The sequence below is a fragment of the Capsicum annuum genome, unplaced genomic scaffold, assembly GCF_002878395.1.
Source record: "Capsicum annuum cultivar UCD-10X-F1 unplaced genomic scaffold, UCD10Xv1.1 ctg2682, whole genome shotgun sequence".
NCBI classification, from domain to species: domain Eukaryota; kingdom Viridiplantae; phylum Streptophyta; class Magnoliopsida; order Solanales; family Solanaceae; genus Capsicum; species Capsicum annuum.
Genome location: NW_025833140.1, coordinates 1,366,117 through 1,510,295, shown reverse-complemented (window position 1 = coordinate 1,510,295; position 144,179 = coordinate 1,366,117).

Here is a 144,179-nt window from a genome sequence, read left to right as displayed (position 1 = left end):
ACCTTAGTTTGTGTGTTTTATTTATCTGTTCTTTATTTTTAAAGTTATTCTTCATGTTAATATTGCCTAGTGGCCATGAGTTAACTAACTTATTCTTATTTTACTCTAAGCTTATTATTATCACTTTTCATGAATGCCAAAAAAAAGAATACTAAATTCATGTGGCAGGGACCAGGTGTCTTGTTGTATGATATGTAAGGGTCCCAGTACCAGGTGCATACGTGATGAATATGCTGAATATTAGTGAAGCATGATGGCATGGCATGGGGATAGAGGGAAGAACTTTCCTCAAGCATGATGGCATATTAATAGGTGGAAGCATGGTGCAAAATAATAGTTGGAACATTTAATAACAGCAATGGTAATCACTCTAACTAAATAAGGTGAATGAATTTGATGCTCCATAGTTCTGTGGTCATGTTTTATGGATTGTCATCATCACAAAGGGGGAGAATTGATGTATCTTGTTTTGATGATCATCAACTAACAAAAAAGGACCATATCCCTTGGTTTTCATAGGAATATATAGCTGTCACATGACTACATAGTTTTGTTGTTTAGTGTAAAAAACTGTGCAGATGAGATGTGTACCAATATGGAAACCTAGCCTAATCAGACTTCTTCCCTCATCATTATTCCAATATAAAAGGAAAAGAATGCTTCTTATTTGAGTAGGTTCTGCAATCTAATTTTTCAAAAGAGAAATTGGCAAAAACTCAAATATTCCTCAAGTCCAAAACCTTTCTGTTCTGAGAGTGTGTGTCGTTGAGTGAGTCTTGGTGTGTAATTGAATTACTCATGTTATAAAACTAATAGTTTATCTTGTTTTTCTTTAGAGATCTTACGTAGAGTTACCTTAGTTGATATTGGTTAGAGATAATCCATATCAAGCTGAGTTCATGGCAGAGTTATCAAGGTAGGCTTGTAGTAGAGTTATTACAAGTAGATGGAGCCTAGAGTTAGATTCATTAAAGTCTGAGAAGGAAAGTCATTGTTTTTATCCCCCTTGAGAAAGGAAGTTTCCAGGTTAAATATTTTTGTTCTTTAAATTTTGGAAAAGTTTTCACTTTCCTACAACTTTAGTGTGTTATTGCATGTAACTGGCTTTAAGGGAACTATTCCAACATAGTGTGGTGCAACCCCTATATTTCAACAATATCAATATCATGTAAAGATTATAAGTTACATAAAATGATATTTAAGTGGAAAAGTACAATTGATAGAGTATTGGAGATATGTGTATAAGCTTGACATTTGGCAGTTACATTGCCTCAAACATAGTAATTCTATCCTAGCTTAAGTTTTATATGCCTATATTGCATTTTATAGAGTTGTGGCTATGTTGCAATTCCTTATTCAGATATCTCAATAGATCATACCCAAAATTCTTTGCTCCCTAATGTTATTAGAACTTCTTACAAAGAGTGTTGAAGAAATACTTTTGTTGAGTTCTAAGCTTTCAGTGTGAGTCTGTCTGTACAGACAACAATTCAGTTTAGCAATCAGACAGATAAGTTCCTATAGTTTTCCATCTTTTCATCTAGTCATACTATCCAAAGTTTCTTGACTATGCCTATTCCATAAGGTAATTTATTCAAATTCACGAAAATTTTGAATTCAGTTGAACCCTTACTCCTAGTCTAAATCAGTCTCAACTATAAAGAATATCTAGATTTAGAAATCAGTATCTTGTTAGTTTTCCAACTTCAGAATTCAAACTAGACATTAATAGTGAGTTCTTAAATTTCAAGATAGTTAAAGTTAGTTTTTAATGTAATCATCAGTCCATATTCAACACTCAGAATTACATGTTAGGGATTACATATTTTTTTTATGCTTTCAACCAAATCAGTCTTCATTCGAGGATGAATGATCCCAAAGGGGAGATATTGCGAAACACCAAAAATCTAAGCTATTATTAGAACTATGCTTCAAGTTCATGAAAAATCAAAATAATGTTTTGATATTTATATAAGTGATTTGGACATATATTAAGTTCTCAAATAGCTCATAGTGTATGGATAAGTCAAAACATCCCTTAGCGATTAAATTCTTGTGACGAATATAAATATAGTCTTATTCAAATGAGAATATAATTTTTATACTAAGAAATTTTTAGTTCAAGACCCACAAAAATATAGATATTGAATTATCTTTTCAATGATACAAATTTTGCCTTAATTCGATATTGGGGTGAATGGTTATGGCCAAATTACTAAAGTACTATCAAAGCTGCCAGTGAATATAGTCTAATGATGACTCGTAGTCAGAACCTATGAGTCATTAGGAGTACTCATCTTCACAGTAGTAGGGGCCGAAATTTGAGTTTCTAACTAAGATTCGAGCCATTAATTATGGCCAGACCCTATGAGTCGTGGCCAAAATCATCAGGACTACTTCCAAGCATTTTCTAGATGGTTCCTAAGGTTTTTTTGTCTTTTACCACTCTTTTAACGCCATAATTACATTGTCTAAGATATTCTAAGGCTGAATAAAAATCCAAAACAACCCCAAATCCCTCATTATCAACACATCACCAACAATATTCCCAAAACATGCAATTTCCTCTTTCTAAAAAAACAAATTAGGGGTTTTAATCTTCATATCCAAATCCCAAAATATTCAATTCAAGAATTAACTGTAATCAGGTATGTGGGTATTCAATGAGGATCTTCTTTCATCCTCATGCCCCAAAATATGATTTTTATTTCATGAATTTTATGATTTCCATAATCTAGTGCTTTTACCCAATTGCTATTCTAAACTTAAATTCTATCTTCCATGATACAATTTTCACACATAAGTATGTTTTTTATGATTATTCATGACTTCTTAGGCCCAGAATATATCATTCATTCTATTCTAATGTCCATGCATGATTTACATGTTATTATTTCAAATTTAAAGCATATGATCAAGTTATGAATGATATACCCATGTTTTTAAGATTTCTAAATCCTCATGTTTAATTACACTTTTGATTTAGTATTCCATGAAAAGTGTAAATTCTATGATTCCTCCATGAAATCCTTGAGTTCAACCATGAGATAGTGCTTCCTCATTACTTCTAGCATTCTTCCATACTTTAATCATGATAACTTGTTATATTGATGAAATTATTGAATTTTTGAGTTTAAGTCATGAAATTTATTATCATATCATTAAATTAAAATTATCATATATAATGTTATTTTTTAGTGCTGGAGGGATATGAACAACTGATACCTGGATAATTATGCATGTTCTAGATTTTCAAGTTATAAGTCATTCAGGCTATTTTTGTATCATTATATCAGATGATAAATGCACTGTTATTTTTATAATACCGTATATGAGAAAATTAGTTATCAATACATGTACTAGTTTGTGCTTCTATGTCAGTTTAGTTGGGAGTAGAACTTAGCACCAAGTGAATTTTGGGAATAAGGTTTTCCTACCAGTCGTGGGTGAGACCTTTAGTAGTAGACCCTGAGTTTTAGAACTATGTATCCATTTTAGTTATAAGAGGTGTTCATGCTAGTAAAGGGTTAATACTCTCTTAGGGGAACCTGCCAGTCAAGGGTGATACACTAGTCATTCGAGAAAACACTTTAGTAGATCCATCAAGCTAGTGTTAGTACCCATGGAAAGGTAATGACACCCTTCTAATTAATGCTATAGGTTGGATCCTGATGAGCTCAGATTATGGCGTGTTTGTTAAATGTTAGCTCCCACAGTCATAGTTTAGTATTTAGATCTTGTCAGCTCAGGTTTACATGACCAAGTATTTAATTTATTAGTTATTTAGTTATTTAGTTTTTCTGATTATTTCAGTACATTCTTTACTTGATAGTGCATTCGTTTTACATATTCAGGCATTCATGCCCAATATTCAGCTTATTCATGCCCAATATTCAGCTTATATCATGATTCTTTCATAGGGTTTACAGCCTATTCAGCTTTAACTTATGATTTACATATGATATTGATATTTCTACAGCTTCCTAGCTTACAAAAATGTTTTCAGCTCATGATTTAGAAATTTCACTATGTCTTATATCTTTTACATAAAATAATGACTTAAATGGACATTCTAGCAAATAACTTATGTCCTAAATTTTAAAGCATAAGTTAAGTATTTTCATGATTTAGTGCATGTCTCACATACTTAGTACATTCCAAAGTACTGACCATATATATGTATTTGTGGCTACTTTCCTTCATGATGTAGGTACAAAAGGTATCCCAAGCATCAGGTTTAGATAGTTCGTAGTATTTAACCAGTAACTGATAGGTTCTCTTATTTTGAGGACTCAAGTTAGTTGTAGTTATTGTATTTTATTTTAATTATTTTTATGTATTGATTCTGTATTCAGTGTTTCGTGTTCCGTGTTCCATGTTTATTACGAATCTGTGTGCTTTCCTCTGCTTTATTATTCCTGCATTCCTGCTTTACTCTGTTTTATATTCCCTATGGGTGCCGTATCTATGTTATGTCCTCTGCTGCTGTGCTGTACTATGTGTTTGTGTGATATCTCGTGACTTGAGCCGGGGGTCTTTCGGAAACAGCCTTTCTACTTCATCAGAGGTAGAGGTATGGACTGTGTACATCTTACCCCCCCCAGACCCCACTAAGTGGGAATACAGTGGGTTTGTTGTTGTTGTTGTTGTATTTTTATGTATTGAGTAGGGATAGTTGGGGGTCATGTCCCAAGTACATATATGTAATACCCCGTATTATTCTTAGCTCGGTTCAACTCCTGATTGCATCCATAGGAGGATTAAAACTTGAAAATTTCACTAAGTATTGGGGACTTAGTCATTTTTAAGGCCTCTTAACTTTGGGGATTTTTAAGTTGATCTTCCCGACCGCAAAATTTTGGTTTTTGAGTTAATTCATGTTCAGGGGTTTAAGAAAAATATCTCGAGAAAGTTTCAAAATTTTTGGATGAGGGGTTGGGTTATGTTTGGATCATGATTCTAGCAGCTCATCGCGATAGAGTTGCATCATGGTGGTTATAATGATAGAGCCTTGATGTCATCATAGTGACCATATAATCCGCATTTCATTTATGAATTTAAATGTTTGAGGGGCAATTGTGTCTTTTCACCTTAAGCCAATTTATCAAATAATGAATTATAACACCAAATACGTCATTATTTGCCCATCTTCTAAGATTTTCGTTAAAAAAAACCCTATCCTCCCCCAAGATCATCATATTCCATTATATTCTTTCTACTAAAATGAAGAATTCAAGCTTCCTAGCCCAAGAACATTCAAGAAAGCATCAAGATTGGTGTTTCTCTTTCAAGCTAAAGGGTTTAAGGTATGTGTGATGTTCATCCATAAGCCCTTTTCAGCCATGGAGTCCAACAATCTCTTTTTATGTTTTAAATTATGTTTTTTTACATGATTAAGTTGAATTATTCCCATAAACATCTTGATAATTTGATTTCAAGTTAAGATTACATGTGTTTTTGATGGAATGAGCCATTGCATGTTTTGAATATTGAACTCTTGCCATTTAAAACCTTAGTTCATGATTTTAGTATTGTAACTATGTTATTATTACGTGAATTACCCATTTCCATTCTTAAGTTCACGATTCTTATGTGTTTGATGAAATGCCTAAGTGTTGGATTTTAAAAAATGATTTCCTACTATGGTTTCAAATTTTTTATGTGTCCGTATTGATATTTCCATTCAGTGCTGGAGGGTTATGAACATGTGAAACTTAGCTGTTTAGATAATTTTAGTATCTTTAGAATGATTTCATAAATACAATGAGAATTATCATTAAGTCAGTTATTATGATCAGTTGTTTGTAAAGTTAAGCTTATTTTAGCTGACTAAATAGTGTTATTCAGTTGGAAGTAGTATTTAGCCCCGAGCAAACCCAGGGATAGGGGCAGTCCTGCTAGTATGGGGTTTGTCCCTTAGTAGCAATCCCTGAGTAACAGAACTATATAGCCAGCATAGGTTTGAGATGTCTTCCTGCTAGCTTAGGTTTAAAATATATCTCATGAGTTTCGTGGTAGTACAGGGTTACTCTTTAGTCCTTTGGGATACTAGTTTAGTAGATCAACACAACCATTGTTAGTACCCATGGCATAGTACTAACACCCTTCTAGTTGGGGTTATAGTTTGGACCTCACTTATCTCAGATTGGGGTATGTCAGTTAGATGATATCTCCCATGATCTCAGTTCAGTGTTTATTACAGAATTTACTTTAGGTTTGTTTGACCAAAGCATATAGATTACCAGTTATTCAGTTATCAGATTTCAGTAATTTAGTTTACAGATTATTTTCAGAACCATTATGTTCTTGGTCTGGCATTCTTAGTATTTCAGTTTTCATGCATGCATACTTAGTTATCTCAGGCTAGTCAGTCAGCCATTACTTTATGCAAAGTTAACCCATGCATTTCAGCCTAACCTCATCTCATATACCAGTACATTAAAATTACTTACCACATACTCTTCTTTGTGTTATGATGTCTTATATCATAGGTTTGGATGCTCAGTTTCCCAATCGTACTTAGACAGTCCAGTGCTTCAACAGTAGCAGCAGTGCTTCATCTATCGAGGACCTATTATGTTTATTCAGTATTTTTGCATTTCTTTTCAGCTAGTCAGTTGGAGTTAGTTGGGGCCTATTCTATCAACTCCTCAGTTAGTTTAGATGCTTTCAGATATTTGGATAGTTGTTAGTTGTATCATCTTTATATCTTGACAGATATTTTTCAGACTTGTGAATTCAGTTGTATTTTCAGTAATTAAAACTTTGTGGCCTTATTAATTATTTTCTGTGCTAGTCTATTATAATTATATTATTTAGTGCTCACAGTAGGTACCAACTCATGGGTTAGCTTATGGTCACAAGTGACCATAAGCACTATTGTCGTGAATAGGGCCTAACCTTGGGTCGTGACAAAACTTGGTATCAGAGCCTAAGGTTTTACAGTGTCCTAGGGAGTCTGAAAGTTGTGTTGAGTAAAATCTTATTCATGGGACTGAAGTGTTCCACACTTATAGATAACATGCAACAAGATGTTTTAGTAAAAGTTTCCCTTCATTCAGTATTTATTTCATAAAAATGATCATAAGATCTATTTAAAACTCTCTTTCTAACTCATTCTTCCTTTTGTTTACATATGATGCCTCCCAAAAGAAACAATGGAAAAAGAAATGGAAATCAGCCTGCACCTCTACCTTTTTAGGAAGATCCCCTAAATAAGCACATCTCTCGAGCCAAATTTCGGGTTGCTTTTACTACCTTAGCTCACACAGTAGCTACTCAGAATAATCAATAAGTTGTTGCCCCAGCTAATCTAGTGGAAAATACAGTTGTAGTTAGGATTCAAGATTTCACCTGAATGAATCCCCCTTTTTTTTAGATATAAGTCCGATGAGGATGGACAGGAGTTTTTTTATATGGTTTAGAAGGCGACAGATATCATGGGTGTCACTTTGAGTGAGAGTGTAGAGTTTGTTGCATATCAGTTGCTGGATGTAGCTCATACATAGTATAAGTAGTGGAAGGAGGATAGGGGTGTTGAGACAGGGCCTGTTGAATAAGAGAAGTTTTCCATAGCCTTCTTAGATAGGTTTTTTCCATTAGAGTTAAGGAAAGCTAAGGTGCTGGAGTTCACTAATTTGAAGAGGGTAATATGACTGTGAAGGAATACTCGCTTAAGTTTACTCAATTAGTGAGGTATGCTCCTTTGATGGTGGCTAATAATAGGTCTAGAATGAGTAAGTTTGTTTCTAGTGTAGTTGATGGTATGGTCAAGGAGTGTAGGACTGCTATGTTGATCAAAGAGATGGAACTTATCTAGGCTTACAGTTTATGCTCAAAAGATTAAGTAATAAAATATTAAGGAAACACACACAGAGAGAGAGAGAGAGAATAAGAGGGGCAGAACATATAGCTTTAACTTTTCTCAACTGAGGTTAGAGGGTGGTAACCGTTCTCTATTATGTCAAAAAATTTCAGCCCTAGCTCCGTCTTCAACTAGTGCTCCAGTGCCAAAGTTTTGAAATAATAGTTGAAATAATGCACCAGGCTCCAAGTCCCAGGGTAGTATGAACAGTGGTCGTACTAATCCTCTCTACGAAAAGTGTGGTAGGAATCATCAGGGTATGTGTAAAGTTGGTAATGATGTATGTTTTGGATGTGGCAAGGCAGGCAACAGAGTCAAAGAATACCCATAGGTGGGTCAGCATAGTCAGCACAGACGTTCCCAAGTTCCAGCCAGTCACCTGACTCACCAGGGTGCCACTTCTAGTGCAACTAATGGAAAGGGCCAGGATAGGATGTATGCACTTCAATCACGACTAGATCAAGAAAGTTCTCCTTCTGTGGTTACGGGTACATTACAGGTCTTCCGTCTTAATGTTTATGCTTTGCTAGTCCCCTGAGCCTCACTTTCTTTTGTAGACCCCAATATAGCTGTCAATTTTGGTGTCAGTCCTGAAACATTAGCAAATATTTGCTCAGTGTCTACGCCAGTGGGTAATTCAATCATAGCCAAATGGGCATACAAAAGTTTCCCTGTTACAACATTTAAGAAAATCACTTTAGTTGATCTTGTGGAGTTAGAGATGACTAATTTTGATGTCATTCTCAGCATTGATTGGATCCACTCCTGCTATGCTTCTGTTGACTGTAAAAATAGGGTCGTTCAGTTTTAGTTTCCCCATGAACCAGTTATTGAATGGAGGGGTAGTACTCTAGTGCTTAGCGGCCAGATTGTTTCATATCTTAAGGTAAGAAAAATGATTTCCAAAGGGTGCATATACCATTTTGTTCAAGTCAAAGACTCTAATTCTACGACTCCCAGTCTTGATTCAGTTTTAGTTGTAAGGGAATTTCCAAATGTTTTACCTAAAGATCTTCCCAGTTTTCCTCTTAAAAGGGAAGTTGACTTCGTAATAGATCTCCTTCCAGATACCCAGCCTATCTCTATTCTACTATATATATAATGGCTCCATTTTAGCTAAAAGATTCAACAAAATTATTGAAAGATCTCTTAGACAAGTGATTCATTAGGCCTAATATTTCACCGTGGGGTGCTCCAATCCTTTTTGTGTGTAAAAAAGATGGTTCTCTTAAAATGTGTATCAATTATCGTCAATTGAACAAGGTCACAATCAAGAATAAGTATCCACTCCCCAGGATTAACATTTTTAACCAACTTCAGAGTTCCAGTTATTTCTCTAAGATAGACCTCAGATCCGACTATCATTATCTTAGAGTAAAGGAATATGACATTCCAAAGACAACCTTTAAAACTTGGTATGGTCACTTCAAATTTCTAGTTGTCTTTTGGACTAATGAATGCCCTAGCAACTTTCATGGACTTGATTAATAAAGTGTTCAAACATTACTTGGACATGTTTGTCATCATCATTATTGATGATATTATCGTCTATTCCTGTAGTAAAAATAATCGTGCAGACCATATCAAAATTGTATTACAGACTCTTAAAGCCTATCAGTTGTTCATCAAGTTCAGTAAGTGGAATTTTTGGATAAGATCAGTATCTTTCCTTGGTACCTATCACTTTTGGAAGGCTTTTTAGAAGGGTCTTGGTACCTAAGTCCATCTTAGTACAACATTTCATCCTCAGACAAATGGTCGGGCACAGAGGAATATTCAGACCCTAGAGGACATGTTCAGAGCATATGTTATTGGCTTTAAAGGAATTTAGGATGATCTCTTGCCTTTGATCGAGCTTGCCTACAATAATAGTTCTCAGTCTAGTATTCATATGGCTCCATTTGAGGCTCTTTATAGAAGGAGATATAGATCTCCTATTGGTTTGTTTGAGGCAGGTGAGGCTAATTTGATAGAACCAAATTCGGTGTTTGATGTAATGGAGAAGGTTTAGTTGATTAGGGAGAGTCTTAAGACAACCCAAAGTTGTTAAAAATCCTATGCAAATGTGAGGAGAAGAGATCTTGAGTTTGAAGTTGGGGATTTGATGTATTTTGAAAATCTCACCCATGAAGGGAGTGAAGAGATTTGGCAAGAAAGGGAAGCCTAGTCCCTGATATGTTGGCCTTCAAAGACTTTTGAGTCATTTTGGAAAGGTAGATTATGAGCTTGAGTTGCCTGCAGATTTTGCATTAGTGCAGCCAGTGTTTCATGTTTCCTTGATAAATAAGTGTATTAGTGATCCAGCTATTCAGGATAGCCTTTCTTATGAAGAAATCCCAGTCGAGATCCTTGATTGTTAGATTCAAAAACTAAACAACAATAAAGTTTCCCTGGTCAAAGTTCTTTGGAGGAATAAATGCGTTGAGGGAGCCACTTGGTAAGCAAAAGCAGATATGCATACCAAGTACTCTCATCTTTCTTCACAAGCTCAAACTCATCCTAAGGTAACAATTTTCCTTATTTTTCCTCTCTTCAGTTATGTAATCCATCTCATGTCATTGCATGCATTCACAAAATTAGTTCAGTCATGTATCATATTTCAAAACTCAGTCATGTAATCATGCTTATAGTTGTGTATGTTCAATATGTTATCCTAGTTTCCTTAGTTCAAAACTCTGATCCTAATCAGTCTCAATCGGGGACAAATATTCCCTATGGGGAGATATTGTAATACCCCATATTATCTTAGCTTAGTTTATCTCCTAGTTGCATGCATAAGAGGCTTAAAACCTGAAAATTTCACTATGTTTTGGGGACTTAGTCATTTTTAAGGCCTCTTAACTTTGAGGATTTTTAATTTCATCTTCTCGACCCTAAAATATTTGTTTTTGAGCTATTTCATGTTCAGGGGTGTAAGAAGCATGTAGTTTTAGATTTTTTGGATGAGGATTGGGTCATATTTGGATTATGATTCTAGCAGCTCATCACGATAGCATCGCATCACAGTGGTTATAGCGATGGATCCTTTATCACGTTGAGGTAACCAAAAAACCTGCATTCCTGTTATGAATTTAAATGTCTGAGGGGCAATTATGTGTTTTCCCCTTAACCCAATTCGTCAAATCACGAATTATAACACCAGTTAGGGCATTATTTGCCTATCTTCTACAATCTCCTCTCAAGAACAAACCCTCTTATCCCTAAGATCATCAAATTCCATTACTTTCTCTGCAAGAAAACCAAGAATTCAAGCTCCCTAATCCAAGAACATTCAAGAAAGCATCAAGATTGGTGTTTTGCTTTCAATCTTAAGGGCTTAAGGTATGTGTGATGTTCATCCATGGGACCTTTTCATCTATGGAGTCTAAGAATCCCTTTTTATGTTTTAAATTATGAATTTTACATGATTAAGTTGAATTATTCCCTTGAACAACTTGATGATTTGATTTTAAGTTATTATAACACATGTTTTTGATGTAATGAGCCATTGCATGTTTTGAATATTAAACTCTTTTTATTTAAAACATTAATTCATGGTTTTAGTATTGTAACTATGTTATTATCATGTGAATTATCCATTCCTATGCTTAAGTTCATGAGTTTCATGTGTTTGATGAAATGCCGTAGTGTTGATTTTTTAACAATGATTCCCTACAATGGTTTAAAACTTGTATATGCCTGTATTGTTATTTACATTCAGTACTGGAGAGTTATGAACACTCGATACTTAGCTATTTACATAATTTCAGTATCTTCATAATGGTTTTAGATATACTTTGAGCATTATCATTCAGTCAGTTATTATGATCATTTGTTTGTTCAGTTAAGCTTAGTTTAGTCCATTAACTAGTGTTATTCAGTTGGGAGTGGGATTCAGCACCGAGCAAACCCAATGATGGGGGCATTCCTGCCAATTTAGGGTTTGACCAGTAGTAGCAATCCCTAAATTACAAAACTACGTAGCCAAAATAGGTTTGAGATATTTTCCTGCCAGTGGGTCCAGACAACCATTATTAGTACCAATGGCATAGTACTGACACCCTTCCAACTGAGGTTACAGGTTGGACCCTACTTAACTCAAATTGGGGCAAGTCGGTTAGATGTACCTCTCACAGTCTCAGTTCAGTGTTCATTACAGAATTTAGTTCAGGTTTTCTTGACCAAAGAGTATAGATTACAAGTTATTCAGTTATCAGATTTCAGTAATTCAGTTTATATATTATTTTTAAAAATATTATATTCTTGGTCTTACATTCTCAGTATTTTAGTTTTTGTGCATGCATACTCAGTTATCTTAGGCTATTCAGTCAGTCATTATTTTATACACAGTTAACCTAGGCATTTAGGCCTAACCTTATCTCATATATAGTGCATTCAAAGTACTGACCGCATACTCTTCTTTGTGCTATAATGTCTTATATCATATGTTCGGATGCTCAGTTTTCTGACTGTACTTAGATACTCCAGTGCTTCAACAATAGCAATGGTGGTGAGGACCTGTTATGCATATTCCATATTTTTGTATTTCTTTTTAATTAGTCAATTTGAATTAGTTGGGCCCCATCCCATCAACTCCTCAATCAGTTTAGAGGCTTTTAGACATTCAGATAGTAAGTTAATTTTATCATCTTTATCAGTCTTGACAGATGTTTTTAGACTTATGAATTTAGTTATATTTTTAGTATTTGAAACCTTATGTCCTTATTAGTTATTTTCCGTGCATATATATTATCATTATATTATTCAGTGCTCACAATAGTTTCTAGCTCAAGGGTTAGCTTGTGGTCACTTGTAATCCTATGCACCATTTTCGCAATTAGGGGCTAGCCTCAGGTCATGACAATATAGTCAGTATAGTAGAGGCTTCATAGATTGTCAGTCAGAGTCAGTATTTGTAATTTGAGTTCCTCTCTCTCTCAAATTTTATTGTTGTAAACATTAATCAGTTATGTATTTAAACAACTAATCTCATATTGATTATGCTTTCACTTATTTTTAGTATTTATATATACATATTAAATTGGTTGCTCAGGTATCATACCAGTACATGGGTTATCTTGGGATTACTTGTAGTTCTAAGTATCGTGTTATGACTAGGGGGTAGTCTCAGGTCATGACACTACTGTAGTAAAGTTTGAGTACAAAATGAGGGTTGTGAGGAGTAGGAGGACCATGAGAGAGCCATGACCAATGAGATCAGAGGAGAGAATTAACCAGATTCTTAGCTCAGTAGATTGTAGATCTTAGAGTTTAGCCCCTTAGGTTGAAGGGAAGGAAAAGATAAAGAAGTCCTCATTGCAGTTCACAATAAAGTTTTGGTAGACCATTGTAAGGCACTAATTTAGTCCGATAGTAGTAGATAATATGGTCAAATAGGATCGATATGTACTAGTTACCGGACTTATGGATTAATATGACATTGATTTCTCTTAGTGGATCTAAGATGAGATTCTCAAAAGAGACTTCTATGAGATCATAGTTATTATTTTCTCTTGCTTGATATAGAGACTATGATGTGGCAAGGGTACCAGTATTTACAGATTTGACCATAGGGTTGTGACTACCTACATGGATGATAATTTTTTTATTCAAGATGATGATAAACCCACTCAACTACATAAAGCATAACCTTTTACATCTATGGGGAGTGGACTATAATAAGGTGCCTTCTGTGTTGGCTAGGCATATTGATAGGTCAATATTGGGTTGAGATAATGATATGGCGGCTAATGAGGTCGAAATGGGAACTTCAGCTTTAGTTTTGACTTCTATAGTGCACTATCGTCCATTGGCCCCACATATGGTAACATTGTCATAGGAATTTTTACAATAGTTGATGGACAGGCAATAGGAGCTGATAGAGTTCCAGACATACACCAACGACTAGGTTGCCATGTTATTTGGTAAGATCAGAGAATGTGGCTACATTGAGATGAGAGTTTTGTACTTTAGCTAAGAGCCATATCTATTCATCTCTTTTATTACACCTTTCTTTAAATAGATTTTTCCCATGGCACCACCATTGATATTTGATTTTCGCTTAAAAGAATAAGGCCCAAACTATTGGGGCCAAGAGAGGTCAAGTGCATGCCGAGAAGAGTGATAGCTCAGATGATTTTAGGGGGGGGACCTAAAAAGGGCCACCATAGAGTCTATTACGAATTTAGAAATTGATTACTATAGGCATACCCAATTTCCATTGGTTACCTCTTCTAGTGGAGCACCACCACCACTCCCTAGCGATATGCTCGATGTTCCTCCTAATGCCTCAGCTGGGGGTGAGTTGTATCTGATGCCTAGAGTATCTTAAATATGTCCCAAAACCTATATGTTCTGACTTTTCTAGTATACATAGGGGACAATAAATTAGATTTTAGTTGGGGGTGGGAGTGTACCAGTCACTCAAAGTTATTATTATCGTGTCTCTTTTCTCTAGGGTGTGCTATCATAGCATAACTTACATGTTTTTACATTGTTTTATGTTTATGAAAGTTGTTATGTTTTGTTTTGTTTAATTACAAAAAAATAAGGGACCTAAATGCAGTCAAAATATTTTGTGTTTGAAAACTATGATACCCCTCATAAATATTTATGAATTGTTTGTTTTGACTGTATGTGTGACTATTTTTGAATATTTTTATGGCATTAGTATTAGGGACAAAATTATCACACCTTATCATTGCATAAACTTGAGGTAGTAGCTGCTAGTGTAACCCTATACCATATATGTGTGAGGTGTTTATCTAGTTAACTTGTGTATTTAATCCAGAATTTACCTGGTTAGTCTTGCCTAGGTTATAGGATAGTTGGTAGGGAGATGATCGAAGGCCATTTTTGAATAAGTCTACTCTTAGCCTAAAAGAAAGACCAGATGAGAATAAGTATCCCTTGATCCCTAATATGAGCCTAAATTGACATATTTTCTTATTTAACCTTTTCACCTTCTTATTTTAATTACAATAAACCTTTTATAGCCATGGACCCTCTTTAGACATTGTGTTCCTCAAATCAGGCAAATCACTTATATTGAGGGTGGCTCTCATAGGGGTACATAGTTAAAGACGGGTATGAAGAAAGGTGTTGAATCAAAGAAAACAAAAGTAGGGTTGGATGTGGTAGAAGTGTGAGAAATGAAAAAAGGAAAAAAAAATAGAGAACAATGGAAAAAAAGAAATAAATTCAAGGAATAAAGAAAACAGAATCCAATTCGAATAGCAATAAAGGAGAAAAAGAGAGAATAAAGGAAACATGATTAGGTAGTAGAGCTAATAATGCAAGTGTAAGGGACAGTCATTATTTACCATATGTACTATACCTTCCCACAAGTCTACATTAAAAGCCTATAAAAGTCCTATAGTGATCCCAGTCCAACTATCAAAAATAAGGGCAAGCCTATCATATTTTACGTACATTGTTTGAACTTCTTTGAGAGCGTGAGTGTTTGATGTAGTCCATGCATTGACATGCATTATGATATGGTGAGAAGTAGGACTTTCTTTCTATAAGGGTACATGAGGTATATTGTTAACTACTTATTTATTCTGGTAGTGTCATTTGCATACATGCTTAGTTGTTTGTTTCTACTCTAATGTCATCACTTCATTTCTTTTATTTCTTGCTATTATGTTTCATGTATTGACATATTGATTTTGAAATTTTTGAATAGGAGGGGGTAAGTATTTTGAGCTAAAATGAGTTGATTGTCGTAGGTGCCTTAGGTTATTTTTAGTTAAGGATTGTGTTTCTTTAGTTTATGTTAGTTGCCTGAGGACATGCAAATTTTCTAAATTAAGGTTGTTGATGTGCCATGGTTTTATGGAACTTTTGGTGCTTAAAAAATAAGGAAATTATACAAATACTTAGGTATTCTTGTTAGATATGATGCGCATTTGTGTTGATTTTTTTAGACAACGGGATTTAGAGCAAAGAAAAAGAATAGGAGATAAAGAGTTGATGAAAAGTCCATCCATGAGTCAACCTACAACTCATGGGTATTACCTATAGTCGTGGGTCGATCCGTGAGTTTAACTCCTATAGAAGAAGATTTCATCTGATTCCAATGAGTCAGCGTATGACTAACCTATGACTAATATATTGCCTCGTGTGTTGGCACCTACTCTAATTCCCTACACTATTTAGGATAGGTTTTCAGATGTATCTATAAGTACCATTTGGATTTTTTATTATAGTTTACAGACATTATACACCTTTTACATTATTTTGAGTTCTGAGCTACATTATTGATCTTGGAATAATAGTTCTTATTTTTTAGGGCTTACAATTAATTTGATATTTCAAGTTTTCATTATTATTATTCGTAAATTCATGATTGTTCTTTCCTCTCTTAAATCTATGTCTTTTCTTATAACTATGAGTTGCTAAACCCCATAACTAGGATTTTGGTAACCCTAATAAGTAGTTGTAGTGTAAAGTCATTCTAACTTTGTGTTCTTACATGTATTGAGATTTTCTTTCCTTTTATTATTTTCTTAACAATTCCAAATGTTTGGAACTCTCCTGTATTCAATACATGCTTGAGAGAGAGATAGAGATTAGGGAAAGGAAATCACAATAGTAATTGAAGCTATTAACCTTCATTTAATTAACCTAAGATCGAGAGAAGATAGTTAATCCAAGCTCATTAAACAAGAGTTAGTACTGCGATGCTCTAAGACAGAGAAAAGATGAGTAAAATTCACCGAAACTAAAGCCGGGAGATTGATAGGTGATACATAACTTGTTAGATTTTACATGCAAGGCACCAAGAGAGTATGACAAGTACGAACAATCTATGGGGTTATTAAGTAAAGGGGAATACAATCCCAGTGATAGTCTTATATTAATAACAAGCCTAATTGCCTAGCATTGTTACTTTTACTCTATTTTTTAGTAAAACCCTTTTAGTTTATGCATATTCAAATTACGTCAACATGCTCTTGATAGATTTTTGACCAATTCCTTGTGGTATAGACCACAACCTAGTTGGCTTGTATATTTGACTAGCGGCCGCTACTTTTTTGGTGGTGTATTTTTTGGCCATATCAAGAATGAACAAGTAACTTTGATTACTCTTGGCAAATATCAAGTAGGAGAAATCACTCAGAAATCCAGCAAATATCATTAGACCCAGCACTATCATCTGCTAGTGTTTTATCTTCTATGTCTAAATAGGATTAGAAAGGAAGAGCTCTAGGATCTAAATCCCATAGTAGTGCTTTAGGTATTTCTACCTTTCCATCTTGTAAGAAATATGGAACAAACTAGCCAAGAGAGTGTTTGATAGAAAGGGATGGTTTTTTTGGTTTTAGTAAATCAAGTCATAGATTTTGATATTACAATGACCCTTTAGGTCATTTTCTATATTTTCGATTATTTTACTGTTGGAGCTTCTCTATAGCTTCCCCAAGTCATTTATGACTTACTAGAACTGATAGTTCAATTATCGAGTAGTTTGTCTAGTTTAAAAGCTGTTTCCCTATTTTGAAGTCCTGGTTCCAAATGGCCACTAAGTGAAAACTTCAGTTAAACAACCTTGAATGCAAATTATGACTATTCCCGAAGCACCAGATTATTAATTTTAGGCTAGAAGGACCTTTGGTTTGGGTCCCAAGGTACCCAATCTCATTTTAACCTATTGGTCCGAAAGTTAAGACAATGGAATATAGGTATGGGACCCATATTTTATTGAAACAACATCAAATGGATATTTTTACTATGATATTGAGTATAAAATAACAAATTTGGTATGGTTACATAGTTTTTTTGCATATACGAAATTGCGGATGAATCCTAAAGGGTTAGCGGAGACTTGGAAAATTCCAAGTCTCAGTTGTGATCTGCTACACCTGCAATCGTGGGCATTGGATCTCGATTGTTATCTGGTAGCACCAGTAAGCCGTTATTGTGACACTTAAAGTTTCAAATGCAACTCCTTTGTCAGTAGGCTAGTACCGCGATCGCAGGAGGTAAATATAGCGATCATGACTTATGAGTCTAAGGTCATGTATCACTATAGCGACTGTCAAGTTAACCTGATATGGGTATAAATGCCCTATTTTACTTGATTTTTTCCCATTCTTCACACATCATCTTGAGAGCTAAATCCTAAATTGTGAGATAACTAGGGATTAGAGCTTGTGGGTAATTTACGATGCTTGATTAATGCTTATTTCTTGATTCTCCTTTGGATTGAGGTAAGATTCCTCAAGATTCATGGTTGATTTTTCAATTTCTTTCCCAAAAATCCCAAACCTTGGGGTCTTGATTTTAGCTCCAAAGTAGCTCAGATTACACCCATTTTGAGGGTAATGATTCCTTGAACATTAGGGAACGTTGGGTTTGTTTCAAAAATGTGATTTTTTGTAAGTATGACCCAGATAGGTTTTTGATGTGATTTTTGGAACCGAAGAACAATGGTGTAATATGGGTATCATTCTTCTCATATTTATGAATAGAATGTGGTTTTGATAGCTTTCCATTTTGCAAAAGTTTCTCAAAAGGGAAAAATGCTAATTTAGCAAATATTATGAGCTTTTTTCGGCATTCAGTTAGGCTAAGTTTTACCCCTTGTTAGATTGAGCTATTTCATAGTATGTTTATGATAGTGTTATATTTGGGATGGTTTTAGGTATTAATGTGATAAATTGAAATACTTGGGATTAGTTTGATCATTTAGGCTATTTTGGATGTTCTTGCCATGATTAGCCTATTTATTCCTATCTTAGGTGCAATTGACCTTGTAGGCTCATGTTAGGATGGAAATACCTTAGTTACTCAATTAATGAGAAGACTTTCTTGGTCACTTTATTTTAGGTTTAAACTTACTCAAATTTCCATACCATGTGTGAAATTGATCTAATTGCTCCATATTAGGAGAAATTTCTATCCTAGGACTAGGTGTGGCTTGTTTGACATCTAATAGTGGATTTAGATACCTTGTCCTAGTCTTGGGTAAACCTTTCTTGGTTAATGGTTTTGAGGATTTAGAATTGGGTACTTCAACCTACCTTAGGCCAAGACTTGTGATAGTAATTGAAGACCCTTGATACGCGTGTGTACATCTAGGAAGATCGTTAGTCGGTGATATTTAGAATCCTTGGTACTTATTATTTTTTATGAATGATGTTGGATGTAATGCTTAAAAGATTAAGCTTATGATGAGATATTTTGTAGGCTATTGTTTGGTCTATTCATTAGGCTACCGAATATACTATTGAATAAGCCCTTGATTATGCTATTGTCTAAGCCATAAATTATGTTATTGACTAAGCTAAGAATAAGCTATAGATTATGCCATGTATTATCTATTAATCAAGCCATTTATAAGATAATGATTATTCAAATGATGAGTTATCTATTATGCAAATGATAAGACAAATTAGGTAATTTAAAAGTTCTTACATATACTTTGATAGTGGACATTGATTATATACTTATGTTTTTTTTGACTATATTGGAAAATACATTATGGATTATCATTAAGAACACACATATTGATTCTATTGGTGATTATGCTATTGACTATGTTAAAGATCATGCTTATTTACTATATCAGAAATCATGCTATCGATTATGCTAGAACTCACGACTTGTAATTATGATTATTAATCACGTTAAGATACTATGCTAATTGTTTTGTTATTAAATACTCTAATGATTATGCTATTGGACAAGATATAAATTATATATACCATCCAAGGATGGAGGATGATTATGATCTTTATATCCACCAGACAAGGCCAAAGAATGATTATGATAATTATATATACCCAGAAAGGATAGAGGATAATTGTGATGATTAAATATACCCAGCAAGGCTGGGGGATGATTATAATGATTACATATACTCAAAAAGGGTGGGGGATGATTGTGATAATTCTATATACTCGACAAGGTCGGAGGATGATTATGATGCTATTAAGGATATTATAGAATATCCCTACTGGTTCCACTTTGAATATACATATATACTATGATGATATACTTATTGTGATATGATGATATTGGGGTGTGACATTGGCAATAGTGATTCTAGTTACGTATAAAGATGAGAAAATGGTTATAAAATCATATGATATACATAGATGCTTGTGATATATTTATTAGGTGATAAATATTAATTAATTGATAAATATTGATTAGTTGATAAATGTTGGTTAGTTGATAAATAATGACTAGTTCATTAGCGATTTTTAGTTAATAAAGGATGATTTATTGATGTATGAGGATTAGTTGCTACATAATGGATAGTTGGTAAGTGTTGACTTATTTATAAGTGGAGAATAGGGAAATTCAATAGTTATAATATGGCATGACTTAGAGTAATACCAATGGTATTATGAGAGTTGATAAATAATGGTGGTGGGTTATGCTATCTTGTTTGTACCTTTCAGACTTATGGGGGCTTGTGATGGGTTATTTACTTTTCTTTACCATTTGGCATATGGGAGATAATTTTGTAATTATGATTGCATGTGTTCATACTTTATATTACGTTATGCTACTATTCTGGTTTATTTTCTTATTTATGGATAGCAGTGTTGGAGTTTATTCAATTTCATTTCTATACCTTGACTTAGTTATGTTATCTTGCATTTTATCATATTTATATAATGATTTCGCTCAATCAGTCGATGATGCCTATTGAGTACCTATTATTTTGGTACTCATACAACAGTCTTTGCCTTTTTCGTATAGATCCAAGTACTAGTTTTTGTAGTTAATCAATGTCATGCTGTGTTGATATCCGAGATAGGGTGAACTCTTGGAGTTGGAGTCACCTATTTCCTTCTATTTTTCTACATTTCATCTTTTATTTTGAGATAGATGTATTGACTATTCTAAATTCTTGGATTGTATTATTAACACTAGGTGCTGTTATACTAGCTCTACCAGGTTGTGGGATAGTATTTATGTAGTGACTACTTTTGAACTATTTTTATTCCTTTACGTATTAATTGCGTTGGATTTCCTATTAGGCACTTTTGGGGCCATTTTCACCATGTTAACAACAACAACAACAACAACAAACCCAGTGTATTCCCACTTAGTGGGGTCTGGGGGGGGGGGGTAATTTTCACCATGTTAACCCATAGTGTTAAACTCTGGGCTACAATTTGGCTTACCTATTAGCTGGATAGAGTAGGTGCCATCACAACTCGTAAATTGAGTCTTGAAAAATTTGTATCAGAGCTAGGTTACACCAATATTCTTGGTACAAGAGCAAGTTCCTAGAAGAGTCTTGTGGACCAGAACGATGATGTCTGTTTCTTATTTTTTGGAGGCTATGGGACATTCTTAAGAGTTCTTTACTTCTTTCACTCATTTTGTGCTATGAGTTTGAGTTGGCTTAGAGAAAATTCCTTTAACTTCAATCTTTTACAAATGGCTTGGACACTTACTACCGCTACACACAATGAGGATTTTGAGACCAAGCTTAGGGATCCTTCTTCTATTCATGGATAACCCAGACGTCATGGACAGCCATGAGATGTGTCCCCATCTAAGGGCCAGGATAGAGGTCTTCCATTAGACCTTATTCTTGATCCTAGCCAAAAAAATTTCTGCCCTAGCTAATAGTGGGCCAAGAACCATCCCAGGATCCACCAAGGTTTATTTCTTTTTTAGTGCTTAGAAATATGTTTCTTCAGCTTTTCGGGTTAGTTTGTGGTGCGCTATCTTATAGTGCATAGTCTACAGGTTAGAGAGGTACTAAGGCAAGGGCGCAACCTATAGCTGTAGCTCCCAGAGTTGAGGTTCCTCTAATTTCGATAGTTGCTTAGCCGATAGTTGCTCAGTAAGTGGTTGCCTAGCCTACTATATCTATCCATGAGTAGAAGATGTTGGGTATATTCTTGAGATTGGCTTAGCCTTGGTTTTGTGATGCTTCAAGCGAGGATATGTATGAGTTTCTGATTTCTTATTATGATAGGATCTGTAATTTGGGCCTTATTGAGACTCGTGGTGTAGATTACACCATATTTTTCTTTGACTTGGCTGCTCGACATTGATGGAGAGGTTATATGGATTTTAGACTAGATAAATCTTTTCCTTTAACACAGACTTGGTTCTTTGAGATATTCTTATAGGAGTATATGCCTCGTAGTTTTAGGGATCATTTGGGGGATCAGTTCTATAAATTGGAGTAGTGCTCCATGATAGTTCTGGAGTATGAGGCTCATTTTCCAGAGTTGTCTAGACATGCAACTTCTATCTTGGGTACTGAGTATGAGAGAGTTTGTTACTTTATTAGATGGTTAAGACTTCCTTTTGTATGTCTACTTAGAGTTTAGTTACTATGGGTAGATCTTTTGCTAAGGTTTTTGATAAAGATCAGGTGATAGAAGAGATATATCATGATGCCTATGGGGTAGTAATAAAGTCCTAGACATCAGGGAAGTTTCAGGGGTAGTCATAGTAGTTCTCGATTTAAAGGTATGCACTTTCATAATAGATATCCTTTGCGTCCATCCTATCATTCTCAGAGTTAGCCTACTCGACTTGTTCTGGCAGCTCTTTAAATTATTAATGGAGGTCAGTCTAGTGCTAGTGATTGCCCTGGTCAGGGTAGTGGTCATTCTTTAAGAGGTCCATCTTCTGGTTATTATAGATGTGGTGGTTATTTTTACTCAACCAAATTAGTTAGTTTTGGTTTAGCTTAGGTGTTATGTTATAGTTTTGTAGCTTTTGGTCACTATTCACAAGATTTCTTTAGTCGTGGGACTATTATTGAATTAACTCAGAGTATTTCCCTTATTAGAGTAGTTTATCTCCTAGCTAGGGGTAGTTTATAGGGTCATAGGGGTGGTTTCCAAGGTACTCAATGAGGTTATCAAGAAGACAGGACATAAGGTTAGTCAGGAGCCTAACCAAGTTATGGGTATGGTCAGTTATATGCGGTACCTTCTAAGCCCGAGGCTGAGTCTTTGGATTTTGTTATTATAAGTATTATTTGGGTGTGCCATCAGTCATCCCTTGATTTATTTTTTCCAAGATCCACTTCTTCTTATGTATCTGCTTATTATGCTCCACGAAGTTATCTTGGGATTTATTATCTTTGCCCTTACGTGTACATACTCTCACGGGTTATTCTTTAATAGTAGATCGAGTCTTCAGATCATGTGTTGTGACTATTAGAGATATTGATAGACAAGCTGATCTTATTATTTTGGATATGGTGGATTTTGATGTGATTTTGAGCATGGACTACTTATCTCACTATCACATGGTCATGAATTATTTTTCCAAGACTGTTAGATTAGCTATGTTCGATATACCCCTAGTCATGTGGAAAAGATCTTTTAGCTGCGATACAATAGGGATTATTTCTTATACGTATGCTAGGAGACTTATTTTGAGGGGTTGCGAGTCTTATCTTATATTTGTGATACTATGTTGAGAGTCCATCATTTGACTTTGTTCTTATAGTTTGTGAGTTTCCTGATGTGTTTCCTACTGACCTACCTGGTATTCCCTCTTTCCATGAGATTGACTTTTCCATTAATCTTGAGCCTAGCACCCGACCTATTTCTATGACACCTTACTATATGGCTTTTGCCGAGCTTAAGTAGCTAAATTCTCAGTTGTAAGATATTCTTGGTAATGGTTATATTAGACCAAGTGTATCTCCTTAGGGAGCCCTTGTGATTTTTGTGAATAAGAAAGATAGATCCATGCCTTTGTGTATTAATTATAACTAGCTTAATAAGGTGACAGTGAAGAACCATTATCTTATGCCTCGCACTGATGATTTTTTTACTAGCTTCAGGGTGAAACAATGTTTTCTAAGATTGATTTGAGATCTAGATACCATTAGTCGAGAATCTAGGCTGAGCATATCCAAAGACAACTTTTAAGACCCATTATGAGTTCTTGGTGATGTTAATGGGCTTGACTAATGTCCCAACCACGTTTATGGATTTATGAACTGAGTTTTCAGGCCATATTTGGATTTCTTTGTTATTATGTTAATCAATGATATCCTTGTGCACTCAAGGAGTAGAGAGGAGCATGAAGAGTATTTGAGGATTATGCTATAGACTTTAAGAGATCATGTACTTTTGCCATGTTCTCTAAGTGTGAGTATTGGCTTGAATCAGTAATATTTCTTAGACATGTGGTGTCTAATATAGAATTATGGTCAACCCAGCTAAGATTGAGGCAATTCGTGATTACGCTAGACCTATATCTCTGATTGAGGTTTATAGCTTTAGTGGTTTGGCTAGTTACAATAGATGATTCATTGAGGGTTTTTCTATTATTTCAATGCCTATGACCAGATTAGCTCAGAAAGAAGTTCCTTTCCTATGGTCCGAGAAATGTGAGTCTAGTTTTTGATAGATTAAGGATTTTCTTATTCGTCTCTTATTCTAGCTTTTTCTGTTGCGGGTGAGGGATTCACCATGTATTGTGATACTTTTGGTATTGGTCTAGGTTTTGTTATTGTGCATCAGGGTCGTGTTATTAAGATAGATGTATTACCTCTTCTAGATACTTGGATTGTACTATTAACATTAGGTGCTCTTATACTGGCTCTACCAGGTCGTGGTATGGTATTTATGTAGTGACTACCTTTGAACTATTTTTATTTCTTTTCTAATTTATTATGTTAGATTGCCTATTAGAACATTTTTAGGGCGCCAAGTTAGCCCATAGTGTTTAACTCCGGGATACAATTTGGCTTACCTACTGGCAGGATAGAGTAGGTTCTATCATGACTCATAAATTAGGTCATGATAAATTAGTATTAAAGCTAGGTTACACAGATATTGTTGGTACAAAGGAAGTTTCTAGTAAAGTCCTACGAATGAGAATGATGACGTCTATTTCCTATCTTTGTGAGGCTCTTGGACATTCTTAGGAGTTCTTCACTTCTTTCACTAATTTTATGCTATACGGCTCCCAGAGTTGAGGTTCATTCTGTGCTGGTAGTTGCTCAATCAGTGGTTGCCGATCCTACCATATCTTTCGATGAGTAGAAAATATTGGGTAGATTCTTATTTTGGCTCCTCTTAGGTTTTCTAATGCTCCAAGCGAGAATACAAATGAGTTTCTAATTGCTTGTGATGATAGGATCTGTAAGTTGGGCCTTGTTGAGACTCGGCTATGGATTACACTACATTTTAATTAGACTTAGTTGCTTGACATTGGTGGAGAGGTTATATGGATTCTAGACCAGTTGTATCTTCTCCTTTGATATAAAAGGAACATAATTTAGCCCTTCTGGGCATAGTGGTGGTGATGGTGGAAAGTGGCCATAGAAGAAGTAGGCGAGTTCGAGTTCTTTTCCCTCGGCTAGTGTTTTCTCTCCTTACCTAATGTTTTTGAGTGGTGTCGAACTCAGTTTAGTGGTGATCCTGAGAGTCTATCGGTTCCCTTTATATTTCTACCATGATTGGAGACTTCATGATTGAGAGAAGGGTTAATAAGGGGTGTGTGATATAGGTTTGTATTAGGGATACTTTTGTATACTTGATAGAGTTGAACATGGTTGATTTTGATGCCATTCTGGGAATGGATTAGTTGAACTCTTGCTATACTTCCTTAGATTGTCAGAGCCCTAGGGTTATGTTTAAATTCCCTAATAACTGGGTCATCATGTGGGAAGGTGGTTCCCTAGTGCCTAAGGAAAGGTTCATTTCTTATCAAAAGGCCCAAAAGTTTATTTCAAACAGGGTTTTGTATCATTAGATTCTAACTTGGAAGGGATGTCTCTAGAATCTATTCCCATGGTTAATAAGTTTCCCGAGGTATTTCTCGATGATCTTCCCGGTGTTCCTCCCAATAGGGAACTTGATTTTGGGATTGATCTTGTCCCGGACACTCATCGGATTTCTATCCCTTCTTATAAAATGGCTCCAGCAGAGCTAAAAAGGCTTAAGTAGCAATTGAAAGACTCTTAGATAAAGGTTTTATCTACCCTAGTGTGTCTCCGTGGAGTGCTCCTTTGATGTTCGTTCTCAAGAAGGATGGTTTCCTTCATATGTGTATTGATTATGTAAGTTGAACATAGTGACTGTAAAGAACAAATATCCTCTTCCTAGGATTGAAGATTTATTTGATCAACTTCAGGGTGCGAAATATTTCTCTAAGATTGATCTTAGGTCAAGCTATCACCAGCTTAAGATTAGGGATGTGAAGACCCGTAAAATGTCCTTTACAACCTGGTATGGTCCCAATGAGTTTCTTGTTATGTCATTTGGGTTAGCCAATGCCCCGATGACATTTATGGACTTAATAAATAGGGTCTTCCATCCATTCTTGGACATGTTTATCATTGTCTTCATTAATGATATCTTGATCTATTCTAAGAGTGGGGTGGATCATGTAGATCACCTCTATGCCGTGTTACAAACTTTGAAGGATCATCATTTGTATGCCAAGTTCTCTAAGTGTGAGTTTTGGTTAAGAGTCGTAGATTTTCTTGGCCATGTTATCTCTAGTGAAGGGATCATGGTAGATTCCCAAAGGTCGTGGTGGTCAAGAAGTATCCTAAACCTATGACTCCAACTGATATTCAGAGTTTCTTGGGTCTAGCCAGTTGCTATAGAAGGTTTATAGAGAGTCTCTCTATTATAGCTGCCCCGTTGATGAAATTGACCCCAAAAAAGGTCAAGTTCTTGTGGTCCGATGCGTGTGAGAGTAGTTTCAAGAGGTTGAAAGATAAATTAACTTTGTCTTCGGTTTTAACCTTACCCGAAAGTGGTGATAGTTTGGTGATTTATTATGACGGTTCTCGTATCATTTTTGGTTACGTGTTAATGCAATATTGTAGGATGGTGCCCTATGTTCTAGGTAATTAAAAGGTCATGAGAAGAACTACCCTACCCATGACTTAGAGTTGTTATCCATGGTCTTTACGTTAAATATTTAGAGACATTACCCATATGGGGTTTATGTTGATATCTTTTCTGATCATAAGTGCCTCTAATATATGTTTACGCAAAAGGAGTTAAATCTCCGACAAAGAAGGTGGCTCAAGCTATTGAAAGACTACGATATGAGTCTTCATTACCATCTTGGTAAGGTAAATTTAGTCGTCGATGCTCTTATTAGATTTTCTATGGGGTGTTTAGCCCATGTAGATGGGGATAAGTAGGAATTGGTGAAAGACATTCACTGTTTGGCTCATCTTGGAGTTTAGCTTGTGGACTTCGAGGATGGTGAAGTGTTTGTGCTTTCGGTATCTCAGTTGTCTTTTGTTGTCGAGATAATGAAAAAACAAGCATTGGACCCTGACTTGATGAAGATCAAGAGTAATGTGGGTCAACACAAAGTTATAGACTTTGTGATTGGTGGTGATGCTATCTTGATATACCAAGGTAGATATGTGTTCTTGACATAGATGGATAGAGGGAAAGGGTTATGGTCAAGGCTCATGGATCGCATTATTTCATTCATCCTATTTCTACCAAGATGTATCATGAACTTTGAGATTTCTATTGGTGGGGTGATGTAAAGCGTGATGTGGCTAGCTATTTGGCCAAGTGTATAGTGTGTTGACAAGTGAATATTGAGCACATAAGGCTCGGGAGTTTGTATTAAGGGATCTTATTACCCAAATGGAAGTGGGAGGCAATTAATATGGATTTCGTTATCGGTCTTCTTAGATTCTAAAATCAATGTGATTCCATTTGGGTCATTATTGATAGAATGACCAAGTTCGCTAACTTTTTGCTCGTGAGGACTAATTTCTCCATAAAAGATTATGCTAAGTTATATCTTGCAAAGATTGTGAAGTGGCACGGTGCTCTAGCTTCTATTATCTCAGATCATGGTGCTCCATTTTAATCCCACTTTTGGAAGTTATTCAACAAGGTTTTGGGTGCAAGATTGTGCCTTAGTACTGCTTTCCACCCTCAAGCGAATAGGTAAGCATAAAGGACCATCCAAATATTGAAGGATATGTTATGGGCTTGTGTAATTGATTATAGTGGTAGTTGGTATGACCACTTGCCTTTGATTGAGCTCGCCTATAATAATAGTTACCACTCTGGCGTTGGCATAGCTCCTTTTGAGGCATTGTAAGGTAGGAGATGTCAATCTCCTATTGGGTGGTATGAAGTCAGCAAAGGTAAGTTATTTGGCCCTGATTTAGTTCACCAAGCATTAGAAAAGGAGAAAATGATTCGTGATAGGTTGAAAACCACTTAAAGTCGCCAAAAGTCCAATACAATGTGATTCGCAGGGTCTTAGAGTTTAGTATTGGCAATTGGGTATTCTTCAAAGTGTCTCCCATGAAGGGAGTGATGCGGTTTGGTAAAAAGGGGAAGCTTAGTCCTTTGTATATTGGTCCCTACTTGATTGTGAAGAGGGTTGGCAATGTTTCCTATAAGTTGGAGTTGCCTTTTCGTAAGTACTCCATTCACCCAGTTTTCCATGTCTCTATGTTACAGAAATGTGCAAGTGATACTTCATTGGTTGTTCCCTTGAGAGATGTTGATATCTTGGACTCTTTGTACTATAAGGAGATCCCAATGAGGATCTTGGATCGGTAAGTTCGCTAGTTGTGAACAAAAGAGGTGGCTTCGATGAAGGTTCTATGGAGGAACCAAAAGTTTGAGGAAGCTACTTGGGAGGTGGAAGGGGATAGAAAGTCCAAGTATCCACATTTGTTTCCTATTTCAGAAACTTAGGATGGAGGTATATGTTGATCTCCTTGCTTTAATTTTTTATCTTTGATAGACAATGGGTTAAAGTCCCCAATGTGTTAAGTTGATTTGTGTCTTGTTAGACCATGGGCTCAAGTCCGTAATATTTTGAAATTATGCATGTTTTATTGTGAAGGATTTAAGTCCCTAGTATCTTGAGTTGATTCATGACTCTGGTAAATTATGTATTCGAGTCCCTAACCCTTGAATTGAGTAAATGTCCTTGATAATTTGATGGGTTGAAGTCCCTAAGTTGTGAAATGAGTAAGTGTTGATAAGCAAGGGTTTAAGTCCCTATGCTTTGAAATGAACAAATGTCTTGATAAATAATGGGTTTCAGTCCCAAAGATGATGGCATGGATGATTGATTGATAATGAGCATGATGTGTGTTTTATCCTTGTTGTTTGCTTATTCTAACTTGTTTGAAGGTTATTTTGATGTATGATAATGTGTTGTATTGTGTTTATTGCTAGCCTTACCCCTTATTCAATGACAAATGATCGAAGTAGGTGATAATTAAAACACCTAGACTTAGAACCGTTGAAAAACTCCACCTTTTAGTGTCACTAGGGTGGGTACGACTAGGGGTTTGAGTTGTACCCAATGGATATGAGTGATATCCTCCCTCACCTCCCCTTTTTGTACCCTGAGCAGCTAGAAAGGATAAAATTCTGTTTTCTATATTAGTGACCCCTCTTCAATCATACCCTAAGGGTAGGAGTCGTACTAGGTGAGTCATATAGAGTAAGGTCTTGTCTTGGAATAGACTGGTTTTTCTATGAGTGGAGTATATAACTAAGGGTGAGTCGTACCCCTTGGATACGACTCAAAGGTGCATGATCGTACCCTTAATAGTGTGTTACCTAGGAGAGGCATTGGGTACGAGTCAGGGTACCACTCGTACCCTAGGGTACGACTACTCAAGTGAGTCGTCAGGTGAGTCGTACCCCTGGATGGGTTCATTTTCCAGATTTTAACTAAGGGATAAGTGTTTGTTTCCCATGCCTAAAACCCTAAACCCTCTTACTATATAAGTGTATTTGGCCTCATAAACATCCATTTTTGAAGGATCAAACACCCTAAATACTCTCTCATGCTCATCTTTAAAGGATTGGAGGCTAGGATTGGAGGCTAGGATTTCAAGAATGGTCTTCAAAAGGCAAACGGGAGTTTATGTTCTTGCTGATTCATCTTGTTTAAGGCTTGTAGCTCTTCACCTTTCTAAATAACTCCAAATCCATGTAATTCACACTTGGATTAGTAAGTGTACATGGTGGTTTTGAAATCAAATTAAAAGGGGTTTATTGCCTAATGATGAATAATGATAATTCTTACTTAGACATATGTTTATTCATATTATTAAGGGTAGTTTGCACATGTGAATGTTTTTTGTATGTGTTCTAACATGTGGTTCTTGAGTAACCTTAGTCTTAATGATTTTTATCATAAAATTATCCTTGCTAAAGGCATGTACATAATGTGTTTGTGAAAATGTCTAAGTGAGATGTCTAGTTACATGATTATGATGCTTTAAGCTAGGGAAATGACCCGAAATGTATGAATGCTCAATAAATGATATTGTAAAGGTAAAATGAGACATTTATTATGTAATTTATGACCTTAATGTCTTGATGAATAAGAAGGGGGTTAAAGTCCCTAACATGAAAATAACGTGACTTATGTGTGGGACTAAATTGTGGTATGGAATTGCTAATGAAATATGAGTGGATTGTAAGGGTCTTGAGGACCATAGTTTGAATTGTATGGTTAGTTGAATTAAGGCATTGACCTATTAAAATGTTTGAGCAATGAAGGCTCCCATGAGAACTATGTGGTCATGTATGGTGTTGACTTGGCAAAATAGGTTAAAGTCCTTATGTGTGGGATTAAATGTATGTGGATACATGGACAAAAGGTTATATTCCCAATGTTGACGAATGATTATTGTGATGGATTGAGGTTAAAGTCCCTTGTCTAATAAAATTTCTAGTGGTTAAAGTCCCTTGCCTAATGAAATCGCTTATGGTTAAAGTCCCTTGCATAATGAGATCTCATGAGGTCGAAGTGCCTCTCCAAATAAATTTGCTCATGGTTAGATACCCCTACATAATATGGCATGTGGTTAGAGTCCCTTGCCAAATATGTGAGCATGTGATTAGTTATCCTTTCTTGAATACATGTGTCTGAGCGGTTAGATCCTTTATTTATATGAATGTGTGTGAGTGGTTAGAGTCCCTCACTTATATGAATGTTTATTAGTGGTTAGAGTCCCTCACTTGAATGGAAATGTGTATGGTTAGAGTCCTTCACTTAAATGGATGTGTATGTTGTTAGAGTCCCTTACTTGATGATAAGTATGGAGGGTTGGAGTCCTCTATTGTATGTATGGTGAATGGGTGCTTCCAAAGTGTTGAAAAATATTATCCCCTTGATTAGCATGTGATATGTCTATATATATATGGATAAGGTTATGAATGTGAATGAATATAATTTATTTCTTGTTGTTGAAGGATGAAGCTATTTTATCTTTATCCTTGAGTTACATGCTAGCTCTCCAACCACTAGCCGTCTCCAGACTCTATGTCCCCATTTGACATAGGGGCTGGAGAATCTTCTTCTCTTCCTGCGTGGTGATTAGTTGATTGAAGTAGTTCGTGCATTGCGCTAGGTTTGGGATATGTTTAAAGCATCGGAAGCATGGTTAGTATGATTAACCTTATTTAGACTATTTTAGTAATCTTAAAACTGTAATTTAGGTAGAGTTGACTTAATTGCTCATGTTTCTAGGTGGGATTACTATCTTAGGATTGATTATGTATTATGTACCATCAAGAAGTGACTTTACATACCTTAATCTAGTATGTGGTATAAATTTTCTAAATATGAAATTTGAGGATTTAAAGTGGGTTCCTCCGGCCCACATTAGGCCAGGACTTGTATTAGCCAATGTGGACTTATTTGCAGATGTTAGGTAGAGTTTATACTAGTAAGACTTTAGTGTAAGGTTACTTTTTGACTTGGTGAGTCATTATTTTCATAGATGTGGTATTTGGCCTATAGAGATGATATTCCTTACAGATGTGATATTTAGCCTATAGAGGTGATATGTCTCATAGTTATGATTTATGGCCTAGTACTATATTTTGCTTGCTAAATGTGAGATGCTTATTGATATTGTGTCTCCTAGATATGAGATTCCTTATATATTTGACGCATAACTTTTAGATATGTTATGCCTTGTAGTTATGCTATGCCTTATAGATATGAGGTAACTTATAAATATGATTATTAATATGAGTTTCGGATATGTATGTGGTCCTAGAGATGTGATTATGATGTTGTAATTATTTTGGACACATTAATTGGCCAAAAGTCATATTATGATATCGGTCGAACATCCTGGAAGTGTTTATCCTTGTAAAGTATGCAGTTGTAGTTTATGAATATATTGATGGTTAAGGTTTCATTGTGTGAATATTAGTGATGGCATTCATAGATTTGATATATTCATGATCATTAAATCAATAAATAATGTAATTCTAGATAAAAATATGTTCTTATTACTATTTTTTCCTAAATTAGGGTTAAAGACCAATTTTCACCTTAAAACTTATATCTTCACAATAATAACTATCTATCTTAATGGATAACTTATATGTAAATGAGATTACATAAATTATGGGTAAGATCCAATGACAGATCTTAGTATTAATGTTATATATATGTGTTGATGGAGGATGACTACGATGATATGCTTATATACTTGGCAAGGTCAGAAAATATTATGATGATGATGATATTTTTATTCAATAAGGCCAAAGGATGATTATGATGATATATCGACGAGGTTGGAGGATGATTATATTAATGTACCAGGTGTACATCAATTGGTTTGAGTTTGGCTAACCCTATGTATGGCAATTATATATATACCCGACAAGGATGGAAGATGATGATGATGGTTATGATAATGATACTATTATATTTATTATACTTACCATTTTAAGTCTGGATATATATTATGATACTTGGAATGATTATGGTATTGTGAATTCTTTTTCATTCGTCATTGCATACGCATTGCCTATCACTAGTATGCACCAATATCTATCATCCCATAGAGAGGGGTCTCATAGGTATGGGTGGTGAATTTGGCTTGTGGTGTGTTGTATGTTAATTGAACCTTCTGATCCTGGGTGGTGGGGGTATATTATAGGCTTGTCTAGGTATTGGTTGTCCGAACTAGCCTTGTTACTATATTGTCATTGACATTGGTATTATCATTGTTTTGATCATTGTTATGGCTTATATGTTACAGATTGGTTATTAATTTTGTATCGAGATATGAGGTATGATTCTAGCCTCTACTATCTTACACTACAACATTTTAGCCTTTTGACCACACTAATTCTGGACCACACTTGTAAAGTATGGCCTATACTATTAAAGACCATGCTTTTAAAGCGTAGCCTTAGTTTTTCTCTTTTTTCCAGATTAATTTTGGCAACACTTTGAAAGTGTGGTCCTTAATGATATAGGCCACACTCTACAAGCATTGGAAAATTATGATTTAATTTGCAAAGCTTATTCACATATACAACTAAACTTTTAAATGTGGTAGTAGAATAATTTAAAAGATAACACTTTTAAAATGTGGCCTAAAATTTTCATTAAAATATTTCACTATCCCTAAAAAATATTGCACTCTCCCTCCAATTTATAATAGGCCAAAAATAATTAAGAAACGTAGGTCTTTACACTCTCGGATATATCGGTTCTCTCCTACAAAATCCTTGTCCAAATTATCTATTCTCTATTACACACAAAAACCTATACCCAAATTTCTTTAAATCCATGGAATCCGTCAAATTTCATTGAATTTCATTTCCTAAAATACTCAAATTTCATCTCACGAAAGCTTAGTTCATAATGGATTTGAAGAAATTTGAAGGATATATATACACACACACACAAAGAAATGAAAGATTTAGTGTTTAGGATTCGACCTTTTTGTTGTTACTTCTTCCAATTCTCTTTACTTTTCATCATCATGTATGGCTTATATTTAAATCCTTAAAAATGGGTTTTCATTGTCGTTGATATTAATGTTGTTGTTGTTGTTGTTGTTGTTAATGACGGTGCTGTTACAATGTGAGGCTGAGATGATTAAGGTGTGTAGTGTTCATGGGTAATGGTGCTATGCTTGTAGCTTGGTGGGGCAACCTGAATTTCAACAATAATTCCCCTTCAAGTTCTCAGTTACATGTTTTAATTATCTTAGACGTTTACTCCTTATGCTTTAAGATCATGCTTTTTTAATTTGTTTTGATTATTGAGGTGTTGTAGATTGTGCACATATGCTTTCTTGTTTCCATTGCACAATTGACTTAAAGAGAATAAAAGATATAGTTGCTTAAGGATTCTTACACAGTACACTAATATTTACACATTAGAAACTAAATGTTACTTTTATGGAAAAATGCCTCTTACCATAGGGACTGTAATTTTATAACAATGCATGGAGATAACTTTTAGTAGTTAAATAAGGGTGAATATTTCATATATCCTCCCACATTGATCCGTGTAACATTTTTAATTTTTACCCTTGTTGTATGCAGGAGGGCTACTAACTGCACTAATATGTAAATATTTTGACTTGGCTTAATTTAACCACACAAATAAAGTTTATTTACCAAAGTGTAATTTAGTAATGTTGTACAGCTTTCCTGTATGGATTTAAATCAATTTGTATAAATTGTGAGTTAGTACTTCAATTTACAAGAGATTTCTTGTTTTCCGCAAAAGAATACCTGGAAATCAGAGCTAAAAGAATTTAGCAGCCAAAATAGATACGATCTTATAGGAATGGGGATAGTGGGCCATTTCATTTTGATGTCTCAAAGGATTCTTAAAGTATGTGGTTTAATAAAACTTCTTATATTATGGTATGCTTATGTTTATATTAGTATTACAAGAAGGACATTAGAAGAATAGAAAAGTGGGCAGATTAGCATTGATAAACCTATTGACTTGTTTGTTGTTTATCATCTTTGAAAACAATTAAATGTCAAGAAAGATTAATTTAATAATAGAGGTCAACGGAATATGGTAAATTAATAAATATTTTATTTAGTAAAGAGCAGTTGTCTCAACATCCTAATGTAGTTGTGGCTCTCTCGCCATGCGGTATCCAAATTCTCCTTGTATTTCCCCCCTATAAAATGATAAATTAGTTATAAATGCCAAACATGACCAAATGTGGTCCTAGGGGGAAACATGTTAATAGAGGTCCCAAGAAGCTAATCAAAGAGGAGAATGGAAGTAAATAAGTTGAAAGCATCAAAGCCTAATTGGGAATGGTTCTCTTGATTTACCAAGAGATACTAACCAATACAAAAATGTATATCACTAAGATTATTTTATCAAAAGAGAAAAAAGAGTCTATTAAACTTAATTTATTCAACATGATTTCCACTTCAAACACTCCCGTCTTTTCTTTATCCCATGAGGTATATCTGCCTGGTGCTATGAATACCATGAGTTTGTTTTTGAGCCATATCCATTACCCTTGTTCTTATGCGATTAACTTAGTGAAGAGCATTCCGTTTTCTGCAAATGCTAGTTTTAAATAATTTCAAGTGTACACAACTATATTAGTGTTAAAATATGTAACTTGCATTGGTAAAACAAATTATTGTCATAGTGTTGAAATCTCCATTGCGTTTTATGATGGATTGACAGTCTCTTATTCCAAGTATGGTTAGTCCTTAAAATGCTTAAGTAGTTCCACTAAATAATAGTTATAGCATTTGTAGTTCACATTTTCCTATATTCAAATTGACTATAGCGAATACACAAGTCTATCTATTAGGAATTAGCATTATGGAAAGAACTTATAATACGCGTAGATGAACCTATCTCAAGGAAGAGGTGCTGGGAGGAGATTGACAACAGATGTTGATTCTCCTCCCAATTTAAAAATAAGGAACATGAGGAGGCCTTCTTCATCTTCAGATGTTGGGGGCTTACCTCTATTGGGAAGGTTATCACATAAGACATTATTATGTCATCTTTTTTGCATTTATTTATTTATTTAGTTATTTCTTTTTTTTTTCAGATTTGAGATCTTGACTTAAGACCATCTTCATTCCACAGGACAGGTCATGCTTCCCTGTGATCTGGTAGGTAGTGTACTTGCTTTATTTTTATAATTCCTGGATAAATGTTTAATCTTGTTCATATGGTTGCAGCTTTAGATAAAAGAGGAGGTTCATCGATACTGGATATAGGAAGGATGAATACAACTAGAGATATGACAATGCTGAACTTTCAGAAGATGTGAGTTGTGATATATCTGCTTTAGAAAACCTTCAGCTGGACAGAAAAAATTTGAAACCATACCATTTCCTGGCTGTAAGTGTTTGAAAGATAGATTGTTTTTTTAAATTTTGTTTTCATGTAACTTTTATTGGATGGGTATGGAAGTTAGAAATTTGGTTAATGATAGTCATGGATGATTTATTTAGTTTTGGGTATGGGTATTATCAAATACATCACTTGTGGATGGCAGTAAGGTTAAAGATGACAACCTTAGTTATTCCACTAATGCAGTTATTATGTCCATAGATACAATTTTGTAGCATAACTAAACAAGATAGTATTTTTTGGCTGGCTGGCTGAGAAAATTTTTATCCATGCTTCCGATCAAATGTCTGGATTTTATGCTACTTATTGATGGAGAATTCTCTATTTAAAAGTATTTAATTTTATGTATAAGTGTAACTTTCTTATATTGTGAGCTCGTTTGAGATTGTTGTTATAAAACTACTTATTTAAGAATCACTTTAATGAAATAGATTTTTAGGAAAGTGCTTTTAAAAACAAACTATTTATGTTTGGTAAATTTATATGAAAAGTGCTTTTGATAAACAAATTGCGTTTGAAAAATCTTTTACAAGAAGTACTTTTGAGAGACACAAGACAAAATGGACATGTTGTATGTGGTTTCCGTGTTGATTACTAATATTGGAGTAATTATTTGAAGTCTAGATTGAAGACATATTTGTCAATTGAATTTTCAAATCTTTAAGTTGGACATGACAATTTATGTCATGTGATAATTTTTAGACTTTTTACTGTTCCAGTGATGCAATTGTCCTTTCTAAGCACTCTCGTCCATATTTTGTCTATGGCTGAGATAATAGATCTACTTATACTTGTTGTTTAGTCATACAATTGTTCAATACTACTTAAGAAAGTTCTATCATGCATATACTTTCATGTCTTCGAAAACTATGATATTTTAAAACTAGAGTAAAGTTGTTGATTGATCCACATTATATCTTGTAAAAGGCGATGGTACCTTTCAGGGTTATCTTTGCCTCTTTCGATTTGCATTTCACTAATGAAAATTTTCAACATTTTCGTCTTCTTTTGAGGACCAATTCAGATATAAGCAATGTCAAAGTATAATCAACCAATTATAAGACATTTTTTAAATCAACACATGAATAACTAGTTTTACCACTAGACAACCACAATTACCTTATTCATGAATACAAGAGAACCAAGTTGTACTATAATATCATGATTCCTCATCAACTTTACACTATCATCACAACACCGGTAGTTTACCCAATCAATATTCAAAACCACCAAGTCAAGCAAAGTCTAAAATTTAATTATGTATGTCACCTCAAAATATATAGAAACACCCACATAAGACATTTAACTTATCGACACATCATTCAACTTTCATGCCAAGGGCTTATATATCCACCCCCTCAACTAGTCTTCTCTTATTATCATTTAATTCACATAATTCAAGTTACAATCACCAAGTAAGTCACTACAACCATTTATCAAAGAACTCTACAACACATAGCAATACAAAAATTTAAAGGTGTTTATGTAGTGTTCATGTTATTATCAATCTACATGCCATATTACCGTTGAATCAACAAGCAACACCTAACATCACAAAATAAAAATTAATCAATCAACACCAAGAGTTAAAAAATTTAGTTACTTACACATTAATGTGACTCTTATTTCTAGAGACCAATTAGAATCAACTAGACTCTAATTGTGAAATCACAAAGATACTCATTAGAATTATCTTGACACTAATTGGACACAATTAGGTACCAATTAAAGTCAGTTAGATACCTATTGAAATCAAACCATTAGAGATAGAATGAAATGGAATGACATGAATGACGAAAGGGAAACAATTCCTAGAAAGCCTCATAGTTTCCAAAAGATTTGATGTGGATGTCTTATACCAATCTGCGTGACTCTACTTAGTATTCACTCTTGTAATTGTGAAATTCATAACCTAGTGCTCTAATACCAATTGTCATTATCTAACTAGCCAGATTGAGTGGAAACCTAATCTAATCCACCTGAATAAGAGAACCTTAAATACCCAATTAGAAATATGTAGAAGTCATAAAAGAATACCGTTAATCACTCCAAGAATACTATAAAACTTATTACATTCTCCTTAAATACATAAAAAGAAATCTTCTATCTTGATGAAATAGTATAGACATGTCCAGGATCATTTAATACAGTAAAAGATAAAATAAAAGACACCTCTCCCACCATAGGAATGAAATGAGTAGAATCTACTAAAGATTATTATCCATGTCACCTAAGAAACATCTACTGATCTTGCAATAAGACTATACTCCAAAGGATATAGCTAGAGTAGTATCAGTATAATAACATGTTCTGATAGGCATAATTGACCAACCATGGTTAAAGAACAAACATATAATACAAAAACTCAAGATAATAATAGCTTAACTTCCCTCAGTCTATAATTCATATCATCATTTTATGTAAGTAACTTTTAATTTCCACTTAAGGATACCAACCTTTAGAAATTCAACCTAATCAAATATGAGAGAACACAATCTTACAACCGAGCTAGGACTACAATGATTTCATTATTCAATAATATTTAGGATAAATCATTTAGCATGTTCAATAGCTTCTCAAGCAAAATAAAGTATTCCTATTTACTAGCATGTAGTGCAACCAATGACCAAACATTTAGTTAAATGTGATCATTTGTAGATACTTAGCCTTTATTCAATTTTTAATAATCCTACAATTATTGACATAAATTTAGTATAAACTAATTCATCACCTAGTTACTTTAATATAATTACAATCCATTAATTCAAATAAAATTTTCAACCTATTTACTACCATTGCTTCTCCGCTATAATAAGCTTACATCAACACCTTATAATTTTGAAAAACATCATAATCACTAGATACCAGTTTTCAGAATCCATAGTCCCATAATTGGACACCAAGAAATATATATTTCCATGAATTATCACAAATAACACATAATCCACAAAATCATTACAGAATTTCCCAAAAAAAAAATTAATTATACAAAATTAAATTCAATTTATGTTCACATTTTGATTAATACGAATCATTCAATATATTGGTAGGACAAAGCATGAAATCTCTTATCAAACTATATTACAGTCATACAATTCAATCAAGATTCACTATACAATAAGCCTAGCCTACTCGAGCACCAAGATAATTCAAGAAGTAAGCTATACCACAGATGCTCTTCCTTTTCTTCAAGTTTCCAAATGCTAAATGATCAATAAACAAGCAACTATAAGTGTAATTATTCAATTAGTCTTCAAATAAATAATTTACAGATTCAAACCAGTAGTTCTATCCTTATCACTGTCTACAAGACTACCTAAGGGTTGATTAATCATTAACTAGTTCTATTATTCTCAACCTATTTCTATTGATGGAGTTTTAAAGCTAAAGGTCCAATTTTTGTTGAATTCAAGGTCCCCCACTGATCAAAATTCACATTTTAGAATAACAAATTTGTGCTAGAAATTATTAGTTAACAATCTACAAGTAATTCTATATGAAAATAAACATACCAATAGGTTTTAAATCATTATTGTATGAACCTAAGGTTCTAACCCACAACAATTTCACTATTATTTCCCATTCTAATAATTCTAGAAAAGGAATGGATTAATCTATATTCAAAGGGAGTAAAAATCATACCACAACAAAGAATTTCCATCCCAACCTTGAGAAAATTACCCCCCCCAGGAATGTGGAACAAAGTTTTTGAGTTTATGACCTAAAATTCAGCAAGAATAGGCATAGATAATGTCATTGTCCTATGATAGCAGCCTCTATTTTTTTAGCACAAACAACCTTTAGTAAAATGATCATAACTTTTTTCTCTAGAAGTGGATTACCAAATGGTCGATTCTATTGGAAATAAGACTCAAATATCCTTAATTTGGCGGGTTCTAGATGCCATAAATCTTTATATTCTAGGAGTAGTGATCGGTTGAGGTTGGCCCTAGTTTAAACTTGGCTCGAAACTCAATCGGTAATGATGATTCTCACACACTTAAGAATTGATCCTAGCACCTATTGTGAATGAGATTCTTATACCTTTATTGTAAATATATTTAGTAATGATGAAATAATTTATTACATAGCTATATGGCCTTACTAAATCAACCTCACTCAATCCATTGAGTTTCCCAATAAATAGTGTCCCAAGGCATAACCTCAAATAAATTAAACCATCCCAAGGGGGATCTATACCTCCGTCAGTATAAAGCCTCAAAAGGCATCATCTTAATGTAGGAATGGTAACTTTTGTAGTAAGTGAACTCCATTAAGGGAAAAATTGGTCTTAATGTCTACAAAAATTCATAACACATGCTCGAAGCATGTCCTCTAACACATAAATAGTACGCTTAAATTGGCCATCCTCCTGGGGTGAAAGCTTATATTTATATCAAGTTGAGTACCTAACTCACTCTGCATAAAACTCCAAAAATTCAAGGTGATTAAGTACCCCTGTAAGAAATAATAGACATAGGTACACCATGAAAATGAACAATCTCTCGAATGTTGATCTTGACATTATAAGTTACCTTCATAGGTATAAAATGAACTGATTTAATCAACCTATCTACAATAACATAAAAGGAATCAAACTTCCCAAAAGTCGGGAGTGGGCCATCCACAAAGTCCAAAGTGATCTGGTCTTACTTCCACTTAGGAATAGGCATCCTTTGCATCATAACACATGATTGCTAATGCTCATACTTCATATATTGAAAATTTAAATACTTGGACAAAAAATCTATAATGTCTTTATTCATCAAACATCACCAATATTGTTGCATTAAGTCATGATACTTCTTAGGATCTCCTAGATGAATAGAATACTTTTAACAATGAGCCTCTTCTAAGATCAGTTTAATCCAACCATAAAATGTCAGCACATAAACACGACCACCAATCATTAAAGCACCCTCGAGATCAAGAGATGTTATCTTTGTCTTTCACTTAATAATTTATCATGAATCATACTTAACTTTCCATCATCAAACTGTCAAGCTCAAATCTACTCCACCAACGAAGATCCAACATAAACAAATGCCAAAAGATATCCTAGTGTCAAAATATCAAGTCAAATAAATTGGTTGGCTGAAGACCGAACCTTCAAGGCTAAAAGTAGGTCCTCCCTCAAAAGATAAGCTACGCCCCATACTTACTACCTCTCAACTCAAGGTATCCACTACCATATTGGCCTTGCCCAAATAATAAAAAATAGTTGAGATCATAATCCATAAGAAACTCTAACCATTTGCACTGTCGCATATACAAAAATCTCTGAGTAAAGAAGTACTAAAGGCTACAGTGATTGGAGAAAATCTCACAAAAACTCTATACAACTAGTATCATCACAATTTAAACATAAAACAATAGAAGCTTATTCTAAATCATAAGTAGGGTAGTTATTCTTATGGAACTTTAATTATTGAGAAGCATAAGAAATCACCTTACCCCTTTTCATCAACACATCACCCAATACAATTTCAAAAGCAGCACTAAACACTATGAATTTAATGCTCTTCTCAGGAAAAGTCAAGATAGGAGCTAAAGCCAACAACTCCTTGAGCTTTTGAAAGCTTTTCTCCCAATCATCTGACCACAAAAACCAATTTTTTTTGAGTCAACTAGGTTAAAGGGGCTACATTAGAAGAGAAACCATGCATGAATTATCCATAATAACCTGCTAACCTAACAACACTCCAAGTCTTAATAGGACAAGTAGGCCTAGACCAATCATGAATCGCTGCTACATTTGATAGATCGACTATAATACCATCCTTGGTCACTATATAATTGAAGGAAAAAATAGAAGCAAACTAAAACTTACACTTACAAAACTTAGTGCACAACTTCTTATCTTTTAACCGCTTGTATGACCCTCAAATTTCTTACATGATCAACTCCATAAATCTTGTTGGGGAATTAGTCCGCCCAACATACATAACCAAATACTCATAATGTCCTTAGCATACTCAATAAGATGCCTTTAGAACATCTAAAGATCTATTTCTCAACTGATAATCACAAGATCTCATAGTCAATCATAGAAATAACGAGGCACCCTGAATATAATCAAGTTAATAATTAATGCAAGGAAGATCATACTTGTTCTTGATAGTCACTTTGTTCAAATACCAATTATAAATATACTTATGTATATATTTAACTTTATTTTTTATAAACAAGAATAGAGTACCCCAAGGAGAAAAACTCAGTCTAATGAAAGTCTTACTCAACAAATCCTATAATTTCTCAATCAATTATTTCAATTCTTCTAAGGCCACTCTATAGGGAGAAACAGAAATTGACCTAGTGCCTAGATCAAAAGAAATGGCAAGATTCATATCTCTATCTAGATGCATACTAGGTAGTTCAATAGGAAACACGTCCATAAACTCTTCAATAAGTCATACAGGATCCAAGGGAGGTAGTGAATACACCCCAGTATCGTGCACATAATCAAAATAAGAAAGACACCCTTTCCCTACCATGCGACAAGCATATAGGAAAAATATAACCCTTTTGAACTTGTGCTAGGAGTACCCGTCCACTCTAATATTGGCACACTCGGAGTAGCTAAGGACATGGTCTTGGAAAAAAATCTAAAACTGCATGATAAGGAGCCTACCAATCCATACCCAATATGATTTCAAAATCAACCACATCAAGGATAATCAAGTCCAACAAAGCATCATAGCTCAAAAAGGACACTACAAATCATTAGTACACTTAATTCACCACTAGAGAAATAACTATGTGAGTAGAAACACAAGTAGGCATATTATGACCTAATTTGTCAGGTCATGATGGAACCTACTATTACCCACCAATAGGTAAGCCAACCCATAGACCAAAGCTATTAGTAATGGACTATCAAGAGAAGTGTAAGAAAGTATTATGATAAATATAATAAAAAGGGCTAATATATATACAGCAACCCCAAGACCTGGTGACCCTAGTACACGAGCTTCTAATAAAATAAGAGTACAAAGTTCAATAATGAATAAATATACAAGTTGTAACGACCAAAAATCACCTCTTGGGACATCACATGGTGCTTAGGGATATGAGTATCCCCAAGCTAACCCTTTGAGCCTATCACTTCTCACAATAACTCATTCAGGAAGGAATACATAAAACACTAAAATTGTCATATCAAGTGAAAGGAAATATGAAGGTAATACTCGATCCAAACGGTCACAAAATTGAAATCTCAATACAACCATAATCTGATAACTAGTCTGACAAAGTCTTTACTACTCCATGCAATCGAGAGACATTGGGACAGGTCCCCAACTAACTTAAACTGAACTAAAAGTAATAACATAAACATCAAATACTAAAATATCTGAAGATAGGTCCTCAAACCATGAGGAATCACCACTTTAGAAATTAGATAAAGGTACTCTAGAGTCACTAACGAGACTGGGACGGAGCACCTGAACCTATATTATAAGACAATGTAGCACATAGATGTATATGTAGATTAGCACTTGGGAATGTACTGAGTTTATGGGGTTGTATGCATTTACATAAACAATATCAATACTCTTTAATCAAATCATGCATGCAAATAAGAATGACTCACATGGCTTGAATAAGTCTAAAATGTAAAGCTCATAAATCATGTATAATGAAGCATGTAACACAAATCTCGTGAGTTATTATACTTTAGCTATAAACTTTGTGCTCTCTTCTTATTCTCTTTACCCATAGGCTAAATGAACTTTAGACAATAGTTTCAACTCATTCATATGTCTCATTGAGAGTAAAACTTCTTTAATGCTCAATAACTCATAACTCTTTTGAACTCAAGTACTTAGAATTCGGAATTATATAACTTTGAAACATACTTGAAGGAATTTCATTAACTTTAGGAAAATATCTCATTTCAAGCTTTAGGAAAATCATTCTATCTTAATGAAAAAATACTCTAGTTTAGGGAAATAACTTATCTCATAGTTTTAGAGAAAATACTTATATCAAGGGAAAATACTTTAGTCTTAGGGAGCAATCTGCAACTTTACTATTAGGAAAATAACTTGTATCAAGGGAGGTTCGCTTAACCGACATAAACTATGCAAGCTACATGGAGTCCAACATTTTGTCCTCCTAAGGAAGAGACCCCATGTTGGAGAGGAGCGTCATACTCTTTCCAGGGAGTATAACCTCAATTCAGTGATCACTTATCTCAGCCTCGGGCCCAATATCTCGACCTTAGGCCCAAAAATCATCTCAACCTCAGGCCCAACCTACGGTGGCACATAGTTATATTGTAAGAAACCATAGTAACTTACCCAACTCAGTGCTAAATACTACTCACGTTAGATTATTTAACACTCGGTATTCAAGTACGTGTATTGCAAATTCAAGTACGTGTATTGGTCTTATTTATATGGAATTAATTTTTAATTTTATTTATACCAGAATTTGTCTGTCGATGGTTCCATGTGAAGGTTATTGAATAAGATTTCCAACGATATAAATATTTCCAAAAATGTATAGGTTTCAGATATAATCAAGCACGTTTGAAACTATAAAACGGTGGCTGGGATATTTGGGAATAGTAAACGTGCAGGAAAATTTCCTGCACACAAACTACTAAGGCCAGCCAAATTTTTGGATCAACTTTGAATGATCATAACTCTCTTGATATAATGAACTGGGAGAGCTGCGACCTATGATAAAGATCTTTGAGTCTTCTTTCCAATACAATTGGTTTCATCCAAATCCAACTTCTGAGTAAGGAGTTATACTCGTTTTACTTTAGCCTATCAAAATAGATTTTTAGGTTCAACTTCAAATGACCATAACTCCTTGTACAAGACGAACTGGGTGGCCTACTTTATATGAAATGAAGTCCTTTTTAATTATCCTTCAAACGATACCAATTTTACCCAAATCCAATATCGGAGAAAATAGTTATGGTCGATCTACTTTAGATTATCAAAATAGTCCACCAAAGGACAGATTTGACATTATTTAACTTTTAAAGGCATTTTGGTCATTTCCTATTATATTATGGACGGGAATATGTGTATATATACATGTATATGAGTTCAAAAACTCATTTTCATCATCAATCATTGAGAAAGAACAAACTCTAGCCAAATTTGACCTTTAAATTACTTTTGATTCAACCGTAGAAATTCCAAAGTAATCCGATAACTGCGTTTGTCATCCCGAGAGCTTCGAACGACACCTATTATTTGTGCAAACAGGATTGCATAATCAAGAGGTGAATTCTAAGGTATGAATATTGTTTGCCTTTTTTCTTTTCCATATGTATATGTGTGATAGAGGATTATATGTATTGGTTATTATTGAAAGGTGATGGAAATAGGGTTATGGACTATTTTTGCATGGTTTGATTGTATTGAATTGTGGAAGGTGGATATGGTAATTGAGTTATGGAGGGTGGATATGGTGATATACTACTGAATTGATGATTATTTATGTCTATGGCTCAATTTGGTTTAATGGATTGGTTGGAAGGACAAATGAATCCAAACTTGATATTGGAGGATGTTGTACGAATATGCATGGCATGTGAATGTAATTGGAGTATAAGAGGATTAAAGTGACACCCTTTATGGTGTAATTAAGGCTTACTACTTAACCACTAGTTTGGTGAATTCAAATAATTGAATTGTGACATTTGGTTGCTAATACTAGATTGCTATATATGTTCATTGTAGATAAGTAATCCGAAAAGACGGGAAGTCCATTTGGGACTAGTATTGAAGGTTGACAGTTAGGTATATAAAGAAGACTCTATACCATATCTTTGGCATAAAAGTGAACAATTGTTCTATTAAGAAAGTTTCCAAAGCTATTCAATAACATGTGATCCATAATCGTTTTGTATGATGTCCTACGTTACCAATGAACTTGTTTCCACCCTACAAGATGTCAAGACATTCCAATACTTACTTGTCTTCCAAATCTTACATGTTTATTGCACTAATGAATGTCAGAAGGTATTCGGTTACTCAAACAAGATCTAGGTGCTACTAATGACTCCAAAATGTTTCATTCATATACCAATAACTTCCTATTTTATTGTTATGGCATTGATGACTCCAAAATGCTTCATTGATGTGCTAATGAGTTCTAACTTCATTGTTATTGCATTGATGGTCTATTTATATGTCTCTTATTGATGTATCATTGTTTCAAATTATCAAAAATGCGGTGGCAACCAAAATAACAATCTCAAAGATTAATTGAACTAAGTGATGGGAGTTCTCTATTATCGGGTGGTATCCCAGGGGCATAAGCCTATCATGGGTCGATCCCTATTTATGTGTTTATGGGTGGTATCCCAGGGGGTATAGACCCAGCTGCAATTTCTCAAGGGTTAAAATCATGGGGTATAGACCCAGCTGCAATTTCTCAAGAAAACATGTGAAAATCATGTCATTAGACTCCCAATTCATGGGAAACATCAAAATATTGCAATCAATAATAATGGCTGAAAAACCCTAATTCAAATTTATGTAAAGTCTCGTAGATTGCAAAAAATCATAGTTTAAATAAGCCTTTGGGCACAAGGATGAAAGGATTACCCTTGTTCAAACCCCCACATACCTTGAATTATAAAATTGGATGAACAAGCTTGCTTTAAACTCTTCTTCTTACTCTTAAGAGAGGGTTATTGCAACCCTTGAACTTGGGAAACTTAAATCTCAACTCAATTTGTAGAATCCATAGTGAGTTCTTGGATTTCTTAGAGAAGGATTTTAGATTTGCTCTTGAGGGAGAAACCCTAGCTCTTTTGTGTTTTGGATGATGAATGAAGCCATTTGATTCGTTTGGAATATATTAGGGTATAAAAGAGTGGAATGGACCAAAAATCCCTTTTAAAAATGTGCTAAAAATACTAAATAGGTTCTACGACGGTCGGAGCGACCTTACGTTGCAAGTCCGATGGTCCGTCGAGTAGTCCGTTGGATGATGACCAGAAAAGGGACATACTGCCTCGATGCAACGGTTAGATTGATAGTCCGTCGCAGATCTAACGGTCCGTTGGATCATTTGTCGTACGATGGCTAGGATAAGACCACACTGCCTTAGTGTCAACGATCTCAGCGATGGTCCATCACAGCCTTGACGGTCAGTAGTCCTGGCCGTCGCACTTTGGCCAAAAAAAGAAGTTTATAAGAAAATTCTATATGATTTAAATAACAATCACTTGGGAAGTCTCTTATCAATCTTTTAGGTTTGGAATTACACATTACTTGACACACTCTAAGGCCTGGACTACGAGGTAACTTTGCAGGATCTTACAATAACTCCTCCTTGGAAACATTCGTCCTTGAATGTCTCTAGTTAGACTAGGAACACAGGAAAAATAGAGTACACATAGCTTAAGCAATTTGCTAAACAACTCAAAATCTCTCTAAACTCTTGAATACCTCAAAAATTGCAAGAACTCATGCAAGAATAGATATATAGCTGAACTTTAGATTAGAATGGATGAATTAAGGAAAAATAATACCTTCGGATCGATCTAAACTCATGGAAAATAGGTATGGGTAGTTGGCTTGCATTTCTGCTTCTGCCTGCCAACTAAAGCCCTCAACTGACTGGTTCCGCCATAAGACTTTGATTGAGGGAACCTCTTTGTTCCTCAATCTACGGGTCTAAAAATCTAGGATTTCAGCGGGAATATCATTAATGAAAGATTGTTCTGGATATCAGCAATCTCTGAAGGATCTATCACAATGGAATCACCAATATGCTTCTTAAGCATGCAGACATGAAAAATAGGATGAACGGCTGACAACTCTCTGGGAAACTAAACCTCATAGGATACTTTCCCAACATGGCTCGAAACACTGTACGAGCCAACATAATGGGACTAAGCTTTCCTTTTTTACCAAACCTCTTCACCCCTTTCATGGGTGAAATCTTCAAGTACAACAAATCACCCACTTTAAACTCAAGATCTCTTCTCCTCACATCGGCATATGACTTTTAACGACTCTAAGCTGTCTTTAACCTCTCTCTAAATAAATTAACTTTCTCCATAGATTCAAACATTGCATCAGGCCCAATCGCGGTAGCTTCACCCTCTGCAAACCAACCTATGGGTGATCTACATCTTCTACTGTACAAGGCCTCAAATGGTGCCATCTCGATGCTAGCATGGTAACTATTGTTATAAGCGAACTCTATCAATGGAAAATGCTCATCCCAACTACCTTTAAAATTAAGAGCACACACCCTCAATATGTCTTCTAGGGTCTGAATGGTCCTCTCAACTTGACCATCTATCTGCGGATGAAAAGCGGAAGTCAAAAGAACTTGGGTACCAAGACCTTATTGAAACACCCTCCAAAATTATGAAGTAAATTAAGTACCCCTATCCAAAATGATAGATGAGGGAACTCTGTGTCGCCTGACTAACTCTCGGATATACAATCCAGCATAATCCTTAGCAGTATAAGATTTGTGCACGAGAAAGACATACGCGGACATAGTTAGCCTATCCACAACAACCCAAATAGAATTATGATGACAACGCGAAAAAGGTAACCCGGTCACAAAGTCCATATTCACCACCTCCCACATCCAAATGGGTATACCAAACTCTTACATCACACCACTAGGTCTTTGTTGCTCTACCTTAACCTGTTGGCATGTTGCATACTTTGCTACAAACTCAGCTATATCCTTCTGCATACTATTCCACCAATAGATTTCTCACAAGTCGTGGTACATCTTAGTAGTGTCGGGATAAATAGAATACAATGCGCCATGCACTTCAACTATAATCCTCTACCTCAGATATCCTACAATATCAACATGCCATCTCCCCCTTAGGAGAAAACCTCTACCTTTTGGTCCTTAACTGTCTCCTTCAGTGTGACCAAACTAGGATCTCTATCTTGCTTCTCCTTCACTTTTAAAACTAAAGAGAATTCAGAACAACTCTGCACCAATGTACTTCTCTCAACTGAATCAAGCCACCAAACACCCAATCTAGCCTGACAATGCATATCATAAGCTAACTCTTTCTTACCTTCCTCTACATGAGCAACACTACCCATAGAAAATCTGATAAGGGCATTCACCACTAAATTGGCCTTGCCTAGGTTATAAACACACTCATATCATAGTATTTTAACAACTCCAACCACCTCTTTTGCCTAAGATTCAACTCAAGACTTTCAAAGCAAAGACCATAGTAGCTAACTCAAGATCATGGGTTGGGTAAGTCTTTTTATGCAGCTTTAACTATCTAGAGGCATAGGCTATAACCTTACCTCTTTGCATTAACACATAACCCAAACCAATTCTAGAGGCATCACAATACACCACAAAACCATCTGTACCATCAGGCAAAGTCAACACAGGGGCTGAAGTAAGTCGAGTCTTCTACTCCTGAAAACTCTTCTCACAGTAATCTGACTACTGGAGCTTAACTTTCTTATGGGTCAACCAAGTCATGGGAGACACAATAAAAGAGAAAACTTTAACAAAACGGTGATAGTAGCCCGCTAGACCCAAGAAACTTCTAATATCAGATAGAGAAATATGTCTAGGCTAATTTCTTACAGCTTCTATCTTTTAGGGATCAACTCTAATACCTTCAGCTGAAACAATATGACCCAGAAAGGCTATAGACCTCAGATAAAATTCACACTTGCTGAATTTGGCAAATAACTGGTGACCTCTAAGAGTTTGCAAGACAATTCTAAGGTTATCTGGATGATCATGCTCATTGTGGGAGTAGGCAAGGATGTCATCTATGAACACTATGACAAACATATTAAGATATTTCTTGAACACTCGATTTATGAGGTCCATAAAAGCTACTGGTGCATTGGTTAGCCCAAAAGACATGACTAGAAACTCAAAGTGACCACAGAAAGTTTGAAAGGTTGTCTTTGGAATATCACATTCCTTCACATTAAGTTGATGATAGCCAGATCTACGGTCTATCTTGGAGAAATTACTTGCACCTTGCAACTGATTAAACAGGTCATCAATTCTCAGAAAAAGATACTTATTTTTTACTGTGACCTTGTTAAGCTGACAATAGTCAATGCACATACACAAAGAACCATTTTTCTTCCTTATGAATAGAACAGGTGCGCCTCAAGAAGAAATACTGGGCCTTATTAAACCTTTGTCTAAATGATCTTTGAGTTTTCTTTCAACTCCTTAAGCTCAGCAAGTGCCATATGATGTGGTGGAATAGAAATAAGATGAGTGTCGGGAAAAAGGTCAATCCTGAATTCTATCTCTCTATCAGAAGGTACCCCTGGGAGATCTTTCGGAAAAATATCTAAAAACTCATTGACAATTTTGACTAATAGAATAGTTGGAGCCTCGTAGTTAGTGTATTTGACTCTAACTAGGTGATAGATGCAACCCTTGGATATTAGCCTTTTGGCTTTGAGATAGGAGATAAAATGACTCTTGGGAGATACCGAACTCCCAGACCACTCAAAAACTGGCTCATCAGGGAACTGAAACATGAGCACATAGGTACGGTAGTCTATGGATGCATAACAAGAATGAAGCCAATCCATACCCAAAATAAGGTCAAAATACACCATGTCTAACTCTATCAAATCAGCAAGTATAACTCTATGAAGAACATTAACAGGACAATCTCTATACTCTTGTTTAGCAATAACTGGCTCCCCTACTGGTGTAGAAACAAAGGACTCAGAAATCTTTTCGGGACTCATTTTGAAATTCATAGCTACAGGTGGGGTCAAATAAGAGAGACTTAACCCGAGGTCCAACAGCACATAGACATCAAAGAAAAGGACATGGAGCATACTGGTAACAACATCTGGAGAGTCCTTCTACTCCTAATGGGATGGTAAGGCATAGAATATGTTCTGGCACTGACCGCCAGTAGTTCTAGATGAAGCGCCCTAAATAGAGGTGGGATGAGGTACAGGAGTTGGTGCACTACTAGCCTGTGCCTAAGGTCGGGCATCTCTATTCCCCTATCTAAAATAAGGACAATCTCTAAGTCTGTGGCCCAGCTTACCACAGCTAAAATAGTCCCTAAAATCTACAAAACACTCACTAGGATAATCCCTACCACACTTAGCACAAGGAGGATAATGGGACCTATTACCGACATTGTTCTGTGACCTAGACATAAAAGACCTGCCCCCTTGCTCCTACCTACCTCTAGGCATGGGAACACTAGCTAATAAAGGTGTTGGCATAGATGAACGTCTCTGAAACTGAGGGTGGTTCCCTCCACGGAACTAAGGTTTGCTAAACTCATGTTACACAGATCTAGCCCTCTTGTTACCCCTCACTCTATCTCTCTCTCAAATTTTATCTGCCTCTATCTCTTGGGCATAAGTCATCAAACTAGCCAGATCCATATCCTTATGTAGCATCGTAGTCCTACACTCCTTCAGTACGAACCTAGAAACACTAGTCACGAACATACTCATACTATACTGGGCGTTAGAGATCAAATCAGGAGCATACTTGGCCAACTGGTTGAACTTCAAGTAGTAATCCTTAACAGTGATAGATCCCTACCTCAATTTCATAAACTCATTATTTTTTGCCTTCCTCATCTCAAGCAAAAAGAACTTGTCCAATAATACATCTTGGAATACCTGCTAAGTCATAGGAGCAGCATCCTCACCTCTCCCCATTCCTCCACAATACTACCCATTCATAAGATATGCCCTTCAACCTGTAAGATGCCAACTCAATACTTTCTTCCTCAGAAACATGCATCACCTGCGTGATATTTCTCACCTCCTGTAATACCCCGCTCATTTCTTAAGCCTAAATCTATCTTTTGAGTGAATATGGATGACTTCCAAATTGATTGTTATTTATCTCATGTTTTATTTTCCTAAATTATACTCTCTATCATGTGGATAATTGGATAATATTTCCATTGACATAAGATTTACCCGAATCGGACACCTGGTGAGGAAGTTAAAGACATTTTGTAATTCCCTGAGACTCTAACCAATAGTGCAACCATGAATCAAGCTCTTGAGAAATAAATTATAGTGATTTGGTTGTTTTATAATCAATTATGGTGTTTATTAAGGCATTAAATTTGTCCTAACAATTGGGAGAATCAAAACATTCCTTATCGATTGAATTCTTAGGAATGTTATTGGTATAGTCAACTTCAAATGAGTATATCTCTCATTATACTTGGAATTTTTGAACTCAGGATCTATCAACACATATATAATTTAATTATCTTTCCAACGATACTAATTTTGCCGAAATCTGATATCAGAGAAAAGAGATACCCATTTTACTCCAAAATGGTCAAGCTGGAAAACGTTGACAATGGTTCTAACGGGTTGTCACATTTTTTATGCCAATTCTGACGATGTCATCACTTTTTGAAGACATTTTTTATGACTTCATCATCCTTAGGCAGAAAATTAAAAATTTGACCCTTTTGTGATGACATTTCGTGACGGCCTATCACGGGTCTGATGGCCTATCACAAATGTCGTCAGCCATTTTTTCAGCCATTAAGGGGCATTTTTAAAAGGGTATTTTGGTCTTTTCCACCCCTTTTAACCCTCTATATATATCCAAGTAAAGAAGAAAACTTCATTCTTCTTCCATTTCATCAAGAATACTAGGGTTTCTCTCTCAAAAATCCAATCTAAATTTCCCAAGAACATAAAGAATCCAACCATAGATTTTATAAATTGGTTCAAGATTCAAGGTGCCCAAGTAAAAATCATCAAGAACCATAACTCAAGAAGTGTAAAAGGAGTCTATAACAAGTTTCTTCATTCAAATCCATAATCAAGGTATGTGGGGTTTGAACAAGAACACTTCTTTCATTCTTATGCCCAAAGATTTAATTTCTACTATTAAAATCCATGATTTTGCAAAGTGAGTTTACACCCAAATTACTTTATTAATGATTTATGATATTTGAGCTATTGAAGATCGATACACATGACTATTTCATCATTTTATTTTTTAAATTGAGAACTTATGCCATCACTTGAATATTATTATTATTAGTTGATGATTTTCGAATGATTTAAGATAAGAGTCATGATTTAATCTTTTCTATGAGAATTTTTATTATTGAATATATATATATATATATATATATATATATATATATATATTGACATTTGATCTTGAGAGTCAAGAATGAGTTCTGTGATGTTTTCTTGAAGTTTTTGATACATGATTATTTTACAACTTCCAAATTATGACTTAATATTTAATATTTTGAATTTCATGTTCTACCATGAGTTGGTATTTCAAGTGCTTTCAAGACATGTGTCAAGCTTTAAGCTTCCTTATGACAAATTGGATTATTGATTATATTGATTCATAAGATTGATTTGTTATAATGAGTCTTGATATTTCCTCAAAGTTATTGATTTTTCCATGACTAAATGAATTGATACATCTTGATGTTGAGAAAGATTCTTTGATTTTGAGTTGAGTTAGGAATCCACAGTTGTATATGATTTACCGATGAGATATATTATTGTTTTGGTCTTCATGATAGACCCATGAATTGATATTAATTAAGGTGGATTTCCTAACACATTTTGAGCTGAGTCTAGGAGGAGTATTTAGCACTGAGCGGAAAATATGGTATTTTCCCAAAACTATGTACCACCGTAGGATTAATGTTGATAATTGTGGGTCAAAGGTCGAGTGTGGAATTGTGATTGTAAAATTGAGGTTGTACTCCCTAGCAAGAGTATGACACTCCCACCAATATTGGGGTTTCTCCTTAGGAGGGCAATATATTGGACTCCATGTGGCTCACATGGTGTAGTTATGTAGGTTATAAGAAACTTCCAAGTCCATAATAGTCCAAGTTTTCATGAGTTACCGAGTCACTCTAAGTCATGATTTAAAGAGTTTGAGTTGAGTATAATGATTTATGAGATTTATAATGTGTGTACTATTATTGATGATTTACAAGGAATATATTTCAGTTAATTCAAGAGAAGAAAGTTGTCATCGTCACTACATGATTTTCATAATCATTTATGATATTATTTATAACGTTGCATTGCACCCCCACATACTCAGTACATTCCTTAAAGTACTAACCCCCATATATTTCTATATGCTACAATGTCTTATAATGTAGGTGCAAGTTGTAGCGCAGATACCGTATTCAGTCAGACTGTCGCTCCCATTCAGCAGGTGATGAGTCCTTTTGATTTGAGGGCTTGAGTTGGTTATACAGTTCAAGAAGTATTGTATTTTTCTTATTTTAGTCGTATTGATCATAGATAGGTTGTAGTCATGACTCGGCTATCTAAAGTCAGTACCAGTAGAGGCTTCATAGATAGTCAGTAGAAGTTGATGTATTCAGTTTCAGTTGCGTTTGGTAAAAGTAGAGTTGTAATCTTGTAAAGTTCATGTTTATATTGATCAAGTTCAGAGAAGTTCTATATTTTTGCTAAATTTATATAGATTTAAGTATTTTATCCTGTTGTTTTTGAGTTATGCCAATAGGAGGATTAGCTTGGGGTCATTTGTGCCCCTAAGCACCGTGTGACGTCTCGGGACCCAAATTTCGAGGCATTACAAACTCGGTATTAGAGCACAGAGTTCAAGTGTCCTAGGGTGTCTATGAAGCCGTGTTTAGTAGAGTCTTTGCAGAACGGTATAGAGACATCTGTACTTTTCTTCGAGAGGCTACAAGACATTTAGAAAAGGTCTCCATTCCTTCAAGTCTTAGATCATGGTATAGAAAGTTTCTTTGAGAAACTTATGCAGATTCTTATCTTGTTCTATTCAGGGTATCACCGCCTTATCTTTGAGCTATTATAGACAGTCAAGCTCAACTCTTTACAGATAGTACTTTCTTAAACTATCTCCACAGATAGTTATGGAGTTTTAAATGAAGTAGAAAGTATCCTATTAGTGTCTTATCGTGCCTTTCTTATGAATCATGCAATAAGTCCAAGTTAGTTGAGCTTTCAGATTCCCTCTCAAAATCTATAATGATAATCTATACTTCTTTATCTATGTACTGTTCTTGAGGTAACATGATCTGTAAATTTTAATTTCCTTCCCTAACAATGCCCTTAGACTACAAGAGAGAAATTTCAAAAGTTTCACAAAGCATCCCGAGAAGAGCTTACCAATGTGGTATGAGTTTCCTAAGTTCAATGTTATGCCGTCTCGCTTATGATTCTTTCAGTTGAGACAGAGTAAGATGTGTATTGTTAGATTATTGAATATTGTATGGAGTGTTTCTATCTCTCGTACTCTTGTTATCATAATGATGTTGGAAATCAAAGACTAGTGAAGATGGGTGACGCCTATTTTGATTCACTAGCGACTTTTTATGTATCTTATTTCCTTATGCTGGTTAGAACTGGGTTTAGAGGTGTAATGGTGAGAAAGGTGGCAGGTGTGATTTATTGGAAGTATGTATAGGTAAGCATTTTACATTTGATCGAGTTAGTGATGAAATGATATTATTCTTGTGTGTCAGCTCATGGAAGAAAAAGAGAAGGAGTTATTGGTAAAGGTAAATAATAGTTTACTTAAGGTATGAAAAGAGTTGTTAACGGTATGTTGCACAAGACAAGTATAGGTTATGGATGAGGATACTTAGTGGATGAGTGTTGTTAACTTAGGTGCTCCTGAGATTACAAAGAAAAGTTAAGTTGAGGCTTAGAGAGTTATGAACTAAGTTAAGGTATGTATGAAGGATAGATAGTAATGATGAGTAGAAGAGGGGCGTGTTGATGGATTATAAATGAGAGAGGCCATATAATTATGACCAATTATTGTTATTAGGGGGTTTAAGTGGACTAGTGTTTATTAACGTTTTGTTTTATAGTTTCCAAGTAAGAATGGCGCGTGTGAGGTGTAGTTGTAAGTTATGCTGAGCACTAGGCATTAAGCTTGGATGAATGGTGGCTATGAAGGTGGATGTGATGATTTCTTGGTTAATGGTGCTAGTTACAGGGAAGTGATCTAATGGGCTTGGACAATATATGCGAAAGCTTGAGTTTGATCAACTTATAATTAAGTTTGATTTTGTGTTCTTGGTGACAAATCTTTCCCAAGGTTCTGTGGGGCTGCTTAGGGTCATTGTATATGGCATAATTACGAAATGTCGTGGAGTTGATAGATGGAGGAATACTAGTTAGGCAATGAATGATATTCCTAATAATTGAGTCAAGAAGTGTGATGGCTTTAGTCTAAGGAGAGATAGTAGAACAAGAGACCAGGTTAGTTTGTCAGGTGCTAGTGGGTATGCCAATAAGTTGTGGAACAACTGTGAGAAGGGATACTGCTCTACCCATTTTTATTTTAGTATTTTCAGTCATTCCTGTATTTATTCATGCTTTATGTTTTGATTCCATGATCATGATTCATGTACAGGCATGCCATAATAAAATCCTGTCCTCACTTAGTTACCAAAATGTGGAGTCTCAGACCTTTCATCGGTTGGAATCACAATTCATAGTTACGAATTCCCAATTTAGGTCATGCAACACATAACTTATGTACTCAAGCTTTGTGATATTCACTTAGTTCCAAAGGTCAAGCGCTACTTTTAATGATCATCAAGAAAGGAATTCAGATTCATATCGTGCATGTCCCCTGGCCGTATTTCTTTGATGGGTTTATGATGTTAAATCCTCTATTCCTCAAGCCTCAATTGAGTGTCAAGTATTCATAGTATCTATTCATGGGTTAGATCCTTATGCTCTAATCTTTTAGTTATCTTTCCTTACCCAAGATAGTGGTGGTGAATAGTTATTTAGTCGAAAGAGAGGAGATAATTCCTTATCAACGATAGAGGGTGGCATGCTTAATATAGCTAGACGGTCAGGTGAAGTAAGATTGAGGCTAAGTCTTTGATACATGTTATGGTTAGTTGAAGTTTAATGTGTTATGATTGGGAAGATTATGGTGTATTTATTTTGTGTAATTCCATGAGTTGGAAGGAATATTGGAGTAAAGCATTTGTGTAGGACTCGATTTGCAAGAAGTATGTCAGGTGTGCTTGAGGTGAGTGCAAAGAAATTTTCTTGATAAGAGGTGTGTAGTGTATGAGAAGAGGCTTTATAAGTGTTTGATTAGGAATGCGCATATGGTTATGAAGATAGGCTTGAATGTTGTGTTTGTGTGCATGTGGATGGGTGCCTTGCACATTAGTAAATGGCTAGTGCTAGGTGGATTGGAGTTGTTGAAGTGGTAATGAGAATTACTCTTAAAGTGAGAGGTTGTAAGAATATAGATGTGTGGGAGCTCATGATTTAGAATGGGGTTATGTGGCAAATCTTGTGGTTCTAGGTTAGGCATGAAAATGATGAGGGGGTTTGGTTCGAGGGGATATAAGTAGATGAAACTATCGGTGTCATGTGAGGATTGTAAGTTGAATCGGTCAAGTATAGTATCAGAAAGGTATAGTAGAGAGTGTTTGAGAAGTTTGGTTGAGTTTGAGAGTAAGGATTGGCCTTGCTTGAAGCTTAGTACTTTTATCCTGACTTATGATTCATAGGTTTAGGTTTCAAGTTATGCGATTATGGTAATTTCATGATCCCTGATTCAGATGTCTTGTTTAGATCTTGCCTAAAGTTCTTTGCTCCTTTAGACCATTAGAATTCCTTGGGAGGCTAGTACGATTCAGTTTTCATAGCTAGCAACCCAATTTTTAAAATTTGGCAGATAGATTTCTATGGTCTTCCATTTTTTTTTGAACTAGTCTGGTCTTACCACTCAAAATTTTATAGGTATGAGCAATTCGATAAGTAGTTGCTTGCGCCCAAAATCTATGAATTCAGTTCAGTATGTGTATCAGGCATCAGTTTTAGATTCGGATATATAATTGTGATTCATTCTGTAAGCATTCATTAAACAATCTTTGTTTTCCAAGTATTCTAGTGCAGACAATATAATACCCATTGTGTAGTCTTATCCTTGTTTCTCATGACCTATGCCTGCAGAAATTATCTCTTCGCTGTCTATGACTACGATTTCACCCTTATCACATCAAGTGAATTCTAAAATATCAGTATGAGCCCGCTCTTTAATATAGGAAGAAGTCAAATCAACTCAGATTCAGTCGAGAATTACAGTTGTCCTCTATCTATTCTTTTCCAGTCTTGGATCTAGCTATATAGCTACTCTCATCATAAGTTTGTACATTCAATGAAGTAATTAAAAATTTAGAAAGATATGGATTCAGATTAGCAAGTTGTTTCAGCTGTGTGTCTTCAGTTTTCTCTATATTCTTGGCCAAAAAGCAACATTCAAGGACGAATATTTCCAAGGGGGAGATATTGTAATACCCCGCTCATTTCTTAAGCCTAAATCTATCTTTTGAGTGAATATAGATGACTTCCAAATTGATTGTTATTTATCTCATGTTGTATTTTCCTAAATTCTACTCTCTATCATGTGGAAAATTGGACAAGTTTTCCATCGACATAAGATTCACCCGAATCGGACACCCGGTGAGGAAGTTAGAGCCATTTTGTAATTCCCCGAGACTCTAACCAATAGTGAAACCATGAATCAAGTTCTTGAGAAATAAATTATAGTTCTTTGGTTGTTTTCTAATCAAGGATGGTGTGTATTAAGGCCTTAAAGATGTCCTAATGATTGGGTGAATCAAAACATTCCTTACCGATTGAATTCTAGGAATAGATATTGGTATAGTCAACTTCAAACAAGAATATCTTTCATTATACTTGGAATTTTTGAGCTCATAACCTATCCACAGATAGATAATCTAATTAGATTTCCAACGATACCAATTTTGCCAAAATTTGATATCGTAGAAAAGAGTTTTGCCCATTTTACTACAACATGGTCAAGTTGGAAAATGGTAAAGATGGTTCTAACGGGCTGTCACGTTTCTGACGCTATTTCTGACGACGTCGTCACTTTCTGACGTCATTTCTAATGATGTCATTAGCCTTAGGCAGAAAATTTAAAATTCAACCCTTTTGTGACGACATTTCATGACGGCCTATCTCAGGTCAGACGGCCTATCACGGATGTCGTCAGCAAGTTTTTTCAGCAATTAAGGGGCATTTTTAAAAGGGTATTTTGGTCTTTTCCATCCATTTTGACCCTCTATATATATCCAAGTAAAGAAGAAAACTTCATTCTTCTTCCATTTCATAAAGAATACTAGGGTTTCTCTCTCAAAAATCCAATCTAAATTTCCCAAGAACATCAAGAATCCAACCATATATTTTATAAATTGCTTCAAAATTCAAGGTACCCAAGTCAAAAGCATCAAGAACCGTAACTCAAGAAGTGTAAAAGGAGTCTATAATAAGTTTCTTCATTCACGTCCATAATCAAGGTATGTGGAGTTTGAACAAGAACACTTCTTTCGTTCTTGTACCCAAAGATTTAATTTCTACTATTGAAATTCATGATTTTGTAAAGTGAGTTTACACCCAAGTTACTTTATTAATAATTTATGATATTCGACCTATACAAAATTGATACACATGACTATTTCATCATTTTATTTTTTAAATTGAGAACTTATGCCATGAGTTGAATATTATTATTATGAGTTGATGATTTTCGAATGATTTGAGATAAGAGTCATGATTTAAGCTTTTCTATGAGAATTTATATTATTGAATATATATTTATATATTGATATTTGAGCTTGAGAGTCAAGAATGAGTTCTGTGATGTTTTCTTGAAGTTTTTGATACATGATTAATTTACAACTTCCAAATTATGACTTGATATTTAATATTTTGAATTTCATGTTCTACCATGAGTTGGTATTTCAAGTGCTTTCAAGACATGTGTCAAGCTTTAAGCTTCCTTATGACAAATTGGATTATTGAGTATATTGATTCATTAGATTGAGTTTTTATAATGAGTCTTGATATTTCCTCAAAGTTATTAGTGTTGCCATGACTAAATGAATTGGTACATCTTGATTTGAGAAAGATTGTTTGATTTTGAGTCGAGTTAGGAATCCACAGTTGTATATGATTTACCATTGAGATATATTATTATTTTGGTTTTCATGATTGATCCATGAATTGATATTGATTAAGGTGGATTTCCTAACGCGTTCTAAGCTGAGTCTGGGAGGAGTATTTAGCACCGAGCGGGATCTTTGGTATTTCTCCAAAACTACGTGCCACCGTAGGATTGATGTTGATAATTGCGGGCCAAAGGCCGAGTATGGGTTTGTGATCGTGAAATTGAGGTTTTACTCCATGGAAAGAGTACGATGCTCCTGCCAATGTGGGGTTCTCTCCTTAGGAAGGCAATATGCTGGACTCCATGCGGCTCATATAGTGTAGTTATGTTGGTTATAAGAAACTCCCAAGTCCATAATTGTCCAAGTTTTCATGAGTTACCGAGTTACTCTAAGTCATAATTTAAATAGTTTGGGTTGAGTATAATGATTTATGAGATTTATAATGAGTGTACTATTATTGATGATTTACAAGGAATATATTTTAGTTAATTCAAGAGAAGAAAGTTGTCATCGTCATCATGCATGATTTTCATAATCATTTATGATATTATTTATAATGTTGCATTGCACCCCCACATACCCAGTACATTCCTTAAAGTACTGACCCCCATATATTTCTATATGCTACAGTGTCTTATAATGTGGGTGCAAGTTGTAGCGCAGATACTGTATTCAGTCAGCTGCCGCTCCCATTCAGCAGGTGATGAGTCCTTTTGATTCGAGGGCTTGTGTTGGTTATACAGTTCGAGAAGTATTGTATTTTTCTTATTTTAGTTGTACTGATCATAGATAGGTTGTAGTCATGACCCGGCTATCTAAAGTCAGTACCAGTAGAGGCTTCATAGACAGTCAGTAGAAGTTGATGTATTCAGTTTCAGTTGCGTTTGGTAAAAGTAGAGTTGTAATCTTGTAAAGTTCATGTTTATATTGATCAAGTTCAGAGAAGTTCTATATTTTCACTAACATTATATAGATTTAAGCATTTATCCAGTTGTTTATGAGTTATGCTAGTAGGAGGGTTAGCTTGGGGTCACTTGCGCCCCTAAGCACCGTGTGATGTCCCGGGACCAAAATTTTGGAGTATTACACCTCCTCAAGGTACAATTGTGGGTCCCCACCTACCTCGGACCCATATAACTCTGATGGATTCATCCGCATAAAATAACGGATCCTAGAAGTAGCTACATCACCTCCCTTCTGATTAGCAACTATAGCTTAGTTATTGGCCCAAACATTAGCGGTGACTGTTTGCGCTAATGCCTGAAAGGCTACCCGAAACTCGGCATGAGACACAGTCTCATTCAAAGGATCAAAAGGTAGGGGTTGCTCATCCTTATTTCTGCAGGTATTCACTCTTCAGAGAGGCATTTTCTGAAATAAAAGAGCATGAATTATTAGATGAGAGGGACAACTTTAGGCACGACGGAATCTGAAAGAAAGAAACAACTTTTTTCTTAAAATGTATTTTATCCTCTTGCTCATAGATGTGGCACGCTACACACCGTTGATTGAGACTCCACTCAACGTGGCTTTTCAGACTCCCTACGACTCCTTTAAAACCATAGGCACTGATACCAAGTTTGTAACGATCCGAAATCACCTCCTGGGATGTCACACGGTGCTTAGGGATATGAGTAGCCCCAAGCTAACCTTTAAGCCTATCACTTCTCATAATAACTTATTCAAGAAAGAATACATAAAACCCTAACACTGTCATATAAAGTGAAAGGAAATATGAAGGTACTACTTGGTCCAAACGACCACAAAACTAAAATCTCAACACAACCACAATCTGATAACTAGTCTGACAAAGCCTCTACTACTCCATGAACTCGAGAGCCGTTGGGACAGGTTCGCAACTAACTCAAACTAAACTGAAAGTAATAACATAAACATTCGAATACTGAAATGTCTGAAGATAGGCCCTAGAACAATGAGGACTCGCCACTGTAGAAATGTAGATGAAGGTACTCTAGAATCACTGACAAGACTGGGATTGAGCACCTGAACCTACATTATAAGACAATGTAGCACATAGACGTATATGTAGATCAATACTTGGGAATGTACTGAGTTTGTGGGGGTGTATGCATTTACATAAAAAAATATCAATACTCTTTAATCAAATCATGTATGCAAATAGGAATGACTCACATGGCTTGAATAAGTCTAAAATATAAAGCTCATAAATCATGTAGAATGAAGAATATAACACAAATCTCGTGAGTCATTATACTTTGGCTTTAGAATCTACTCTCCTCTTATTGTATTACCCATAGGCTAAAGGAAACTTTAGACAATACTTTCAACTCATTCACATGTCTCGTGGAGAGTAAAACTTCTTTAATGCTCAAGAACTCATAACTCTTTTGAACTCAAGTACTTGGAATTCGGAATCATATAACTTTGAAACATACTTGAAGGCATTTCATTCACTTTAGGAAAATATCTCATTTCCATCTTTTGGGAAATTATTCTATCTCAATGGAAAGATACTCTAGTTTAGGGAAATAACTTATCTCATAGTTTTAGAGAAAATACTTATATCAAGGGAAAATACTTTAGTCTTAGGGAGAAAATCTGCAACTTTACTATTAGAAAAATAACTTGTATCAAGGGAGGTTCTCATAACCGACATAAACCATGCAAGCTACATGGAGTCCAATATTTTGTCCTCCAAAGAAAGAGACCCCACGTTGGGGAGGAGCGTCATACTCTTTCTAGGGAGTGTAACCTCAATTTAGTGATTACTTATCTCAGCCTCGGGCTCAATATATTGGGCTTAGGCCCAAAAATCATCTTAGCCTTAGGCCCAACCTATGGTGGCACGTAGTTCTAGGGTAAGAAACCGTAGTAACTTACCAAACTCAGTGCTAAGTACTACTCCCCTTAGATTATCTCGCTCATCTCATGAAAATCAACTTTAGAATAATTTCATTGTTCAATAAGAACCCAATAATCAAATATGTAATCTCATGTAGCGAAGTGGATTTCAAAACTCCATGACCATTAGGTCAAAACATTTCTCAATAAATTCAGAATACTCAAATCATGGGTGCTTATAGCACAAGAGTTCATAACATTGCAAATCTCAAGTAGGGCTCAATAACCCATAATTCAATCTCAAGTTAAAACTCATCAAAAGCATAATAGATAGGATATAGATTCATTACTTATGTAGAAATCTGGAATTTTCTGCAATTTGTCTCAAAATCTCAGCATAGTCATATACTTCAATATCTCAAACATTTCAACTATTAATTTCTCAAGGGTTAAAATCTTGGGGTATAGACCCAGCTGCAATTTCTCAAGAAAACATGTGAAAGTCATGCCACTAGACTATCAATTCATGGGAAACATCAAAATATTGCAATCAATAATAATGGGTGAAAACCCCAAATTCAAATTTACGTAAAATCTCATAGATTGCTTAAAATCATAGTTTAAATAAGCCTTTGGGCACAAGGATGAAAGGATTACCCTTGTTCAAAACCCCACATACCTTAGATTATAAAATTGGATGAACAAGCTTGCTTTAAACTCTTATTCTTACTCTTGAGAGAGAGTTCTTGCAATCCTTGAACTTAGGGAACTTAATTCTCAACTCAATTTGTAGAATCCATGGTGAGTTCTTGGATTTCTTGGAGAAGGGTTTTAGATTTGCTCTTGAGGGAGAAACCCTAGCTCTCTTGTGTTTTGGATGATGAATGAATCCATTTGCTTCATTTGGAATATCAAGGTATAAAAGAGTGGAAGGGACCAAAAATCTCTTTTAAAAATGAGCTAAAAATACTGAACAGGGTCTACGACGGTCAGAGCGATGGTCCGTTGGGTCATCCGTCACACGATGACCAGAAAAAGGACATACTAACTCGATGCGATGTTTTAATTGATGGTCCATCGTAGATCCAATAGTTCATCGGATCACCCATCATACGATGGCCAGGATGAGACCACACTTTCTTAGTGGCAACGGTCTCAGTGACGATCCTTCGTAGCCTCGACAGTCCGTCGTCCTAGCCGTTGCACTTGGGCCAAGAAAGGGAGTTTCTTCCTTGGTCACAATGGTCTAAGCGACGGTCCATCACAGACTCAATGGTCTGACGATTTCAAAAACTCTCAGTAAAACGGCCATAACTTCCTACCCCGATTTTGGATTTCGACAAAATTGGTATCATTAGAAAGATAATTCAATTCTCTACATGAAAAAAGTCAAATTTAAGAAAATTCTATATGTTTTAAATACCAATCACTTGAGAAGTTGATTCTCAATCTTTTAGGGTCGAAATTACACTTCACTTGACACACTCTAAGGTTCGGACTACGAGGGAACTTTGTGGAGTCTTACATAAGTACGACTTGTATCTGAATATAATGTAGAGATCAGGCTAATCAATAATAAGGAAATACTCCAAACACTAGGAGCTCACCCAAAATCTTTGATCTATAGCTGTTTCGCATGATACACACAATAACAATGAGAACTCATACTATTATTTGGAGGCTGCAAAAATGTAGTATGAGTACCAAGCACGTGGTACAAAGTAAGTATCAACTAATTAAGCTCCAAAGATAATGCAAGCATAAATTACATGTAAAGAAGGAACATAAACTACAGACAACCATCCAAAAAACTAAATATAAATAAGCTAGTAGAACAATGAGGATAACCTATCCTATTATCATGGTAATAAGGACCTTAATTGCCACATTGTATATCACTAGCCCATATACAAAGGACAAGTAAAGAAAAGTTATATATTAGTATACAAGGCAAATAATGCATATACAAAATGAATAAAAAAAGAAGAAAGATATATGGTGAAACTATATATTTATATACATATATATATGTCATGACTTAAACCAAGGCCTAGCCATGATGGGTATCTCAAGTATCACGTGGGATAGGGCTCTCCCCTTGCACCTAACCATACCAAACATACATACCCCAATGTTAGATGAATTTTGAACATATAACAAGATAGAATGCAATAACTTATGAAAATTTTATTGCTTGTCTATAACTGATGATTGGTGACCGACCGACCAACCGACTAACACCGCCCTATAACCACAGTAGTCCAAATAAAGCCTTCTAAATAATGAACCAAAACTGAATATTAATGAAGTGTCGGGACATGCCCCGACTAATAGGAGGGGGTAGGTACATAACTTGGAACCAACGCCTTGAATTTATTCTATTTTCCTCCATAGGTGCCTTACAAGGACCTTTCCTTCCATTCATTAACTTGGACCAATAGGCTTGATCCTTTTTCCTCTTTGTAGGCATTCATTTTGTAGGTAAATCCTTCTTTCAATCCATAGGGTTAGATGTTTCACTCCTTGTCATAAAGTTCCCATCGACCCATAGGAGTTTGATTAGGTTCCTCCTTTGAGTGAAGTCTTAGAATTGATGTTGGCTATTGTTGGGGGCATGTCCTGACATATGTTCATATATTTAGACTTCAGATTTTTATAGAGGTATTATGGATGTGGACTTGGGTATATTTGCTAGACTGTTGACATTAATGAAATGCTAGACATTGTTTAAGTTTTGACTATTAGCCTTATGTTTTCGCTATCTTATAATAATGTCGGGATTCCCCGACCCTTGTGGTTATGGTGATGATTAGGTTAGGTTATATGGGTCACCTTTGGTTCATGTGGGCTTGATGTTTCCCTACGACATGGCCCAATTTTGGGGCGTGTCATAGTAGTACTCCAAATGACCTTTCTTGTGCTATGATATAAAGTATCAATGGTTTTCCAACGACAGATGCTACAAAAATTGGAGGCTTCATCAAGTATGATTTGATACTTTCAAAGGCCTTACTACAAGCTTTGTCCCATTTAAAAGGATCATCCTTTTTCATGAGACGTCTAAATGATTGACATTTTTGGCCTAGTTTGAGATAAACCTCCTTAAATATTCTATCCTTTCCTAAAGGCTTTTTAACTCATGAATGATTTGAGGTTTGAGAATATTGAAAATTGCATCGACTTTGGCTTGATAAATTTAAATTCCTTAGTATCATACAATGAAGCCAAGTAACTTTCGATAAATAACTCCAAAGGAAAATTTCAATGGGTTCATCCAAAGTTTATATCTTCAGAGCAACTCAAATACCATCCTTTGGTCCTTCAAGTGGCATGTTCCTCTTTTTTTAACTTTAATACTAAGTTATCCACATAGCACTCAATATTTGTATGGAGTATGCCATCAAAGATGTTTTTCATAGCCCTTTGGTAAGTGGAATCAATGTTCTTTAAACCAAAAGGCATTATTTTGTAGCAATAAATACCTTTAGGCGTACAAAATGTAGTGAGCTCTTTTTCCTTTGGTGCCATGCGAATTTGGATATAGCCAAATGAACTATACATGAATTAAATTGCCTCATAACCAGTAGTATCATCAATCATCCACTTTGGATTAGAGATTCATCAATCATCCACTTTGGATTAGAGATTGGAAAATCATTCTTAGAGCAGGCTTAGTTGAGATCCCCGAAGTTGACACAAACTCGAATTTGTCTATTCCACTCTCTCATAGGAACAAAACTTAAAATCTATGTGGGATATTTAACTTTACGAATAAACTCAGATTCAACAAGTTTGTTAACCTCATTTTTAATCAAAGGAACCAATTCTAGCCTAAATCACCTTTGAACTTGCTTAATAGGATGATCAATATTCTTGACCGTCAACTGATCGGATGCTACTTTTGGATCTAAGAAAGAAATTTCCTTAAAACTCCAAATGATGAGATCCTTATATTCTTTGAATATGTCTATATAAATGATTTCTTCATACATGTTTAGAAAAATTCTTAGGTAAGTTTGTTTGGGTCTTCAGTGCCAAGATTGACTTCTTTCAAGAGATATATCATAGTTTTTGCTCTTTCTTCATGTTTTGATGGAGCATCTCCAACATCTTCATCCTCTTGAGTTTTATCATTGTTGATAGATATATAGTAACAACAGGAGATATCTTTCATCTCTTTATCAACCTTTATTTGAGATGAGGCATCATTCTCACTCTGGGTTGTAATATGATATGAAGAGTCTACATTTTCTTTATCTTCCTCATGTTTCTTAGTATAAACCATACTATGAGTCTTTGACTTCAATACCTCCTTACATAAAAATACAAGTTTTGTCTATCATCTCATTCTAGAAGATATCAAACTTTAGAAATCCTTTCAAATTCTAGGTGAGGAGTATATCATTATTCATTAATAACGTTTTTAATATTTGTTTCATTTCTTCTTTAGTGGACCCAACCTATCGAACACAAAAGTTCTTATGGTTGATTCTATAAGCCAATCAAAGATAGATGACCTTTTATCAAAAGTGGTAGACATAGATGACCTTTTATCAAAAGTGGTAGACTCATCTTCCATAGTGTGTAGTTGCTAACTACCTTCTTATAGAGATGTGAATCGATAGTGGTTGTGTGTACCCGAGGCTTTCACATACGTTCCTAGTAGCACTTTTTAACTAGAGTTCCCCCTACTTTGATGGATCATTTGGATTATATCTAGCTTTTAGAAATATCTTGTAAGCATTTGGATCAAAGACTTCTTTTGTACACTTCATAGGGAGTGTCATATCTTGTAGGAGGATTTCAATCCATAAATTCTCCAAGTAGCTTTGATGACAAGTTTATTGCATAGATTTTCTTAATATGAAGAGACAACCCCCCCTAGAACATTGTCCTAAAAATTGGATGAGTGACCTTGCTCTTTCTTTACCTTTGGTATGTAGTGGAGCACCTGAGTTGACTTTTTCTTCAAGGATGTGATATTTTCTTTACTTGAAGTAGGGGAAGCCTTAGTGGTGATATTTTTAACAACCACCTCAACCATTTTATCTGTAGGATCATCACACTTAGTTTTTGTGATATCATCAACCTTTTTCTCCTTCACAACATGATTCTTCTAGTAGAATTTTGCATTGGCAAAGTGTAACTCAACTTCAGTGAATGGCTCATCATCGACAACTATTTCTCTTTTCACTGCACCTTTAAGATACTTTAAATATTGAGAGTAGGAGAATGAGATAATTTTGTTCTCATGTATCCAAGGCCTACCAAGTAGTATGTTATGTGAATTCCTCACATAAATCATATGCATCAATATATTTGATTGCAAATCTTCCATATGGATCACTAACTTGATAATTCCTATAGCCCTCTAACCCCTTAGTTGAACCCATGGATCATCAAATGACTTTCAGTAAGTTCATCAGTTGTGATGCCAAGTTCATTGTGAGATAGACAGATATTAACTCTTGATCCTTCGTATATCAAGAATATATTTGATTATATTTATCTCTTTTCCTATAACATAACCCAACATATACAAGGGATGATTGTGTAGGGTTTTACCGAGTAGAAGATCATCATTTGTAAATGTGATTTTTATATCACATATATGTACTTTTTGGCTATGAAGTTTAGTAGGATTTTAATAAAATAAAGGAACTTCCATGTAATGACCCTCGAGGTCATTTTCTTATTTCAACTTATTTTCACCATTTAGAGCTGTCCTATAGCTTCCTTAAGTCATTTATGACTAACTAGAACTGACAGTTTATTTACCGATCATTTTGTTGGGTTTTTAGAGTCAATTTCCTACTTTGAAGACTTTGATGATTCAAATTGGCCACCAGACAAAAAATTCAGTCAAACAGTATCGTATATTAATTCTAAAGCCTTCTACGACTCTAGAACATCGATTCTAATCTAGGTGAACCCTTGGTTTTAATCTAAGTCTTCTGAACTCATTTCAAGCTATTGGCCAGAAGTTAAGAAAAATGGTACATGGGTGTGGGACCTATTTTTTGTTAAAACAACCTCGAATGGAAATTTTGACTATGTCATTGAGTTTGAAACATAGAATTTGATAGGGTAGCATAGTTTATTTACATATATGGGATTTTGGATGAATCCCGAGGGGTTGGTGGAAGTCTAGAATAATTCTTCAGCTTCAGCTGATGCACCGCTTAAGCACCCATTTAGGTCTTTTAAGCAGAGGCCTACTAAAGCTTCCAGCCTATCACTTAAGCAATCTGGCTAAACCATTGAGGCATCTCATAAACTATTCCCTTACTAATTAAGTGATCGGCACTTAAACAGCAATGATATTACTTAAGCGGTACCTGTGCAGGCGCCCAGATGTCACTTTAGTGAAAATAGGTTCATCGCTTAGGCTACCCGGTTTCTGCTTAAGCAGCATCCGCTTGCCTAGGAATGGTATAAAACCCCATTTAGCCTAATTTTTACCATTTTTCATCCATTCTCAAGTATATTGAACCATAAACAGCGCAAAAGGTTAGGAAAATTATTTGTTGGTGAGTTTGAAGCTATGGTAAAGTTAATTTATGCATTTTTTCTTTGAATTTATGGCAAACTTTCATTAATTTATCATTTTAATTCTCCCTCGTCTTCTAAAATTACTAAAATCTTGGTGACCTGAGTGTAGCACCATTAGAGCTTGGAATTCACCCATTTTTAGGATAAAAGCTCCTTGAGCATACAAGGATATTTGTTGATTCTAAAAGTATGATTCTGGAAATGGGGCCCACATAGAATTTTTACATAATTTTGGACTAAAGCATAATAGTGCAATAAGGATATCATTATTCTTGGTTTGATGAGTATATTGTGATTTTGATAGCGTGACATCTTGTGGAATCTTCTCAAAAGGGAAAACCGATAGTTTAACAAATTTTTTACACTTTTCTTTTGCGTCTAAGTATGCTAGGTTTATCTTCTTCATAAATTGAGATAATTCCTAGTATAATTATGATTCTTTGCTATATATGGGATTGGATTTAGTTATTGAAACCATTATTGGTAAGGTTGATATTATTTGAACTGTATCAACAATCTTGGAATCATAATTTAAGTGAAATTGAGCTAGTTGCTCACATTTAAGATAGAAATTGACTTTGTTGCTCATGTTTTAGGAGGAATGGCTATATTTGGGCTAATTATTGATTATTTAACATGTAGAAAAGAATTTTAGATACCTTAGCCAAGTCTGCGTAGAAGTTGCCTACACTAGATTTTGGGGATTAAAAGTGGGCCCATTCGGCCGACCTTAGGCCAAGACATGTGTTAGTGTTTGTAGACCTTTATGTGAATGATATACCTTTAGTAATGATTATTTTGGAACTTTGAGGAAATTAAATACTTAATGTTTATGCTAATTGGTGCTAATTTTATGTAAAACCTCGTGGATTATTAATATGGTTTATAGATATGACTTATAGATATAGTATATTGGTATGGTTTATTGATATGGTCTAATAATATGAGTTTTGGTTCAAGTCTAGAAATTAATGATGATGATATAAATAATATGAGTTTCAATTCAAGTCTGATAATGATGTTATGATGTTGATACTATTAAGGATATTATGACGAGGATGATATGAGTTTCAGTTGCATTGACAGTTGGGTATGATATGACATGGTATTGATGGTTTGATGGTTATAGGTAATATTCAGTAACGTTATGGATCTTTGGTCATTTATTTTTCCTTTAATTGTACCCTTTGGGCTTATGGGGGCCCGATTGGGTTATCTACTTTTTTCGTAGGTATTGGCTTATGAGGGCCAATTTAGTAGTTATAATTGTGTGATCTTTATAGTACTTTTATGGACTTATTTATTTATTTATGCACAACGATATTTGAGCTTATTTACAGGTTTTCCCTTTTATCTTGACTTATCTTATTTTATCTTATTTATATCATGATTTAGCTCAATCAGTCAATGATGCCTACTAAATACCCATGGTTTTGGTCTCATACTACACTTTTCTACCTTTTGATGTAGATCTATGTACTAGTGGCCACCATTGATGTGATTTTCATGTTGGGAAAATTCATAGATAGGGTGAGCTCTCAGAGTTAGAGTTGCCGATTTTTTCTTCTATTATCTATGTCCAGTCTTTCATTTTTGAGATAGATTGTATTTGACTATTTCAATACTTATGTTCATTTTTAGTAGCTATTCTATCAACACTACCTGTTCGTGGGTTGATTGTTGATATTTTATCTATCTATTAGAGTATTATGACTTTTTATTGCTAATTTAAGTATTTAGTTGTTGATTTCTAGATTTTAGGCTATTTTTAACTAATTTAGCCTATTGATTATAGCTTTGGGCTATTGTTTGGCTTACGTACTGGTGGGATAAAGTTGTTGCCTCATGAATCATAAATTGAGTCTTAACAAATTGATATTAGAGCCTATGTTTTGCCAGTATTTTTGGAATAAGAGAAATTATCTTGTAGAGTCCCACGGATCAGAACAATGACGATCATTTTTAATCTTTGGGAGTCTATTGGACATTATTAGGAGTTTTTAACTTCTTTCATTCTTTTTTCCCTCTTTTGTTGATGGCTAGGATACATGTTACATCTATACGAGATGAGGGTCTTGAGATCGAGCATAGGGATTTTGTCGTTATTCATGGATGACTTTGATGTCGTGTATAGCATAGGGATGTATTCTTAGCTAGGGGTCAGGATAGAGGTCCTTTACCAAACACTATTTTTTCTCTTGATATAGAGGTTCTTCTGCCCAAACCAGCGGTGAGACAGGGACTAACCTAGGCTCCACCAAGGTTTATTTCTTCTTTAGTTCTCTTGGATGCTTTGGTTTTTCTTTTGGGATTGATTGGTAGTGCACTATTTAATGATGCACAGTCTATGGATCAGGGTGGTACTGAGGTGGGGCGCAGCCTATAGCTGCGTCTTCCAGGCTTGAGGTCCCTTCTACACCGGTGGTTGCCTAATCGATAGTTTTTTAGTTAGTGGTTGCCTATCCTTCTGTGTCTGTTGAGGAGAAGAAGATATCGAATAAATTCTTAAGTTTGAATCTACCTATATTTTCTGGTGCATCAGGCGATGATACGTAAGAGTTCTTGATTCCTTGTGAGGATAAGATCTGTAATTTGGGCCTAGTAAAGACTCGTAGAGTGGATTACACTACTTTTTAGTTGGACTTGGTAGCTTGATATTGGTGGACAGGTCATCTTGATTCAAGGCTAGCTGGATCTCCCCCATTTACCTGGACCTAGTTGTTTGAGATCTTTTTGGAGAAGTATATGCCTCGTAGCCTTAAATATATTTTTAAAGATCAGTTATCGAGATTGGATTAGGGCTTCATGCTGATTGTAGAGTATGAGGATCGATTCTATGATTTGGCTAAGCTTCCTATTTCTATTCTAACTACTAAGTATGAGAGGGTTTGTTGCTTTGTTTGAGGATTGAGACTTTCTCTTTGCATGTCTACACAGAGTTTGGTTGCTATAGGTAGGTATTTTGCTGATGTGTTTTATCATGCGTAGGTTATGGAGGAGATACATCATGAGGCCTAAAGGGGTAGTGACAATGGGCTAAGATATTAGGGTAGTTTCAGTAGGAGCCGTAGTGGCTCACAATTTAGAGGTAGTTGTTCTTAGGGCAGGTACCCTCCACATCATTCATACCAGGATCAAAGTCAGTCTAGTAGGCCTATTCTAGATGCACTTTAAATTACCAATAGAGGCCAGTCTAGTTTCAGTGATAATCCTGGCTAGGGTAGTGGTCAATCTTTGAGGGGTTCAACTTCTAGTTATTCTAGTCATGGTGGTTATTTCAAGATAGTTGTATCTTCTAGTTTTAGTGCAATGCCTAGGGCATGTTATGGTTGTGGAACTTTTTGTCATTTCTTGAGAGAGTGCCCCAATTATGGAAAGGCGGTTCCTTCAATTTTGAGTATTCCACTTATTCAGGTAGTTCTACCTTCAGCTAGTGGTGGTATGCATGGTCGTAGTAGTGGTCCCTAGGGTGCTCATAGAGGTTCTCAGGCAAGCAGGATAAGAGATCAGTCAGGAGCCTTACTAGGTGGCGAGTGTGGTCAATTATATGTCATACCTTCTATACTCAAAGTTGAGTCTTTGGATGTTGTTATCATGGGTACAATCTTGGTGTTCTATCTATTATATTTTACTTTATTTTACCCGAGATCCACTTATTCTTATGTGTCTACCTATTACACCCTGCAGTTAAAATTATCTTCAAATTCATTATCTATGCCATTATGTGTATTTACTCCTATGGGTGATTCTTTAAAAGTTGATCAGGTTTATGGATGTTGTGATTCTTTGAGAGATTGATACTCAGGCTGATCTTATTATGTTAGATATGGTGGATCTTGATATGATTCTAGGCATGGACAAGTTATCCCACTATCATATGGTCTTGGATTGTTTTGCCAAGATCGTTACCTTATCTATGCCAATGTGCCCCCAGTTGTGTGGAAGAAAGCTATTATACATGAGCCAATGGGGATTATTTTTTATATTCAGGCTAGGAGACTCATTTTAAAGGATTACAAGTCTAATTTTGCTTATATTCATGATGTTAGTATGGAGAGTTCGTCGCTTGTAGTTCATCAATTTCTTGATGTTTTCCCTACCGATCCACCTAGTCTTTTTGTTAAGCATGATATAGAGTTTGTTATTAATCTTGATTTAGGCACCCGACCTATTTCTATGGCACCTTATCGGATGGAACATGCCAAGCTTAAGGAGCTAAGTTTTCAACTTCAAGGTCTTTTTGGTAAGGGTTTTATTAGAATAACTGTGTCTCCTTGGGGAGCTCCATTATTGTTTATGAAGAAGAAGGATGGTTCCATACATATATGTATTGATTATAGACAAATTAATAAGGTGACAATGAAGAACCGATATCTTATGCCTCACATTGATGATGTGTTCGACTAGCTTTAGGGAGCAGCGGTGTTATCTAAGATTGATTTGAGATTTAGTTATCATCAATTAAGGATTTGGGCTGAGGATATCCCTAAGATAATCTTTAGAACCCAGTATGGTCTTTATGAGTTTCTAATGATGTCTTTTGGGTTGACCAATGCCCCAACTGCACTTATAGATATGATAAACCATGTGGTCAGTCCTTATTTGGATTCCTTTGTGATTATGTTTATCGATGACATCCTTGTGTACTCAAGGATTAGGGAGGAGCATGTGCAATATTTGAGGATTGTGCTCCAAACTTTAAGAGATCATATGTTTTTTGCCAAATTCTATAGTGTGAGTTTCGACTTGAGTCGGTGACATTCCTTGGGTATGTGGTTTCTAAGTATGGGATATGGTAGACTCAGTGAAGAATAAGGCTATTTATGACTAGGCTAGATTTACATCTCCGTCTGAGGTTCGTAGCTTCATTAGTTTTGTCGATCACTACAAATAGTTTATTGAGAGTTTTGCTACCATTTCTGCACTAATGACTAGATTGACTCGGAAGGAGGTTTCTTTTCAATGATTCGATAAGTGTGAGTCTAACTTTGGTAAGCTCAAGGAATTTCTCACTTCATCTCTTATCTTGGCTCTTCTTGTTAAGGATGAAAAATTCACCATGTATTATGATGCTTTTGGAGGTGGTTTGGGTTATGTGTTAATAAAGAAAGATTTAGTTATTGCTTATGCATCGAGGTCATTGAAGGTGCATGAGTGCAAATACCCCACTCATGATTTGGAGTTGGTGATGGTAGTTTTTACATGGCATGCATTATGAGATGTTTATGGATTATCGTAGTCTTCAGCATCTTATGACCCAGAGAGAGCTTAATTTTAGACGGTGTAATTAGATGGAGATGCTTAAGTATTATGATATCTCTATCTTGTATCTTACAGGCAAGGAAAACGTGGTCACGGATACCTTGAGTCAAAAAATAGTGAGTATGGGTAGCTTGGCTTATATTTCAGTTTTTCAGAGGCTGTTGGCATGGGATATTCAGTCCTTATCCAACTTGATGGTGTGACTTAATATTTCAGATCCTAGGAGGATTCTTGCTAGTGTTGAGGTGAGGTCTTCATGTTTTAGTAGATTTAGAGTCATTAGTTTGAGGATATAAGACTTTGCATTATTTATGATTAGGTGTTAAGTAGTGAGTCCAAGAGGGATACCATAGATTTTAAGGGTATTTTAAAATTTGATGGCCACATTTGTGTTCCAAGGGTTGATGACTTAATTCAATCGATTCTGCGTGAGGCTCATAACTCCAGATATTTTATTCAGCCAGGTACAACCAAGATGTATAGAGATTTGAGGTAGCATTATTGGTGGAATGGTATGAAAAAAGATATGGAAGACTTTGTTGTTCTTTACATATATTATCAGCAAGTGAAGGCCGAGCATCAAAGACCTAATGGCTTGATTCAAAGGTTGCCCATTCTCGAGTGGGAATGGGAATGGATTACTATGGACTTTGTTAGTGGTTTGCCTCTTACTTCTCGTGGTTTTGATGTTTTTGGATCATTATGGATTGGTTGACCAATTCGACATATTTAATTCCTATTCAGATGTTCTTCAGCGCCGAGAGGTTAGCCTGTATCTATGTTAGTGAGATAGTCTATTTTCATGGTATGTCTATATCTATCATTTTAGATCGAGTTTCAGCTTTCACTTCTAAATTTTGGAGAGCTTTTTAAGAGGAGTTGGGTACTCAGGAGGATCTTAGTACAGCCTTCCATTCTCAGACTGATTGGCAGTCGGAGCAAACTATTCAGGTTCATTAGGATATGCTTTGAGCCTATGTTATGGATTTTAGAGGTTAGTTGAAGCAGCACTTAGCTTTGTTAGAGTTTTCATATAATAATAACTATTATTCGAGTATTGAGATGGCACCTTTTGAGGCTTTGTATGGTAGGCAATATCGTTATCCGATTGGTTGGTTTGAGACTTCTAAGATTAGACCCCGTGGTACTGACTTACTTTATGAGTCATTGAATAGAAACAGGATGATTCAAGATAGATTGAGGGCATCTCAGAGTAAGAGAAGGATTATGCAGATCATAGACTTTTTTCCTTAAGATATGGAGTTAGTGATTGGGTATTTCTTTGAGTATCACCCATGAAGGGTATGATAAGATTCGAAAAGAAAGGAAAGCTCATCCCCAAATATATTGAACCCTTTGAGATTCTTTGCATAGTTAGTGAGATGACTTATGAGTTAGCCTAACCTCTAGATTTTGTTGTTGACCATCTGGTTTCCTTATTTCTAAGTTGCGGTAATACATTCCTGACTCATCTTATGTGCTTAGATGGGACTTACTTCACTTGGATGAGTGGTTGACCTTCATGGAGGAGCCTGTGCTCATATTGGCCAGTGATGTCAGGAGATTGTGCACTAGAAAGATTTTTATAGTTAAGGTAAAATGGAGGCATTGTCTAGTAGAGGAAGCTACTTGGGAGATCGAGAGCGAGATGCGGACACAGTATACTTACCTATTTGAGGCTTCTGTACATCCTAATCTTTTTTTTTTGCAGATAAAAGTTTTTTTAGTAGTGGATACTGTAATGACCCTCCAGGTTATTTTCTATATTTCCTCTAATATCCATCATTTAGAGCTTTCCTATACCTGCCCCAAGTCATTTATGACTTGCTGGAACTGATAGTTCGGTTATAGGAAAGTTTGTTTGGTTTTTAGAGACAATTCCCTATTTTGAAGCCTTCGCTAGTTCAAAATGGCTACCTGGTGAAAAATCCAATCAAATGACCTTGTATGCTAAATTTGATAGTTCCAACAGCTCCATAACATCAATTTTATTTTAGATGGATCGTTGGTTTGGATTCTGAGGCATTCAGACTCATTTTGGGCAAATGGCCCGAAGTTAAGAAAATGGCTCATGGGTGTGGAATCAACTTTTTATTGAAATCACCTCGGGTGGAAATTTTAACTGCGCCATTAAGTCCAAAACGTCAAATTTGATAGGGTAGCATTTTTTTTGCATATATAGAGTTCTAGATGAATCTGGAGGGGTCAATGGAAGTCCAAAATAATTCTTGAGCTTTAGTTTGTGCACTGCTTTAATTCCCATGTAGGTCGATTAAGCGGAGGCCTGCTAAAATGCATAGCCTACCACTTAAGTGATTAGGCTAGCTTAGCGAGGCATCGCTTAAGAGATTCCCTTATTGCTTAAGGGGCAAAGGTTCTGCTTAAGTGGTACCTATGCAGGCACCTAGATTTTGCTTAGCAACACTAGGTCTCTTAAGCAGTCAGTGTCGGCTTAAGAGACATTCGCATACCTGGGAAGGGTATAAAAACCCCACTTAGCCCCATTTTCCCCATTTTCACCTAGTTGAAGTATATTGAACCCTAAAAAGTTGAAAAATTGATAGAATCATTTGTGGGTGATTTTGGAGTATTAATGAGGTTAATTTGCGCATTTCTTCTTCGAATTTGTGGTAAGCTTCCATCAATCTCTTGATTTACTTCCCCATCCTTTTCTAAAATCCCTAAATGCTTGGTTGCTTGATTGTATCACCATTAGAGCTCAGAATTTACCTATTTTTATGGGTAAATGTTCCTTAAGGATAGAAGGATATTATGTTAGCTTCAAAAGTATGATTACGTAAATGGACCCCACATAGGATTTTTTCATATTTTGGACCAAAGTGTAATAATGGAAAATGGGTATCATTGTTTTTGTTTTGTGAGTAGATTGTGATTTTGATAACATGGTATCTTACGGAAGTTTATCAAAGGAAAATGGTCGTTTAACAGATTCTTTGGGATTTTCTTCGGCGACCAGGTAGGCAGGTTTATCTTCTTAATAGATTAAGCTATTTCATAGTATAATTATGATACTATGCTAGATATGGGATGGGATATAGGTATTGGAAGCATAATTGGTGTGACTAGTCTTTTTTGGATTGAATAGGCTATCTTGAAATCATAATTTGGGTGAAACTGACCTAGTTTCTCATATTTTAGGTGGAAATTGACTTAGTTGCTCATGTTTTAGGAGGAATAGCTATATTAGCACTAACTATGGATTATTTAACATCTATAAATGAGTTTAGATATCTTAGCCTAGTCTGGGGTAATATTTGCCTAAAAATGAATTTTGACATTAGAAGTGGACTCCTCCAGCCCACCTTAGCCCAAGACAAGTGTTAGAATTTGTCTATCTTTATAAGCATAATATACCATTATTAAAGATTATTTTGGGAGTTTGAGAAGATTAAATACTTAATGGTTATGCTAGTTGGTGCTAGTTTTGGGTAAAACCCAATGGGTTATTAATATGGTTTATCGATATGGCTTATGGATATGGTATATTGGTATGGTTTATTGATATGGCCTAATAATATGAGTTTTGGTTCAAATCCATCAATTAATGATGAGATTGATAATATGAGTTTCAGGTTAAGTCCAGCAATGATGTTATGATATTCATACTGTTGAGGATGTTATGATGAGGATGATATAAGTTCCAATTTGAGTCCTGCATTAAGAGTTGGGTATGATATGATATGGTATGGATGGTTTGATGCTTATATTTGATATTTGGTAAAGTTAGGGATCTTCAGTCATTTATTTTTCCTTTAATTGTACCCTCTGGTCTTATGGGTACCGCGTTGGGCTATCTACTTTTTTGCATTTATTAGCTTATGAGAGCCAATTTAGTAGTTATAATTGTGTTATCTTTGTGCTACTTTTCCATATTTATTTATTTACTTATACAGAATAGTTTTGGAGCTTATTTCTAGGTTTTCCCTTTAACTTGACTTAGATTATTTTATCTTGTATCTTATGCCATTTATATCATGATTTAGATCAGTCATTCGATAATGCCTGCTGAGTACCCATGGTTTTTATACTCATACTACATTGCTGTACCTTTTGGTGAAGATCTGAGTACTATTAGTCTCCTTTGTCGTGATATTTATATTGGGTAGATTTCTGACATAAGGTGAGCTCTCGAAGTTGGAGTTGCCCCATTTTTCTTCTATTATCTATGTCTAGTCTTTCATTTATGAGACAGATTGTATAAGACTATTTCAGTACTTATGTTCCATTTGTTGTAGCTCTTGTACCGACTCTACTAGGTTGTGGAATGATTGTTGATATTTTATCTATTTATTAGACTTTTATGACTAGTTTATTACTAATTTAAGTATTTAGTTGTTGATTTTTGGCTTTTAGGACATTTTGCACCAAGTTAGCCCATCACTTATATCTTTGAGATACAATTTGGCTTACCTACTAGAGATAAAGTAAGTTCCATCATGATTCATAAATTGGGTCGTGACATTTCATGGGTAGGTTTTTACCCTTTGCTTCTTCTTTCCAAGTATTAAAGCAAGATGCCTCAAGGTTGACTTGAGCATTCTTTGTACAAAACCAACTTGGCAAGAATTCTTCCAAAGTCATAGGATGATGTGGGTTTTGGTGGTGATGCTCGACTACCCTTGTCCTCTTTGGAAGATCAACTAGCCTTTGTTTCCTTGGTTTCTTCACCACCCTCCTTCTAGTTGGATGTTTGGATGACTCATTACGTAGACTTTTCTTTTTGTTTATCTGTCTAGTCACCAGAGTCTAACCGTCGTCATCACCTTCATCAACTGGAGACGTGTTATGCTCCATGGTTCCTCCTTATTATCTTCGAAGCATATTTGGTGTAATGACTTAATTTTTGGTGATTTTTGTGAATTATTCACTTTTTGTGTGATTTGATTATCTTACCCCTCTCTGGGGTTTCTTTCTGGTATTTCTGGTGTGTGGTTATGATTGGCACAGTTCCTAATACTTTTTAATGTGATTTTTCTGAGTTTGTGATTTTTGTTGGTTAAAAAGGCTTTATTATTACTTCAGTGAACATTTGTTGTTCTGTATGTTGGATGACAAAATGCATTGTGCTAGCATATCCAGAATGTCAATTTTAAGTTGGTAGGGGTGAACTTTGCAAAAATAATATTTTTTAGAAAATCTGATATCGCCATTGAGTCCAAAGCATCGATTTCATAGGGTAACATAGTTCATTTGCATTCTTAAAATTTTGGATGTATCCCGAGGGTATCCAGAGACTCAGAATTTTCCAAGTCTTCAACTGATCTACCACTCAGCTTGTGCATCAGCTTAAGTGACACTTGGGTCGCTAAAGCAGCTAGCCTATTGATTAAATGACCTAGCTTGACAGCTAAGTGTCTCTTAAGTGATGACAAGCTCGCTTAAGTGAGTGTCGCTTAAGCAGCATTAAGTACGGTTCAACAAACTCGTGCAAATGGGGTGGGTATCACGAAAGCTTCACTTATCCGCTTAAGCAACCTAGTGTCTGCTTAAGCGACACATGGGTAATATATATATACCCCTTTTTCTTAATTTTTCACTATTTTTGACACTTGGAGATTCGGGTTTTTGAGTTTTTGGGTGATTTCTTCTATTTTCAAGCTTGGTTAAGCTCTAAATCCGTATTTCAATTATTTTTATTTTATTCTTATCATTTAAATCTTGTTAAAACTTTATTTCTAAATTGTAATTTGGGGATTTTGGTTTAGAAGGAATAAATTAGTAATTCTACAATTTAAACTCATATTCCAACCCATTTTCACTTGGATTTTCTTCCATGGCATCCTTTAATCATGGTCATAAATATTTGGACAAACAATTTGATCTTACCCTTATTCTTCAAAAGCTCATTTCGGGGGTCCATTTTGACCCTGACCCAAAAATGGGTAATATAGGTATCGTTGGCTTCCTTCTGATATGTAGATTCTGCATTTGTATGTTTTAGTTGATTCCAAGTCGATTCGTGAGGGAAAGGCTCCGTGTTGAAGGCTTTGAGACTCAATTTCTTCATTTTAGAGAGGTTATAGCTTAACTTTCTTCAGACTGGGTTGGATAATTTAATAATGACAAAATAATAAGTGAACATTGTAGTATATTGAAGACCCCTAATGATAGAAAGAGATCTCACATAAAGGACATTGAAGATCTCAAATCATGGGAGGATATCTCACTTAAGGAAAGGAATGTTCTCCATAAAAAGATCGTGCTAAATATGGAGCCACATCAAATATATTGAAAATCCCTAATGATGGAAAGAGATATCACATAAAGAACATTGAAGATCTCAAATTATGGGAGGATATCTCACACAAGGCAAGGAATATTCTCCATAAGAATATCTTGCTAAATATGGATCCACATCAAAAGTAGGATGTCGCTTTACAAGGCAACCAAAATCCTATCAACTGGAAATCCCAATAGACAAGGCAATTAGATGCACCTTACGACAAGATCAAGGAGAAGGAAGATCTTTCTCCTTACATGGACATATCTGATATGGACATGTATAGATATGAGAAAGGAAAATCACACCAAGTATGGACATATCAGATATATACATACCATAAGGTGCAAACTCCCTTAATTAAGGAATCACTTTAAATCCTTGATTAAGAAAAACTCTCTTGGGTTTCCTTATGAAGAGCTGTAGTCGAAGAATATAAAAGAGGAAGACCGAAGATGAACATGGATTACACAACTTTAAGGAGAAAAATCAAAATTGTCTCTTTCTTAGTCTCACAAGGCTTTGTAACTTTTAGTTTACAATTGTTATATAAAACATATGATTAAGTCAACTTTGTAACATCAACTGAAGCTGTTTCATAAGATCTGAAGAGAAAAATAAGTCTTCAGAACTTGTTTCCTATCATTTACCGAAGCACAACATTGAACGCTCTAAGGAAACTTTGAAACCCAAAGGGACTGGAATTAGGCACCACATTGGTGTTCCAAACCAGGATAAAACTTTGTGTTATTACTTTATGTTCTGTTAGTTATGTGCTTAATTGTTTCAAATCTAATCATTTTTTAAAGTGCACTAATCTATAGGCGAGTCGACTGTGAGGAGTGAGTAGTCAACTCACAAAAGAAAAATTTCAATTCACCCTCGCCCCTTCTTGAATTTCAATTTTTATCAGAGCGAGGTCTCACCAACTGCATTGCTTAACCTCAAGTGAGCAAAGATCAAATGGCAAATTATCGGATTCCTGGTGCTCTTCTCAAACATGGTCACTGCTCCAAAATACCACCATACTTTAATGGGGAATATTACTCTTACTGGAAAAATAGGTTCAGAATTTTTGTCCAATCAAATGACTTGCAAGCCTGGGTTGTCATTAGGAAGGGTCCAAAGCCAATTCCAAGACTTAAAGATTAGTCAAAGGACAAATACAAGGAATCTAGCAGTATTGACTTAAAAGATCTTGAAAGATTTAAGGTCACTAAGGAACAACAAGAGGTAATTCAAACTAATATATGTGCTATAAGTTTACTTTTGTGTGCAGTTAGCAGGGAAGAATGCAACAAGATATCAACTTGTGAAACTGCAAAAGAAATATGGGACAAATTGGAGGAAACCAATAAAGGAACCACCAAAGTTAAGAAGTCAAAAATTGCTGCCCTGGTCAATGAATGTGAGTTATTCAAAATAAAAGAGAATGAGGACATTGAAACAATATTTACCATATTCAGTAAGATTGTATGTGAACTAAAATAACTGAAGATGATCTGTCTACATAGCCTGTAAGTCCAGAAGGTTGGTTTGATGTCTTCCAAATATTTGGGAAACCAAGGTCGTCATTCTGGAAGACGGAGATCTACATAACATGACATATGACGAACTACGAGGTAACCTCATTGCAAATAAATGCAATTATATAAACAGGTACCACAAAGAAGAGAAGAAGAAACTAGTAGCCTTCAATGTTGCTCCAACCGAAGAAGTGGACATTCTATAAGATGCTAATAGTAAATCATGGAGTAAGGCAAATCATGCGACAGAGACAGCAAAGATCCCAAGAAGCCAAAAATAATGACTCCACTAGAAATGATGATCGTTGATACTACTGTGGAAGGCCTGGACACTTCAAACAAAAATTCACTGAACTAAAAAAAAGAACATACAAAAAGATTCAAAATTTTGGAGCCTGGATTGATGAAAATGAAACTGAAGAAGAAATAGAAGCCGCTAATATATGCTTTATGGTAATGAGTGAATCCAATGAGGTAAGACTACACGATTTTAATAATTTTAGTACTCTTGAATATAATTTAGATATGATAACTGACGAGCTTCAAAAAGTTATAGATGAATATAACAAGCTCGCTCAAGAGAAGAAAAACTGTGAAGCTCAATTTAAATGAAAACTCAAAGAGGGACAAAGAAGGTACCAAATAAAAATTGAGGCACGTCAAATCGAAGTTGACTTACTTCATGAAGATCTTAATAATGTAAAAATAAAATTAAATAGCATCAAGAGATCTCCAAGCCATAATATTATGAGATCAAACTCTTTTAAAAATAATCCAATTTCTTTATCAGAATAGTTTAAATCAGCAAATGCCTCTTTCTTCTCTTGAGGACCTATTTATTTTATCTATAAATAGAAAGGGAACAAATCCTATAGTTGTAGGCATATGCCTAAAAGTGTATGGGTTTGGAAGCCTAAAAGAAGCATATCTGACCCTCAATAACCCAAGACCGCTCGGGTACCTAAATAAAATATTTCTTATTTTGTAGGTACATGTTCGCAAGAGATGTAAGAAGAGAATGTGGGTCAATTGATAATGGATGTTCTAGACACATGACCAAAAAGAAAGAAAATTTCTCTACTCTAAAGAAAATAGATGGAGAATCAGTCAGATTCGGTGACAATGCTAGAGGCAATGTCATCGGTGTCAGCTCAGTAAAGCTCAGCTCCTCATGTGAAGTTACTAAAGTGTATCTAGTAGGTGGCCTTAAACATAACCTTCCCAGCATTAGTCATCTATGTGACGTTGGATTTGGAGTCTCTTTCAAATCCAAAAGTTGCTCAATACAACACGACAAAAGAGACATATCTATTATCGGTGAATGTGTTGATAATATTTATGTTTTAAACATTCTTGATTTTTCTATGTTAACCCGCCTTATTGTGCGAACCAATGATTTTTAGTTGTGGTACAAAAAGCTTGGGCATGCAATTATACATATTTTATTTGATGAATCTAATCACTCTCCTATGAGTTTGAGTATTAATAAAGAACATGTGAGTGATCTAAAATCTGGAGCCAATACTAGCATAACCTTTGAGCCATCATAGGACAAGTCGACTATACCCCCTCAAGAGCCAGCTCCTACAGCAGATATAGTCAAACCAACTATTCCAAGAGAGTGGAAGCATGATGCTAGCAATCCAAATAAATTTATCATAGGAAATCTAGATAATATGATGCAAAAAAGAGAATAATTGAGAGTAAGCATTTGTTGCCTTTGTATCTCCAATTGAAGCAAAAAAAATGATGAGGCCCTCAAAGATGAATCATGAGTCAAAGTAATAAAAGAAGAATTAGACTGGCTTGAACGTAATCAAGTTTGGACTCTGGTTGAAAAACCCAAGAACTGTGCAGTAATTTGAACTAGAATGGTCTACAGAAACAAATCGAATAAATAAGGTAAGTTTATCAAAAACAAATCCAGACTTATAGCGCAAGGCTATTCCCGACAAGAAGGTATTTATTATGATGAAACCTATGCTCCTATGGCAAGGTTAGAATTAATTCAAAATTTATTGTTTTTTCCTTCTGCCAAATGGTTTAAGTTATATCTAATGGACGTCAAATGCGCCTTCATAAATGGTTTCATTCATGAGGAAGTTTTTGTAAAACAACCCCCGAGTTTGAAAATCTATCTTATCTAAATCATGTTTTCAAATTGTTAAAAGCACTCTATGGTCTCAAACAAGCTCCAAAGGTTTAGTATGAGAGATTGGGTACTTTCTTACTAAATAATAATTTTCAATGAGGTAAAATTGATACATCTATGTTTATATAGAAGCTTGATTCAAATCTTCTTATTGTGCAAATTTATGATAATGATATTATTTTTTGGTTGTCCTAACATCTCTCTTTGTGAGAATTTAGCTGATTTGATGAAAGAAGAATTTTAAATGATTCTTATGGCAAAGCTCACATTATTCTTTGGATTATAAAACAAACAAACTCTCAAAGGTACCTTCATCAGACAAGCTAAGAACACAAAAGTGATAAAAGTGATAGAGAAAGCACTAGTGGAATGTTTCAAATTCTTGGTGATACCTTGATCTCATCGTATAACAAGAAGCAAACTTCAGTTGCTCTTTCAACAACTGAAGCCGAATACATAGCTATTGAAAGTTGTGGTACTCAAATTTTATGGATTATGCATCAACTACTTGATTTTAATTTGTCCATTGAATATGTTCCTATATTGTGTGAAAATACCTGTGCTATTAGCTTATCTAAATATACTGTGCATCATTCTAGGGCCAAACATATTTATATTAAGCATTTTTTAATCATGTAGAAAATGGTGATTTTTTTTTAACATTTGTTGACACCGAAAATCAATTGGTAGATATTTTTACAAAACCCATGTTAGAAGTAAGATTTTGTTACCTTAGAAAAGGACTTGGTATTCTCAGCATTAATGAATTATGAGTCTTATTTTTGGAAAAAGATCTCTTTTACTTGTTCCAATTTTCTCAACAACTATTTTGAACCAAAAATTGATTTTTAAAAGGGGGTCATGTCCCTTGTTTTTACTGGGTTGTAAAATTATTTTTAACTCTACCTTCCATACTATTTGTTTTGCCTCGTACTTGTCAGTTGATACATTAAATATTTGTTATCTGTCTACTGCTCATTTTGCTACTTTGTGGTTCTTTTTTATTATCCCAAAAGGGGGAGAAAGATAGGAACATCAAAAGTGCCTACAAGTCAGGGGGAACAAGCCGACTACTGTGACAGACAGGAGAGTCAACTGATGTTTATACTTGTTGTCATTAACAAAAAGACAGAGATTGTTAGCCTCATATATTTATGTTTTATGTTTTAATAATGACAAACTAATAAGTGAACTTTGCAGGATAATGAAGATCCTTAATGATGGAAAGAGATCTCACATAAAGGACATTGAAGATCTCAAATCATAGGAGGATATCTCACACAAGACAAGCAATATACTCCATAAGAAGATTATGCTAAATATGGATCCATATCAAATATATTAAAGATCCATAATAATGGAAAAATATCTCACATAAAGGACATTGAAGATCTCAAATCATGGAGGATATCTCACACAAGGCAAGGAATATTCTCCATAAGAATATCGTGCTAAATATGGAGCCACAACAAAAGTAGGCTATCGCTTGATAAGGCAACAAAAATCATATCAACTAAAAATCCCAATAGAAAAGGCAATCGGATGTACCTCACGGTAAGATCAAGGAGAAGGAAGATCTCACTCCTTACATGGAAAGATCTGATATAGACATGTATAGATGTGAGAAAAAAAATCGCACCAAGTATGGAAATATATGATATGGACATATTATAGGGTGCAAACTCCCTCAATAAAGAAATCAATTCAAATCCTTGATTGAAAAGAAATCTTTTGGGTTTCCTTATAAAGAGAAGCATCCAAATACTATAAAAGAGGAAGACTGAAGATGAACACGGGTTATGCAACTTCAAAAAGAAAAATCAAAGGGTCTCTTTCTTAGTCTCACAAGGCTTTGTAACTTTTTGTTTACAATTGTTATATAAAGAGTAGGATCGAGTCAACTTTGTAACATCAACTAAAGCTATGTCATAAGATGTGAAGAGCAAAATAAGTCTTCAAAACTTATTTTCTATCATTGTAATCGAGCTTAACATTGAACGATCTTAGGAAACTTTAAAACCCAAGGGGACTGGAAGTAGCACCACATTAGTGTTTTGAACCAGGATAAATCTCTGTGTTATTACTTTATGTTCTATTATTTGCATTCTTAATTGTTTCAAATCTAATCTGTTTGTGAAAATCTGTAGGTAAGTCGACTGTGAGGAGTTAGTAATCGACTCGCAAAATAAAATTTTCAATTTTTCCCCCCTCTTGAATTTCACTGGATAGTTAATATTGATATAAAATCATATTATGGTGTAGGAACTAATCATGAATGGCTTTATTACTATTTTGTACCTATATGAGGGCCTGTGTTGTTATTATTTGGTGGTTTTGACACATTTTTTGTTATATGTGACCATATGGGGTCTTATATGATGTTACTAGTCTGTTATTTATGTAAGTAGTTATTTTCTTCTTGGTGGAAATTGTCTAAATTAGGAATTATGTGGCATCAAATGTCATATTATGATATATCTTACTCCATTGGTATATAGATTATATTGGATCATGATTGGTTGGCTTATTGAGTGGATTTTTAGCTCACGTGCTTGGTATATTGGTGGATTTGAAAATCCTCATTCTGGTTGGTTGTGATCACTTCACCCCCGTATCATATACATTCATTAAACATTGGTACCTTGGAAATATTGGTTTTTCTGATAGAAAATATAACATTTTTAAAAACCCTCTGTCAATGTATGCGCCGAGGAGGATATATGGATATTGGATTGGTATTGGTTATTGGATTGTACATGGGTTGACAAACCCCTCATGTGTTCTACCTTGGGAAAACTGATCGGTAGATTTATACGAAGGTTGTATGACAATCTTGCGAATTACATCATCATCTTCATTTGGTTTTGAGACATTTTTTGTTATATGTGACCATATGGGGTCTTATATGATATTACTAGTCTGTTATTTATGTAAGTAGTTATTTTCTTCTTGGTGGAAATTGTCTAAATTAGGAATTATGTGGCATCAAATGTCATATTATGATATATCTTACTCCATTGGTATATAGATTATATTGGATCATGATTGGTTGGCTTATTGAGTGGATTTTTGGCTCACGTGATTGGTATATTGGTGGATTTGAAAATCCTCATTCTGGTTGGTTGTGATCACTTCACCCCCGTATCATATACATTCATTAAACATTGGTACCTTGGAAATATTGGTTTTTCTGATAGAAAATATGACATTTTTAAAAACCCTCTGTCAATGTATGTGCCGAGGAGGATATATGGATATTGGATTGGTATTGGTTATTGGATTGTACATGGGTTGAAAGCCCCTCATGTGTTCTACCTTGGGAAAACTGATCGGTAGATTTATACGAAGGTTGTATGACAATCTTGCGAATTACATCATCATCTTCATTGCATTTCATACACTGTGTACATTTTGTGTTGTATTTTAATTATTGACGTGATATATATATATATATATATATATATATATATATATATATATTTGTGTCTCTTTCTTATTATTGTATTTGGTATATATGAAATTGCAGAATTGCTAGTAGAGATGGTGTGGCCTACCGTTTAGGATATTTTCTAATTGTAGGTGACGTTCCCATAGTGTTTATTTTATATTCTTTATTTTCTACCTTGATTATGTCCTGACCTAATTTCTCAAGTCATGATGGCACCTACTATAAGCCACCAGTAGGCAAGACAACTCGTAGTCTAGAATAGCTCGTAACGGACTACCCAATTATATATAGAAAGGAATACAAAATTGACGAGATAAGAGAATCAAATACATAATAAAATCCCAAAACCTGGTGGTATCAGTACACGAGTTTCTACAATCATAAGATATCAAAGTAAAGTACAAATGAATACACTGATAAAAATTATCTTCGAATATAACATAGAGACTAGTCTAATACATAAGATAGAGATAGCAATACTCCAAATGTTAGGAGCCCATTCTAGTGTCTAAACCATGACTACTTCGCACGACGCACACATCAATGGCGATAACTCATACTTATGATCTACAGGCTACAGAAGTGTCGTATGAGTGCCAAACGAATGGTACTCAGTAGGCAACTGCCAACTGAGCTCCAAAGATAAAGCAGATGTATATAACATATGAATAGAATGGGAACTACACCCAATGTCCAGAACCAACATAAGACAACCAATGAGATAATAAGGATAACCCATCCAGTCATATCTAAGAGACTTAACATATTAAGGCTAAGGATATAATAAGGGTGCACTATCCTATTCCAACCATACTTAAGAATCTCAAAACTATACCATATATCTCTAGCCAATATACAAATAAAGGATGAAAGAAGGATATATAGCAATATACAAGGCCAGGAAATAAATATATAATCTGAACAAAAGAAGGAAAGGATTACGGTAATACCATAGCTAAATATAGCTAAATTTACTCATATATAGATATAATGTCAAATCGAAGCACAACCTAGACTATCATATCTTTATTTTAAGGCCTTATAATAATCCTATTAGGAATTAATACTAACATGCTCAGGGTTTTTAATCCATATACCTCATCCTAGATTTAATCATGCATAATAATCATATCGTAAGATAGAAGAGGAGAGTATCATACCTTGAATCTCGATACCGAATCAATAACCAATTTGTCATAAACTAGCCATAATAATTATCATAACAATGATAATAACAATATCAATAACAACGCGAGTAATCAGCTATTCTGGATAACTAAATACCTAATCGAGCCTATGTGTTGCCCCCACCGCCCTAGGCTCGGAAGTCTCAATAACTACATAATAACATAGGGCATAGTAATCACCCATATTTATGTAACCATCCCATACCAACTGATAGACATAGGCAGATACTGGTGATAAGCGATATACATTCAAGAATAAATGGAAGGTACACAATCAATATCACAAACATCATCCAAACTCAAATCAGTTATATATATCATCATCACAATATCCATCGACCTAGCTGGGTATCAATATCATCATCACAGTATCCTCCGACCTTGTCGAGTATCAATATCATCATAGCAGTATCCTTCAGCCTTGTCGGGTATCAATATCATCATAACAATATCCTCCAGCCTTACCGGGTATCAATATCATTATAACAACATCCTCGTCCTTGCTGGGTATCAATATCATCATAGCCATCAATAAATGTGTATAGATATATATAATAGGTGCATAGACTCAAGTGTGACTAAAAGAGTGTAAATTCATAAGTCCATTGCCTAAAGTGAACTTCGTAACTAAATCAATATAAAAGTGTAAAAAGGGCTAGAATATCTCAAGACTGGGATAAATAGTAATGTTAAATCATGGATCAGAATCGGACTCGATCAATTCTTTAAAAATTCATTATTAGCCACTTTTACATATAAAAATTATCCATTAAGTTAGATAGTTATTATTTTAAAGAAATCTATTTTTAAGATGGAAAGTGGGCTTTTACTCTTATTTAGGAAGAAAAATGATAAAGTCATATTTTAGCTAGAATCACATCACTCATAGATATAACGTTCATGAATATACTGAATCTATGCATGCCATCACCAATATTCAATCAATGAAATCGTAAGCAACATGAACATATATGTAATCGTATCTGCAACCGTATACTTTACAAGTATAAATACCTCCCGAATATCCAACCAATATCATAACATGGCCCTTGGCCCAATAATATGTATGGAATAATCATAACATCATAATTACGATCTTAGGCCCGCATACGTATCTAGAACTCATATCAATAATCATGTATATATAAATCATCTCATATCTATAGGCCATAACATATTCACGAGGAATAATAACTCTATAAGATATTAAGCATATCTATATTCATCTCACGTATATGAGGCACCTCACTTCTAGGAGGCATAATGCATCAATGAAGCATAACTCACAACTACGAGGCGTATCACATCTATAAGGCATCTCGTATCTATAGGTCATATACTGTGAATATAAGGAATATCATCTCTATAGGCTAATTTCCATATCTAATAGAAATAGCATCTCTATGAGCTGAATAACAAGTCTAAGAGGAAGTAGTATTTGGATGGGCCAAATATCAAGTCTAAGAGGAAATAACATCTCTATGGCCTAAATATCAAGTCTAAGACGAAATAACATCTCTATGGGTCAAATATCAAGTCTAAGAGGAAATAGCATCTCTATGGGACAAATAACATATTTAAGAGGAAATAACATCTTTAAGGGCACAACATCATGTCTAAGAGGAAAATGCATCTCTATGGGCAAAATATCAAAATTAATAGGAAAATAACATCTCTAAAGGTCCAATATTACATCTAAGGGTAATTAACATCACTATAGTCCATGAATCATAATCCAGCAAAAGTCATCACAATTTATCAATTTACCAAGTAAATCTCATAAATAAGGCTCATTAATCTCAACTAGGCCTACGATCCGCAACTAAGCCCACAAAAGCTAACACAATTCTTGGCCTAAGTGGGCCGGATGATCCCACCTCTAATTCTTAATTTCCATATTTAGGCAAACTACGCCTAAAACTAGGCTAAGGTATCTAGTTTAACTTCTAGATGTCAAGTAATCCATAACCAATTCTAACATAGGAAATTCATCAAGAAACATAGTCAATTATGTCAATTCTACCCCAAGATACGGTTTCAAGATCATTAGACTATATCAACTAAGATCAATCACACTAATCATGATTCCAACACTTAGACAATATCCCAAACCTAGCATCATAACATTTTTACTACAAACTAATTCAATTTAGGGAGAAGGCAATAGGCTTCTAAAAAGGTCGTAAACATACTACCTTATGGGTCCAAAAGCCTCATCTAATCCCCAAACATCAATTATCAAGTCTAAGTGATTCTACTTATAATCAACCTTAACATTCACATTCAGATGTAATATATAGGCCAAAGGCATCGATAGGCACTCAAACTTGTTGCCAAAATTCACTTAGACACCTAAACTAAGGCTTGTTCCTATCAGGCCCCTAAACCCCCCATATTTTATTAAAATTGGGCCTTTTTTACCCTATCAGCATAAAGCTCAAAGTATGTGTTGCACACATGCGATGACATGGTAAAATGAGCTAATTAGAAGCTGGCACGTGGCATTGTGGGTCCAATAATTATTAAACATTAATTATAATTTTTTTATAAAATATATATAAAAATGGCATTGAGGAAATTATTAAAAAATAATTCTAAAATTATTTAAAAAACCAATTATTTAAAAAAAATTATAATTTGTTTATAATACAAAAAAAAAATTATACTTTCTAAAAATTAGTTTTTAAAAAGAAATATTTTAAAAATTAGTTTTTTAAAAAACTATAATAATCAGTTTTTTTGTAAAATTATATTTTTTATAAAAAATTCATTTTTTTTGTATTATAGTTTTTAATAATCAGTTTTTAAAAAGAAATTAAAAAAATTATTTTTAAAAAGAAATTATAAAATTTTTAAAAAATAAAAATAAAAAATGGCATTGAGGATCCAAATTATTAAAAAATAATTATAAAATTATTTAAAAAGTAAAAATAAATTATAAAATTTTAAAAAATAAAAATAAAAAATTGCATTGAGGGTCCAAATTCCAAATTATTAAAAATAAATTATAAGCTTATTTAAAAAATAAAATAAAGAACTAATCCAAAATATTAAAAATAATTTAAAACTTATTATTATTAATCAAAAATTATAAAATTTTAAAAAAATAGAAAATAAAAAACTCAAAAAAAGTGAAAATAAAAAACTCCCCTACCTTCCCCCGCCCCCTCCCCCCAACGTTCATCTTTGTCCCTACTCCCCCACCCCCGACGTTCATCTTCTCCATTAAACTTCTCTGTGAACCTTAAAAATACATACAGACACAATTAGAGTATAGGGTTGGCTGGTCCGTTTATGTTATAATTGCATAATTTTTATCTTATTATCATGGTAAAAGTTGCATCTTCGGTCTTCTAAAAAACACTTCTCTTATTCTTTTTACAGCCCTTTGATTTGATAATCTTGAATTAAGAATGAGGATGGATCTTGGGATTTTTTTTTTATCTTATATAAATTTTTGTTCTGCTCCTGTGGTGGAGCGTGCATTAACTACTGTTGATCTTCTAGGGGTGGGGTAGGGTTAAAGATGCGGGGGTGGGGGTGGGGTGGGGTATTGTGAAGAAGATGACATAGGGGTGAGGTGGGGTAGGGTTGAAGACGCAGTGGGTGAGGTGGGGTGTTGTGAAGAAGATGACTTAGGGGGATAGGAATTTTCTAATTAATATTTTTGGGCCCCCTTAGTGCCACTTGGCACATTTTAATTCGTAATTAGTAAAAAAAAATTTTCTCACGCACCTACAGCAAGTGCATTGCACGCACAGTGCCATGTAGGCAAAAAATACCCAATTGAAACAAAATGTGGGGGGTTTAGGGACCTGATAGGAACAGGCCTTAGTTTAGGTGTCTAAGTGAATTTTGGCAACAAGTTTGAGTGCTTATCAATGCCTTTGGCCTAATATATAACACATATCATCTTCGAAGAAGACCAGATAGAAGATTATCTCAAGGCCGAATCGGAACACCTCAAATCATTCACCACACGCCCATCTTCACTTTACAATCCCTAAAATGCCATCATACTATAAAAATCATAATCTACTCATAAATACGAGTCTAATGATACATATATTGCACTATTGTGCTTCGGGTCCAAAAACAACACCGAAAACACAAGTGGGTCCCACATATGGAAATTACATTTTCGAGGTCAACCTAATGGTCATACATTACCTGGGAATAATAAACCTCAATTGATGTGTGCAAACAAACCAAATTTCGGCTAAATCAAGCCCTAAGCTAAATTAGGTCTTCGGGTGAATAACTTAGAAATTCACCAATAAAGTAATGAAGTCTTACCTTAATACGGATGATAATCATGATAAAAGATGTTTACCAAGCTCTTAAGGTACCCACAAGACTCAATTTTGAGTTATCATACCCATTTGGTATTTTAAGCTCTCAAGGATGAAGGGATGCCTAAATTTGCAACCTTTGGGTCTATTTATAGACCCCCCGTTGAAGAGATGCAGTATCTTTCCTGATAGCAAAGTCAAAAACTTATTTTTGACCCTCAAAACTTATTAGGAGCCCAAATAACATAATCCAATAGTGAAATTTGAGTGTAAACGACATTTCAAGTTCATTGGAATCATCAAAACTTTCATCCAAGATAATTTTGGCAAAAAGTGGGGCCCATACCTACAGTTCTATTTTTCATAAAATACGCTCAATAGCCCAAAATAAGTTTGGAAGCCTTGGGACCTGAACCAAGGGTCCCTCGAGCCTAAAATCAACATTCAAGACGCGATGGAGAATTTAGATTTTCAATTCGTGGTCATTTCGACCAAATTTAGGTCCCACACCCATGTTTTGATTTTCTAACTTTTCAACCAGTAGGTCAAAATAAGCTTGGTGCATTGGAACCCTAACCAAAGGTCCACCTAGACTAATATTGATATTTTAGATCTTTTACATAGTCAAATTTAAATCTGCAATCGTTTCATTGAAATTTTCACCCGATGGCCATTTAGAACCAACGAAGACTTCAAAACAGGGAATTGGCTCTAAAAATCCAATGAACTGCCCAATAACCGAACCATTGATCCCAACAAGTGATAAATGACTTGGGAAGCTATGGAGAAGCCCTAATGGTGAAGATGAGAGAAAACATGGAAAATAACTGAAAGGGTCACTACAACATCACTAGTAATAGGAATTTCGTCCCCAAAAGTCAACTGATAGAAAGAATCTCAAAAGCTCAAAAAGATGAAGTACTAGGCCCGCATGCTCTAAACATGACTTCCCAGGTAACCTCCACGAGGGGAGAACACTTGTAAGGGTTTACCACATGTATTCCTTTTTAAACTAGCACCCTCACTTTATTTACCAAACGGTTAAAATTCAACTTCAACCGCTAACTAGCCTCCAACTGATCTAAAAGACTAATGCATGCATATTCGAACCACAACACGTTGATACCATCACGATACACACACAAATCAATAAAGTCTCATACAATCCAGAGCAACCCAAGTCATGAATCATACCACTCACTCCCAAATCCAAATATAATCTTCTTCTACCAATCCATTCTTCTTATCCACTCTGAATCCGGAGGAAAATCACCTGAGTCTCGTCCGCACAATCTCATCACCAAGAACTCAAAGAACTAAAGTTGATCTGCTGAAAGTCCATACGAGTAACATGAGAATAATCTCATAAAGTGCTATCTAGTTACACAATTGAAGATAATCAAAGAATGCAATCTATGTTAATGTTGCAACCAGTCCGGATGAAAAACAAACTGAAATCCTGATGTCCAAGGTATAACTACTCATCACTGAATATTTTGCACCATGATGTTCCATCAATAGAGAATAAAGACATATTGAATCCATCTCAAGTGTATTACTCCCACTGAGATATCATCCAAAATTCCTAAAGAAAACTAGAGACTCGAGGTCAAAGCTAAAAGAACCAATATCGGGTCCATGATTATCATCTGAACACTTATCAACTGTAACGCATCAAAAGTCGAGATGACCCAATAGGTAACAATGGAATAGGCTCAACTAGCCTATATATGAAATATGAATTGAGACAAGCCCAAAATGAAAGGTGCATGCAAGCTCAACAATACAAAGCTAAAATCTCAATACCGAGACTAAATTGCCTGGTCTGAACTACCCAACCAAACCTGAAGATGGGTAGGCATTCATACTCCAAGTCAATCATAACTTCCAAATCGTCGTTCTGAGGCATCAAGTCAAAACTAAACCAGTAAGCCTATATCATTGCCAATCATTCAAATCTACATTAGTATCCAAATCTGACATATCCAAGATAAATCATACCAAGCCACAGTTGAGACATATCTGAAGAACAACAATCACCACAGGGATAAACATAGACAGAAAACGCAAGTAACCAACTTTATATCAGCTAAAGGGTACGAAATATAGCCATAAAACAGAAATCATGCTAAAGAACAAATCATCAGTAGAGAATGCAAATAACCCACTCCATATCCACATGAGGGCGTGAAATATCAAAATATACTCAAGAACTTCCCAAGGCTGAAAATCACACTAGTAATGGCAACAACTCCATCAACTTAGAGAAATGCAACTTTAGCCGATAACTAATCAATCCAACACTCCATCTCAACAAAGAATAGCCATAGGCACACATCATCGAGGAGAAACACTCCATCAAGCTTCATTAGGCCGAACAAACTCCAAAATGGGGATTTCCCAAATCCACCTAAGAATTACTTCATCAAAGAAAAAATATACCAAACTTAAAATCAAGGTCGATGTCAAGACCACCACCAGAAAATTAAACAACTCAGGAGAAAGAATTTTTAATTGCCAACTTAAGAAGCAATCATAGAAAAGGCCATCTGCCTCTATCTTTCTAACTCTACAGAAGCTAAAAATCTCATCACAGTGAGAACAAAGAATCCCATCTACACACTAATAACAAGCGCAACCAATCATAAGGGAACAAACCCAACATATCTATGAGTTAAGTCTATGACATTTCAATCACAATATCAAAATCACTATTGGGTGATTAAATAGTCATAATCGAAGAACGAATCTCAAATTAATCAATCTCACAAATAGGCCATATAGGAAGTAATATTCATAACAAAAGCATTCACACTCAGGAGGCAGTCTAAAAATCCCAAACTTGAAGAATAAGTGATACACTAAGTCGCCAACTCTAGAATCATAACAGAGCCACAAAATGTCAACCTACCTTTGATATCACAATATATCCCCAAACAATCTAACACAGCTAACCAAGAAGGAGAACAATCAACTTCGACATGCTATAGGGAACAAATCATCAAATCAGGCTATATCTACTCAAGCCACTGAATAAGATAACAAAGAAATAGAATTCTAATGAGATAACACTAGTATATACAGCTATCCAGGGAGGATAAATTACATCAAGTAATAATATCAAATAATATCAATAACCTTAATCAGTGATAACAGTAACAACAGCAATGTCACCATCAATATACTGAACAAGCGATGCCAAAATAAACATCAATATCATGTACCACTTAAGGGCCACACTAAGGCCAAGGTGCAAAGATAAATGGAACTCAAACCCAAAATCTACACTCATAGGGGAAAATATCAATACAAATCTACTCCACTCAGTACTAAAAGAAATAAACAGTAGAGTAGTAACATGATCATGAATTCAATAATGAGGAACATAATAACCAATAACAATTCATCAAGGAATGTAATCATCAATGGGTATGACAAACCCCAATACACATAAAAAAGATAAATGCAGGAGATAAAAGCATACCAATCATGGTGACATCTAAAATCACACGCCTAACGGGCATTTTGTAAATAAATTTGAATGGGTCCAACTCAAAACAACTGACTAAATCATCAACTAAGGTGCTAAAAACACTATCTCTAACTGAAGGTGCCATAAAATCATGAGGCTGATCTAAATAAGTTGAATGACTAGAAATATTATGTCGAGGATACTTTCTAGACTAGTAGTTAATCACTCTGTGGTCATAACAACTCCTGAAGAATCAACATGGTGTGGATAAAAACTGAGCTCAAATGGTTGGCCAACTGACACTGAACAAAATCTCTAGAATATTGTGAGATACTACCCCTCAATATCTAAAATAGCCACCGCGACCTAAAGACTCATACTAAAAATCTCTGCAAGGTCTGATGGTAAATGTACCCACTATGATCATCACGACTAATCTGAGAACCTCCCATAGTCTAAAATACTATTTGTGTAGAGACGACATGTTGTAAGTAAAGTTGAACTCTACCAAAAGGATCTTTACTTCTGGTAAAATACCAATAACACTATCTTGATGGTATGGCCTCTTACATCAACTTTTATAAATCTAAAAAAATATGCTCTTTGTGGTTCTCTCAAAATTAACAACCTGGAATAAGGAAGACCCAACCTCTATCAAGTGCTCCGATGCTAAACAGAGTGACAATACTAGTCCTCTAATACATCTATGAACCAATGTCTGACTTAGAAAGATATAACATAGGAAAATACCTAGCCTACTCAATAAACCCAATCTCGTACTCAGAACTTAGTAAAGAACCCTGATGAACACCAATAGACCCAACTCTATTGTGAGAACTGCTAGATGAATCAAATGTCGTCCATGGCTGAGAGGGATATGCAATATCACTTAGATTCCCAATATTGAACCTCCAAGTGTTAAAGTAGTCACAATCTCAACTGGATCCTAAGTTAGCCCTAAAATCCTTTGGCTGATGCTAAAGGTCTTCGATATTCATCTCTAACCCATTAGACCAATGCTGCACTAAAACTCTAGAAATGTATGGTGAGGTCTCATCCGCATCTGTCCACATTATTGCCCATCTTACATCATTTATTAGGGGTACAATAGAGTCAAAAATATATTTGAGGTTCACATTAATACAGACAAACGATAAGGAGTCAAGAAGTGAATTACATAAAATGTCATTATTGCCTCCCGAAGATAGGTTACAGATATCTTTGCACTGATCCGCAGGACTGTAATAAGACTTCGCTCTTTTACTAATGCACCACTGAAACCTAGGCTCTGATACTAATTTTTCATGACCTAATTTCTTAGCTCATAATGGTGCCTACTATATCCTACCATTAGGCAAGCCAACCCGTAGTTTGGAATAGATAGTAATAGACTACCCAATTATATATAGAAAGGAATGTGGAATAGATGAGATAAGAGAACCAAATACATAATGAAATTTGAAAACCGAGTGGTGTCAGTACAAGAGCTTCTACAATAATAAGATTTCAAAGTGAAGTACAAATGAATACACTGATATAACTTATCTCTGAATACAATATAGAGACTAGTATAATAGATAAGAGAGAGATTGTAATACTCCAAACTTTAGGAGCTCACTCTAGTCTCTGAACCATGGCTTCTCTTCACGATGCACACATTAATGGTTATAACATATACTTATGATCTGCAGGCAGTAGAAGTGTAGTATGATTACCAAATAAATGGTACTCAGTAGGCAACTGCCAACTGAACTCCAAAGAAAAATCAAATGTATATAACATATAAGCATAATGGGAACTATACCCAATATCCAGAATCAACATAAGATAGCCAATAAGATAATAAGGATTACCTATCCTATTCATATCCAAAAGACTTAACATATTAAGGCTAAGGAAATAATAGGGGTGCACTATCCTATTCTAACCATACTTAGGAATCTCAAAACTATATCGTATATCCCTAGCCAATATATAAATAAAGGACAAAAAAAGAATATATAGCAATATACAAGGCCAAGAAATGAATATATAATCTGAAAAAAATAAGGATATACGGTAATACCATAGATACATATAGCTAAATATACACATATATAGCTATCAACTTGAAGCATAACCTAGATCATCATATCTTTGTTTTGAGGCCTCATAATAATCCTATTAGGATTTAGTACTAATAAGCTCAAGGGTTATAATTCATATACCTCATCATTGATTTAATCATGCATAATAATGAAATCATAAGATAGAAGAGGCCAGTATTATACCTCAAATCTCAATACGAAATCAATAACTAATATGTCATAAACTAGCCTTAATAATGATCATAACAATGATAATGACAATATCAATAACAGTGCGAGTAATCGGTTTTTCCAGACACCTAAATACCTAATAGAGTATGTGTGTTTCCCCCGCCGCCCTAGGCTCAGAAGGCTCAATCAACACTTAATAACACAAGGCATAGTCATCATCCATATCTATGTAACCGTACCATACTGGCTAATAGATATAGGCGCATGCTGGTGATAGGCAAAGAGTATGCAAGAATGACTTCAAGGTACATAATCAATATCATAAACATCCTCCAGTCTTAAACTAGGCATATATATCATTTTCACATTAACCTTTAATCTTATCAGGTATCAATATCATTATCACAGTATTCTCCATCTTTTTTAAGTATCAATGTCATCATAACAGTATCCTTCGGCCTTGTCGGGTATCAATACCATTATAACAGTATTCTCCAGCCTTGTTGAGTATCAATATCATCGTAACAGCATCCTCCGACTTTGTCGAGTATCAATATCATCATAATTATAAATACATATGTATAGATATATATAATAGGTGCACATACTCAAGCATGACTATAAGAGTGTAAATTCATAAGTCTATTACCTAAAGTGAACTTCGAGACTAAATCATTTTAAATGTGTAAAAAGGGTCAAAATATCTCAAGATCAGGATAAATAGTAATGTCAAATCACGAACCAAAATTATACTTGGAAAATTCTTTAAAACATCATTATTAGCCTCTTTTATGTATAAAAATTATCCAGTAAGTTAGATCGTTATTATTTTAAAGAAATCTATTTTTAAGATGGAGAGTGGGTTTTTACTCTTATTTAGGAAGAATAGTCATAAAGTCATATTTTAGCTAGAATAACATCACTCACAAATATAATGTTCATGAATGTACTTACCAGTAATATAACATTACTGAATTTATGCATGCCCTTACCAGTATTCAATCAATGAAATCATAAGAAACATGAACATATATGCATCCATATTCAACAACCATATCCTTTATAAGGATAAATACCTCCCGAATATCCAACCAATATTATAAAAGGGGCCTCGTCCCAATAATTTATGTGGAATAATCATAACATTACAATCACGGCCTTAGGCCCACATACGTATACAGAACTCATATTAATAATTATGTATATATAAATCATCTTATATCTATAGGCCATAATATATTCACGAGGAATAACATATCTATAAGTTATTAAGCATATCTATAATCATCGGACATATAAGAGGCACCTCACTTTTAGGAGACATAATACATCAATGAAGCATAACTTACAACTACGAGGCGTATCGCAGATATAAGGCATCTCGTATCTATAGGTCATATACTGTGACTATGAAAAATATCATCTCTATAGGCCAATTTCCATATCTAAGAGCAATAGCATCTCTATGTGATAAATATCAAGTTTAAGAGAAACTGCATCTCGATGGGACAAATATCAAGTCTAAGAGGAAATAACATCTCTATGGCCCAAATATCATCTCTAAGAGAAAATAGCATCTTTGTGGGTCAAATGTCAAGTCTAAGAGGAAATAGCATCTCTATGGGACAAATCACATAGTTTAGAGAAAATAACATCTTTAAGGGTCAAACATCATGTCTAAGAGGAAATAACATCTCTAAGGCCGAATATTATAACTAAGACTAAAATTCATCTCCATGGATCAAATATCATAAGTAAGAGGAAAAGGCATCTGTATGAGCCAAATATCAAAATTAAGAGGAAATAACATCTCTAAAGGTCCAATATCATATCTAAGAGTAATTAACATCTCTATAGTCCGTGAATCATAATCTGGCAAAAGTCATCACAATTTATAAATTTACCAAGTAAATCTCATAAATAAGGATCATGAGTCTCAACTATGCCTAGTATCCGCAACTAAGACCACAAGAGCTAACATAAGTCTTGGCCTAAGTGGATTATATGATCTCACCTTTAATTCTCAGTATCCATATTTAGGCAAACTACGCCAAAAACTAGGATAAGGTATCTAGTTCAACTTCTAGATATAAAGTAAGCCATAACCAATCCTAAAATAGGAAATACGTCTAGAAACATAGGCAATTACGTCAATTCTACCCTAAGATACAGTTTCAAGTTCACTAGACTAGCTCAACTAAGGTCAATCACACTAAACATGATTCCAACACCTGGACCACATCCCAAACCTAGCATCATAACATTTTCATACTACAAACTAATTCAATCTTGGAATAAAGCAATAGGATTCTAAAAGGATCATAAACATACTACCTTACGGGTCCAAAAGCCTCATCTAATTTCCAAACATCAATAATCAAGTCTAAGTGATTCTACTCATAATCAACCTTAACATTCACATTCAGATGTAATATATAACACACATCATCTTTGAAGAAGAGTTAGTAGAATCCTACCTCAAGGTCAAATTGCAAAACCTGAAATCATTCACCACATGCCCATCTTGACTTCACAATTCCCAAAATTATATCACACAATTAAAATCATCATCTACTCATCAATACAAGTCTAACAATATCCATATTACACTATTGTGCTTTGGTTCTAAAAACCTAAGTGGGTCCCACATACAGAAATCACATTTTCGATGGCAAACCAATGCTCATACATCACCAAGGAATCATAGCCCTCAATAATGGTTGCAAATAAACTAAATTTGGGGCTAAATCAAGTGATAATCTAAATTGGGATTTTAAGTCAAGAACGTAGAAATATACCAATAAAGTGATGAAATCTTACCTTAATCTGGATGATAATCATGATAAAAGATGTTTACCAAGCTACCAAGACACCCATAAGACTCAATTTTGAGTTATCATACCTGTTTGGGATTTTAGGCTCTCAAAGATGAAGGAAAATGCCTAAATTCATGGCCTTTAGGTCTACTTATAGACCTACCAGTGAAGAGATGCGGTATCCCCCGACAAGAAAGTCAAAAACTTTTTTTTTGACCCTTGTAACTCATTAAGAGCCAAAATAACATGATCCAATAGTGAAATTTTAGTTTAAACCATATTTCAAGTCCATTAGAATCATCAAAACTTTTATCTAAGATTATTTTGGCAAAATGTGGGGCCTAAACCAATAGTTTTATTTTTCATAAAATTTGCTCAATAGCTCAAAATAAGTTCGAAAGCCTTAGGACCTGAACCAAGGGTCCCTCAGCCTAAAATCAATGTTCTGGACATGATGGAGAAGTCGTATTTTCAATACGAGGTCATTTTGAAAAAATGTTGATCCCAAAGTCATATTTTAATTTTTCAACTTTTCGATCAATAGGTCAAAATAAGCTCGGTGCATTAGGACCCGAACCAAAGGTCTACCTAGACTAAAATCAATATTTTAGATTTACTGGCACAATCAAATTTGAATCTGCGATTATTTCACTAAAGTCCTTGCTCGATGGCCATTTGGAACCAACAAAGACTTTAAAACAGTGAATTGGCTCTAAAAATCAAATAAACTATCAGATAATTGAACCATCGGTCCCAACAAGTTATAAATGACTTGTGAAGCTATAGAAAAGCCCTAATAGTGAAGATAAGTGAAAATATGAAAAATAATCGAAAAGGTCATTACAACTCAATCGACCTATAATACCTATTGAGTACAACTGGACCATATTCAACCCTACTGCTTCCTTTTGGTGCAGATCCATATATGAGTGTACCACATAATAGTTGATATGGGTGGTTTTTGGAGTACTTTTGAGGTAGCAGTTGGTCTATTCTTTAAGGGTTGATCTACTACCTCTTCTTCATTAGTTTATGCCTTTTTTCATATTCAGAGATAGATTATGTTCCTTTTGGACTATCATTTGTATATTTTGACTTCAAGATATATTTAGTTGGTTTTTACACTGTGACATCGGATTTTGGGAGATTTATGATTTCTTTGTGTGTATTTTTCTATTATTATTATATATGTATAGTTTGCCTTTGTTCTAGAAGCCTTACCTTAGGTTTTGGTATAGTTTTCCCTTTTTATATTAGTTTGTCTGATAGGTTAATTGTCAAGGCTTACTGTGATAAGTGTCATCATGACCCTTAATATTTCAGTCGTGATATTTGGACCGGATCGAGCGAGCCAAAAGTGATAGAGATTTGATGAGAACTAGACTTTTCATTATCAAAGAAGATCTTCTTCTCATTTCTAGTTGTATGATTTTATCCTTGGAAACAAAACATTTCTCTAGAGGGAGACCCAAAAGCCTATGATACTTGTAATAGTTTGGGTCGCTAGTCCTTCCAGCTTTGTCTTGTCACTTCATCCCTGCTAGATCAATGAGTTTATACTCAAGAAGTTTATTAAATATTCTAGCAACATCCGAATTAAAGAAGGGGTATTCCTTTTCTTACATTTTCTTCAAAGTTAACTTCTAATTTGGACGTACTTAAGAAGTCGTCTTTACACTTTACTTCTTGCTTACCTTTGTGGTGAACGTTAAAAAAGACACGTTGACATTAATGGGTTCTTTTTTATCGCTTTTGAGTACAAATTTGCTCTATTTTTTGGGTTTCTACTTATCCTTACCCTTTTGAGGGTTATGGATAGGTGGTACTCCTTTTCTGGTAGAAAATATGCTCAATTTCATGTCATGAGCACGGGTAGCAAAATTTTTAAAAGATTTTAGCCTAATGTCTTGTAAGATATATTAAAGCTCTCAGCGCATTCCTTGGATGCATATCTGTATTGCAGGAGTTTCACTGAGCCTATTTTTACAATTTAGGCTCGTATTTCTCTATAAATTAATAACGTCAATGACTGGATCACCATCTCATTGATGAGTATTTATGAGCTCTACCATGCTCAATTTTTTCCTTGTGATGTAAAAGTAATTCAGGAACTCATGTTTCAGTTGCTCCCAGCTATTGATGTGATTAGGTTCAAGGTCTGTGTACCAATTGAAGGCATTTTTCTTTAGTTAATGGACAAATTATTTGACAAGATATCCACCATAGGTTCTAGAATTATTATATGTCTCAACAAAGTGTGTGACATATTGCTTTGGATTTCATTTGCCCTCAAACTATTGAAATTTTGAGGGTTGATAATCGATAGGCATTTTGAAGTATCAATCTTGATGATGTAGGGCTTGACGTATGTCAGGAAAGACTTGGTGTTAATATTGTACTTGTCTTTAAGGGTCCCTTCAATAAACTCTTTCAATTGATCAATCAGGATCATTCCCTCTGAAGTGACTTGTACCTCCATAGTAGGTGGTGTTTGATTTTTAGGAAGTTCTATGTTGTGGACCTCTGGAGCTTTCCTAGGTGTATGGCTAGAATCCCCATATATTAAGCCGTCCATCCTATCCGTCTACTTATTAATCTGAGCATCTTGATTTGCACGTATTTGGTCAGACCATCAATTACCTTTGCCAGGTTTGTAAGCTGCTCCTCCATAGATAAGACATCAGTTACCATTGTTTGTGTGAACATTGAATACATTGGAAGTAACACGGACTATCACATAAGTTGATCTTTGAAGTGCTCAGCTTATGCAACATAAGTGGAGATAATATATTAGTTTAATGATCATCATTTTTTATACCAGAATTTTTTGAACCAAAGTACTTAAGTAAAGTTGGAGTCTTCTTAATTATCACTATCACATCTCTTCCTTCTTTGGAAGCACTTGTAAGGGATCTTTCTCCATTTGGGGTTGAAGATCCAAAAATTAGAGTTGGTACAAATAACACTTGTGTGTTTGTTTTCCTACCATGCTCATTTTTCTCTTAGTGATAGCTCCAAAGCTTTCAAAATTAACATCAAGGATGCTTTCTACTTCATCTAGAAAATTTAAAATCAGCCCCTTGAAGGTGGTCGATTGAGAATTGGCCTTCTTGGAAATCATTTCAGTGTTCTTGAATTTTGATGCTAGAAAAGTTGAGATGAGAGGTGAATATTGTCTCATTAGGCATGCCAAATTTTGTTAGGCAAAAAAATTTGAGTCAGAAAAATAATTAATCGAGACAAAAAATATCGTAACAATTATTTTATTAATTTCAATATATGAGTGTTACAATCTCTATGAATCCTCTAATTCGCCTTTTCAAATATAAATTCAAAGGTTTTGAGCTTGGTCTTGAATTTGAACTTGATTTGTGAATTTGATGAATTTGATCTTAACTTATCCTTGAATTAAGGGCTTTTGAGCTTGTTCTTGAATCTTGTGGTCATGATCTTGAACTTGATGAACAGGATCGTAGATTCTTGAACTTGTAGAGAAATTTTTGGTTTGATCCATGAGCTCTCTCTTGATTCTTGTTGGAATTGTTAATCTTTTTTCTGAATTATGAGACACTTATTTATAGTTGTGGAAGGGAAAGAGTCATGGTGAAGATAGGCTTTTTCTAGCCAATCAGATTTAAGTGACCTGGCGATATTTGATTAGCCTTTGATTTCACTAGGTATGCTGTATCATTTTGATACATATTGTGATCTTATTGGCCCATTCACCTAACTAGGTGTGCCACTTCATTCGATATGTGGCACCAAATTGTGTCTCTAGGATAGGATGACATCTTGGGCAAGCAAAATAGGCTTATTATATGTACTAGCCCAATAAGCTTTGGACTTTAATTAAATTCATATTTATTGGTTTTAAATAATTAATCCAATTATATTAATTCATAATATTTATTTGTACTAATAAATTTAAAATTTATGTGATCACATTGACATTCATTATTGGATTTGTCTGGTGATGGATGGGTTCCTCTCTCACTCTCTTTCCCTTGTCCTTTTTAGGTGGTTTGAATTGGGGTAAGCTCAAAGTGACCATCAATTTCAATGGTTTCAAAATAGTCATAAACATTCCCCCTATTAAGATTATTTGAAGTCTGACTTCCAGACTAAAATTTGTGAGGTCTCTAGAGCAAATCACTGTCATATTTGCTTACTATCTCTGTGAACTTTAAAGTTAGTTGTTTCTCTAGTGTTGTAGCCTCTGTAATGGGAACTTCTAGCCGGACTAAGAGTGCTTTCATTTACTTGTTTCTTGAACTTAACATTTCCATAGTCCTTTCTGTTTCCACAATTTCTAGGGTCAGTTCTATGGCTTGCATTGGAGTTTAGAGCTGCATTCAAGTGGCATTGTTGAGTGTTAGGAAGTTTAGGCCATTGATAAGAAGAGGTAGGTTCGAGGGAGTAAAAAAAGGTAGGCTTTATGTTACTTGACAGAGAATCTCTATCGAAAGTGAGTCCAAAGAGTTGAGGCTTGTAATGTGCATCAAAATTATCATCCACACATTGTTGCCATGGGATAGAAGGCCCTAGTTCAAGCATTCCTTTGCCAATAAGGCTAGATAAATCAAGTTTTAGAATGTAACTTTCACTGGTATGCCCTTTATTACCAGTTTTAGTGATGGTTACATTTCCTGCAATCCTATCTCTAGCCAAGAGGCAGGAACATAGTCTAAAGAGAGAGGATCGGTTACTACTTAGAGCATATTTTAGGGATTGTAATCTTGAAGGGGAGTCTAGGAATTATGGTCTTGGGGTTGTTCTTCTATTGTCAGAGTAGTTTTTCCTAAATAGTAGAAAGAGTAGAGATAGAGAGAGAGAGGGAAAGTGAAACTTATCTCTCATGTTTTAACTTTTGCACAGGAAGTGAAGGAAATAAGCTTGGTAGCTTCTCCTCCACACTTTTTTTCTCCGTGCCCATCTAGCATGCGCTTAGTACTTTATTTGATCTTTAGTGTCCTCTTATTATTCATTGGACCTCCACAAACTATCATCTTTTTTGATTGTTTTCTACTTATTTATTGTTAGAGGATTTCTTGAGAGACAGTTTCCACCGTACTAGCAAACTAAATACCTTATGACCACAACGCTGATATCTCTTCTTTAGTAGTGGTAAGAGTGTTTTCGACTTGATGTGTATCAGTTATATCATTGTTTGTTAGAAGATTTGCATCTAAGTTACTAACCAAAGGTGTGAAAGAGTTGGATTAGACGATATTGGTTTTTTGGTCAATCATGAGCTTTTGTAAAGATTACTGGGCTGTTGGAGTTTATAAAATCACTTTATCCATAGAGATCGGGTTGTTTTGTGAAGTGGGTTGGGATCATTTGTCCAGAAGGGTAATTGGGGGTAAATTGGGCTTAAGGCCACATTATTTCTGGTCCATCGGAGATGGGTCACCTTCGGCTTTTCTTTTTTCTTTGACCAAAGTAGTTCCGACAATGTTCACCATTGACGAAGAGTTGAGAAATTCCTAGATTCAAGAAACTTACCTAACGTCGCATCTTAGCCCTTACCATGGAGTTTTAGAGGTAGATGTACCTGGGTACGATCTCTGAGATTTCTAGGTCTGATTCCCTCTTTTTATGTGAAGGACACTATTTTACATTCGTGTTGTGGTCCTTCTCTATTTTTTCCTCCTTCGTTGAGTGCTTTTATTGCTGAGTCTATTTAGTAGCTTGGTTAAATGAGCATTTAGAGATGGTGTGACCCAATCTCTTGCACCTAGTTCATAAAAGCCCCTCTTCTTATAACAAATTGGTTGTAAATGTTTTCCAATGATGATGGAAGTCTTTACCAGTATATGCATTGGTATTTGGACATAGATTATTGAGTGTTTTTCCCTTAGGCTAGAAGATGTACAAGTATCAATTTTGAGTAATTTATTGATTTTCTGCCCAATTTTCTCTAGTATTTCCTTATCATATAACTCTTTTGGGAGAAGACAAATGTAACCATATAGCTGTGAAGAGAATATGAGTTTTATCAGGGAAAAAATTAGGTTCTAATTTCCTGATGGATATGAACGAACTCGCAACAAACCAATGTCCTTTTTGGAGAATTTCTTTTGACTCTCTTCAAGAGTAAACTTTACCATGAAGAAATCACTGCCCAGGTCAATGGGGACTATGTTCTCGTTCACTTTCCATAGAACTACCAGTTTTGTTTTTAGATATTGGTGATTAAATTTTCTCCTTGCACTTTTAATGACTATAACATATTTTTATAGAGAGTAGAGTCTTGATTTATCTTTCAAGATAAGAATGATTATATCATCCTCAGTGGATAGGATATTTTGTTCATTGATAGGGTATTGATTTAAGATATTCGTATCGAAGTATTTAGTCATCAATAGGTTTTTGTCAGCTACAACTACCTTGTATGTCAGATTTTTTGGAGGGTCTTCTTTCATTAAGCGGAAAATTTTATGGTGGAAGAGGTCCACCATGTCATAGTTGTAAAAGGGTGTCCATTAATTGACACTTGGCGTGGTGGACCCCACATTAATTTTTTAAAGCCAATAAAATGTGAAAGAATGTGTCCAAAATACAAATAAAATAAATTTGAAATGTTAGTAGATGGTGGGGTCCACATGCATTCATTGTTATCCTTTGAAAGAAGAAATTTCTTCAGAAACCAAACAAACACTTGAAAATTCACGTCTTATTCTTCCTTTTTCTCAAACCCACGCCTTGTTCTTCCTTTTTCTTTTACTTAAAAGCCTAGTTAGAATCAAAACAGTTTATATAGACTGATTCAAGAAATTTCTTTAAAATTTTGATATTTAATATTAGTTAGTGTTGCTGCTGATTCAAAGAAAAACGAATTGAGATTTGAAGACGAAGAGAATATAGGATAAAACCCTTTTCAATCTAATGCAAAAAAGGATCAAAAATTGGGTAAAATCTCCATGGATTTTCTTTTGCTCATTTAATCATACATAACTTCAGGTATGAAGCTTTCTTCATTTTTTATGAGATCTTTATGCTGTCTACACAACTAAATAAAAAAATTATAAATACATGATAATTTAAATTTTAATAGATTTTCTTTGCATATTAATTGTAACATCAAAATACAAAAATAGTATTTGTTTGCACTGATTTTGCTGCTAAACTAATAGCATATTATACAAAAAATCAAGTCCACAATATAATCTCCTTCAAAAATAAAATTGAATTTCTTCTAAAATTTATTTATTTGATCTCTCGCTCTGCATGCAAGCTTTAGATTTTGCAGATTCATGTTTTGAGTTAAAAATTGACTGAAAATGTTGGGTGAATCTGCATCTAACTACGTATTTGATTTTAAAAAAATAAATTAACAGTCATAAAAAAATATATTAAAGTCTCTGTTAGTTATATTTAGAAATAGATTAGAAGAGAAATCAAACCTCAGAAATTAATTCCATGGACCGATGTTGTATTTGCTGCACTGAGGTTGATTGTGTGTCGAAAGCCAGTGTTATATTCAAAGATTGATGATTCTGTTCTAGTACTGCTCTATTTTTGAATACCATCTGTGATGGTTTTTCTTTATTTGCTCACCTTTTGGCTTTATTCTTCCATATCCATTTCCCTTTCCTTTTTTTATTGGATCCAAAATTTGATCAGTACACCCTATTACAGAATCAACAGAACTAAATCTGTGTTTATTTTTACCACAATCTCCATTATATATCTCACTTTGATGTTTACTAATCTCGATTCTTGCTTGATACAAATATTTTCTAGCAATTTCTTCGAAATCCTTATCATTTGCGGCTAAAGTCATAATATCAAATGCCTCTTTTATTAACCCATTCAAACAAATTTCCATAAAGGATTTTACTGTTTTCTTTTTTGTGGTGTATTCCTCAAATTTGTCTCCATGCTTAGCATTCTTGGACCATCTTTTCAAAATGTATTTCTCAGGAAGGTAAGAAAAATTCAAGTCAAAGAATAGAACTTTTAGTGCATGACAACATAACCAACCCATGGACTCAAACATATGACAACTACAAATAATTGAATTTTCAAAGAAATTAAACTGGACAACTTTAGTTTGTCCATTTTCACCCTTTAAAATTGTATATTTGGTAGTATTGTCATTAGTTTCAGCACTGAGTGTTCTTTTGGTTGCCCCTTGCAAAAATTCACGTTGGAATCTTGTGTAAATTCTTCTAGTGTATACACTAGCAACATGTTTTAACATCCCATAATCTTCTGTAGATATTTTAGGCATTCCTCGAGATTTATAATCCTCGGCTGCTTCAATATCTCGCATTTCAGTTGTTCACTGCTCATAATGCTTTACAAACTCAGTTATACTCATTGGCTTGCATGTCATTTCTGTGCAGACCCTATTTGTGCTCTCACTTCTTTTAGTTGATTTGATGTCTGCTAAGAAAATTAAACGGCTAAATGCAGGACACCACTTTTTTCTCGTCATATAACTTTTGAAGCGAAGTATTACTCGCACAATCCCATTCACTTATCATTTTATGCCATACTAAATCAAATTCTGATTTCTAATTGCATCTCCACAAGAATGTATCAAAATAGTGTCGAAATTCTGACTTAAAGTAAAGATGGCGTATATTTTTTTGAGCATTTCTATCAATATGCCATTCGCATAGTCGATGACACGTGTTAGGAAAGACCTCTTTAATTGCCAAGGCTATGGCAGGAGCTTGATCGGTAAAAATTGTCTTTGGTGATTTTCCCTTCATTGCCTTCAAAAATGCTTGAAATAACCAAACAAAAGAACCACTGGTTTCATTGCATAAGAATGCACAATCAAAAAAGTATTTTTTCAGTGGTTGTTCACACCAACAAATGGAGCACAAATCATGTCATATCTATTTGTACGATAAGTACTATAAAAAATCATCACATACCTAAAACCCTCGTAGTGCAATTTAGATATACTATCTCTCCAAAAAAATTGCACAACCTGCCATCTTCATCAACTTGAAAAGAATAGAAGAAGTTTGAGTCCTCTGATTGCAAATGCATAAAATAATTTATCAAAGTTTGAGCATCTCCACTACTAATCATATTTCTCTTATGTGCTTGAACAAAGTTATGAGCATCTTGTTCAATGAATCCTACATTTTCAACTCCACCCGCTTCATTCTGAAGATATCAAACAACTTTTTTGTATGAATACCGGTATCAATCATAGAACTAAGAATATTTTTAGTAGCATTTGTAAGCCTACGACAAGAATGTATGAAATGTTTCAAATTATCTTCTATCATGGGATGAATATGCACATCATTGAATTCACAAACTTCCCATATTCTATTTGAAATTTTGAATTTTATACGAGCCATACAACCACATCTATATTCTAATCTTTGTTGCTTTCTTTTTTGAAAAGGAGAAAGTTTATCCGATTGTCCTTCACAAGAACAAATAAATAAACATCTTGTTGTCTCTCCTTTTACATTATTAGTCTTTCCTCCCTTTTGAACACCAAAACCTCTTGTCACGGCATATGAATTATATGCATTGTATGATTCCTCTTCCAAATTAAATTTCATGACAATCTCAAAAACAAAGTTCTTGCTAGTGTTACAAATATTAGGCTTGTTAACGCTGAAATCTACAATAATAATTTTTAATTGTAAGTATCAAAATTTAATAAATAGATAAACTATAGATAGTATTTATTTATTAGAGATCTCTACACTTAGATTACCTTTTTGGGCAGAGGAGTCTTTGCCTTTGTCACCATGTACATCTTCCATTTTTTGATTTCAAGTACAGTCTGCATAAGACAAAATTTATAAAAATTATTTTTTATGTTGACAGGATCAATTAACAATGAAGATCATTCAATGAATGATACACAAGATATGGATACAATGAAAAGGAAATATTGAGAAGTGAATGACATATGTTAACATTAGATATTTGTATACGAAAATAAGTAATAGCATTACATATGTATATAAAATAAGGTGATTGTAAAAATATAAATAATAATGAGAGAAGGAAATGAAAGAATAAAGGTCACAGATGGATACATCAAAAATATTTCTTCTAAGTTTTGCTTGAGTGAGAATGTTGTGAGAGCAATGAGTGTAAAACTATTTCAAAAGTATTGCTTTATTTGGTTTGGATGTAGTAGAAAGAAACTAATTAAGGAGGGAAAAAGGTATTCTCCTTCCCTCCATATTTATTGTACTATATATAGTCTTAGTCTTTTATTGTATTTATATGCAGTCTTTTGTCATTGTATTTAATATTTATTTAATTTCTTTTGCAAAGTATCAAGGTGGACCCCACTTTCCAAGTGTCATTCAATAAATGGATCCTCTTGCAACTTGTGTTGGTTGGACCTCAACCATAGTAAAATTTTCCCCATTAAGCTACCTTTCGTGTTTGGTGGCTTCGGTGGTATCGAGGAGGAGGAGATATCACCGATGGTTTTGTTTGGATCATGTTATTTGGAGTTTAATTGGTGATGTTTAGTTAGAGATAGGTTGGCCTTTCTCACTCTACATCCAACTTGTTACTCGATTTTATTTTTGGAAGTTCACTTTTGAAACAGAGAAAGTACAAGCACTATTCATGTAGCAAATAATTATTGTTTATGCTCATTTAACTCGTTCATTGTATATTATCAAAAAAAAAATGGAGCACTGTACTTAAAATAAGCTAAGACTAAATAATAATGCCGATAGATAATTTCAAGAGTATATTCTAATTTACCTCATTAACTTGTCGGCAAACGCAATACTTTCTTCATCTTTTGAATAGGAACTATAATTCGCTTGAGCAATTATTTCCAGTGAAATAAATTTTATTTTATCCTTTTAATATCCAATCCCTTACCTTTTAAATCAGAATGATAATCTCTACGAATAACATTTTTCAAATATTAAAATTGAATAACCCATTTTTGGAAGGGAATATTTTCGCTGCTACATTTTTTTTAAAATTGATCAACACAAATACTATAATTTATATGAAAGGGTGAATTTAAAATTTAAGAAAGCCTATAATTAGCTAGTGTTTGTTCATAGATTCTCAAATTTTTTTGACAATTTATTTTTGGATGAAGATTTGGGTGAAATTTCATTATATATTTGGCCATAGTATTTGAAAAAAATATTTGACTTTCTAAAGAAATATGATTTATAACCATAAGTTATAAAAACTATTATAGATATCCATAACTTTGTATTATAATTTTATAATGAACATGTTCCATGACAAAAATTAAACTCATAGATTATAAACTCTGTCATGCTTATAAATAATTTCACAAATCAATATATGAACTACTGTAGTCTTGTCAACTCACAAAGGAGCATTCAATTTTTTCTATTTACATTACTTTTCATAAGTTCTATGCAACAATATCATTACATGCTTAACAAGGATTATTAGTCGAGTTGGTTGATAGATAAATATAAGTTTGGATTGATAAATGGTGGGGTGTTTTTATAAAATATAAAAGTTGTTAGGATTTTCCCTAAATTTTCTATTTTATCTGATTTTCTACCAGAATTAGAATTAGTTTTCTTGATGAAAAAATGTTTCTTTGTTGGAAAAAGATCTCTTTTCTAGGTTTCTTCTTTCTTAGAGGAAGGGTTTTGTATCTCTATACATAGAAGATTTCTCTTCTCAAGCCAAAAAATACAATAGTATCCACAATGTAGTCCATTAAGAGTTTTATTTAGAGAAAGATTTTCTCTCTTATTTGTTTTTTTTTTGGTTTTTAATATTAGGTTTATATTTAAGTCAATTGACCAAATCATAAATATATTATGTCTTTTAGTTTAGTTTTGTGTCATCTGAATTATCGTCTCTATGGTTTGCAAAATATTAGCTTCTGCATGGTATCCTCTCGATTTCGAACTCAACAAGTGGTATCAGAGATTACGGTTCAAAGGTCCAATTATTTGATGAAATGAGATTAAACACAGGTTCAAAGCGGATCAATGATCCTATGATTCAGATTTGACAACATGTTGAGATTGCAATTGCAACCAACTCAACGATAATGAAGTTCTTATTTAAAATAAAAGGCCAAATTAAAACATGTGGAGAAAAAATTTCAAACAAATTTTCAACAGTCCTGATGTTTAAAACCAAAATCAATTTTCAATCCATACTTGCTTTAACACATAGGCTCCAACTTTCAACCCTTGCTAACTTTTATGATTGGGTTTCTTTCAACTCATGCATATATATTTTAACGCATGAGCTCCACTTTGAACCTGTGCTCACTTCTAGTGCACAAGGCTCCACTTTTAATCATGTTTACTTATAACACAGGGCTCCAATAATATCAACTCATGCTTTTATTTTTAACTCATAGGGCTCCAATTTTTAACTCATATCACTTTTAATCATGGTGAGCCACAATGACATATGAAGATTATGTGAAGAAGAAGATAAAGATCAATTTTCCAGAAAATTCATGTCAATGGGAGATTTTTTAGGATTTGTTCTGAATTTCCTACTTTTCCTGATTTTCTACCAGAATTCGAATTAGTTTTCTTGATGGAAAAAGGTTTCCTATTTAGAAAAAGTTATCTTTTTTATTAGGTTTTTCTTTCTTAGAGGAAGGATTTTGTATCTCTATAAATATTAGATCTCTCTTCTCAAGCAAAAAAAAATGCAATAGAATCAATGTAGTCCTTTAAGAGCTTTGTTAAGGGGGAGATTTTCTCTTGTACTAGTTTTTATACTTCTTAATATTAGGTTTTATATATAGGTCAATTGACTAAATCATAAATAATATTATGCTATTTAGTTTAGTGTTGTGTCATCCGAATTCTCGTCTCTATGGTTTGCAAAATATTAGCTTTCACATGACGCCCTCTTGATTTCGAACCCAACAAAAGTTTGGGGTAAAGTTTAAATTTTTAAAAATTTCCAAATAATAGAATTTGACCCAAAAAAACTACTTTTTCTAGTATTTAGGAATTTGAATTATTTGCTAAAAATATTTGTCGAATAATAACAAATTCTATGGCCAAGCACTTTTTGCCAATCCCCCACCCCCAAATACTACTTGAGATATCTTTAGCCAAACGAGTCCTTAATTATCTGAAAACAAAAGTTTGAAGGTAAGAGTTATCTCTATACTATTAGTTTCATGATTTAAAGTGCATGCTACAATACTTCAGTTTTTCGTAGAATTTGTTAGCATGATTTAATTACTTCTCGTTTTTTTCCTTTCTCTTGTGAAATAACGTAATTTATGTTGCATTGCCCCAATATTCATTCCTTTCTCTTGAAAAAGATATTATATATCCATCACACAATTTTTAAATACGTACCATAAACGTTCGAGCACTACCAACATGGGTTGTGGTGCAGCGGATGGGGCTGCTCCACCCTTAATCAGAGGTTGAGGGTTCGACCCTGGACATGGAGAAAACTTTGTTGGGAGGGCTTCCTTCCGAATGCAGCCGTATGCGACGCGAATCGGGATTAGTCAGACTCCAATGTGGGTACCAAATACCGGATGGAAAACCGAAAAAAAAAGAAAAAAAAAGTTCGAGCACTAGAGGAACTCGAACTGATTGTCATCAATACATTATTCCAATAACTAAAAAAAATGCCCCAAGAGATCACTATTATAATCGTATGTCATTTGAAGCCAAAAACAACAATCAAGGTGATTGGCATCACTTGGAGATCGGCTACTTTAGGTTAAAAAATCTTTAAGAAAAATGAAAAAAATTAATAATACTTTTTCTTCATCCTAAATTTTAACTATCATCGAAATATACTTTGACTGTATTATCGTTCTCATTCATAAATTGAGGGGTATTATTTCCCAATTCTTAAAGGTTAAAGGGATAAAATAAATATTATTCATAATGGATGTCATAGCTTTCTATGACAAAAATTTACTTGCACTTCATGTTTACATTAAATTTACTAATTTATCATAATTAGGTTATATACTAATGTGTATTAACTGCCATAAACTTTGAAGTTGAATCAGGGAGAGTACCGTAGACTATCTAGTAGGTTTATATCTATATCTATAATCTATAGTCTATAATATATAATATATTAAAAGTGTGAAGCCCTTAGAGAATGTCGTTTAAACTTTTTGCACTTCATTAAAAGTCTTTGTTTTAGATAAAATCGTCTTTTCGCTATTTTTTTTCCTATTTTTAAAAAAGTTATTATTTAATTTAAAAAATTATAGGTCCATAAATATATATATATATATATATATATATATATATATATATATATAAGAGTTTAATTTATGGTAAATTAAGAGTCTATAATTCTATTCTATTTTCAATTGGACAATAGCATTGAAATAAATTTTACCTATCTAAAAACTAATGATTTTCTCTCTTTTAGTACTATCATATTTTCTTATACATGCATACTGGTTGATATATTAGTTTGATTTGATTTTTTGTTTTTTTATATAAATTATATTAGATTTGAATTGGTCTATTGAATAATTATATTGGTACCTTGATGTTATGTAAGTTATTTTCAGGTACATTGACAGAAAAAGACACTGCATTTTTCGATCTAGATTCTGATGGTTCCATTCCTTTATTCTTCGATAAAAATGACTTATTTGCTATTTAGTGATGATACTTGAACCATTATCTTCACCTTATCAATCACAAGAGATCAATCGCATACGTATTTACTACTTTGTTTGGATAGTTGTTACGTATTATTTCATAATGTATTGGATTGTATTGTGTTATATTTCGTTCGTTCAATTTTACTTGTCACGTTTCACAAGTGTCAATTTGATTAACTTTTAAAGCTAAATTGAACTGTATTTTTGTAACATTTTAAATTTAAAATATTTGAAAAACTATACTAAAAATGTTATAAATTGTAAATCTTTCTCATATTACAGAGCCTATGAAGTTTGACTCTTGATCGAGAAGTGAAATGGGACAAGTATAAGTAAATGGAGGTAGTATTGTATAATATTGTTTTAATGTATAAAATTTAGACAAATTGTATCGTTTTTCGTTATTATGTAATGTCAAACATCAATAATTTGAAAAGTCTATAGAAAAAATTGGATGTAAAGGATAAAATAAGATCATTAAATAATTAGTACAGACAAAAAGAGAGAAGATAAAAAAATATAATAATGTGATCACACCAAATTGGTCTTTATAAAAATGGGACTTTTTGTCGGTACGTAAAAACAAATATTTTTTTGTTGAATTTAAACTAACACAATCTAGCTATGGCGTCATGTTTGAATGCAGCAGTCAAAACTTCATACTACTTTTTACATTGTGTAATAATAGAATTTAATGTGTCATAATGTAATACCCCATACTTTTTCCTAGCTAATTTCATCTCAAGAATGTCTAGTATTAGCTTCTAAATTGAATAATGGTTATTCCATGATGAATTTTCAAGATTTTCACTTTTTTTCGTGTGAAAAATTCAATAAGCTTTCCATCAATATAAGATTCGCCCAAATCCGATTATCGGGTCAGAAGTTACGACTATTTCAAGATCCTGTCGTAAAACAGTGCCATATTAGTCAGTGGCGCACCGCTCTACAAGGGGAAATGGCATTTGGTAAATTCTAGTAGGGGTCCACGATTATGGCGCGGCGTACCCGGGCTCAAATTCAGAATTGTATTTTTTCCAGTGCCTTAGCGCGACTTTCTCCGCGTCGCACCAAAGTTCCGATCGTAAAAGAAGGGGAAACACAATCACTCCGCGTTGTGCCATCCCTCAGTTTTCTAGTTGTCAAATTCTAATGACACGGAGCGATAGCACTGCATCGCGCCAGGGGTTCAATTTAGGAAAATTTTACTAAAATTAAATGATGCGTCCAGGGTTAAAAGGGTCAGCTTCTCACCCCTATTTAAGCCCTTTAACACGTGATTCAACCACTTTTCACCAAAAATATACTAGTTTCTCTCAATAACAAGCTAGAGTTTTCATGAAATACCCAATTTCAAGAAAGTTTTACTGTTAATCTTCACGAAATCATGAACTAAGGTATGCATAGTGTTTATTCATGGACTCCTTTCATCCATGAAGCTCAAGAATCCATTTTCTAAATTCAAGGTTATGGATTTTCTTATGAATTTCATGATTGGGCTACTCTTGTTCATGTGGATAATGAGAAATTGAATTTTACTCCATGTTGGGTGATAAATTCTATGTGGGTTAAATTATTATAGATATAGATTCATGCAAACCTATGACTAAACCCTTGAATGATGAAATTAGAATTGAACCATGATGTTTAATGATGTTTACATGTACCATGCCTACAGTATGTTTAATTAAATGACTAGATGAAGGAAAAGTGCCTAACTAGCATGATACCATGAAATCCCCATGTATGTACAAGTTATGCCTATCATATTTTTGATGAAATATTTTTATAAATGTATTATGGATTATGATGTTAGTTATATGTTCAAGTAAATTATGCTTGGCCAGTTTCCTTCTATCAAGTCCTGGGGGTACTCGTACGCGAAACATTTGCTGTGTGCCTAGATCCATGTCATGTTTTCACAATACTCTCAGTCAAGCCATGAATCCTTAGACTTCAGATAGTCTTATGACTCAGAAAATCTCCATGATCTCATGAACTCAGTCAGTTATCAGATATCATTAGTATTCCATCCATCAACGAAATTCAGTAACTCAGCCCATGTTCAGTTCAGTAAATCATGTTCAGAGTTTATTTAGATGGGAGTAGAAATTAGCACCGAGTGAACCCAAGAATGGGAACACACACTATTAGATGAGGGTGTGATTCTCAGAAGTCATTCTTACGTTCCAGAACTATGTAGCCAGCATAGGTTGAGACATCAACACTGTCCGATTTGGGTTGATGAGGTAGATAAGCACTGTCAGATAAGGGCCTCACCATTCTCGTATAGAGGACACTATCAGATGAGGGTCGCCCACAGTTTGTCCTTATCGATAGTACAGTATTGACACCCTTCCAACTGGGGTTATAGATTGGACCCCAACTCAGCCACAATGGCGTATCAGGGGCATGTTGGTTAGATAAATACTTCCCATAGTTTCATGTTACAGAATCAGAACTGTTAGATACAGTCAATCAGTCTTAGTAATAGAACTCAGATAGGTTTTCAGATTTCAGGACGGTCAGATACAGTCAACTCAAATACAGTACGGAACTCAGATAGTTCCAACAGATTCAAGACTGTCAGATACAGTCACTCATGTTATCAGTCATATTCAGATTCAGTAATCATGTTATCACAGTATTAGTGTCAGTTGTCATATCTCATACATGTATTCTCACGCTCATGATAGTTAATTATTATTATTATTATTATTATTGTTCAAGCATATGAACCTCATGCATTCAACCTACCTCACATACATACCAGTACATTCAAAGTACTGGCGCATTTGTGCTATGGTGTTTTATACCATAGGTTCAGAGACTCGAGTTCCAGAGCAACAGTAGATTCTAGATATCCACAGGCAGAGTTAGAAGTGAGTTCTCATCTTTTCAGGACATGATTATTTTCCTATTATGTCATTAATCAGTTTATTAGTTGGAGTTAGCTGGGGACATATCCCATCAACTCCCCACTCAGACAGTTCAGTTAGTTAGAGGCTTTCTAGACTATCATGTTTTAGACTTTAGTACGTTCAATTTTATTTTGGGTATTCTATTACCCCACACAGATGTTATATCATTCAGATCATGTTCAGTATTGAACCTTATGGCCTTTCAATTCATGTTTCTATATTATAAAATATTTTATGTAGTATACAAGTACAGATATCAGTCTTGGGTTAGCTTGTGGTCCTTCGGGGTCATGAGCACCATGTAGCATTCTGGGTACCTGATTTGGAGCATTACACATAATCAATTTTGGATTTTTTTTGAAAACTAGAAAAGCCTAAAATGCGAGAATTATTTAATTTTGAATGTTTAGAAGAGTTGTCAAAAAGTAATTTTTTGTTAATGTTAGGTTGACAAATAAGGAGTGATTAATTGGGTTTTATCACTGAAAGCTCATCCCAAGACGAAGTTGAACTACTCAATGGTATGGTTCAGTTAATGTAGAGAAGTGACTTTGAGTTGTTAGACAGTCCTTAAGTCAAAAATAGGAGAAATTTATTGGGGACTTCTGATTTTATGCAGGTTAATTTCATGGGTTTTGTGATTCTAGAAGTTCTCAATTTCAACGAAATGACTATGGAGTACAAAAACTTTGATATTGTTAACTTTTACTTTTTGTTGAGGATAAACAAGTCGATCTAGAAATTTGCACAAACCATCGCAGTTGCCTTGGTGGAATTTACAATCTATATGGCAGTTAGCTTCCATATTAAATTTCTTACATGTATGTATGGGGATGAACAAGTTTGGAACTTAATGTTGCATTGTGATTTTTTGTGGATGAATGATTAATTTCTTTTATTTTGTGGGGGTTTAGATTTTTAGGCCTTATTAAAAATTAAAGCGAAATTTTTAATTGAGGAATTTGAAACAACGTTGATTACTCCGAATGATACTCTTGGTGATGTACATATGTCATTGCTAAAGGTTGGTGAATTTTTCTAACTTCGATTGATTTTGGTCCAATTTGAGATTTATGTACTTTGTTGGGTGTTACCTTATTCATAACCTTATTTAGTATTGTATTATTAGTTATTTAGATTCTATACCTTAAGTGAGGCAGAGATGTAGGTGATTATAACGATTATTTCTATTTCTAAAGACAATAATGATAAACGTTTGTTCATACTTTGTCTTTTTTCCCTAAGTAAACTGTTTATGCATTGTCTTATTGTACTATTTTACACAGTCATCATATCTTTGGTATTGAATACAAAGTATGTAGGCAATCAAAGTTTTTAAAAGACAAGCTCAGGTGATGTAATGACCCCCACAGTCATTTTTTATGTGTTTGATACATTTTTGGTGTCTAGAGCTTTTATATAGTTGTCCCAAGTTATTTATGACTTGTTGGAACTGGTAGTTCGATTCTCAGGCAGTTCGTTTGAGAATTTTAATAATATTTAATATATTATGGATTACTTAATTTAAATTAGCATTTGGTAGAAATATAATTTATTAACCTTCTTGAATATTTTTAAATTGTATAAAAATTCTTTAGTTATGATATATTTATATTATTTTATAGTAGCTTTTATAGTTATTAATATTTTAAGCGGAGATAGTAAATCTAGAAATCTTAAAATATTATTATTATATAATAGAGGTTTTATTAGAAATAATTTTTATTAGTTTTGGTATATTCAAAATATGTTATCTATTTTACCACGCACCTATACAATACCAGAATATGTACGCAATGTAAAAAATTTCTTAGGTGTGGCCACCACCACCACATGTAGGGGTTGAAAAAAATAGACATCAACATATTGGTAGGTGGCCTAACATCAATTTCTTACCTCATACGTGGAAGTGTAATGGCATTTAGGCCACCAAACTCTACCACTTTCTTTTCCTTAAAGATTTTAATTCCAAATATTTGTTTTTTTGTCATATAGCCAATTATCAAAATGGATAGTTCTTCCATTTCTACTCAAAGGTTACATTAGAGTTGGTGTAGTATATTATCTGCTAGCATCTTTGAATTTATTCATATGCATTCATTGAGAGGAGTTTAGTGGTAGCAAACATTTTGGCAATTTATTTGATCTCCAAATAGAAGTCAATTATCTAAAACAAGTTATTCAAGCTAGGTTCTAGTAGAGCATTATTCAATGGCTTTTAGGAGAATTTTTTAGCCTTGGCATCCAGTTATGTTAGCATTACCCTACCTTTAGATTGAGTTTCTTTACTGAAATTGTGTACTATTATGCTAATGTTGGATAAGTACTTGTAGTTGCATAACATTTGATATCTATAACATGCCTTATTTATTCAAATTAAGACCCCGCTCTAGTAAATTTTGATATTTTGTCTTCCAATATAATATAGTGTCTATCACTTTAGGACATGGAATTAAATTGCAAAATCTTAAATTTACACCTTTTAAATTAAGACATTGCGTACGGTAATTAGGAATTTTTTTAGCTTCTGTTCATGTTCAATATATACTTTATTTTTGTCATTGATTGTGAATTTTGGTACCACATTGACATTGTTATTGTATGGTATGGACCTTAATATTACAGTTGGTGAGGTTTCTTTCAAGTTTTGGTTTGAGTCCGACATCTAATTATGGTTATAGTTCTTTTGAGTTTTGGTTTGACTCCGGCATCTGATTATGATTGTGATTCCTTTGAGTTTCGGTTCGAGTCTAGCATCTGATTATGGTTGTGGTTCTATTGAGTTCCGATTTGAATTCGGCATCGGATTATGAGCTCTATTGTATATTATATATGTGGCCTCTTGTTACTACCCACTATGTCCGATTTGAATCTGACACGTGTCCTCTTGTTGTCATCTATCACGACAGGTTTGAGTCTGGTTTCTGGCCTCTCGTTACTACCCATTGGTGGCAGTTCAAGTCCGGTGCATATTTGGAAGACTATTATTATTTCGTGGAATGGGGTTCAGTTATAGAATATTTATGTTTATTTTTATTAATTAATTACTTCTTATGTGTACTACAGGCCTATTGGGGTACGGTTAGGTTAATTTTCTTCTTCAGTGTGCCTAGCGGGCTTATGGGGCCTAGTTAGGTTTTGTTTGATTTGTCTATTTTTACTACATTACTTATTTTTTGTATTATTTATAGTTGTTCCTTTACCGTATTTCTATAGCTTGGTGTTGTTTACCTTTCTATCCCTGTTTAATGATGACTTAGATTGCACTCTCACATTATAGTTATACGTTTTATGTATTAAGCTCAGTTATCCGATGATGCCTACAGATTGCCCTTTGCTTTGGTACTCATACTACACTTTTGCATCTTTTTTTTATACAGATCCGAGTAGTAGCAGCCGATATTGACGTGATTCTTACCTTTCATTACTGATTCAGAGCAGGGTGAGCTTACTTTCATTCGAGGTTGATCCTCCTCTATCTACTTTAGTTTAGTCTTGTATACTCGAGACTGCTTATATATACTGGGTCTATTTTAGATTCTATCTAGTACTCTGGGTATATGTTAGTAGTGGCTCTATTACTGACCTTACCAAGTCTTGGGAAGGATTCATTTGTGTATTTGGTCTTTTTTTCTTCCCTCGTTTTCATATATGGTATATGTTTCCTTTTTCTTTATCTCTTATTATTACTATTGCTATCATTATACACGGTCTTTTCTATTTTCTGTCTGTTAGGCTGTTACCTATTGTTCTGGGCTATGACTTGTCTTGCCTACAGGGAGATAAGGTAGGCGTCATCATGACCTGAGAAATCGGGTCATAAAAGTTTGGTATCAGAACCTAGGTTTCACTAGTATTATTGGTACTTGAGCTGATATTTAGTAGAGTCCTGTGGATTGATATTGAGATGTCTGTATCCTATCTTTGGGAGGCTACAGAGCATTTTTAGGGAAATATCTCATCCTCTTGATCCATTTTCGTGCGTTGGGTCTGATTTGGTTATAGTTTTTAATTGGTTCATTTGTTATGCAGATAACTAGGATGCGTAGTTCGAGAGCTAGGGATTAGGACTACAAGCCCGCTACTAAAGTTCCAGTGTAAGGTCGAGAATGACCAAGAGTTTAGAGGCAGGATAGAGTAGCAGCTCAAGTTTAAGATCAGGTCAGGAATGCATCACATGATCTTGTCATAGCTCCAGAGACTGAGAGAGCTCCCAAGTATTTCACTATGGCAGCAGGTGGGCTAGGGGGCAGCCCAGGCTCCACTCCGTTTTGTATCTTCATCAGTTCTTGGGGATGCATTGGTATAGTTATTGGGGTTAGTTGGTGGTTCATCGATCGAGGAAGCACAGCCTGTGACACCAGTGTCTAGGGTAAAGGTTCCGTCAGCACCAGTAGTCCCACAACCAACAATAGCCCAGCCAATTATGTCTTTAGAGTAGCAAAAGATGTTGGGTTGATTTTTGAGATTGACTCCATCCAGGTTTTGTTGGCACCTCAAGAGAGGATGCTAAGGAGTTTTTATCCAGTTACGAGGAGCGGTTGTGGAATTTAAGGTTGGTTGATGTGCGAGGAGTGGACTTTGTTACTTATCAGTTAGACACGATAGTGAAGAGGTGGTCGATAGGTTATCTTGATTCCATTCCAGTTACATCTCTACTGGCGACTTGGACTCAGTTCTTCGAGGTTTTCTTGGGGAAGTATATGCCTCGCAGCATGCGTGAGCATTTTTGGGATGAATTTATAGCATTGAGACAGGATTCTATATCTGTGGATGAGTATGAGGAGAGATTCCATGAGTTAGCCAGACACACTACTATGATTCTACCTACGGAGTATGAGCAAATTCGATGCTTCATCAGGTGATAGCCTAAAGACTATCAAACACACGAAAATGGACACTAAGATGCAAAAATCAGCAAGGACACAAAGAGAAAACAGACACCAAGAAGAAAAGAGATGAAGAAGAATGCATAAAATATAAAGATAGTAGAGAGACCCTTACTTCCACTATATGATTAACAAAAGGAGATGTATCAAATCTCCAATCACACCTCACTAATGGAAGCTCAAACCACTCTCTTAGGTGACCCAAAGGACTCACACTTCCTCAAGCACACCTTTCTTGCCAAATAACCCAATACAAGTGAAAAAACAATTCCAAACGCATTCAAGGTTCAAATTTCGATTTTCCTGTCTTAAGGAGAAGGAGAAAACTACAAACTAATACTAAGATTACAATCTAAAAGTTACTTATTCCAAATGTCCAAAAAATAAGGAAAATAAGAGCTAAGGTGTCTATTTATACTATTACAAAGAATGAAAAAAATACCCTTAATGAAGGGTGCTCCTTTGGAGGGTAAAAAGAAGTTATTAAAAGACAAGAATGCCTTAAATGAACCACCAAATAGAGGCATCTTTGACGTGTATTTCGAGATCCTCTTCAGACTTTAGCATATACACTCCAATAGGTGAAGTCATGACACAATCACAAGCTTCCAACTTTATAAACATTGCTTGAAGACCATGTAAATCTTTGGCTTGATTCCTTGTGAAAGTGTAAGACCTCGCAAAATTCTCTCGTAGTCTGAGCCTTAGAGCGTGTTCAGCGAAGTGTAAATCCGGCCCTAGAAGGTTGAGAAGTGTCTTCCTAAGTGAAAAATATTTTGAACCGTGTAGAATTTCCCTAATGTCGACTTCTTGTAATGTAGAGCATTGAATAAGCTTTCCATCGCTACTAATTTTGACAAAATATGGTATCGAATAAGGAAGTTATGGTCATTTTACTGAAGGCAGTCAGAACCACCTCGGTGCAATGGCCGGGTTGATGGACCATCGAGCTTGCGATGGACCGTCGCCCAGCCCGTCGCAACCAAGGAAGTGACTCCTTTTTTTGGCCCAAGTATGACGGCTAGGACGATGGACTGTCAAGGCTACGACGGAACATCATTAGGATCATCGCGCTGAGGCAGTGTGGCCTCATCTTGGACAACATGTGATGGACAATCTAACGGACTCATCGGGTTTGCAATAGACTCATTGGGTTAGCGACGGACCATCGCATCAAGGCAGTGTGTTCATTTTTTGACTACTGTGCGATGGAAAATCCGACAGACTGCCAGACTGAGCAACGAATCGTCACTTCGACTGTCACAGACCCCTTTCAATATTTTTAACTCTATTTTAAAAGGGCTTTTTGGTCTTATTCTCACTCTTTTCAGCCCCTATTTATATCCGATCAAGGATCAAAACCTTATTTTCTCCTTTTTAACATCAAAAGCTAGGGTTTCTACCAAATCAAAGCCCTTCTTTCTTCTTCAAGAAAAATCAAGAGAAATCAAGAAATCAAGAATCTCTCCAAGAGCCTTCAAGAAAGAGTTTCCTAAGGTATGCAGATGTTGATTCTTGAGTCCCTTTCATCCAAGAAGCTCAAGAACCCTTTACTAAATTTCAATAATCTTATGTTTATGAGTTTTCATGATTCATATGAGTTGAAATTGATGTTCATGCTATTATTGAGTTCTGATTCATGTTTGTTTACAAGGTTATCAAGCTTTGATCCTAGTCTGTGATATTAATGTGATGTTCATGATAAACTCTCTTCAAGTTGCTTGTTAAGTGATGTGTTAATGTCAATTAAGTGTATAAATTGTTGAATAAGAAAAGTATGCTCCCCATATGTTTGATAAAATGCTTATGTGAAGGAATTAGAGTCATTATAGCATGTTGACTAGAAGTCCCCAATTGTGTGCAAGCCTATGCATGCCAAGTGTTTGTTGAAAAGCCTTAGTGAATGAATTGTGACATGATAGCATAAAATTCCCCAATTATGTGCTCTTCAATACATGCTAAGACTTTAATAAATTCTAAGTGTTTGATGCAAGATCTTGTTGAATAGAGTATGATCCAATAGCATGTCTCCCTATACTATCACATGTTTATCATTTCTAAATGCCTGAAGAGATGATTTAGTAGTTGTGATGGTGAATGAATGTCCATGGTCTTGATAATTCAAGAATGGTTATGCTTTACTTTTATGTTATCGAGTCCTGGGGGTATTTATACCTGATAAATTAGTTGCAGTCTAGAGCCAGTGTCAGTTTTTCGATAATCTTAGTCAAGCCATAATTCTTAGAACTCAATGAGTTATAGAACTCTGTACTCTCAGACATATACAGAACTTAAGAAATCTCAGTTATCTCAGTATCTCTAGTATTCCAGCCTCAGTTCAATACTCAGCTTAGATCTAGTGGTATTCGAGTGTTCAGTTCAAACCTCAGTAGCATTCAAGTAATCTATCCAGAGCTCAGTATCGTTCAGTCAGATAATGAGATTCAGTAGTATTCCATTAGATACGGAACCAAGTGAATTCAGATTAACTCAGTCAGATCATTCGAGGAACATGATCAGTATCTGATTCAGCTCAATTTATGTGCAGTTAAGAATCAGTTCAGAGTCTTTCAGTTGGGAGTACAGCTGGGCATATTTTGGATAAAACCGAAAAATTGAACCAAAATTTAATTTTGGTTTTGGTTTTTTGGTTTGATTTCGGTTTTCAATTTTTATAATTCGGTTTTATGCTTCAATTAATTTTGGTTTTGGTTTTTTGTTTTGATTTTGGTTTTTAATTTTTATAATTCGATTTTATGGTTCAATTTTCAATTTTCATAAAAAATTTTGATTAAACCGAAAAATCAAAAATTGATATTATATAAATAATAATATATATATATATATATATTATTTATATATATATTATATTAGTTATATAACTTCATAACCCTAATTCCTAAAGCACCTAAATCACTAAATCATTTTACGAATTCAGACACACGCTATTTTCGGTTTTTTACTTTACAACGATGATAGACCATCGGCATGACGCACAAGATATGATATACCAAAGAGAACCGGTGATCTACTCCATTTATTTATAAAGACACTGTGACCGATGACCCATAAAAAAAGACCCGCGACTCCAACTATGGTGTTTCGTGTTTGTTGAGCAACGTCGGCGACTGTGTTTGAGGCGACGACTGATGACTGTGGTTTTTGTTTGTTGAGCAACGACCAGTGACCACTCTGGACAGACCACTTTTTCATTATTTATTCCAGCAATTAGTTTAACATTTTGATTATTGTTTTTGGTGTTTTTGGAATTTTTAGTGCAGTAATCAGTAGTTGATAGAGTTGTTAGCAGAGAGGAAGAAGTTTGTACCCTTTATGCAAGTTCTTCCAATATGCAGAAAACTCTTGAATAATGGTTTGTTCTTTTATGTCTTGAATTTTTATTTGCTGCTATTTAATTATATATGAGTTGATTGTTGTGCTAATCTTTAAAGAAGTTATCTGTTGTTGTGTTAATAAATGTTTATGAATGGAAAAGAATCATAATTAAGTTGTTGATTTTAAGCCAAATTGATCGAATTTGCTGGTTGTGGTATCCTTTCAGTTCAAACGCTTTTGGGATGTAACTAAAAATAGATGATATTGTGATTTCATTTTGCATTTTATTCTAATCGAGCAATGGGATGACTAGGGTCTGCTGTTTACTTATATATTAGTATCTCTTTAGTATATGGTATTGTTTGTACTTTGTAGTTTTTATTTCGGCCTTCAAACCGAAATAAAAATCCAAAATAACCAAACTGAATTTATAAAAACCGAACCAAACCAAATTTATTTTGGTTTGAGTATGGATGTCCTTTTTGTCAATCTGAAAACCGATAAACCAAACCGATATCAAACAATCAGATCGAACCGACCGAACACCCACCCCTAGTTGGGAGTAGGAGCTAGCACCAAGCGAGTGCAGAGATGACGGCTCCCCATTAGAGACGCAGAGTTGTTAGGAGCAATCCCTGAACTCCAGAACTGCGTAGCCAGCGCAGGATGTAGGAGTTACCCATTAGAGAAGGCTTTTCACCCGCTAGATAGATGTAACACCCTGAAATTGGGTCTCGAGATGTCACACGATGCTTAGGGTCACAAGTGACTCCAAGATAACCCTTATACTGGCATAACACATAAGCAACTGAATAAAAAGTATAAATCTATACAAATTTGCAGAAATAACCTTTTTCTGAATATGATAGATACAAAACTGAATTTATAAGATTACAATTCTGCTTTTACAACCAAAACTGAAACTGAATACATCAACTTCTACTGACTGTCTATGAAGCCTTCACTAGTACTGACTAAAGCTAGACAGGTCATGACTCCTGAATATCCCGCTCAATGCGACTGAATAAAGCAAATACAATACTTCTCGAACTGTATAACTATCTCAAGGCCTTGAATCAAAAGGAATCATCACCTGTTGATTGGAAGCTGTAAAATGACTGCATATGGTATGTGTGCTACAACTTGTACCTACATTATGAGAAGATGTAGCCCACATTCGAATATGTAGGTCAGTACCATCGAAATGTACCGAGTATATAGGGGTGTATGCAATTTCAATAATCGAATATCACAATTTTATAAGAAACATGAATGCTGATATAAATGACTCACTTAGCTTGAATTGAATCATCAAAGTCATGGATGAATAATACATGTAAAGTAAAACACGTGAGTCATTACATAAGTTCTCAATTCACTTTCTTCACAGTATCAAACTTGTAAAGTAATCAAGTCTTAAAAGAATTCTCTTTACAACATAACACTTCAATCTTTCAGAAACAAGAAACTTTCTCAAAAAATCATAGTTTTAAACTATACACAGTTATCTTAGATAGAATAGAGACACACTATGGGAGTTTCTCATAACCGACATAAACCATGTGAGCTACATGGAGTCCAACATCTAACCCACGTTGGGGAGAGCTATCCTATCCTTGCCATCGGAGTAGGACCTTAGTCATTTGATTCACTAGTGATCACTATATCATCCTCAGGCTCACATCCTTCGGGGGTATCCTATCCTTCCCGCTAGATGCTAAATACTACTCCCGGACTTAGCTTAGAAATTTTAATCATCCTCAGGCTCACAACTTTAAAAAAAGTTCACAATAAATAATTCAACAATTTGCATCGGGAGCCAATATACTACCCCTATTATCATAAATCAATCAAACATGTGGATTTCTTTTCTCACTTGGGTTCAAATCAACTCTTTCACGACCAAAAAGGTCAAATCTTTCTACATCATTTCAAATTATTCAATTCTCAAGATAATTATGACAGATAATTTCTCAAAATATCAATTTCAAATAGGGTTCAAAGACGCATATAATAATATCACAATAAAACCATCAAGATTCATGCTTTACTTCGTAGACATATATATAAATCACTTTAACTCTAAAAAATTCAACTTTATGTATAACCATGTCAACATTCTCATGAAAGCAATATAAGGTATCATGTCATACTTCAAATTCATAGAAAAATTTTAAAACCATGTATCTTTGTAAAATAAAACCAACTTTAGGCATAAGAATGAAAGGATGTTCTTGTTGAAAAGCCCCACATACCTTTAAATTGAAGCTTTGGATGAACTCTTAAGCTTGGGACTTTATTCATGAAAATAATTAATGCTTCTTATAGCCCTCAGAATGGGTATTTCGAATCTCAAATAATTATTGAAAACTCATGGTTGAATCTTGAGATATTTGAATTTTTAGGTTGAAACCCTAATGAATATTCTTGGTGATTAGGAGAGAAAGTAAACTTATTTTGGTGTTATGTGAGTTAAATCCCGTGTTATAGACAAATATAGGGGTGTTTTTGGGACTTGGAAGTGAGGTATGCGTCACACAACCCATGGAAGACCTTAAGATGTACGTCACACACCTTATGGCAGACATTTAAGTGTGCTTCGCATTCCCAATTGCACAAATTTGATTGGGTGGCACATTGCCCATCGCACACCCTTACTGCCTCTCACAAAAATGGGCATAATTTTTTGCTCAGGTATTGGATTTTTGCGAAATTGGTATCGTTAGAAAGCTAATTCAATTATATAAAATTTGATAGGTCTTGGGATGAAAAATTCCATGTGTATTTATAGTTATACACATTTGAAGTTGACCCTTGTAGAATCGAATGTCAAACTTTGGATAAATCAGTTGGTCTTAACTCAACTTTGTTCTAGGTCATTGCTATGAACATTTTTCACCTGTAAACTACTCCATAGACTAGTATAATGATCATGAAACTTGTATTCACATGAGAATAACTTGGATTAGAGCTTATAAGCGTAGGAATGACAGTTAGAATTATAGCATGAGAATACAGGGTATTACATTATTTCCCCTTTGGGAACATTCGTCCTCGAATGTGGATAATTACTCTAAAACACAGAGGAATCTTAGTCTTTAAGCTACCATGTATAACTGATATAAATTGAATCACTGAATCTCAAACATAATGAGCTAGTGAACTGATCTACAAGTGCATGAATTCTCAGGAAAATAGCTATATGGCTAAGATAGAAACGAGAGTGTCAACATATGAGTAACCATTACTTTGCGCTGGATATGATCTCATGAGAAAGGATGAGAGGTTTACGAAATGAAAACTCGGGGTATTACAACATCCCCCTCTTGGAATCGTTCGTCCCCGAATGATAATAATTTGGTGAAAATACTAGGAAGAGACGGAGATACTACACAGGATACTTACAAACTGAATCATGACTTAAGTCTGACACTAAAACTGATGTATGAACTGAGCTGAATTTATAATTTACTTGGATGCAAATACACTACCTCTTAGAATGTGCATACGTATAAGACTGTGGATAGTAAGACTAGCTAGAAAATTAAGAATCTATAAGAGCTTATCTCCTTGCTAGCCAAACTAGATTATAGGCTATATGTACTGGATCATACTGCCTACCCATACTTAAATGAAGTATTTCTTCAGCGCTTTTCTACGAAATTCTATTGACATTAGGGAACAAAGAATTTTGGGCATGCTCTGAACAAGACATTTGACTAAGGAATCAAAACATTGATATAACTCTATAGCATGGAATATAAATATATAACTCATAAACTAGGATAGGATTGCTAGGCCGCAGGCAATGCAACTTCTTACTTTCAAGCTTAGCATCACTTCTCAAATGCTCTCTCAACTATACTATTACCCTTAAATACCATACTCATTTGATTCAACTTACGATTCTTATATTGGCACTACGAAATTTTTCTACTAAGGTCTAAACTAAACTAAGTTCTCTCACCATGATCAATCCTAACCCTAAATCACAAGATGCAACATGCCAAACTACAAACTAGTCTAAACTATAAGGTTCAATATTCTATATCATTTTAGAGTTCACACCCTAAGCATAACATGTCTTACCACTTCAATGACTAACTCAAAACACTTACTATTGATTCACTAGTGCATATTGCATCCGTCCACTTACACCCAACACGGCATTCAAGCCTATCATTGAAAACATGTATGAACTTCAAGGCAAAACCACATAAAGTCATACTTTGCATATTCTCTAAACCTTTATCAACAACAATTTTCTTGCACTATTCTTAAGAACATACACACAATTCTAACTAACCAAGACATGTATAAAAGACTTAGCCTCAATCTTACTTCACACTTTAGCCTTAGATAAAAAAGCATAAATAGTCTTTCTTAATGAGGGTCATCAACTCTCTCACATCTAAACCATTGCTTATCCACTATCATCGCCACTATCTTAACATAGGAAGAGGTTACCGAAGGTCTAACACATAAGAACCTGAAGCACGAAAACTACAATACATAACATTAACACTTATCTTAAGCCTGAGGAATAAAATACCAAAGGCATGGATTCATTAAATAAATCTAAGTTGAGGACATGCATGATATAATGCGAACTTGACTAGTATCATGAGTCTAAAAACTGGTCATACTCTGAAACATGATTTCATACTTATCATGAGCTATTCAACATAAGACTGGAGTTCATAGATTCATGAGAGATAAATCAAATCACTGAGTGAAGCTGTTACATGCGTGCTAGAAGCGGAGAATGGGCTTGAGTATACATGATGAGTATAAGCATAGGCCTGTGGCATGGATTTATCACAGAAGTGATGGATTTGGTGCTGTAATGCCTGAAATCCAAGGAACAATCTAGAGTAAGAAGGGATCACTATCTCATCATAACTCATTATTGACATGTATCATAATTAAATTCTCAAAACTTGGTTTGGTTCTTCACCAACCATCTCCCCTTTAGGTCAAAGCTGGTATTGTAAGCATGATGGTCTACTCCATATCCTTGAGATTAAGCCATAATTTCATCATTCTAATATCTACACATAAATGCTAAACTTATAAGAATAAACTAATTTCAAACTTACTGACTTCATTCTTGAATAACCCATCCATATGCCATCCTTAACTTTCTAGCTTCACTAATCATCATCAAAGACTTACACTCTCATTTGCAACCATACCTATATCTCTAATTACATAATCATAGCCTACCAAGATCATACTTCTATACTTATATTTTTCCCAAACCATGAGAATAATAATCATACTTAAAAGGCTCAACATCTTTAATCATAACTCCTTAACTTAGCTATCAAGAACATCATAAATTATCTAACTAGCCTTTCACCACCTAGCAACTCAACGTTACTACTAACCACATAATATGCAATAATCCTCAAAAATAATGCATCCCCATAGCACCTTGGCACACCTCTACATCATACTTAATTATGAACACATGATCTTACCCTTTTGCATACACTGTTCAGGCCTGCTAGATCACCTCCATATAACTAGGAGCAACAACCGAGCCATCAACTATTCAAACTTAATGTCTAGTGCTAAACATGATTTACAACCCAATCTCATACACAATTCTCACTTCAAAACTATAGAACACAGCATTAAGAAAAACTAGTACACAATGACAATCGATCATAATCATATGGCCTATCTTATTCATAATTCGTTAACACATCCTCCTTTTTCACATCATTACTATTTACCTATCTTCACGCCTAAATTACTTTCATAGCTCTATAAATTTCAACTAAACTTCCTTTTACAATCTTAGAAAAGCCTAAATTAACAATACTCAACCACCAAGTACTTTCACCAATAAACTGTACTTTTCTAGCACCACAAACACCATCAACAACTCTTTTCATACTTCAAGCAAACAACAATCCATCTAACTAATAATCTCCTTCTCTAACTTCACTAAATTAACAAACAAAGGTATATCACTTCATTAATAATTCAAGCATAAGCAACAAAATTTAGCTATACATATTTAATAAATCTCCCTTACCACCTTTCTTGTTACTAAACTTCTAAACCCACAGTTTCAACTAATACAAGAATAACAATATAAATAACAAGTTGCTAGTGAATCGAAATAGGCCTCACACGGCCTCACAAAACTTTGGTTTTGTGTTTTGAACAAGAAAATTAGATGAATAACAAAGCAACTATGCTAGTGAATTGAAATAGGCCCCACACGGCCTCACTAGACTTTGATTTTTTTCACAAACACAACGATAACAAAATTACGTAAGACAAGAGATAGAAATTTGACACACAATATTCAATAATCTAAGAATACACCTTACTCTGTCTTAATTGAATAACTTATAAGAATGAGGGCATAACTTTAAATTTGAGGGACTTATAACACACTAGAAGGCTCCTCTTAAGTCGCTTTGTGTAACTTCTAAAACTTCTGCTAGCAAATATAAGAGCATTATCTAGGGAGGAACTGAAACTTGTTGATCGTGCTACCTCAAGAATAATACGTAGATAGGGAAGTATAAATTTACATTATGGATTCTGGGGAGGAATCTGAAAGAAAAACGGACTTGGGTAGCCAGTACAAGATGTAGGAGTCACCCATTAGAGAAGGATTTTCACCCGCTAGATAGATGTAATGCCCCAAAATTGGGTCCCTAGATGTCATATAGTGCTTAGGGTCATAAGTGAACCCAGCTAACCCTTATACTGGCATAACTCATAAGCAACTGAATAAAAAGTATAAATCTATACAAATTTGCGAAAATAACTCTTTTCTGAATATGATAGATACAAAACTGAATTTACAAGATTACAACTCTACTTTTACAACCAAAATTGAAAATGAATACATCAACTTCTACTGACTATCTATGAAGCCTCTACTAGTACTGACTATAGCTATTCGGGTCATGACTCCCGACTATCCCACTCAATATGACTGAATAAAGCAAATACAATACTTCTCGAACTGTATTACTAACTTAAGCCCTTAAATCAAAAGGACTTATCACGTGCTGACTGGAATCTGTAAAATAACTGCATATGGTATGTGTGCAACAACTTGTACCTATATTATGAGAAGATGTATCCCACATATGAATATGTAAGTCAGTACCATGGAAATTTACCGAGTATATGGGGGTGTATGCAATTTCAATAATCGAATATCACAATTTTATAAGAAACATGAATGCTGATATAAATGACTCACTTAGCTTGAATTAAATCATCAAAGTCATGGATGAATAATACATGTAAAGTAAAACATGTGAGTCATTACATAAGTTCTCAATTCACTTTCTTCACAGTATCAAACTTGTAAAGTAATCAAGTCTTAAAAAAATTCTCTTTAGAACATAACACTTTAATCTTTCAAAAACAAGAAACTTTCTCAGAAAATCACAGTTTCAAACTATACACACTTATCTTAGATATAGTAGAGACACACTATGGGAGTTTCTCATAACCGACATAAACCATGTGAGCTACATGGAGTCCAACGTCTAACCCACGTTGGGGAGAGCTGCCCTATCCTTGCCATCAGAGTAGGACCTTAGTCATTTGAATCACTAGTGATTACTATATCATCCTCAGGCTTATATCCTATGGGGGAACTTAGTTCTAGGGAAGTACCACACTTCCAGCTCGTTGCTAAATACTACTCCCAGACTTAGCTCAGAAATTTTAATCAGCCTCAGGCTCACAACTTTAAAGAAAATCCACAATAAATAATTCAACAATTTGCATCAGGAGACAATATGCTACCCCTATTATCATAAATCAATCAAATGTGTGGATTTGTTTTCTCACTTAGGTTCAAAATCAACTTTTTCACGACCAAAAAGGTCAAATCTTTCTACATCATGTCAAATTATTCAATTCACAAGATACTTATGACATATAATTTCTCAAAATATCAAGTTCAAATAGGGTTCAAAGACCCATATAATAATATCACAATAAAACCATCAAGATTTATGTTTTACTTCATAGACATATGTATAAATCACTTTAACTCTAAAAAATTCAACTTTATGTATAACCATGTCAACATTCTCATGAAAGCAATATCAGGTATTAAGTCATACTTCAAATTCATAGGAAAATATATAAAACCATGTATCTTTATAAAAAAAAACCAACTTTAGGCATAAGAACGAAAGGATGTTCTTGTTGAAAAGCCCCACATACCTTTCAATTAAAGCTTTGGATGAACTCTTAAGCTTGGGTCTCTATTCATAAAAATAATATGTGTTTCTTATAGCCCTCAGAATGGGTATTTCGAATCTTAAAGAATTATTGAAAACTCATGGTTGAATCTTGAGATATTTGAATTTTTATGTTGAAATCCTAATGAATGTTCTTGGTGATTTTGAGAGAATGTAAACTTATTTTGGTGTTATGTGAGTTAAATCCCGTGTTATAGACATTTATAAGGGTATTTTTGGCACTTGGAAGTGAAGTATGCGGTGCACAACCCATGGAAGACCTATGGCATACATTTAAGTATGCTTCGCACTCCCAATCACACAAATTTAATTGGGCGGTGCATTACCCATCGCACACCCTTACTACCTCTCACGAATATGGGCATAACATTTTGCTCGGGTATTGGATTTTTGCTAAATTGGTATCGTTGGAAAGATAATTAAATTATCTACAATTTGATAGGTCTTGGGATGAAAAATTCCATGTATATTTATAGTAATACATATTTGAAGTTTACCCTTGTAGAATCAAATGTCAAACTTTGGATGAATCAATTGGTTTTAGTTCAACTTTGTTCTAGGTCATTTCTATGAATATTTTTCACCTCTAAACTACTCCATAGACTAGTATAATGATCATGAAACTTGTATTCATATGAGAATAACTTGGATTAGAGATTAGACGTATAGGAATGACGGTTAGAATTATAGCACGAGAATATGGGATATTGCATTAGGCTTGACTATTACACTGCCTTAGGCTTGACTTCCTACGAGGGTCACTCATTAGAGAGGATTGACCAGAGAGGTCTTTACCCATGGCATTATATTGACACCCTTTTATCTGAGATTACAGGTTGGACCCTACCAGTTCAGATTCGGGGCATGTTGGTTAAGTGAGCACTCCCACAGTTTTAATTTCAGTATCTGTCTTCAGAAAAGAACTCAGAAATCAGGATTGTCAGATACATTCATCTATCTTAGTGAGGAACTCAGATAGTTCTATTGATTCATGGGTCACTCGCTAGATAGGCATGGTCTTACATAAATTTATTGAGTAATCTCATTATCAGATCCAGAGATCACCCGCTAGATAGGCTTGATCTTAGTCTTAGATTTAGTTGAATAATCTCATTATCAGATCCAAAGATCACCCACTAGATAAGCTTGATCTCAGTCTCAAATTCAGTTGAGTAATCTCATTATTAGATCTACAGATCACCCGCTAGATAGGCTTGATCTCAATCTCATATTCAATTGAGTAATCTCATTATCAGATCAAGAGATCACCCACTAGATAGGCTTAATCTCAGTCTCAGATTCAGCCGAGTAATCTTATTATCAGATTCGGAGATCACCCGCTAGATAGGCTTGATCTCAGTCTCAGATTTAATTGAGTAATCTTATTATCAGATTCAGAGATTTTCTGCTAGATAGGTTTGATCTCAGATATAATTTTTTCTTATTATTGATAGTAGATTCTGAAATTATCCGTTAAAGAGGTTTATCTCCGATGCAGTCAGTCGAGAGTAGAAAGCATAAAATTCAGTCATTGATATGAGTAGATTCAGTTAATCTATTTTAGTATTATCAATTTTTGAGATCACTCGCTAGATAAGACTGATTTCAACTATAATACTCATTTATCAGTATCAGATGATCCAGTGTTTAGTATCTCAGACGTTAGTAGTGAGTTCAGATGTTAGTAAAGCAGTATCTGAGTTTCAATACTTCGAGTTGCGATATTTTCTGTTATGGTTTGTGCATTCATGCATATGTCCTTATTCAGTATTCTTATGATTATTCAGTTAAGTAATTGTTCATGCATAAGCTCTTACATTTAGCCTTATCTCATCTTCGTACTTGTTATATTCCCGTACTGATGCATTTGCGCTATGGTGTTTTATTTGACACCATAGGTTCAGAGGCACGAGATCCAGAGTACCCTTAGCAGCTCAGTTTTAGTCAACAATGATAGACGTAGCAGTGAGTCCTCTTCAGTTTAGGATGACCCTTATTTTTTATTATCACATTAGATTAGTTTATTTTTTTGTAGATAGAGTTAGTTGGGGACATGTCCCATCAACTCCACAGCTCAGACAGTTTAGAGGCTTTTTGGACAAATGTATTAGTATTTAGTTTTAAATTTTGAGTATTTTTTTAGACGTTTGAACCTTATGGCTAGGTTCTACATTTATTATCTATATTATGCAGTGTCCAAGTACAGATATTAATAAAGGGTTATCTTGTGGTCCTTTGGGATCATGAGCACCGTGTGATGTTTCGTTTCCAGAAAATCAGGTCGTTATAAAAAGGTCTTGTGCTCTTGGTGTTTTTCATGGTTGTATCATCAGGGGATTAATATTATCACTTCATAGGGATACACAGAGTTTGGTGACTTTAGGAAAGTCTTTTTCTAAGATAGTTGAGCATGTTTATTCTATAGAGTAGATAGATTATGAGGCCCAAGGGGCAGCAATAAGAGACCTCATTACTAGGGTAACTATAATGATTCACAGTCATAGGTCGAGGATTTCACAGTAGGTACCCCCTGTAGTAGGCTTCTCAGTATTAGGGTTAGTTTAGTCAGCTATTCTAGGAATATCTTTAGCCATTAGATAGGGGTCATCCCAGTTTTAGTGGTTCCAGTAGTTAGAGCACCAGCCATCCGTAGAGGGGTGTGCAGTTAGGACCGTTGAGTCAGGGTGATCATTCTAGATCTACCAGACTTTCTAGACAGAGTAGGGTGCTCAGGGTATGTTATCACTGTGGGGTTGTTGGTCACTTCACCCATGAATGTACTCAGTATAGAATGACTAAGCCTTCAGTTTTGACTGTACAACCAATTAGGTTAGTGCCAAAGTTAGGTAGGGCTAATACACAGAGTCGAGGAAATGGTCCCAAGAGTTCTAGAGGTGGTCGAACAGGCACCCAATCCAATAGTGGACAGGTTTATTTGTATTTTGTACTAAGTAGATCTGAGGCTGAGGCTTCGAATTCTATGACCACAGTTATGATTTCCATATGCCATTAGCCAGCTTCTGCGTTGATTGATCTTGACTCCACATTTTTATATGTTTATGATTATTTTACATTGTAGTTAGGTTTATGTTCGAAGTCTTTATCTATGTCATTATGTATAGTGACCACTGTGGGTGATTCGTTAGTAGTAGATCAGGTATATAGATCGTTTTTGGTGATCGTTCGAGAGTTTGGTACTTAGGTTGATCTCATTATCCTAGATATTGTAGATTTTGATGTGATTCTAGGCATAGATTTGTTATCTCCTTGTCATGCGGTCTTGGATTGTTTTGCTAAGATATTACCTTAGCTTTTTTATGCATACCCCAATTGTGAGCCAGGATTCTAATAGTCGCGTGTCGATGGGGATTATTTTTTCATTCCATCTAGGAGACTGATATCGAGGGGATGTGAGTCATTTCATGCTTATGTTTGAGATGTCAGTGTTGAGAGTCTATCGTATGACTCTGTCACTGTGGTTTGTGAGCTTGCTGATGTATTTTTGACCGACCTACCTGGCCTTCCTCCCGAGCATGATATGCACACCCAGTATCCCTACCTATTTGAGCCCTTAGGTATATCTTTACGCTTTACTTTTGTGGACGAAAGTTCTTTTAGTAGTGGATGTTGTAGTGACCCTCACGGTCATTTTTTTGTCTTTTATACATTTTTGGGGTCTAGAGTTTTTCTATAGCTGCCCCAAGTTATTTATGACTTGTTGGGTCTGATAGTGCGGTTCCCAGGTGGTTCGTTTGGGAATTTTAGTAATATCTACTATATTGTGGATTACTTAGCTTAAATTAGCATTTGGTAGAAATATAATTTATTACCCTTCTTGAATATTTTTAAATTGTATAAAAAATTCTTTATTTATGATATATTTATATTATTTTATAGTAGCTTTTATAGTTATTAACATTTTAGTAGAGATAGTAACTCTAGAAATCTTAAATACTATTATTATATAATAAAGGTTTTATTAGAAATAATTTTCTATTAGCTTTGATATATTCAAAATATGTTATTTCTTTTACCACGAACCTATACAATACCCAAATATGTACGCAATGTAAAAAAATTGTTAGGTGTGGCCACTACCACCATACGTGGGGGTTGAAGAATGTGGACATCAATATATTGTTAAGTGGCCTAACATCAATTTCTTACCTCATACATGGATGTGTAATGGAATTTAGGTCACAAAACTCTACCACTTTCTTTTTCTTAAAGATTTCAATTCCAAATATTTGGTATTTTTTGTCATATAGCCAATTATCAAAATCGATAGTTCTTTTATTTTTGCTCAAAGGTTATGTTAGAGTTGGTGTAGTATATTATCTTCTAGCATCTTCAAATCTATTCATATGCATGCATTGAGAGGAGTTTAGTGGTACCAAACACTTTGGTAGTTTATTTGATCTCCAAATAGAAGTTAATTATCTAAAACAAGTTATTCAAGCCAGGTTCTAGTAGAGCATTATTCAGAGGTTTCTCAGAGAAGTTTTGAGCCTTGGTATCTAGGTAGGTTAGGATTACTCTACCTTTAGATTGAACTTATTTATTGAAATTATGTACTATTACGCTAATGTTTGATAAGTACTTGTAGTTGTGTACCAAGTGATATCTGTAACATTTCCTTTTGTAACACCTCGATTCGCTGAACCAGAATGCTACACCATGCTCATGACCCCGAGGGACCACAAGCTAACCCATGACTGATATCTGTACCTGTATACTGCAAATCATGATATAATAATATGGAATACATAAAACTTTAAGGCCATAAGGTTCAACTGAATAAAATCATGTGGGTGAAAATACCTAAAACAACTCAATCTGAAAGCTAAGTCTGAACGTAAATCTAAACATAAATCTGAAAGCCTCCAGACTATCTGAATAAGGAGTTGAAGGAACATGTCTCCAACTAAATCCATAAAACTAAACTGAAGAAATAAATAAATGTATCAAATCATATTGTCCTCGAATCAATGAGGACTCACTGTGTCTCTGTAACTGGAATGCTACCGCTACTGTTGGGCTGGAGGTCATGTCTCGGAACCTATGGTGTAACATGGAAAGAAAGCACCATAGCGCAAATGCGTCAGTACAACTGGAGTACTGAGTATACGAGGAAGGTAGGCTGAACATAAAGGGTTTCATGCATGAATAACACTGACTGACTAATATGAACGTGGAAGTGCAAAAACACATATATAGAAACTGGGACCGTGAATATGTGATAGCATGAATTGTAAGCTAATACATGGTTTACTGATAACTGTCATGACTGATACTGAAACTGATAACATGGGAGACTGTATCTGACAGTCCTGTATATACTAAAATTTGAAGAATACCCTGAGTTCTTTTATTGAGACTGATACGAAAACTGTGGGAAGTAGTGTTTAACCGACATACCCCATGTATGCTATTATGGCTAAGCTAGGGTCCAATCTTTACCCCGACTGGAGGGGTGTTAATACCGTGCCACGGGTAAGGACAGCCTATGAGTGACCCTTATCTGGAGTGTACTCAATGAGAATGATGGGAACCCTAAACTGACGGGTTAAGCCACCTCATCAACCCTAATCTAACGGGTTAAGATGTCTCAACCTACGTTGGATATGTAATTCTGGAACACAAGGATGACTACTAAGAATCACACACTGAACTGGCGGGTGATTTCCCATCCTTGGGTTCACTCGGTGCTAACCTCTACTCTCATCTTGAGGGACTGGACATGAATAACTGACTGTGCATGACTTAATCTTACTGAATTCTGTTGACTTGCGGAATGTTACTGATATCTAACAACTGACTATGATCATGAGGTTTTCCTGAGTCACATGACTGACTGAAGTCTATGGAATCATAGCTTGAGTTCAGATATCGTGAAACATGACATGGATCTAGGCACACAGCTATAGTTTTCAGGTACAAGTACCCCCAGGACTCTATATAAGGAAACTGATACACATGACATAACTTGATCATAAGATTTGAGTCCACAATTCACAATATCATAAGTAAGGCTTTCATAATAAGAATGATTCTCAACAAACTATCACATGATCGGGAATGCACACAACATGTATATACTTGCATGGCTTCAATAACATGGTCATTCCATATCACAAAAATATCATGAGCATCTCGTACAACTTCTTTAATTCAAGACAATAGCATGGGGATCACGTTGAACATAAAATTAGAACATGGAATAGTCATTTAGGACTTATTATGTCATAAAAGCATGATTTCTATTCCCTTTGGTATTTTCACAAACACCTTACATGCACATCTTAGTCATAGGTGGATTCATCAAGATTACAAATATTCAACCACCAATTTCACATATTTATACGTTAAATACCACCATATCCTCACAATAAACATACAAAGATCCCATCTTAGGCATCATCAAACTCCAACCACATGAATATCAACCACCAACAATATAAACATCATGATACAAAATTTAGAAAATGGTTCTTGAGCTTCATGGATGAAAGGAGTCCATAAATCAACTCACGCATACCTTAGAAGAAAGATTCTTGATGATTGACGGAGGAATTTCCTTGAAATCAGATCTTCAAGCTTAGTTATGCACCCCTAGTTGTTTTACTCTTTTAGTGCTCTTGTATGATGAGCTTTGAGAGATACTAGGGTTGTAATATGTTTAGAAGCTATATATTTCGTAGGGTTAAGTTTAGTGACGTGTAAGGAGTGTTAAAAGACTTAATTACCCTTAAAATAACTCAAAACGGAGTGTTTTTGGCACCTGGAACTGACTTAGGTGGTGCTCAAGTGATTTACTAAGCTAGGTTGGGCGGCGCCTAACCAATCTCCTATGTTTGGTTGGGCGGCGCCTAAACAATCGCCTATCCTTACTGTCTCTCACAAAAATGGGCATAACTTTTTGCTCGGGTATTAGATTAAGGCAAAATTGGTATCATTGGAAAGCTAATTCGATTATCTATAATTTGGTGGGTCTAAATCATCCAAAATACCACATTAAAATTTACTTATTAAAATATGAACCTTGCAAAATCAAACACTAAAACTTGATGGATTCAAAAACTCTTAGCTTGTATTACCTTAAGTGACTTATATGAACATGCTTAATGCATCAAAGCTATCCTATCACTAGGATATTCATTGTAATTCATGTACTCAAGTATGAATCACAGGATAAGAGATTTCATACATAGGAATACTTATTCACTTCCTAGATTAGAAACATGCGGGGTATTACACTTTTTTTTATCCGAATTAGGACCCCATTCTAGTAAATTTTTGTATTTTGTATTCTAATATAATATAGTGTCTATCACATTAGGACGTGGAATTAAATTACAAAATCTTAAATTTTCCCCTTTTAAATTAAGACATTGCATACTATAATTAGATGTATATTTGCTTCTGTTCAGGTTCAATATATACTTTATTTCTATCATTGATTGTGAATTTTTGTATCACTTCAACATTGTTATGGTATGGTATGGTATTTAATATTATAGTTGGTGTGGTTTCTTTCAAGTTTCGGTTCGAGTTTGGCATCTAATTATGGTTGTGGTTCTTTTGAGTTTTGGTTCGAGTCTGACATCTGATTATGGTTGTGGTTTCTTTGAGTTCTGATTTGAGTCTAACATCTAATTATGGTTGTGGTTCAACTGAGTTTCGATTCAAGTTTGGCATCTGATTATAAGCTATGCTGTATATTATATATGTGGTCTCTCGTTACTACTCACTATGTCCGATTCGAATTCATCACGTTTTCTCTTATTGTTATCCATCACTACCAGTTCGATTCTGGTTTTTGGCCTCTCATTACTACCCGTTGGTGCCTGTTCAAGTTCGGTGCACATATGGATGGCTTATGATTTCGTGGAAGGGGGTTCAGTTACTAATTATTTATGTTTATTTTCATTAATTACTTTTTGTGTGTCCACCAACTTATAGGGGTACGGTTGGGTTAATTTTCTTCTTCAGTATGCCTAGCGGGCTTATGGGGGGCCAGTTAGGTTTTGTTTGGTTTGTTTATTTTTACTGCGTTATTTATTTTTTGTATTATTTATATTTGTTCCTTTACCACATTTGCGTAACTTGGTAGTTGTTTACTTTTCTATCCCTAATTTTCTGGTGACTTAGATTGCACCCTCGCATTATAGTAATACCTTTTCTTTGTATTTAGCTCAGTCAGCCAATAATGCTTACTGCGTACCTTTTGCTTTAGTACTCATACTACACTTCTACAAGTTTTTATAC